Raw genomic sequence first — 144,179 nt, forward strand, 5'->3', positions numbered from 1 at the left:
ACCGGAACACCCGGAGAAAACCCACAGCAATGCGGGGAGGACATGCAAACTCCACACAGAAAAGGCAATGGCCCGGCCAGGCCATAAACCAGCAACTTTCTTGCTGTGAGGTGACAGTGCTGACCACTTATAATATTTATTTAATAGTATTGTATAGGGTGACACAGTGGCTCAGTGGATAGCACTGTCACATCACAGCAAGAAGGTGTCTGGGTCGAGTCCCAGCTGGGACAGGAGGTGGACCAGTTGGCATTTCTGTGTGAGTGTTTATGGTTGCTTACCAGTTCTGGGTTTTGGAACAACCTTAAAAGAAGCTGGAATAGTTGGCGGTATTGGATTGCAGCTGGAGGGGCATCTACTACATAAAACATATGCTGGAATAGTTGGCGGTTCATTCTGCTGTGGTGACCCCTGATAAATAAGGGACTAAGCTGAAGAAAAATGAATGAATGAATACATTTATGACCCAGGACAACAAAATCTTTGCATGGCTTTATTTTAGACAACATATATAAGTCAAAACTATTTATTAGAATATCATCAAACCATTAGAATATTAGTCATAATGTTTCATTGAAGTATTTTGTCAGTTTCCTACTCTAAATTGATCAAAACTCAACTTTTGATTAGCATTGGGCTAATAGAGAACATATTTTGTACAAATTTAAATGTGATTATCAGAACTTTTTTTTGAACCCTCAGATTTCTGATTAGATATCTGTGACATCTCAGTCTCTTATTTGTTCAGCTTTCAGATAATGTATAAATCTTAATTTAAAAAAAATATTGGTCCACAATAACATGTTATATCACACTTTTTACCTTTAAAAATCATTGTTTAGGAATTTTGCTATTTCTAACCTTTATACTTCTTAAAATACGTAAAACTTCAGAGCTTAAAATATCATGTTTAATATACTTATACATACAGAACATGAACAATTCTTGTATATTTTTCAAATATAATTTTTTGTGCATTTTTATGCCTTACAAGAAAATACTATTTCAGTGTTGTATATTTCATTTAATGTGTTGAATCCCAATCATCACAAACACTGCAGAAGGCCTATTGAAACCTGCATGGACCCAAGATTCTCATAGAAATCAGGCAAGATTGGTGAAGGGAAAATCGTGATTTGGGGTTACATTTATTAATGGGGCGTGCGAGAGATCTGCATATATAGTGAATGGCAACATCAACAGCCTGAGGTGTCAAGACATTTGTGCCGCCCATTACATTACAATCTAGGAGAGGGCAAGTTCTTCAGCTGAATAGCGCTCCTTCTCATACTTCAGCCTCCACATCAAAGTTCCTGAAAGCAAAGAAGGTCAAGGTGCTCCAGGATTGGCCAGCTCACCAGACATCAACATGAAGACATAAGATGAAGGAGGAGGCATTGAAGATGAATCCAAAGAGTCTTGATGAATTCCATTCCAGATGACTTTATCAATAAGTTATTTGAGTCACTGCAGAGATGTATGGATGCAGTCGTCCAAGCTCATTTTAGTCATACACAATATTAATTCTTTTCCCACTGCACCATGACTTTATATTCTATACTCTACATTATTTCTGTTAAGTGACAAAACTTTTGTCTAAGCATAGTCAGACTTTACTGTCCTAATTAAATAAATTAAAAATCAAGGCATGATCGTTTTTTGTTTTGGTAAAGTAAGCATAATCTAGAGGCCTTTGCCTTTCATATAAGCAACTTCTGATACCAAATGATCAACTGGAAGTCAAATTATTATTTGTTGTTCCTAAGACCTGGATAGGCAACAAGACTTTTGTCAGGTAGTGTAAATTAGAAACCCTGTTAATCCACAATGCATCACACTGTAATGCTCAATGTAGAAATAGGCACTCATGAGCCAGGACTTGTGTGTGGCGTTCCATCTCTCTAATGTGTTTATCCTCTGTTAAGTTACTACTTAAAGCCTCCACTTGTTTAGCTCTCGGCTCGCTGCAGCCACAGTTTTCACAGCGTATAAATCAGATGGCAGCATTATCTGCTGGCAGCGGCTTATGGTGGGAAAGCCAGAAAGCGGCTCCCGAAACCAGCAGTGTTTATGAGGACCCTCTGCTACATGTAATTCACCATACAGTTCAAGACAAGCAAAGAATATGGTGAAATTTTTGATCCTCAAAACTGGAATATGGATGGACGAACCCGTTGAACTTTGCTGTTCTGCTTTGCTGGGCCTCTCGCGGGCCTCTTCATACTGTGTGTCTGCTTTAAGAAGATCAGCCAGAAGCTCCTCCACTGGTTTCATAGCGAGAGACAGGAAAACATCTATCTGTAATCCTGAGAGCCAGGAGCAAGAGAGCCATCTGAGAAACCGAGGAAACGCATATTATACAAACCTGGCTTTATAAGTCAAGCCAAGTAAGTATAGGTTTACCAGGATTTATAGCTTAGCTTGGCATTGTTTGTCCTGTGGAGTTACTTTTCTGTAATGTATTTACAATTTTAGCTGCTTGTTCCATTTACACAATTCTTGACAAAGTCATCACAATTTCATTACACTGGATACTTGTAAAATTTAGCAAATTAAAAGATAATAGAATCGTTTCTGAATCTTAATTTGGATCATCATGGGCTATAAAGTCAATGGATTTTATTTGAATTAGTTTCTATAAGATTCATTTTATCATTAACTTCGTTACAGTTTTAGTTCATCAAAAAGCACTAAGTGGGGTCGTACCGTAAATAAAACATACAAAATGTTGATTTTTTTTTTTACATTCACTTATGAATCAGATACAGTAGTGGCTTTATGGTGGTATATAGAAGCAGCTCATAACACATAACATTCCATTATTATTAAATGTAAAAGTTATTTTAGGGGAATTCTTTTCAGATTTTATTTTGTAACCACTAAAGACATTCCAAGAATGCTGCAAGGTGGTCATTTAAAATAACAAACACAAAAAAAGAGCACATATTAAAGGGCCATGAAACCCCCTCGTTTCAGCAGGGTGTTTTCACACCTCTACTTCGGAAAAAGTCAGAAAAGTGGGCGTGTCCAGCTCTGTTTAGGGGGGAGTGTCGGAGGAACTAAAGTGGGATGGTGTGGGAGTGTCTATTTGGGCACGCGCGAGTTTGAGTCAAAATACTCACACGAGAAAGTGATGGTGTATTTTTTACAGTCATTGTGTTTAACCTACATGGACATCTGTAGTTGAATTATTTGCCAGATTATTAAATGTTGGACTGTAACTGCAGTTTGGCTCTTTCATTCAGGGAATTCATTCATGCCCCTCGGGACAAACGCGATATTTGATTCGAGGATCTGCCCTAAGCGTGTATTTTTCATGCACTGTTTGATACCGCACGGCGAATGAGAGAAAAAAAGCTCCGCAATTCCCGGAAACTTAAATGCACTCGGCAGGTAGCGTCAGAAAGCCGCGTGTGTTATTCCGGTCACAAAATGCGGTGCTATGTTTGCACTCAGTGCAATAGTTAACTTAATTCGATACGAACAAACTGAATAAACAAAGAGCACTGGTCGCTCACTTACCAAATCTGTAGAGACAGGACAATCACCAGCAACTAGAGCCGCGTCTTTATGAAGAGGAGACTACAAGCAAATCCGGATTTCAGCGTTTGCAGATGAGAACAGCTCTCAGGTAAACAATAATCCTCCTTGGACACGTAAGTTATTGTTGTCGAGCGTCGCGTACACTGTTAATCCACACATGACTCCAGCTGAGCTCTCACAGAGAGAAAATGAAAACGAAACTTAATGGCAGCAAGCTATAAAAGCAACACTTCACGCTTGTTTTGCCAACACAACGTGGCGTCTCTGGTGTAAACAGTGACACTAATGAATATTAATGAAGTTGCAGAATAGAGTGCGCTGATTGGTTTGAACCAAGTCTTACTCATGCATTAATGCATCACACTGTAAGACGTAATAAGACACACTCTGGCACAGACGCCCAGTCTGCACGCTGGAATACAACGCTATTATGTCATGACCGTGACGCAGCTTCAAAAATTCGTTTGAAAATACTTGAAAATACTTGAAATAACGCAAAAACAACCAATTTACACTTTTTAGTGAAATATAGGTGTCCTAATAGTGTTTTTAGCAGTGTGGGACACATATACGACTGTCAACAGCTCAAAAAATGTGTTTTGGTGTTTCGTGACCCTTTAATAATAATTCCTTCAATTTATATAGCACTTTTCTAGACGTTATCCTCCTCCATCAGCAGTTGGCAGCATCTTCCTTTCTTTTTTTTTCTCTTTTATATTTTTACTTATTATATTATTTAATAACATTCCTTCATGATTTTTTTTTAGAAAAATATTATTCTATAATTTTAGTATTATATAATAAATAACATTCCCATACCACGGCAAGGTGGTTATTTTAAAAAACAACCTAAATAAAACTTACGTAGATAATACATGCATGATTATATTTGCAACCAAATTAACATTCCCAGAATGTTACAGGTGTAACCAGGGGAGTTGACAGCAGAGGTTGGGATCCACATTCAAGTTTATTAGCGAGGTCAGGCCAGCAAAGCAGATGGTCAGAGGCTGGCAGCAAATAATATTAAACAAATAAACAAGGCAAGACAAAGACTCAGCAATGAGTGTCTCAAAGTGAGCTGTATATATGTGTGTGTAATCAGTACTTGAGCAGCATCAGCTGTGTGTATGCAATCAGTCAGAATCTGGAACCGGTTGTGTGTGTGAGGCATGACTGATTCTTGTAGTCCATTTACCCGCATATTTGTAGTCCTCTGTGAGTGTGAATGTTTTCTAGTGCCTCTGGTGGTTAGATTGCTGGTGACAGTGACGACAGGGTGTTTTTATTCATTCATTCATTCATTCATTCATTCACTCATTCACTAACCACTGAGCCACCGTGTCACAGAGTGTTTTTTTTCATTAATTAAAATAATAATAGCCTTATTAATTATATTTTTAATACATAACTATCCCTACAACTATCTTATTTTTAGCTATTTTTTTCAACCCTAAATAACATTGCCACAATGTTCACTATATAGTTGTTACTTTATATCCGATGTTTTCAGCAAACACAATCATCTACATTAGTTTTAGGTTTCCTTTTGGTTGTTTTTTAAAGTCTCAAAACATTAGGATAGTTGTGTTTTAAAGTTTTATTAATCACAAACTAATGTTTCCAATATTTGCTGGGCAGCTGGAAACCAAAAATTGTTAACAGAGAATACAGACGTTTTTCATTTAGTGGCTAGTTTGTGTGTGTTTTGAATCATATTTGAATGTTTGCGTAAAATCTGTTGATTACGCGGTTTTAGACTCGATCAGAATCGGACGTTACTCTTGATCAGGACTCAATTTAATATTTATATATATATATATATATATATATATATATATATATATATATATATATATATATATATATATATATATATATATATATATATATATATATATAATGTTGTTGTTGTTGTTGTTGTTTACATGCCTGCTTGGAATTTTAAGTCAAAGTACTATTTGTTTTTAAAATAGATTTTTTTGTTTAGGTTTACTATTGCACTAAAATCCAAAAAATTAAGAATTTGTGTTATTTATTACGTGATTAAAGTGCTTTGTTTGTTAACATAGTTGTTGAATGTTAAAAAATAAGGTCAATTATCTGGCTTGAGGTCAAAAAAACCTGTTTGGGACATCACTAGTTAAAACTATTAATGGGATAGTTCACCCAAAAATTTCTGTCATTATTGACTCACATTTCCCTTGAGGCAAACCTGTTTGAGTTTCTTTCTATTGCTGAACACACAAATAAGCTACAATCTTGGAAAATAGTCATTGAGGACTTTCATAATATTTGTTTTTCCTACTATGGTTTCTAACATTCTTCAAATTATCTTGCTTTGTTTTCAACATTTAAAAAAAGCATAACGTAAACATAAAGGATTGAAACTCCTTGTGGGTACAAAAAATCGTGAGTACTTTTTCTTTTTGGGCTGAATTATAACCAAAATTATATAACTTATCCCATCACACACACACAGTTTAATTTTTTTTTTTTTTTTGTAAAAATGACTTCATGCTGATTTTGTACAAATTAAACATGGATTTGCCAAGAAGTAAAAGTTTTACTTTCCTGTGAGATGGGGTTGGATGATGCACTGTTCAAAAATCTGTAATCTGTATTTTGTGATTCACAAGTGTTTTCCATTTATTTACAGTTGTAAATTGCATTATGGGATATTGGTCTCTGCTCTGTTGACTTTGATGTTAAAAATTAAACTCTATTTAACAGTGTTTTTATTGACATTTCATAACAAATAATATAGAGAGAAATTAGTTTGGATATAATACCAGAAAATGTAATGGTAGTTTATTACGAGACTTTTGTTCTGTACACTCTCAGAAATAAAGGTACAGGAGCTGTCACTGTGGCAGTACCTTTTCAAAAGATACATTTTTGTAGACAAAGAGTCCACAGTAGTACCTCAAAGGTGCATATTAGTGCCCAAATGTACCTAAATCCTTTGAGGTACCATTGTGGACCCTTCAGGTACAAATATGTACCTTTTGAAAAGGTACTGCCCCAGCGACAGCTTTATTTCTGAGAGTGTAATATAAAACACCAACCCAGACAGTATATCACTCTATACTTTTGGTAAAAATGGTAAAAAAAAAAAATAAAAAAAAAACTTCACTTTTTCCAATTTTTCAAGGTTAAAAATTGTTGGAAGAAAGACCAAGGTCCCATAATCAATTTTACTGCTAATTTACGATTTTTTGACAGCGTGGTCTTACTGCATTTGCACATGTATACCAGTACCATTTGACAGTCTGATACAAATATTAAAAAAATAAATAAATAAAAAACACCCTCTAGCGCTTTCCATCAAAAGCCATTTCAATCAAACCACCAAATGCCACTGGATGTCAGAGGAAATCAACAATTTTATAAACAAAAGTTTCAGCTTCTGTAAAGACTTACAATATTCAGTCGTGAGAATGCAAATAAGTGACGTATTTTATTTCATTAAACAACAAAGTATGCAAACAGTCATTTCCATTCCCACGACAGGCTCATGAAATAAAACATAAATAGTAAACGCAAGGTCAGACCAGAGGTGGGACCAAGTCATTGTTTGGCAAGTCACAAGTAAGTCTCAATTCATTGCCCTCAAGTCCCGAGTCAAGTCCCGAGTCAAGACAGGCAAGTCCCGAGTCAAGTCCCAAGTCAAAGGCAACAAGTCTCAAGTCAAGTCCAAAGTCCTATAGTTTGATTTTCGAGTCTTTTCGAGTCTTTTTACAGAAAAAATGAACTGTAAACAGATTATGTATGGTTGTAAGATCTGTATTTATTAAACAAACCTTTTTTTATGAAAGAACATTGCTCAGATATATAAAAACACAAATGTAATTTTCTGAAAAAGTGCTAAACAGTGCTGCGTCTCGTCTCCACAGCAAATTGCACAAGAACGAGTTCCACCACAATAGAGTCCATTTTGCCTCACATCACACAGAAATTGCAGGTCTACTGCTGTCTAGTTCATTAGTTTAGTTGTGCTATGTTATGTCTTCTGTGATCAACTTGTGATTAACTAAAACTACATAAACAACCTCAATGTGGTAGCAGTAGACCAACTCCTGTATGCTGCAAAGTAAAATTGAGTGAACTTGGTATTTTGTCAATTGAATCTCGTGTGTGCTGAAGAGATGAAGATGCAAATCTGTCTAGCAGCAATGTAAAATTGTGGCACATATTCTCAATGAAGTAGGCTACTTTATACAAAACTTAACGTTGTTTTCTTCACATAACAATGAAGAACTTTGCTCTCTACCTTGTGTGACGCTCGTGCACCGATTTCCTCTGTGGACAAAACTGCTTGCGAGCTCTGAAATATACGCTGCTCACGCGCAAATTTTCTCGCTCTCAAATATGCACTGCTCACGCACACATTTTCCTGCGTGCTCTCAGAGATTATATATAGAATTTGTGTCTTGTGTTTCCTCTTCCTTTCGTGCTTTTTGATATGATTTATATTGAGGCACTATTTATTAACAATAACCAAAATACTAAAATAGCCTTACATATTAAATTTTTAATCTAATAAACCATAACATTTTGGCTGTATGTTTTATGATGAGATATTTCCAGTTACAAACACTTAAAGACACAGAGAATAGATGTTGGATGTAAAGAATGCATTTTGTTTTACAAACATTTATTAATCACCCGAAAGGTGTACCATACTAATCAAATAAAAAAACATTTAAACAAAAATATAACTAACGCAAGCAGAAATGTAACTGTGATAAAATTAAGGAAACCATTATCAACATTGATAAACCATATCAACATTTTGGAATAATCAATTTACCCGGAGGATCTCTGGAGAGCAAAAGCAGGAAAAGTTTGAGGCACCAGTGTGGACAAAAGTCAAGCAAACGCAGTGAGACTGAATACGTGCACGAGAAACCAGCCAATCAGATTGAAGTACCTGCCCACTGGTGAAAGTAATGTCAGAGCCAATCAGATTTTTCCAGCCTGACCAGCTAAGACCAGGCTGGAAATGGCTGGAAACCAGCCTAGAACTGACCAAAACCCTTCTAAAACCAGCCTGGTCGACCAGCTAAAGCCAGCTTACCAGCCTAGGCTGGTTTAAGCTGGATTTTTCTGCAGGGATATTGTAATGTTTAACAATTTATTAGAGCCACAAATTATCTAAAACTTGTTTTCATGTTTGAATAGGCAATAAATGTGCTAAATAAATTAAAATAGATATACCCACAGTGAAACAGTTATATAAATTTAAATATTAGTTTAAATACATTCATAGTGGTTTTAAATATCTTTTAATATGTAAAGTAGAGTTCAAATTCAACAAACTGAACAAAACAAGTCTTCGTTTTTAGTTTATTTAAAAACAATTACAAATGGAGTAATTCAACTCACAATTAAATGATCTCATTGAGTGATGGAATAATAAAGGTAAAACTTTAATTGAATGATCAGTCAAGTGTTTTCCAATGAAATCTGTTAAAATAAGAGTCCTACAAAACAGGAACAACTCATGAAACGAAATGTGATTGTCAATTGTATTTTTTATTAGATGGTTGGTTTTAAGTACCTTAAAAATAGTAGATAAGCCTTAAATATAGAGGGGGAAATACAGAAAAACAAACAAACAGAAATACAACAATATAGATGCAGTACATTACAATCTCACAATAAAAATTTAATTAAAAACCATATAGAGGACTAAAATATTGCTAAGAGGCATAACATCAACAATAATACAAATACTTTTAAGGTTTTAAATATTAAATAAAATTAATAGTATCAATCCAAAATATGAAAAAGGTAACACTTTACAATAAGGTTGTATTAATTAATTAAGTTTATGTATGTACTAATGTGAACAAACAATGCAGTGAAGTACAGTTACAAATCATTACAGTATTCATTAATTAATGGAAATAAAATTATTGGTTAACCTTTGTTAAATCACAGTGCATTAACATTAATGTTAAGAAGCATACCTTTAAATTGTAATAATGCAATAGTAAATGTTAAACTATAATTAATAAAGGTTTAAAAGTATAGTTCATTATTAGTTCATGTTAGTACATAGATTAACTAAAAAAACCTTATTGCAAAATGTTACCAAAAAATAACAAAACACTTTTTTCACAGTTTTAAGAGCTTTAAAAATAAACTATATATATATATATATATATATATATATATATATATATATATATATATATATATATATATATATATATATATATATAGTTATTATGGCATGTAATTATTATTACTACTAATTAAATAGTTAGAAAATATTGTCAGAGGATGGGCAAAACACAAAAATAAAACTTAATATGCGCATTGACACAAACGACCAAGTGCAAAAACATAAATTACAGCCATGTTCATTCATAATTATGTGAAATAAATGACGAGAGGGTAAGTTTGGTTAAAAAAACTGAAGTTCATTGACTTATGCACAACAGTAAAACAATGCTTTTGCATAACAGTAACACATTGCGAGTAGTAAAGTCTCTTACCTTTGACAGATGTTGTAAATCCGCTGAATAAAACAAAAGAAGCAGATCGCGGATGTGTTTATTTTACTCTCCGAGTCAGAATGAAAATGGCATCTTCAAATTTCCCGCTGGTGCAAAAACACGGAAGTGCGCCACAAAGCGCTAGTGGTCGAAAGTATGCGCGCATGCTTTCTGTCACACACACACACACACACACACACACACAGAGATAGAGCGCTCCTTGTCAACATACTTTTTATCTTTGGGCTTTTTATAGAAAGTAGCAAGTCTTTACAAGTCAATAGGCGCAAGTCCAAGTGAAAGTCCGAGTCATTTATGTTCAAGTCCAAGTCGAGTTGCAAGTCTTTTCATATTTTGTCAAGTCAAGTCTAAAGTCATCAAATTCATGACTCGAGTCTGACTCGAGTCCAAGTCACATGACTCGAGTCCACACCTCTGGGTCAGACTGTTCATTTGTCTACATGCTTTCGCGGAAAAGAGCAAGTGTTTGTGTCTTTAGTCTGTTAGTGTTTTGCAAGTAGTCAAATGTTGCCAGTAGAGTATTTAACTGGATGCCGAAATGAGCTGTTTAGCCTAAATCCTGCTTTAAGCATAGCTTTATCTGCACTTCCCTTTGCTGATGAGAATAATTGATAGCATTTGTTCTTTTAAAAGGACAAACTGCAAACAATTCCTTTTTTTCCAGCTTTAATCTTGTATCATTTAGCAGTGACTCAGCTATAATTTGATGAAGCTGTAGGCCGAGAACAGCTGACTGACTGCTGAAGCAGGCTTTTATATCACACGCTTGTGCTTCACAGATGTTTACAAGTCTTTGATTGTAGACATTTTCTTGCTGCGTTGTATGTTCCAAGCACATGTTGACAAAAATGAACAACTTTTATTTAGTGCTACTGATTTTTACTTGTTTCATTCATTCAGCTAGTCCCATTTTTATCAGGGCGGTGATTTTTTAACTCAGTGGTTAGCACTGTCGCCTCACAGTAAGAAAGTCACTGGTTCAAGTCCCAGCTGGGTCCGTTGGCATTTCTGTGTGGAGTTTGTATGTTCTACCCATGTTAGTGTGGGTTTTCTTTGGACGCAAGTTTTCCAGACAGTCCAAAGACATGTGAATTGAATAAACTAAATTGTCTATCGTGTATGATAAATAAAGAGACTATCCGGAGAAAAATGAATGTTGAAATTAAATATATTTCCAATTTTAAAAGTAATTTTTACTGACCTTCACAGTTACAAGATATATTTTGCATATATGTAAAATAGATATATAGTTTCTTTGCTATTACAGTAAAGATAAAAAGAACATTTAAATTGACATAATTAGATAAAAAATGTAACTTTTAAATCATTTTTACTTTTTTACTTATTAATTTGATATTACAGTAAATGTTAGGAAGTAAAAAAAGAATAGACTCTTGTAAAAATAATGAAAACATATACAGTTGAAGTCAAAATTATTACTAATAGATGAGATTAAATGAGTAGATGAGATTCACTCTGTGTGTCTATGTTGTGGGGCTGTCTTGTCTGACACATCTCTACAGTGTCGCATGGAGGTCGGAGACAGTACCTCTGGACGGGGGAACCGGGATGGTGATTCCCATTTGTAAGAAGGGGGACCGGAGGGTGTGCTTCATCTATAGAGGCATCACACTTCTCAGCCTCCCTGGGAAAGTCTATGCCAGGGTACTGGAGAGGAGGATCTGGCCAATGGTCGACCCTAGGATCCAGGAGGAACATTGCAATTTTTCGTCCAGGCCATAGCACACTGGATCAGCTCTATACTGTCACCAGGGAGCTCGAGGTGTTCACGGGAATATGCCCAACCAGTCATGCATTCAACTGTGTCCCTCATGGCATTCTGTGGAGGGTGCTCTGGGAGTAAGGGGTCAGAGGCGCTCTGTTAAGGGCCATCTTGTCCCTGTATGAACAGAGTAGTAGTCTGTTTCACATGCCGGCAATAAGTCAGACTCGTTTCCAGTGCATGTTGTACTCCGGCAGGGCTGCCCTTTGTCACCAATTCTGTTCATAATTTTTATGGACAGAATTTCACATGCGCAGAAAAAAGTGAAAAAAGTGTGACGCGACTGGGATGAGAGTCAGAACCTCCCAGTCTTAGGCCATGGTGCTCCAAAAAGGTGGTTTGCTATTTCCAGGTTGGAGGAAAGTCCTTGTCCCAGTTGGAGAGTTCAAGTATCTTGGGGTTTTGTTCATGAGTGAGGGAAGGATTGAAAGGCGGACAGGTGCAGTGGCAGCAGTAATGTGGTCGATGTATTGGTCTATTGTGGTAAAGAAGGAGCTGAGCCGAAAGGCAAAGCTCTCAATTTACTGGTCAATCTCCTACTCTCACCTATGGTCATGAGCTTTGGGTCCTGACTGAAAGGACAAGACCTTGGATACAAGCAGCCAAAAAATGTCCTTTGCAGTATTGCAAAGAGCCGCTGCTCCTCCACATCGAGAGAAGTCAGCTGAGGTGGCTCGAGCATCTGTTTCGGATGCCTCCTGGACACCTACCTAGGGAAATGGTTCAAGCATGTCCCACTGGGAGGAGGCCTTGAGGAGCACCCAGAACACGCTGCAGGGACTATGTTTCAAGGCTGGCCTGCATGGTAACACCTTGGAATCCCCTTAGAGGAGCTGGAGGAAGTGTCTGGGGAGAGGGAAGTCTGGGGTTCTCCTCTGAAGGGGGTCACACACCAGAAGCATTTGAAAATGAAATGATGAATATAAATATTTGATATATACAATAGAAGACAAAATTATTATCCCGCACTTGAAATTTTAAAATCTTAAAAAATAAAACTAAAGAAAATTTACTTTAGTTTTTTTTTTAAGTTTAAAAAACTCATTTATAATTCTTTAGTCTTTGCTATAACAAAATACATATTAGTTATCGTCAAGATACTAGTATTCAGCTTAACATATAAAGGCCTGACTAATAAGGGGAACTAGTTCTGTAGCCAATCAAAATAAATGAATTTATTAAGGAGTCTAATAATATTTTTTTATTTTACACATTTTCTTTTTCCCAGCCAAACTAATTACGGATAACATATAAAATACTGTGAAAATATCTTTGCTTTGTTAAACTTGAAAAATAAATTTTTATTTTGTCTTCAACTGTAGATCTTAAATATCTTAATTCAATTCAATCATATCTTAAAACATATATTCATATTGATTTGATTGTACCTACAAATATAGCCCTGAACCCCCTTTCAGCATTAAAAAAGAGGAAAAGCAAAGAGCTGCTATTGCTGTAAGAACCAAATGAGTTATTGATCTCAGTCTGTGTCCACCTGAATGATAAAGCTAATGCAGGCCCTGAACAAATAGGCTGTATCGAGCACTTCCAGATCCAGCACAGGCTACACTCTCTCAATCCATCACTGCACTTTTACTGGCAGCGCCGAGAGCAGATTAACTGAATACCGAGAGGAATATCATGACCCGGCAACTTTACCTAATCTTGACGGAAAAATCAAACAAGCGATTTCTCTCCACCCGACTAAAGCGAAGTGGAGCGTTCAGAGCACCATCTTTACAAATACCTCTGGCTCTGGCATCAGCTGGTAAAGCACACCTGTTTACAACTGCTTTTCTATTGCTCAATAAAACATATAATGCACGAAGAGTCCTTTATTTCAGTGCAGTGTTGCGCAATGTCTGCTATGATTTGAGGAGAGTTAATTCAACCTGGACTGGGTTTTTTTCAGTGTTTATGAAACTCTTGTGTCCTCGTTTGACTTTTAGTGTAAGAAAAAAGATTCACCATTCTAGTAGATACATTCTGTTTGTTATATAATAACTGGTAAAAGTTATAAAGTCCCTATAAATCTAAATTTTAACACTAAAGGCGTATTTATTCCTATGTTATTTCAATCATAGTTTTTCTTTATCATCTTTTATTCCAGAGAGTCATTAAATATGTTGTTTTTAATTTCCATGAATCATATATTTATATCATTTACCTTACTTTATGAATAAAATCCTTTTTTTTTGTATTTAAACAAAAAAACGTTTGTATTAAAACATTGTTTTGCTCAGTTTAGTTGACTTTAATTTAAAAAAGTGAGTAAACCCTTATTAAGTAAATGAAATATGTGCATAATTTAAAATAATAAGTTAAGTGAACTTAACAGTTCTAAGTTACAACAGAATCATGTACTTTTTTAAGCTAAATCAACTTTTCACTTTTAGAGTAATGGATTTACTCACTTTTTTAATTTAATCTGGTGGCTTGAGAAAGATAACATACTGTTATTCTACACAAACTTATCATTCTTCTGTCTTCCTCTTCTTCTTAGGCTACTTTAAGATTGCATCTCCTTTAGACTGTTCATACCACAACCACCAAACTAACTCCAAACCTCCAAACTATACTGAATTAAGTTGCTATATCTTTTCCAATTGATCCAACTAACTGTCCCAGAAAATTCAGAAAAGTTCCATAGACATAACATTGGACCAAACTTTGTGACCTCAAAACTTTGCGCCAGACTGTCTTACAGACTTCAGATTGAGCTCGTTTAGCTCAGACTACCAATCTGCCAATCACTGATGAACTTTTAACTAACTAGCCACACCCTAGCAACCACTTACAGCACCCTAACAACTGCCCCATAGACTTCCATTGTAAAAAAAAAAAACTGCCATTGACTATACATTGGACATATTAATGACATGCTAATCCATAACAATACACTGAACCATACTATAAAACAAACCATCGTTATACAATAGTTTGCCTAATTACGCTAACTACCCTAATTAACCTAATTAAGCCTTTAAATGTCACTTTAAGCTGTATGGAAGTGTCTTGGAAAATATCTTCTGTCATTATTCATACATTCATTTTCTTTTTGGCTTAGTCCCATTATTAATCTGGAGTCGACACAGCGGAATGAACCACCAACTTATCCAGCCCGTTTTTACGCAGCGTATGCCCTTCCAGCCCCAACCCATCTCTGGGAAACATTCACACACACTCATTCACACTCATACACTTCGGACAATTTAGCCTACGCTATTCACCTGTATCACATGTCTTAGAACTGTGGGGAAAACCAGAGAACCCGGAGGAAACCCATGCAAACTCAGGGAGAAGATGCAAACCTCTACTGTCATCATGGTAAAAATAAAATAAATCAGTTATTGGAGATGAGTTATTAAAACTATTATGTTTGGAAATACATAATATTTTGTTTTGGGGGGGTAATAATTTAGGGGGTTCAATAATTTTGACTTCAAATATATATTATTTTTTTGTTACCATATGCTAAAGAGAAGCCATCTGCAATAAATGATGATGCATTTCAGTTTGAATTTGATCCAGTTTTGAAAAGTACTGTTTAATGCAGGCTTATACTAAGCAATCATAGAAATGAGTGAGCAAAAAACACACACAGTCTGGAGCTTTTATAAAAGCATTGGAAAGAATATATAGAAATTCATGCAACTGCAACTCGAGATTTAATACTCTTTTGGAGAACATCTTCTGAAAAAAAATGTCTTAGGAAAGCTTGATGATTAGCTCCTATTTTATATGATGTCAGCCATGTTGTTTAAGTTGAGCTGGATGTCAGAGAAATGCAGCTCAGGGGGATATTAAATCTGAAAATAAGTTCATACAAGTTATTATTTCTCTCAAAAGACAATAAGTATTAAAATTAAGTTATGGAAAAATTATTCAAAAAATAATAAAACCTAAGAATTTTAGAAGACATTATAATTTTGCTTTATGTGTGATGGAATAAAATAACGCAAACAGTACAGAAATGTGTATATGAATACTATCTTTACAAATCTGTGAGCTCACAAAACATTTATATTTAAACACCTGTTAGTTCTTGAATAATTGAATAAATCATAATTTCACATGGTTAAAATATACAAAAAGGTCATATATAAATTTAATTAAAACATATATTATTAATTTAAAAACATAAACCTTAATACATTTTCAACCAAAAACTATTTTGTCCATTTCTTGTGTACATTTTTAATATTTATGTTACTCTAATCGACATTATATTTCTCCAAAATCATTTTACATACTTGAACTAAAGAAAATATTTATCTATTTATTAAACAAATCTTTGATCTTATAGAAAAATTATAAGTTTAAAACTCATTTTGAGTGTGTTTTGAAGAAAATGTCTATGAAAGTTGCAGTATTCTGCAAGGTAAGCCTGGTTCTCATTGACTGTGTGGGCCGAAGCCATTATCTACGCATTCCTCACAGGCTCTGTGCAGGTCTTAGGTTTACACGATACACCGGCTGACAATACAAACTCACTGCTGGTCTGAGCGGAAAACTCTACACAACATTTTCTTTAAATTAATTTAATTTCATTGCACCATTTTCCAATTAGTTTTTAATCACCTTGATCAGAATGTAATCTTGTAGAGTAAATCTGGTCCATAAAAACAGGCATACATGTCTTATTTTAACTTAAAAATCAGTTCAAGCAGTTTTCTTTAGTTCATCTGACAACAGTAGGAAAAGTCCTGATGATTAATTGTAACGAACAGACACTATCTGAAGCTCAAAGATGTGGCTGAAGTAATGACTATCTCTGCATGCCCTCTTCTGGGTGAACAGAGACCTGCATGACTCAAATGTTATCATATAATCAAATGCAAAGAAGAGTTTTCTAAATGAAATGTGCTTCTCTGCTCAATAAAAAGTGTGAGTCAAAACTGTATAGATACTTTGTTGGTGTAAAAAGAAACATGGCTAGTTTTTCATATGTATAATTTAGCATACATTTATAGCAACTGAACAAAGGTTTTCTGCAGGTTTAAGGTCAATTAATAAGAAAAAAGGAACACAATACAATAAAGAGCGTTCTATCAGACTTCAGTACAGGGACAGCTCAAAATGCCTCCATTGTTTGTTTTTTATGATTTGACTGAAGCAAAAAAAGAAAAAAAAATATTTCTTAATGCAGTAAAAAAAGTGTGCTCTAAGTAGTGTACAGTGTGCCAAAAGAGTGTACTTAAGTTCTCTTTTAGAATTCATCAAAAGTGACAGTACATACACTAACAGTGTCAAACTATATTAAACTCATGTGCACTGTTCAAATTGACCACCCTTTTGTTATGTTCAGGATGAAAACATCCACTAAATTAAAAATGCATACAATGCTGCAAAAATGCATACAATTTTTTTTTTCAAATTATTTTTTTTTTGCTCTTTTTATTATTATTATTTTTTCATTAATCTGTTAATCAACTTCAATCCTGATTAAAACTACCAGGATTTTAACTCTTTAATTGCCAAGTTCACAAATGATGTCACTGATTTGGTGGGAAAAAAACACACAAAATGGCGTATTTTCAATATAAAAAATAATTGGATGGATATTTTTTCACCTTTTATCACAGTCTTGGACATGTAAAGGATTAGTAACAACATTGGCTTTGCTGCATTGTTAGATTTTCTGAGATGCAAATTTTGATTTCCTCAAACACATCTAGGTAAGTGCACAAAGGTTACTCTCACACACTCAGACACACATACACACTTTAATTCGCTGTTATACTCCATATAAAATCCAGAAACTACACTTTTTTTTGCACAGGACAAAGGGGTTAATGGATCTTAAGGTTTAATGGTGCCAACTCATGATCAAAATTAAAAAATGCTAATTTTACCTCTTCCCAACAGGACAAATCACCAACAATCAAAAATGCATGATTATATGGTGTCATGGTTTTGTAATAATGTGGTTATAATGGTCAATGGGGCAAACAAAGCCACCAACAGTAAATTAGGGAGAAAAAATGAAAATTAATCAAAAACAATACATCAAAGGCAATGTTGTTTCACATGTCCAAGACTTTGATAAAAGGTTTTTAAAAATCCACTCCACAATTACTCCACAATCATTTTGTGTGTTTTTTTCCCCCACCAAATCAGCGACACCATTTATAATTTTTTAATACGAATTGGCATGAAAAGATATTTATTATCTTTGTGATTAATTTGATCCACAAGGGAACTTCTATTCATATGGTAATTTTATGGTAAAATATAAATTTATTATTCATAAAGAATTTTATACTGTGATTAAGGCCATATCTAATGGCCCTGCTCATTCAATTAAATGTCACTTGTCATTTGAAGTAATTGCTAAAAAAGAACCAAAGGTTTTAGTTGAAGACAAATGCATTTACGACCTAAAATGTAGTAATAAAAATATAGGAAACGTGTTTCAGTCAAAGAAAAGAATAATTTCGAGGGGAAAATTTCTGTGGAATTCTGTAATGAATAAAATTAACTGGAAAAAAGTTTGGCTCTTAACCTACAAATTTTGTGTTCCCAACAAAGTTAAAGAACTACATTTAAAAGTGTTACACAATATCTACCCTACAAATGAGATTGTATCTTAATTCAGTAATCCCAACTCAAAATGTAACTTAAGCATTGAATCAATTGATCATCTTTTTGTCAAATGCCCACGTTAATATAATTTGGTCTAATTTTTCCATCTATTTTTCATCAAAATGTAAGTTTAAAATTGATTTGTCCATGTGTGATATCATTTGTTACTTTTCTTATGATAAACATAACATAGAATTTATAGGCAATGCATTTATTTTATTGGGTAAATATTATATTCACAAATGTACATTTTCTTCATCATTACCTAAGTTGCAACATTTCTTTGTGACTAAATTGTTTAATTACTACTTTACAAAATGTTTACAGCAAAAAAGTGTTAAAACTATGAAATGTTTTAAAGACTTTGTAAATATTATTTAATTTGTTAATTTGCCTCTGTACTCTGTTTTTTTTTTACTATTATCTTATTTCATTATTATTATTATTAATTTTATTTGTTTACAATTGTACTTGATGTCATCCATTTTTATGATAAATATGTTTGTATTGTTAAAACAGTTTTCCAGAGATGGGTTGCGGCTGAAAGGGCATCTGCTGCGTAAAAACATGCTGGATAAGTTGGCGGTTCATTCAGCGGTAGCAACCCCGAATAATTAAAGGAACTAAGTCGAAAAGAAAATGAATAAATGAATGTTAAAACACAAAAAAAATCTTTGACATCATTTATGAATTTGGCAATTAAAGGGTTAAAATCCTGTAGTTTTCTAAACAACGTAGTAGCTTTGATCAGGTCTGAGGTTGATTAACAGATTTGTGCAAAAATAATTGAAAGAAGTAGTTATCTGATGCATTTTTATAGCAGTTTAATTCAGTGGATGTTTTCATCCCGAACATAACAAAGGGTAGTAAATTTGCCCAGAGTGTATCGTTGAGTGTTTTTTAAATTTCAAAGCATTTTCTTGAAATATGATTTAGCACCAAAAATCATGACAGCTGAAACCATTGGCTGAAACACAGAAAAATGTATGACAAAATTAAGACTCAAAATCAGCCCAGAGTGGATGAAAACATCCCCAACAGTACATTGGCTAACTGTTAACAACAGTATACACTAGTTTAATAAACGAAAACAATGAACGCTATCGCATCTTATTGTGAAACAATACATTTCATCAAGATAAGCTTTCTTCTCAGTGGTGAGGGGGCAAACTCGTCGCGTGGTTGATGACGTATTTCCGGGTTCGTGTAGTTCATTGTAACACGTGGAAATCAACAACGGACTGCAACACTGCATTATTTCTTTTATTTACAGTAATACGAGGGCCCCGGATTAATCGTTCAAGATGGTTAAGGCAAAATTCAAGGGGAAAAGCTCCATAAACACCTCAAACTCCAGTAGTAATCCCGGTAAGTTAACATAAACCACTGATCTGTCTGTCAACTGCTAGTCGGCTAATGCATTAACTGTTAGCCAACTCTAGTTCAGAAAACAATCAAGAATCATTGAGTAACGTTAATTATATCGGTATTTTATAGAGTAATTTTTTTCCACTTGAGGGAAATGTTTCATTTAAATTAATTACGTTACTCGCACTAGATTGCCACAGCAATGTGTACATGTTTACCTCAACTTATTTTGTAAGAAACGTTAATGTTATTGGTTGTAAAGAGAATTGTTTTCCACAGTTTTGTAAGTTGTTTTAAACTATGCAAGATTTAATGTTAGTTTTATTTGTCAAGTCTTTATTTGAGCAGTTATGGCTGTTATACTGTCAACATTCCTGTCATGTAATTGCTGTCGTGTATAAAATGTGATACTTCAGATGTAATTTTGCTCTTAACCCTGATTGATTTCTTGCTCATAGTTAACTTGTATTAAAAGGCAGTCGATTACAATTTTTGTGTTAATGGTACATGACAAGCTTGAAGTGAAATTATATACGCTAAACGTGTTTTTAAGAAATAATTCCTATTTTTATTTTGTAATGATGCGTTAAACTGACCTAAAGGTGCAACAGGGCTGTACCATATTGCAACAAAATCTGACATTGTGATATTTTACTTTTCTACAATATTAGGTATAAATTCACCATATTTGAAAACAATAGCTCAATTTGGAAAGAATTCATAATTTTAGATACATTGGGATGATTTTATATTGGAGAGTATCTGCATAAAATACAATAAATCAATCACAAAGATTTGATGAATACACAAGCAATGATACAAATAAAATGCCCCGTGCCTTATGATTTTCTAGATTTAGATGCTTAAATGTTATAATCAAATATAAGACAACACTTTTTAGTTTTCATTGTGTGTAAATATACAAAAATATCATCAATCTTTAAAAAATGTAGAAACGTAAATTCTTATAACTAACACTCAGTTTAAAAATGCTCAAAGCAAAGGGTCACTGGTCCTAAAAATACACATAAATAAAAAATGTTTTGGTAATTTCATGGTTAAACATTGCAGTGACAAATCATAAATGTTTTCAAATGGTCTATTATAATACCGGTTCAACAATGCAGATCCTGTGATGTGACTATTGCAGGCACACACATTTCGATATCGATGCTGATATGATATATTGTGCAGCCCTAATTTACAGTGTCAAAACATGTATAATCTGCCCTAATAAATAAATGTTGTTATAATGTATAGTGCAGTTTCAAAATGTATTCAGCATCAACTTTGTGCAACGTTTATAATAATAATAATAATTGTTATTATTATTTTTTTTTTATATAACCTAATGATTATAATCAAATTATTTACTGAAGGTTGATGTTGACAATGTAATGCAATTTGACATGCTTCAACTTTACAGGAATGATTAACGTATTTAAATAAAAAATGTTCTATTAAAATGTATCATTACTTCAATATAGAACTGCACGTTATTGAAAAAATCTGACATTGCAATATTTAGTTTCTCTGTGATATATAGCCATAGGAATACTTATTCACCAGAATGCTTTATTTGGAAAGAAATCATTGATTTAGATTGATTGGGATGATTTTGTAAGGGTGTAAATCCTATATAAAAATAAACAAATTACAAGCAATTATTATTATAATAGAGCAGATAATAAATTTCAAATTAAATAAACATGCTTTATGGTTTTCCATAGAGTCAAACAGTATTCAGGTACAGAAATCGAATAATGAAATGTTAAAAATAACACTGTATATTCTTCATTATTATAATTCAGTAAAATTATTCTTCACTAAAGTTACAAATGTACTTTTTTTGTGCCTGAATGCTTTAAACTCTTTTGAAATGCCTTGCAAATGATAAAATTACTGTCATCATGGCTGTGACTCCACAAATCTCATGTATTCTCAACTGTTGTGCTGATCCGCTGTAATCCCAAGTTCCCAACTCACTATTGCATATCTTGCGATGTGACTATTGCGGACATGCACATTGCGATATTGATGCTGAAACGATATTTTGTGCAGCCTTACCTCATAACGTTGCCTTATGTTACTGTATAACATATTTTAATATTGCACTATTAAAATTGTCCTTTTAAAAAAGCATTTGCTTTGTGTGTAGACAAGAACAAAAACTTAAAAACATTCCTACTCTAAACCTTTGAACAGTTCATTGTTGATAACAAAACAAAACATTTAAAAAAATAAAATTGTTCTTTGGCAAGTAGGTTTATATTTTCAAACTGACCCAAGGTGCCTGTCTGTTAATCAAGACTCTTTAATTAACCAATCAGTTATCCATTTCACCTAAAATGACTGTACTTTACACATTTGCCACAGACCGAGTCAAGGGAGCTGGAGGAAACAACATGAGGGACCGAGCAACTATAAAGCGCCTGAATATGTACAGACAAAAGCAGAGATGGTAAATATTTGACCTGTCATTTACAAAAATACTAAATGTTGGAGATTGAGAATAGTAGTGAACAATTATACATTGTATCAGATTATAATGAAGTGTTTTTTTTATTCACTTACAGTAACAGTCGAGGTAAAGTCATCAAACCTTTGCAGTACCAGAACACAGTCGCTCCTGGAACTGTGGCCAGAGTTGAGCCCAACATCAAGTGGTTTGGTAAGAGGAGTACATTTTAGAGTTTGCCATCTTTTCCAGGTATGTTTAAGATCCGAATATATCAGTATTGCTTTGCTTTTCTCATTTGCAGCCAACACAAAAGTCATCAAGCAGTCATCCTTGCAGAAGTTTCAGGAAGAAATGAACGCGGTGAAGAAAGATCCATACCGAGTGGTGATGAGACAGAGCAAACTACCAATGTCCTTGCTGCATGACCGGATAAAAGCACACGTGAGTATGAAAACACCTTTGTTTATTTTTATACACAGAAATCATTGTTAAATGCGTGTATAGCGCCAATGTATAGTAAATTTAGTGTTTATTTTATTAGCTCACATTGGTTTTCATCAGGTAATCATTAAACCATTAATCCACAGGGGGAAAAAAGTTTGGTTTGGTAATCTTCATCAAAGTCTGAAAATTTGTTTCTGCGTTTGGTCCTTCTCTGTTGACGTCAGTTTGACTGCTTCAGCCACATTATTCTTAACCATGCTCCTCTAATGGTTTTCTTTAAGAGAATGATGCACAAAAAGAAAGCCCTTCCTTCTATTAAAAATCCCATTTTAGTTGGAAGTACATCAGAATACTGAAATAATTCTGAAAGTCTCAGCAACTTCCAGTTTACACAGACTAGGGTTGTCAAAAGTTTCAATGTCAGTAGGGCTGCATCATATTGAAAGATTGAACATTGCAATATTTTCTTTTTTTTACAATATATATTGCAATATAATAATTCAATATAATTTAAATAGCTCTATTGGGAAAGTTTTCATGAATTTCAATTGACTGGGTTGATGGGGTTCTATGCAATGCACTTGCAGAAAATGTAATAAATTACAAGCATATTTAAATATGCTTTTAATAAAAGTTAAATAAACAGCACTTTATGGTTTTCTGGGGAGTCTAATGGCCCGTTTTCACAGAGTAGTACAGTATGGTACGGTACGGGTCACCTTTATCAGGCTTTCGTTTCCACTGCTAAAAGGGGACCAGTGGTACTCTTTTGGTGAGCGTAGTGTACGACAGAAAATTTCAGTCAACGTCATTTTCGCTCAATAAAATGTCTACAGTAAAGCTGTACAGGTCATCTTATGAGAAGCACTTCTAACAAAACAGATGCTTTATACACATAAATACTTGTGTATAAATGTTTATTACTAACTTTTTTATGAACATAATTTGATTATAACTGCAGATCAATGACTAATGTTTGTGATTATATAAAAATAAAAAACTGCAACATATATAAACACATACAGCCCATAACAGTCTCCGATATGTTACCAATTACAGAAAAACTACACAAAGCATACATTTAGTCATTATTTAGGTTTAAAAACAACACAGAATATAGCCCACAGTCAGAGCAGACCTCTCATATGTGTCTTTAATCTTCAGAAGCACGTGTAACCTCTTGTTAGAAAGTAATTCCGTCATTCCATGTTCATTATAGTCCAAAAGGTGATGATAATAGTTAAACATGGCATTTTGTTCACGTTTGCTGAAAAAATAAATAGCTCCTTTTTTCCAGCTTTCTCCTTTGTTTTTTTTGCGCCTCACTGTCGCGTCTGTCAGTTTCCGAAAGGATCGGGTTTTCAAAAGCACGTCAATAATCAAGTGCACGTTATCATCATTAGCTCAAGAAAATCCTTGTGCTTTAAACTGGCTCGTAAAAAACTACGGGGCACAGGGTAGAATCTGCTTTTCTTTTTGGCTTTGTGGCTGTTCATCAAGAAGACGACAGGGTTTGTTTGAGCTCGGGTCGACTATAGGTCATTATTATATGTATATATTATTACGGTGTAATGTCTCGGCTGTGTATTTAAAACATGACGGTTCCTTTGTTTTCATTCTGGCTTATTGCACGAACGAATGATGTATCTCTGTAAACCAATTGCATTGAGCTGTGCGTCTAGGTCCGCCTTTTGATACCCTTGGTACCGTTTGCAAAGGGTGACCAAAAAGTGGTACAGTACGGTTCGCTTTTAGGAACCCTTTGACAGTGGAAACAGCCATAAAAGCGTACCGTATCGCACCACTCAATGGAAACAGGCCATAACAGTATTCAAATACAAAAATTGAACAATCAAATGTAAAATAACATCGCCATCATTGTAAAAGTAAGTTTATACTATACTATAATATAAACATAGTCTTTATCTTTTAATCTTCAATAATTTGTCGAATATTGCGATGTGACTTGCGGATACACACATTGCAATATCGATGCTCAAAGAATATATTCAAGGTGTAAATTTGAAGAATTAAGCTACTTTTCATTCATTTATTTTCTTGTCATCTTAGTCACTTTATTAATTCGGGGTCGCCACTGCGGAATCAACCGCCAACTTATCCAGCACGTTTTTACGCAGCGAATGCCCTTCCAGCCGCAACCCATCTCTGGGTAAAGCTACTTTTGTAATATGTAATTTTTCATTTGCTTCTATTGCATTATTTCAGTTGTCAATTTTCATTATAAAATTATCTATTTCCATTAGTCCCCAAGGCAGAGTTTCTGTATTTTCATATGCAGTCTTTTATTGCATTTTTGTTACGTGGTTTAATACTACATTTAATTCACAATAATACATGACCTTACAATTTATGATAAACAGACTCTCTGCCTGTGTAAATTGTTCCAAATTAGCCTCATAAACTCAAAAATATCTCTCACAATGAGCTCAAAGGGGATAAAAATGCTTCTTCATGAAGCTTATTTTTGACTTGAACAACCAGCTGTTCACTTCTGGCAGACCCTCATCAACACTTCCCTTCACTTATGTCTATTATCGTGAGAGAGCAGTTTTTCGGCACATTTCTTGGCATCTTGTGGACGTCATGTAACACATGGATTACTATGATAAGAACAAAACAAGAAAGATTGTTATGTAATGTATACGCCATGGTCTAGCAAGGGCACAGCTTGACCTGCTGTAGTAAAAAACATGTAAAACATGTGTGCTTCGTAGAAAATGCAGTGTTTTACTCGGTCCTCCATGTTCCTTCTACAAATCTTGTTGATTCTCTTCAGCATCTAAACTGTTCCATGTGTGAGCGAAAACCTTTCAGGAGTTTAGGAGTTCAGTGTAATGAACATCCTGCTCTACGTTTGGTCTGTGTCTCAGAACTGTGACACATTTTATTTTTTTGATGTATTTATTTATCCTTTGGCAGCGCTGTCTCATTTCCATCCTCTTTGATTTGTGATGTTTGAGCAGCTCCTGTTGCTGTAATGTCCATTGTTTGCACACATTTTTTGCTCCTTCTCAGAAATATTTTGAACATGTCGTGATGTGGTGGTTAGCCTCAAATCAGGTTGTTGGTTTTGTTTTGGTTTTTTTTCATCCTCGTCAGTTGTTCTGAAGAAACGCAGTCTTACCAGAAGTACAATTTCTTACGAGAAATGTTACTGGCTTTGACAAGATCTGTAAATTGCTTGTCGTTTTATTCCATCCTCTGCTGCTACAGTGGTATGGCATTCCTTTTGTTTTGTTGTTGGGTCATTACAGATTTGGCCTGGTGCATGCAACTGTTAGGAATTTTGGTCGTTATTCTTGTTTTTTATGTCATTTTTGTTTTAATGTTGACATTTTAATTAAGCCTAATTTTAGTAATAGTAATACTGTTCTAAAGTTTGGGGGTTATTACGATTTTTTTTTTCTTAAGTCTGTTGTTCTTATCCTGAATTGATTTATTTGGTAAAAGTTTGATGTTTTAAAATGTTTTTTTTTAGCCGAAGAGCGTACAACAATAAATCTGATGTTTACAAACTTAATTTACAGCTCATTTGACTTTTTGGAATGCTTTGTGTTGCACGATTTTATAATGGACCAAAAATGTTTAAATGAGTACAACCTGCTCTCCTATAAATCAGAATGGAGCACCGATAGCTGTCAAAATGCCTGCAAGAGATGATATATCAAACGCTTCATCAAACAAATTCTAGAAGTTCACAGTCAATGCAATGTGACCCAAATTCTCATGAAGTCTGATAATATTCTGCTGGTTCTTGTAGAACTCCAAGGTGCATATTCTAGACACTGAGACGTTTGAGACAACATTTGGACCTAAGGCGCAGAGAAAGAGGCCAAACTTGTCTGTAGGAGAGCTGAAAGAGTTTGCTGAACAGGCTGAGGTCTCTGCACAGAGCTACAGTGCAGAGAAAGACCGCGATTTGGTGTCTGAGGACAGCGGAGTCAAGTGAGTGTATGACTTGTTTTTACGGCTGAATTAATCTGTATTACCTGGGAAATTGTGGCTTTGTTGTTGTTGTAAGGCAAAACAAATATGCATACTGGTCATTTTCCAGGTTTTAGTACATTTTGCTTCTAAGCTTTTATGACTGGAAAGCACATTCATGAAAGTACTTGATTTATTTATAGAACTGTTTATAAATAAAAATTGTTTAAAGGAGTGATTTAGTGCTTTGCACAAGTCTTCGTTCGTTTCAGTACTGAATAAATCAACGTTTTTGACCCAACTGCTGCATGTTTACTTGTCGCCATTAACTGTTGTGATGTTCATATTTAGTTTCTTTCAGAAAGTAATTGTACTCTTCAAAGGTTTTTAGACATAAAAAAGTTGTTTCAGATCATGTGGCTTTTTAAATAACAAGCTTAGTATGCAGCTCACTACATCCCTATTGGAACTCTTATTGTCTAGAAAATATGTGTCATTAAATACTTCTCACCACAGGGAAGAGGCTCGTGAGGAGATCTTCAAGAAGGGGCAGTCAAAACGGATCTGGGGTGAGCTTTATAAGGTAAATCAATATTTTACATCTTCTTGCTTTTTGACAGTTTTAATAGAATCCATAGTCTTGCCAAATGATACAGCATTCTAAAATGAACCATGTTTTGCACAGGTGATCGACTCTTCGGACGTAATTATCCAGGTGCTGGATGCTCGGGACCCAATGGGCACACGCTCACAAAGCATTGAGACTTACTTGAAGAAAGAGAAGCCTTGGAAACACCTCATATTTGTGCTCAATAAGTGTGACCTCATTCCCACATGGGTTACGGTAAGAAATGAAAGCAGGGAACTGCACTCTGTGTTCTTATCCTGTTGAGCTGTCCATCTAGGCGGTATTTTAACACATGCTCCTGAAGAGAATGCTGTTCCAAAAGCTTTACAATATACCTTTGCTAGGCCACATTTAATATTTAGTGCAGAATTTCCTCATTCTTGTCTAACTAAACCAAAAAATGTTTTTACCCATTATTTGTGTGTGCTGCTGTGCACACTCACTGGCCACTTTATTAGGTACACCTCATTAGCAGGCTAGACCCTCTTTTGCCTTCCGAACTGCCTTAATCCTTCAGATTCAGCAAGGTACTGGAAATATTCCTTAGAGATTTTGGTCCATATTGACATGGCATCAAGCAGTTGCTGCAGATTTTTCGGCTGCACATCCATGATGTGAATCTCCCGTTTCACCACATCCCAAAGATGCTCTATTGGATTAAGATCTGGTGACTGTGGAGGCCATTTGATTACAGTGAACACCTTGTCATATTCACAAAACCAGTCTGAGATGATTCGCGCTTTATAACATGGGGTGATGTCTTGCTGAAAGTAGCCATCAGAAGATGGGTACACTGTGGTCATAAAGAAATGGATATGGTCAGCAACAATACACTCAGGTAGGCTGTGACACGATACTCAATTGGTACTAATTGGTACAAAGTGTGTCAGGAAAATATCCCCCACACCATTACACCACCACCACCAGCCTGATCAGTTGACACAAGGCAGGTAGATCCATGCTTTCACATTGTCGTTGTCTTTCTATCAGCTTAAAGCAGTCTGGCCATTTTTTTTCTGACCTCTAGCATTAAAGAGGCATTTGTGCCCACAGAACTGCCGCTCACTGGATATTTGAACTTTTTTGGATTATTCTCTTTAAACCCTAGAGATGGTTGTGCATGAAAATCCCAATAGATCAGCATTTTCTGAAATATTCAGACCAGCCCGTCTGACACCAACAACCATACCACATTCAAAGTCACTTTAATCATGTTTCTTCCCCATTCTGATGCTCTGTTTGAACTGCAGCAGATCATGTTGACCATGTCTACATGCCTAAATGCATTGAGTTGCTGCCATATGATTCACTGATTAGAAAATGGCGTTAAAGAGCAGCTGGACAGGTGTACCTAATAAAGTGGCCGGCAAGTGTATATATGTGTAGACTGTGGGTACACTATTGTACTGTTGTACCTATTAGAGTATCTAGTTACTAGCTTACCAACATGACACCCTATGCAAAATTAAGGTATTAGTATTATTTTATTCTAACCTCAATCAGTTTTACAGTATTTTACCATCTGCTTTCAATGTGTTTGTATACCTTTTGGAGTAACATCAACTTTAAATTTTACATATTTTCTTGAATTTGATTTACATTGTCAGAAATTAAAATCAAACTATTTATAAAATATTTCCATGCAACCCAAAAATTATACCAAGTAATTGTGTTCTGTTTATTTGTATACATTTTAAAACATCCCGTTATTAGCTAAGCCACATGCCACAAAAAAATCTGAGTAACTTTAATAGCAGTTTCTTAGAAAGTTCCTACAAATGCAGAGCAATTTAAAACAGCCACTTTTGTTTCAGAATAACTAGGATGTATGTAACTATGTAGGCAGTTGACCGCAAAGAAGCTCACTAAGTTTTTGGAACATGGCCGCTGTCTCCAATGTGTCCTGTTGTACATTCATTTCTTCCGTTTCTGGAGTTTGTTTCCTTACAGACAGGCATGTTTTTCTTCGCTTGCCTGACTTTTGAAATAGTAAACCAGTTAAAGGCCCCTTCTCTTTCACATCTGTAATTCTTGTTGTTTGTAATTTGTGTTATTGGCAGTTCTGAAATGCAGCAACAAGGAACGAGGGAGCTCCACTAGCTGTTTATAAGATGCAGGTCTTTACATTCAAGCCAAAAAAGCATTTGCCTGCATCATGCAGATTTATGACAGAGGGCTTTTGTAAACTCAACAGGAGAATGATTGGGACACCCATTAGTTTTGATGTTGAAAGGGAATCACTTATCACTCCGTGGCGGTTCTTGTTGGCTAGCTTATTCATTCTTATCAAAAACCGTTTCATAGATCACTTTTTGTGTTCTAGACACTACATAAATATCAATAAATATAGTTAATTCGACTGACAGGATTTCAAACCAAATATTTATCAACCCTGGGCATGTATCTGGAATTTGATCTGGAGTTCCATGAATTTCCTTCCACATGAAATGGGAGGATTTTAAAATGCAGAAACTGAAGAGGGTGTGCATTGTATGGGTCAAATTGACGATGAAGATATTTTGTAAATTTCCTACTGTTAATATATTAAAACTCAATGTTTATTATTTTAGTAATATGCACTGCAAAGTACTTCGTGATTTTCTCTGTTTTCATTTTTTTGAACCAACAAATTCCAAATTGGGGGTGACGCAGTGGCTTAGTGGTTAGCACTGTCGTCTCAAAGCAAGAAGGTCGCTGGTTCAAGTCCTAGCTGGATCAGTTGGCATTTCTGTGTGGAGTTTGCATGATCTTCCTGTGTTCGCATGGGTGTCCCCCACAGTCCAAAGACACGCGTTATGAGTGAATTGACTAAACTTAATTAGCCGTAGTGTATGTGTGATATTGAGTGTGTATGAATGTTTCCCAGTGATGGGTCGTAGCTGAAAGGACATCCGCTGTGTAAAACCTATGCTGGATAAGTTGGTGGTCCGCTGTGGCGACCCCTGATTATTAAAGAGACTAAGCCGAAAAGAAAATGAATGAATGAATAACCGTGACAAGCTCTGGACTTTTTTACTGTAAATTGATTTAAGAGGCAATCACACAGAAGAAATGTGCAACAATAGGAATGTAGGAATTTAGGCCCCCAAAAATGTATCAGTTGAAAATGTTATGCTATATATTGGATGCTCTAATTTTTGTGTTTTCAGTCATTGTTGGGGTTCTCTTTTAAATCTAGAAGCATTAACAACTTATATTGTAATATATATCGTTATTGTTCAATATGGAAAATAATTATAGAGATTGAACTTTTCTATATAGCCCAGCTCTAGTTGCTGCTGGATGGGCATCCGCTGTGGAAAACATATGCTGGATAAGTCGGCGATTCATTCCGCTGTGACAACCCCGGATGAAATTTATAAATGAAAATGCCAAATAGCCAAATATTGTTCAGTCCTAACAAAATATACATCAATGAAATGCTTAGATATCCAGCTTTTAGGTTATGTATAATTCTAAATTTCAACAAAATTATTCTTAAGACTGGTTTTGTTTTTTAGGGTCACGCATACATTATGTAAAATCATACATACAAAGGAGATTAAAATTAGCTAATAATTTTCACTTTATATGATTTTTAAAAAAAATCTGTATTATTGTAAAATTGAAGGAAGTTTAGCTGTGCTTTTAACATGCTGTAGAATCATCTCTTTAATTTTCCTCTGGATAATCTGCTGTCATTGAAAACTGTTAAATATGGTATTTACCACAATGTGCCAAGATTAACACCAATAGCTGAAAGTATCAGAAAGTGTTCTCTAAATAGTGTTTCTTTTCAACTACAATTTCAAGGGAAAGTTTAGCTTTTAAAGCTCTGTTATGCATACAAATTGATCATTAACTCCTGCTAGGATAACTTTGAATAGGTCTAAGTAGTGACCTAGAAGTTTAGCAAATGTTGTTTAATTATTCTGAGCGCTACTTTATAGGGGTCTATTGAGAAGCTTTTTGTGCATATAAATGAATTAGAAATTCTTCATAAGAACATTTTGGAAAAATTCTAATTGATGTTCTCATCGTTTGTGTTAGACTCCTGTTTGTGTGTTTTATTCTTTGCTTCTGTGTGTTGTAGAAACACTGGGTTGCAGTTCTTTCCCAGGAATACCCTACTTTGGCCTTTCACGCAAGCCTTACCAACTCCTTCGGCAAGGGCTCACTTATCCAGCTCCTGCGGCAGTTTGGCAAGGTGAGACCTTAAACATTTACAACATCATTTTATTCCCGTACACATCATCGTGCCTTGGAAACCAGAGCAGAAGTTTTTATATGCACAGCAGTTACTCCACCTCATTTATCTACTCAAGCCTCTGTTTTTAGGACAAGCTTGATTTCTGCTCCATGATGGCAGCAGATGTAGAAAAAGTAGTGGTTTGCTTGGGGAACCAGATGTACTCTACCTTCCCATGGTATTGGGCTCCTGTCCTGTCTTCACATCTGCCTCGGAGCTATTTTTGGGAGCACAGCCGTAAACAAAAACTTGGAGATGCTAAAAAGGAGAGTGGGCTTACGTGACATAAATTTTGCTGAGAGTTATATGACAAGACAGTCTTTTAGGATTATGAAAACAACAGCACAAAAATATCACTGTTACCATGCGCGATATAAATCTGCAGGTGTAATGACATTTAAGAGGTCTTTGTGGATTGCGTATCAGCTCTTCATTTCTTGGGCCCGCTTTTGAAGCGAGTAGTGAAATTTGAGAGAGGAGGTGCGTGTGTAAATTACAGAGAAAAAGAGTTGACTTAAGGTCTTCTTGTTTTCCTGACCTCCATACCATGAAACCAAAGTTATATCATAGGATTCGATAACATGTGTGTGCATTTCTTCTATTTAATTGCTGCTTTTCATAATGACATTTGCTTAGTATTAACATGTCCGTATTGCTTTTTGCTCAGCTCCATTCCGACAAAAAACAGATCAGTGTTGGTTTCATTGGTTACCCCAACGTTGGAAAGAGCTCTATTATCAATACCCTGCGCTCCAAAAAAGTCTGTAATGTGGCACCCCTTGCTGGTGAAACTAAGGTAAGACCTCACAAGTTGTTTTGATTCCTTCTCGGGTATGTGATGTTTTGATGAATATCTGCATTTTCTATATGAAAATATACCAATCTTCTATTCATTTTAACAAGAAATGCGGATTTTTTTCTCCAGTGGTTTGAGTGATTCTACTCTACGCATATTTATTTATTTATTTATTTATTCATTCATTTATTCAGGGACAATGTACAACATGACATGTGCCAGAGTTAGCTATAAAGCTATTTTACATTTGTAGTTCCTGGGCAGGAAGTTGTAACAAGTTGTAACAAAAAACAGTACAATATACACTTACAGTACAGTACATCATAGTCAATAAAATGAAATCAAATCAGTGATTCTTGTGTATTTGATTTTCTCTAAGCCAAACTTTAAAACGCTTTTTAAAATATTAAAGGGCATCTCTGATGAAAATCATCTTTTTTAAGCTATTTGGACAGAACTGTGTGCAGGTATAGTGTTTCCACAAGCATATTGTCGTGATAGAAAGACAATAAGTCTCTTTTTTTATTTATTTTTTGTTTTCTGATGTTAAAATAAGATCCAAATCCTTGCCATTTTGAGGCTGACCGCAACTTGACATAGGAGTGCAGTACAGTAATTTCTGTTGAGCACATGAACACAATGACAGTGCTCAGATGTTAGCGGAAAATGGACGCTTTTGAATTTTCAGTATCGTTTGGTACTAGGGTTGTGCCGATAGACGATGCCATTGCAGATGGCCGACAAACTTTACGATGCTGAGCCGGCGTCGCAATCCCCACATTTATATTTATATATAACCTTTTATTTACAAGTCATCTTAATAGCAATAATGGTCTTTTCATGAACTGTGTTCAATGTTACAATAGCTGCCGCTTGCACGGCTGACAGCATCGTGAGGATTAAATAAAGGATTAAACAGTACCTCTCACGCTTAAAATGTGTAGATTTAGTGGCAAACGCTTTTATCTGCAAACCCCGTCCCACAGACTTTACAGTGAATGGCTTCAGTCATTTTCATAGCGGACTCGAAACACTGGAAGTCTTTTATCCACTCTTGGAAAAGTGTAAATGGTGGATTAACATTCAGCACATGATCGCTAATAAGATGTGCCATTATTAGTAACTGTGGGTAAATCTGTCAGTGTTATTTTCATTTTCTCATCTTCAGCGCTTCACATTTTCGCAGTTGTAGCTCCTGTCATCTGAAGGCAGAAGTCATTGAGTGATTGACAGCTGATATTAACCAATAATTCGCGGTCAGTTCTAGAGCAATGAGCCAATAAGAAGAGCACAAAGGTGGGCAAGCATTGCTGGCTTTTTTACTTCAGCAAGTTTACATAACAATCTGTTAATCCATTCCTGAGCGCTGCGTTTGGCAGTTTTAGGTGCAAAAATGCATTCTGCATAAATGTCTCCTAAATCTGCGTACGCGGTGAGGATTTTGGGGTGAAAACAATGAAAATGTATGGACTACAGTGAACTATAACCAAAATCTTGTCTTCTCCACCAGCTGTGGGAAGAGCCATTAGAACAACACAGATCACTGTGCATATTCTTGCCAGAGTCCCGCGGAAAAAAAGTGATTGACAAGTGGTCATTTGTTTGTAACTTTATTTATTTATGGTTTACTTATGGGTAGAGCAAAGACCATGTGTGTCAGGTAGTGAAAACGGTCGGCTACAATTAATTAATTCGTTATGAATGAATTGATATTCAACAACCACTCCACCCTCCATCTACAACAACGATGGCATCGTCCATCGCAATGTTTTACATTAGACATCGTACGATGCCAAATTGGTCAACATCGCCCAACCTTAATTGGTACCAAATTCCAGTAGAGACAACCCTACTTGTAGCACAATAAGATAACTGCATAATAAGATATTCTGTACATAATGTTTTAGGTAAAAATAACTTTCATTTTAAAATGTAGTACAACAGCTATTAGAGGTGTGAAACTATACTGGTCTCACGGTTCGGTTCGGTTACAATTATCATGCCTTCGGTTCAATTCGATATCTCTGTGCATCACGGTGCATTGACGATGCTTTCTATATACAGTGTTATATTTTAGAGGGGGAGGCTATAACAAGCTGTCTGTATAAAAACAGACACACAACACCACACTGTCTCTCATTAAAACACATACACAAACATAGACAGCACCAAACAAACACACACACACACACACACTCACACACTGAAGCCCTCGCAACAGGGAGAGCTCGCGCTGAGCGGAGCAGAAAAACGAAAAAAAAAAAGAAGCACTTTTACGACGTTCCCTTTCTGAGAGCTCCTCTCAGCGTGAGCTCTCCCAGCTAAACACATATTGCAAGGGCTTAAACGGAGCAGTGCTCGTAATGTCGAGCGGGAAAAAAAAAAAGAAAGACAGCTGTAAAACATAACCAGCTTTGTCTTTTTGTAGGAAACACACTAGATCTTTTTAGGGTAAGAGGTTTTTGAGTTAATGCCGTCTATAACTGAATGTGTGTCAGGAAAATCGAAAACAAAACCAACTGAACCGCGCTCATTTCTGGCTCCCCCCTGGATGTACAGCGCCCTTAGCATATGCCTATGGTGCCTATGCCACGGGCCGGCCCTGAGTTGCCAGAGTGTTGTAAATACTCGTGCTCACCTCCCTCGCGACAGAGCGCATAGGAGATAAATGACGTCAGTATATAAAAACTGGTTATGATTATTATTGAACCGATACAGAATTGTCCGTGTGTGCATCGCGGTGCACCGAAGAAACAATTAATTTTGACACCCCTGACAGCTATCTTCAAATTTGTGGTAATCATTTAAAAATCATCCCCCCATCCCCTTCTGACTGAAAAAAAAAACTGCTTATTTATTTGTAGGATGTTGGATATTTCACCCAGACATTCTGTCATTATTTAAGGTGAAAAATAAAAGTGATCATTTACTGTGCCTTTGTTTTTGTTCTGTACAAAAAAGGAAATGTTTAGCACAATGTTCACTCTAGGGCTAGGTGATAAATCGATTTTATCGATTAACTCGAGCGTAAAGTTCACATTGGTGTGTTTCAATGAAAATAGATTTTCACCCGAACACATGACGCTCCCCTCTGGGCACCCGTAGTGACCCAGCCCACAGTTTTAAATTTAAAACTTTAACAGATTACTATTTTTCCCTACTGATATATCATAAAGTAGCCTAAAAATAAGTATTCTCTTCATATTTCTTTATTGCAAATCTTGAGAAAATGTTTTTGGTTCCTCAAAAAGTGTGACCATCCGACTAGCTAATTTAGCTAAATAAAATGTGCTTAAATTGTCGCTAAAATGCAGCATTTAAACCTCAAAATTAAATAGAAAATGAGGCCAATAACTGCAAAAAGTCCACTCTTTGAGGAAAAAAAAACCCCTGCCCCTTTCACTAGACTGGCTACGGGCCTGCTGAAGTGTTTTCATGTTTGGTGATCTGTTCCTCAAACATTCATTTTGGTTTATGCCCTGATTGTGAACATCATACCATTGAAGCCTTTGTAGTTGTTTGTGTGATCTTAAATGATTGTGAATTTATTTTCTGAGTGCATTAGTGAGTGTACGATTACCTACCAGTTGCTGACATGTTGTGTATTCGTGTGTTTTTTGCGTGAAATTGACTTTTTATGTTTTCAAATTTTTCCTCTTGTTTTGCAAACATGGAACTGAGGAAAAAGATTTTCCGAGAGTGAATGAAAAATATGTTACCATTGGGGGCCAGATTGAAATCCAATTCTAAACGAAATCTGGACTTCCACGCTCTTCTGTTTACGTTTTTAATGATGAATTATAACATTTCGGTTTTCCCTTGTGCGCCCTGATTTAGTTGGACGTTTTCTATCCCCAGTTTTCCTTTCTTTCAAAAACAATCTTTCTGTTTTGATTATGAAATCGATTGCTTTGATTGATTATAATAGCTTTAAAGTTTTTGTTTTGCCTCATTAACTAGTTTTTTCCAAATGCTGAAATGTGAAGTTGAGTCACTGAATCACTGGTTAGGCCCTTTGCCATACAGCAACACCGAGGAACTATAAACGCAACAAATAATTAAGTTGTTGCAGCTTATTATAAAAGACATTAATTTGAATGCAATTCATTATATTGTAATGTTTTCAGCCTTGCTGCTTTTTAAATAGATCAATCTAAGCACAGTGGGTCTCAAACTTAATTCCTGGATGGCCAGAGCTCTGCAACCGCCTCCAACTCACACCTGCTTAATAGTTTCTAGTAGTCTTGATTAGTTGGATCAGTTATGTTTGATTAGGGTTGCAGATCTGCAGTCCTCCAGGAATCCAGTTTGAGACTTATTATCTAAAGACTTTCACATAAATGCGTGACCTTCTGCTCAGCCATTATACTTTAACTAACAGTTTTGTCTCGGCATGACAGGTTTGGCAGTACATCACACTAATGAGACGGATTTTCCTCATCGACTGTCCTGGCGTTGTTTACCCGTCTGACGACAGCGAGACTGACATTGTGCTGAAGGGAGTGGTACGATTGACTCAACTCCTAAAATCAATCAATCACTTTTGTCAATTCACGCGCTTCATCCACTCCGTTTATGTGTGTTTCTTCAGGTCCAAGTAGAGAAGATCCGAAATCCAGAGGATCACATTGGAGCAGTGCTGGAAAGAGCCAAAGCAGAGTACATCCAGAAGACATACCGCATTCCCTCCTGGAGCTCTGCCGAGGATTTCCTGGAAAAACTCGCCTTTCGCACCGGAAAACTGCTTAAGGTCTGGCCGGGTTCTAGAGTAGCTGATAAAATGAGCTGTCAGCTTGGTCCTAGAGGCACATTTGTTTATTCTTTACTCTAGAGTGTCCAATTGAGAAGTGACAGTTTGCTTATTTTAAGCTGGTGGAAAACATTGTTGAATTGCCCATTTACCATTCTGTCATGCCAAAACCACTAAGATTTAGTTAAAAGATTTGTATTGAAGTGTTTTTGGCTTGATTGTTGGTTTTGTTCAGTTTTTTAATCTTTGTCCAAATACTGTACATGTCGTTAGGCCTGTATATCTGGCAATTTGATGCATGTTATGCATATTGTGATTCTGTAACAGGGTGTCTGCGGGCTCTCAAAAAGTCTTAATGTCTTAAATCTCAAAATCAAAATTTTAGGCCTTGAAAAGTTTTAAAGGGCACTTATGATGAAAATCTTTTGTAAGCTGTTTGGACAGAACTGTGTGCAGGTATAGTGTGTTCTTAGTCATATATATATAAAGACAATAAGTCTTTTTTTTTTTTAATTTCCAGACGTTAAAATAGGATCCAAATCTCTCTTATTTTGAGGCCCACTGCAACGTGACATAGGAGTGCAGTTTCCCTGCCCACTGAATTGATTGACAATCACGTATTAACATTTCTCCCAAGTAATGAGTATAATCGTATAGAGCTGCACAATTAATCGTTAAAAGATCGCGATCTCGATTCGACCCCCTAGACGATATTAATCCAGCATTTCTACGATTCTGCCAATCATATTTTCAAGTTCAGTAGAGAAGAAAAGGCGGCTGCACGAGTCTTTTCATTGTTTCACACACGTTGCTCAGTGACATTGACACCTCCAAATGATGTTGAATGAGTCACATAATGTATTTATAAGGTATAATTCACCTAAAAATGTCATTTTTGTCTTGTTATCACAGAGAGGGTGCATGCGCGCTCTACTTAATGATAGACGCGCGTGCGTCTACTTTAGTGAACAGAACCTGCATATGTTGCGAGTAACAGGTAATGCAGTTGTAAATAATATTCTATTTGTGGCACAGAGTGATCGTTTGGGAGCCGCGCGAAGTATGAACAAGCACTTAGCAGTCAAAATGAAACCGAAAGTGTGCACTTCATTTAAATGATCATATCGCATTTTAGAGTTATGATTACGGCAAGCATTTGATATGTTTTTTCTTTCATAGCGAACCCACAGTTGTGCATGAAAATAAATGTTTACAATGTCAGTATAACTACTTTAGCTTATATATTGTGGAATATAATCTGATAATGGCAAATGTCTGATTTAACCAGTGAATAAATTTGTCTAATATGACAGATTGCAAGCATATATCTCAAACATAATAATTCAACATCAGAATTATTATAAGTAGAATAGAATTATTTATAAAAACCAGTAGACCTACACATATTATTATCGATGTTGTGCCATATGTTTGTTTTTACCATACCTTTATTTTTTTATATCTACAGAATCGTGAGAAAATATTGATCTTTATTTTAAGCAAAAAAATCACGATTCTCATTTTAGCCAGAATCGTGCAGCTCTATAATCATATCAACAAGACAGGACGTGCACAAAGCAACTGCAATTTAAAAGATCTGTTCACCTCTCTGTGATCATCAATCATCATCAAATGTGATCAAGAATACGTTTTACAAGTTTAAATCGTTTTTAAAACAGAGCAAGTTAATGAATTACAGTGATTTTACAGCCGCATGTCAGTACAATTATAAAAGAAGATATCCATACAGTAGTGGATATTGATGGGCATCCTGTCACATTTGCCATGCAAAGTTAAATGCGTGCGCTTTGTGTCTGTGTGTGCCAACATTGTCTGTGTGACTCATTTTTGCAAAAAGGCTTGAACTAACTCCACAACAGATACATCAAGTAATAATCGTAGGGAAAGTTCTTACTGTAGTATTTCTCACATGAGATCTGCTTCCTTCATGTCTGTCACTGTGCTGTTTATCTGACGGAGAGTTGGAGACACTGACAGGCACGTGGGAACGGTGGGCGGGAAGAATTAGCATTAAAGGCATAGACAAAAAAAAAAGATCTCCGTTGTGTTTTGAGTAGAAAATTTCAATATTCTGAAAGGTATAATAAATAATTGTTTTTTTTGTGTTTTAGTTGAAACTTTACAGACACATTCTGGAGACACAAAAGTCTTATCTTACATCTTGAAAAGGGGGTAAAATAGATGCCCTTTAAATAAACAGAAACTTTTCTATCTGGGCCATTCGAAAAAAAATCGTTAGTGTTTAGCTCTTTATGAGTCTAAAATTGCATCTATAATGGCCTTAAAAATGTCTTGAGTGTTAAATTTAATTTGGTGAAACCTGTAACTTTTTTACTTTTTAGAAAGATTATAGTTTCTTTTTTCAGATTTTTTTTATTTTAAAAATATAAAAACAATAATAGTATTCTCTGGCAAATCCCCAGACTTTCTCGTAAATAAATAAATGTAAAAAGTTGATACGGCATTTTCAATCATGAAGAAAAATATTCCAGGTTTTGATTTACAACATTATTCTCTTACACCCTACATGTCAGCGATGTAATGTGTTTTATGTTGTTTCTAAAACAGGGTGGAGAACCAGATCTGCCTACTGTGTCCAAAATGGTACTGAATGATTGGCAGAGGGGACGCATCCCGTTTTTTGTCAAGCCCCCTGGCGTTGAGACAGACGAAGAGGTAAATAAGCATTTGTTCTTTATTTCACTCAAAGTCTAGATTCATTTTACCAAAGCTTTGGAAATTTTGGGTTAATATTGAAACATGAGTTCCAAGATCATCAGTGGTGCATGTTTTGCTGAAATTAAAAGCTTTGTGTTGACGTGCCGACCTCAGAAGGCACTGTTTATATCTAACTAGTTTAATACGTATCAAATTATTTGAGACAAATCCTTTTTAAGTCACTGTGGCCAACAAAATGACTTGTATTCTGCCAGTCTTTCTACTGGCAGGCTTTAACGCATTTTTAAACATTTACAGTCTTAAACCGACACTTGATCTTTCCTCTCAGAACAAAGCCCAGGCGATGCTGGAAATGCCGGAGATGGAAAGCGAGATGGATGAGTTGGAAAACAGACTTGAAGCGCAGGATGTGGAAGAGGCCTCATCAAGCCAGCATGAAGAACAAAAGCTGCTGAAAAAGAAGAAGGAAGAGGTGCAGAAACTCTTCAATGATGTCAAGCAGAACTTTGGCAAAATTAACGTCGCCCCGGAGTTCAGCGAGGAAGACCTTGTGCCTGTGGAGATGCCGGACATGATGGATGCTTCCGGCTCAGAAGATGAGGAAAATGAGGAGGAGGAGGAGGAGGAGGATGATGAGGAGAAAGCGGAAGAGGAGACTGGAGAACAGCAGGAAGAAGAATCCTCTGTTTCAGACTCAACACCCAAAGCAGGGAAAAAGAGCACACAGGAAGTAAACAAAGAGATGGATGAGAAGATTGCTAAATTGAAACATTTTCTTGATCGAGCCAAGTCAAAGCACTTCTCCGCCATACGGTTTGTTTACTCTTCTATTGGTTTACAAGAGTCTGTTTTGCTGATGAGTTAAGTGTTTAGCTCTTGTCCATATTAACAGTGCATTGTGTTGTCTTTGGTTTTACAGCATTCCTAAAGGCCTTTCTGAAAGGGTGTTTACTGAAACAGTAGCAAAGCAGAACGCTGCAAAGAATCAACAACAGAAAGGTACACTCAATATGCTGAAAAATATTCTCAAATATTAATATTACATTATAATTTAAACTTCAAGTCTGCTTGATCAAAATTTACAATGTTTATTTATATAGCTCACATTGTTATTCTGAAGGTGATATTCATTTGTGCAATTTAATCCACTGAATGTCTGACTATTGAGCATTTGGAGTGGCGGTCCTTCTGTTCACATCAACCTGAGGGCTTCACTAGCAACTGCATATAAATATTCTCTCTTACAGTTAGTTTGCTATGAGGGAATGACATGCAAAAGAAAACGCTGTGCCCCACTAAATATTCCATTTCCGTTAGAAGTACATCAACATACTCGCATAAACTTCCATTTTACAGAGTTTAACATTTGTAAAAAAACAGATTTTAATGTATAATTTATTGGTATGAATTCAATTCCTAGCAATAAATAATGTCTACTTTAGTGAACAGAACCTGTATAGACTGTGAATAACGGGTAATAAAGTTGTAAATAACGTTTAGCTTGTTGCACAGATGAATCGTTTGAGAGCCGCAAGGGAAGTATGATTTGCATGTGTGCGTTTTTTCTCTCGTAGTGACGGCGGTCATGACATTAGCGCACTCGGCATTAAAAGTGAAACTGAAAGTGCACACATCATTTAAATTATCATATCCCATTTTAGAGTTATGATTATGACAACCATTTGATATGTTTTTTCTTTCATTGTGAACACAAAGGGTTGAACACAGAGTGAAAATAAATGTTTACTTGGTCAGTATAGCTACTCTAGCCTATATAATGCAAGAGGGAATCTGATAATGACAAATGTCTCATTTACCAGTGAAAACAAATGATCTAATTATGTTGTCAATGAAAAATGACAAGCATATGTCTCAAACACAATAATTCAACTTGAGAGTTATGAATAGTTGTATTCTGATGTCATCACTTTAATGTGAATTAAGAACCAGGACATATTTAAAGTCTGTTCAAGTCCACCATTCAACTTCTATACAAAATGTAGCATTTTAACCAACAGTAGACCAACACACAAGCTAATATTGTTATTATTGGTTTACCATAGTGTTAATTTTAGAAGTAACACTAATAATAGTCTACTTATCTTAACCTTTATTTTTACCTTTATGTACAGAATCGTGAGAAAAATAGTGATCTTTATTTTAGGCAAAATAAATTGTGATTCTCATTTTAGCCAGAATCATGCAGCCCTATGTACAAGTATATCTACAGTATTGAAATATTGAAAACAATACTGTCAACTACAATAATTAATGTCAATAATGTATGTCACATACGAGTATTGATTGTCCTCTTTCTATTTTCTAGCTGTAAAACAAGGCAAACGGAGGAGAGCTGTAGAAGATGAGCCTGCACAGCCTGCAAAACTCACATCTAAAGAGGTATTTACTGTTCCACAAGTTCATCCAAATATCTTAATAAGTAAAAAAACTGTAAAAAAAAAAAAAAAAAAAAGCAGACCAAACGTGACTCTCTCTCTGTTAAACTTCACCCCAACAGAAAAGGAGAATTGAGCGTGCCCAGAAAGTGAAGAAAGTGGGAGTCCGCTATTATGAGACGCACAACGTCAAGAACAAGAATAAGAACAGAAAAATTCCCTCAGATGGCAAGAAAGCCAATCGAGCCAAGCGATAAGAGCACATCATTAGATACCCAGTCCCATCCATCCCGTTTTCCAGAGTCCCGTTGGCGGCTGATTCAGAAGATCTGGAGTCAAATCACAGTGATTTGTGTAAAGGTGCAGGTTTGGCAGATCTGTGATGCACTTTAATCATACTGTGATGCTAACCATCATCCTAAACATTACGACTGCACTCTGACAGCTAATTCTCTTCAGCATTGTGCATTTTCAAAAGCTTTTAACTTAAGTCAACGTCCAGATTCAGCAATGTTGAAATGTGGATCATGTACTTGAGTGCCATTATTGTCTGGTGAAAAAGCAACACATTCTCAGAGCGTATAAATCTTTTATTTGTTGAATTTGTTTGAGTTGGAGTATTATTGTTCTAATAATATTTAGGATTTATTCTTCAGGGTGATTATGCTCTCCAGTTGTGCCTAAATAAACAAATGAAAGCGTAAGAGTATGGAAAAGTAATGTTGATCTTTGAAGAAGTGTATTTTTTTTTTTTACCTTGAGTTGTTGATTGGTTCGTTTGAGGAACTGAACTTCTTCCGCATGCTTTTTTTCCTCAATGTCCCTCCGCTCTGCTTCCCGTCTCTCGATTGCATCACATTTAGCTTTTTGCTCGTTCACCAGCCTCTCCAGGTCTCGCTTCTCGCTCTCCAACTCTGAAATCTACCAGACGTTTGTGTCTCACCAAGGGCGAAATTGTGTGTGCTTCTCAGAAGATTTTTTTAGATGATGACTTTTTAAGCACACAATTTGTAAAATATATCAATTTAAATTAAAGGGGAGCTACTGTTGTTTTAGGCTCCAATTACTTTTTGTTTTGTCCAAAGACGATGTTAAAACGAAAATTATAACCCACTTACAAATTATATAGGGTTTAAAGAAAAATATCAAACTGGTTTCCATGGAACATGTTTATCATAATTTAAATCTAAAAATATGGTCAATTTTGACTTTTCAAATTAGTAGTTAAGAAGGAAAATTCTAGATTTTTGGTTTCTAGTCATATTTATTTTTGAGTGAGTGTATTTTTTGATTAAGGGGCCATGAACCCCTCTCTGACTGGGAGTGGCGAGTGGTGAAAGAGAAAGGTTTGCATAAAAAGGGGAGATTCAATATGCACACTTTACGTTCAACTGATTTTCAAATCAGCAACACAGACACAGGGAAGATAGACAGTGATTCAGAAAGCAGCATTTACAGCGGATCTTAGAGCTGTGAGAAAGTGGAGGATTTTCAATCCATAATATTGTAGTGATATTACTGTAAACTAAAAAGCCAAATCAGTTTGACTAAGGTATGTCTTTAAAATCTGAAAGAGTACTGTCTGCTGACGATACTAACTAACTTGGAAATATGGAGAAACATAGACAAAGAACTTTGATCACACACTTACCAAATCCGTAGAGACAGGACAATCAACACAAACTGGAACAGTGTCTTTTTTTTTTTTTAAGAAGACTAGTGGAAATCCAGATTTCACCAATTCCAGATGCGACAAGCTCTTGGATAAAAAATGTTCCTTACAAACTTATTTTTGTTGTATGTGAGCAGACCATTGTAAGGTCCATACGTGAGCTGTGCACTCATCGTGGGGAAATGGAAACAAAACCTTTGTTGCGGCACATTTATAAATGCAACACTTATGACCCGTGTCTGCGAACAATTATTCTACTTCTTGTTTTAATTATGGTTGACAACACAATATGGTGTTTCTCTGAACACTACAACTGGTAAATACAGTCTCCGAAGCAATATATGCAATAATAATGAAGTTGCATCTCGTTCACAATAGAGCACGCTGATTGGTTCAAACCAAGTTTTTGTAGCAAAAGACCAAAAGAAAATCGGCACACTGCCACTTTAGCTCTCAAAAGTCTTTAATAGCACTCACACAACGTTTCGACCGACTTGATCGAACCAAGTCTTTCTCATGAATTAAAGAAAAATTATAAAAATTCAAAATATTATATGGTCAATTAGGCGGTTCATTCCACTGTTGTGACCCCAGATTAATAAAGGAACTAAGCCGAAAATAAAATAAATGAATTAATATGGTCAATTATCATTTTTCAAATTAATAGTTAAGAAGAAAAACTTGAAAACTTCTGATTTTTGGTCGTATCTGTTTGTAAGTGAATATAATTTTTGATTAAATCTGGTTGCTATTGATGATATTTCTTCCAAATTAAATAGAAAACTTTTTATTGTCAATTAGATTTTTAGTTTTTTTAACAAAAAAAAAGGTTTCATGTTTACAAGCAACATGCTGCTTCAGGAGTATTACATTTTTTTCTCTGTAATTTTCTTTGAAAAGGAAAAACAAATAAAAGTCTTTTTTTGGAAGAAATGTTGTCAGACCTTTTATAGAATAAAACAAATATCATAATTTTACTCAAACCCAAACTAGTAAATCCAGAGAAACACCACATTCTCTCATTATTTCACTCATATTTTGACAATTGTTTTTTACAAACATTATTTGAAACCATAAAGTGAACCCTTAGCAAGCCCTATTGCGTTTTTATAGTGCAGTTACCAAACACTAATGAATATTTCAAAATATCGCACATTACCTTGTTCTCGAAGTCCGACTTCCCCTGCTCTCCCTGCAGTGCTTTCCTCATGCCAAAAGCCACACTGCTTTCATACAGCGTCTGATAAGCAGCGATGGTCATGCGAATCTCATCTCTCACTTGCAGCAGCAGAAGGCCCCGTTCAGCACAGTTGATTGTCACCTGTCTGATGAGCTCATCTAAGAAACACAGCCATTGGAAATCATGGACATCTCAAGAATCACTTTATTTGTATCATCTGTCATTTTTGGTTTTACCGAAACACTGATTGTAGAGCTCTCTGCGCACGGGACAGATGCCCGTCTCTCTGGCCTGCCTCTCTTGCAGTTTTTTGTCTAGTTGTTCTTGCAGGTGAATAACATCCACTCGTGTGCATGGAACGCTGGACACCGGCTGCACCCATAACTGGTTGTCCTCCATCCATTCCCTGTGACAGGACCATTTGTAAGATTTGTGTACTATTTGGGGCTTGGAAAAATGTATGCTTACTCAGATGAAATTTTATTGTGACATGAAATAATGTAAATATTTTTTCTATTTTAACATTTAATTTATTCATGTGAAGTAAAAGCTGGATTTCCTGCAGTCATTTCTCTTGTCACTTGATTCGTCAGAGGTCATTCTATTTAAATGGTGCCAAAGAAACATTTGGTCATATTTTTAATTGTACTGCTTAATATATATTCTTTACTTATGCTGCTTAAATCAGTCAATAAATAACTGGTGTATAAAAATCATGTATTCTGAAATACCACTAGTTGAAACTGAATAGTTGATATCTGGCTGACAGTTTCTTATGGAAGTCAACAGTAAAAATGTGAAGTAGTAAAGTAGTTACTATTAAAGTACAAGTACTTCTATCTATTTAATAGCTTATAGCATGTAAAAAGTATTAGTAACCCTTGAATAAAAATTGCATTTAACTCTTAATGGTGTCTAATAAAAAGGGGTTTGTTTCTGATGGGAAAATATTATTGTACTAGTATTTACCAAATAAATACTGGTAGCAAGAAAAAGATGCTAGTGTGTTTTAAAGGTTTAAATAAAATGGCTTGCCATACATAATTCTACAAATTCTTTTGCTGTCACTGTAAATGATTTTTGCATTTTTAATAATGTTCATTTAAAACTAAACACCAATTTAACATGATTAATAGGACATTTCACCCCAGAATTTTTATCATGAACATTTTGAACACTCAAAGGATTGTAAGCTTTTTATTTCTTCTGTTGAATACAAAACAAGACATCCTAAAGAATGTTGGGGGAAAAACAGCTATTTCTATTGACATCCACAGTAGGCACAAACATACAATGGAAGTCAATGGCCGTTTTTTTCCAACATTCTTCAATATTTAGTTCAATTCATCTTTATTTCTATAGGTAGTTTACAATGTAGAATATGTCAAAGCAGCTTAACATAGACGTTATAGTAAGTTGAAACTGTGTCAGTCCAGTTTTCCAGTTTTGTATTCATCAGAACAAACCATACAGGTTTATTTAGAACACATGAGGGATTATTAAACGATGACAGAATTTTCATTTTTGGGTGAACTAACCACTTTAATTTACAAATAGCTAAAGTTTGATATTAATAACTGAAAAAAGTCTATATATTTTGTTAATACTTAGGTGGGAGAATGGCATTCAGGATCTCTTCGGTTTGCTGTCTGTTGGCCTCTGCAGAGGGACTCTTGGGTTTGGGTGGCGGTGGAACAGGACCGCTTTCTACCATCTGTTGTGAGCTCACTTTCAAAGGGCGACTCTGAAGTCAAAAGAGAAAGAAAAGGTAGAACAACTAGTACTCTTCACAGTGGTTTACTAGCACGTGAATTATTATTTTTATTTACATAACGTTAAGTTACATGTCAGAGCTGTTCTTACCCTTGGAGACTTTCTCTCTGTATTCTTGCTCACTAACACCGGAGATTCATACCTCAACAAGGAGTCAGACGAAGGAATCATGTTTTTAAAGTTAATTTGTCAAGAAACGACACAAAAGTTTCGAGTTTACGTTTTGTTATAAGACTTCAGCCCACTCGCCAGCGCCGAGACGTTTCGTTTTATTGTGTATTGTTACTATAGAAACCGCGCTTGCCTCTGGATACCTTCAGTGAAGCAGGTTCAAAACTAAAAACGTTAGCAGAAACAAACACAACAATGAAGAACTAACGTTAGATTGCTAAATTACGATCATTTGCACCTTTTTTAAAAATAAATTCAATACAAATTTACGTGTTATTCTATTTTTCTAAACGATAAAACAAAGATTAGACGCAATTAGAATAAAATAAAAAATAAAACATTTTTTTTATTAAAAAGCATCCTTTCTGCGATATTTTTTACTAATTCATTTTAAAACTTATTCATTTAAATTATGAATATTACTGTTATGAATAAAACTGTAATGTTTGGTGGATAATCGCCTGTGAAGTGTACAAGAACAAATATCAAAATATCCTTTAGTATATTGTTAATTATTATTTTGAAACACAAAGAAACAGTTATAGAAATTATATATTTTTGACTTTAGTATTATAAATAATAATTATAAATCTTGTTATCACTTCAATAACACCCAAAAATAAAAAAGCCCAAAATCTCAAAACTGACATGCATTTATTTGCTTTATTTGCTTGCGTCTCTTCCTGAATAAAAAACGAATATTAATAAATACAACAACACATATATTGCTCATTTCTAGTTAAAGTTTGCAAATACATTAATAAACCTGTAATTAAACATACCCATAAACTAAACCGAACATTTGAAGGAAGCGGAACTAAATCGCCTTCCATAGGGATGGATTTCTTCAGCGTACTGTCCTCGAACCGGAAGTGTACATGGAAGTTTCGTAAATGCGGTTTGAATGTGTTTTCGTGCTCTCTTTTGGTATGAACGACTCTTACTATTTACGGAGCTAATAGACGAATTTATTTCACGATGGACAACAGGAGACGACACAGAGACTCTCCTGTCCGGGATGTAAAGACGAAAATTAAGCAAGAAAGACTGAGCCCCGCGCGGCCTCCGCGAGCGCGCAGACACAGTTCAGGATCCAGCCGAGACAGCAGCAGCCCTGCACAGCGCCGACGAGACAGCAGGTCAGCCTGCCAGCGACCGCCAACAGGAGAACAATCACTTTTTATTGAACTATTCATTTAAAGTGTTGTGATGTTCGTTGGTGCTTATTGAGTATTACACGCGGAGAGGTTCAACAAGTCATTTCACGTGAAACGTCAGTCGAGAGTTTTATAAATCATGCTGCTTTCTGAACTTTATTTGCAGATCACCGGTGAGGAGAAAGGACAGATCACCGGCGAGAAGAGACCGTTCGTCGGGGAGACAGCAGGAGAGGTCGCCTCGGCCCCGGAGGAGCAGAAGCCCGCACCGCAACACTGAGGCAAGGATAAAACGGGTTAGTAAAGTCGCCTTCATTAACCTGAAACTGTGAACTGAGATAGCTCAGGTGGATTTACAAGTTTTAAAGACCAAAGAGGCTTATTAAATACAATCCTGTGGCGACAGCAGCACACAACAATCAATAAAACATTTGTTACTGCTAAAACCTGTATACTTTATATTTTCTAATATTTATTTAGCAACTTTCATTGTTGTTTAGAGTTACATAAGAGACTCAACCCTTTAAATAAGTGGCTGCTGCCTGTTTTAGTTATATCAAATTATTAAATCAGATAATCTTTTCAGCTTTTAGGTCATTTGAGTTTACATTGCATTAACTAAAAACCTTGATTTGAGTCTTGTAATATCAATATGAAACGTTGAAACCAGGTTATCTTATGTTTAGTTAAATTTAAGTAAATTCTGTCTGTCTTAACTTATTAATCATATTTTAATTGAATACGTTCTTAATATAAATATATATTAGTAACGGTATCGGTTGTTTTTTCCTCAGAAGTGTATTAAAATAATTTTAAGTGAAATTTGTATTTTACATTATTTTAGCATTTTACAAATGTGATCAACTATATTTTATCTTTCATCATTGCGTAAAATGATGGATATATTATGGTGTTCTATTACAACATTGTTGACCCAGTATTTTGTTTATAAAACATATTTATTATATAAACATAATGGAGAAATGCTGTGAATGTACATTTTGACACATCACTTGCCTTTACTATGCTTTCTGTGTGTAGTGGTTGTTTGCAATCATGTGGTTCTGGTGACGCGTGAAATTCAGATGGATGGCAGGGAGTAAAAAAATGAATGGGAAACAGAGGAAAGTCTGTGTTTTTGTGATTTATACCATATTTCAAAGGAGATAAAATATAGAAAATAACCACATTAGTTGGGTATGATCCTTATATCATGAAGAGGACAGAGTTTTCTACTGAACTAAAATATATTTGCCTGCTTTTGATGCAGTAGACAGCCACTGTTAGCTATTACATGATAAAAATATTATCATCATCATCATTATATATATTTTTAGTGGATGGTAAAAAGAGCTCCACAATAATACCCGTTTAGTTTTACTCGCAATGGTAGCATTTCTTTTTTGTTCAGTCGATGAACTTACCATCAAACATTCAATGCTGCTGCACAACTCGATGTTCACGTCACAGTTGTTTTTTTCACCGAGAAGCCAGTAAAAACATCAATTATTGCAAAACAAAATGGAGATTTCATTGCAGTAATTGCAGGGCAGGGTACGTTATTTATGTTCTTCTGGATTTTGTATACGTGTGATGTTTGTATGTGATTTTTATATAACACATTAACATATTTATACACATAGCTAGGCCTTTATATGATAATTATTAGTGTTGTCAAACAAATTATCGCATTTAAATAAGTTTGTTCACATAAATATATTGAATGAATGTTTATTATATGCCGCCTTTATGAGCAAAACTTTTGAAAACCTGTAAAAACTGTTTGGCGTTTCTCATTTAAGCAATTATAAATAACAAAAAACAAACCTTCTGATATCATCTTCTGATAGCGATTCCTATATACAAGAATTACTTCCTGCCCTCCATCTCAGTCTCGGGCATCATCAATGAGGTGAAAATGATCTTTAAAATCCCTTTTGTGAATGTAGTTTGATTTCTCAACCCACTAATAATTTTTTTAAAAATGTATGGTGATTGTATTCAAACATTGACATTATTATTTATATAAAATGTTAATAAATATACATAGTACGTGCAAGTTTTAACAACAACATGAGATGTTTGTTTTCATTACAGGAACAAGATGATCCCAGAGGATCCGAAAGTCATCGGCATCGCGAAAGAAGGGACGATTCAAACGACCGCAGGCTGAAGAGGGAGGCTGAGCGACCACGGCAAAGAGATCGAGGCCGAGAACAAGACCGACAACGTGGAAGAATACGAGATGCCCATATTCAAGAGCAACAGCAGGCTGAGAGGGAACGACACAATGAGCGGCGGAGAGAGAATCGCCTCAGACAGGAAGCTCAGAGCGGCGGCGCTGAGGAAATGCTCGAGTTTGGCGGTGAAAACAATGACGAATCGGCCCCTGCAGCCGAGAAGGAAAAGCCCAATTTTGAACTGTCTGGCGCTTTGGTGGAAGATACCAATACATTCAGGGGGGAGGTGATCAAGTATAATGAGCCTCCCGAAGCGCGGATCCCTAAAAGAAGATGGCGTTTGTATCCCTTTAAGAATGACGAACCGCTCCCGGTCATGTACATCCACAGGCAGAGTGCGTATCTACTTGGAAGACTGAGGAAGATTGCAGACATTCCTATCGACCACCCATCTTGTTCCAAACAACATGCTGTTTTTCAATACAGGTCAGAGCAAAACAAAGAGAATTTACTGTTATTTAATTGAGGTGATTGTTTGTAATTTAAAATATCTGATTAAGAATTAAAAAATCAAAACAAATAATAACAAAAACAACAACATTTGAATGAATGAATGAATAAATTGCTCTCAAACTGAATCATCTGATGATATGTCGGACATTTAGTTCACTTAAACAAAAGCTTTTAAATTGGGTTAAAAAGTGCAAACTGAGTTTGACACCCCTGGTCTTTAGGCATGAGCGAACACTTAAGGGATAGTTCACCCAAAATTGAAAATTATCTCATCATTAACTTTCCCTCCTGTGGTTTTCAAACCTTTTTTCTTTTGAAAACGAAGATATTTTTGGAAAAGGCTGGTTGCTGAGGTCAAGCTACTGGCATTTTTTCAAAATATTTTTTGTTTAACAGAAGAAATAAACTCAGATATTTTTTGAACAAGTAAAGGGTGAGTAAATGATGCCAGAATTTAGGCTTTTGTGTGAACCATAAGTTTAACCAAAACAACGTTGACCTACATTGGTTGTGTTTTTGTACAATGTGACATCACCATCTACTGGTCTGACATACAAATTACAGTAATACTTAATTTGTTACTTTTTTTGTTTGTTTTACTTCCATTTTTTTGCAGATTTCTGTGAACTGTAGTCATTTCAACAGAGCTCTCGGGTATATATGAACCATTTGTTTTTTTTTTATAAATAAGAGAAAGATTTGCTTTTCTTCTTACCAGCATCATCAATCTCAATATTTTTTGTTTAAATTTTTTTATACCCACTAATATATATATATATGTTTTTTTTTTTTTTTAAACCAATATAAACATTTACCAAACTATAGCTATGTTTTCATCCAGAGTTTCCATCCATAACTTTCAACCCATGTTCAAAATCGTAAATTTAGTCATAATTGTTAAAGAGAAAAAATTAATCATTTACTAGTAATAAATAGAAAGCCATTGGGAAAACACTTTATTTGTGCGTAATACATGATTTGCGCCTCAGAGCATGCAGACAACACACAATAACAAACCGTTATGTTATCTCAATCTTGGAGGCAAGTGCTAAAGTTTGTGATTAATAGTGTTTTTGATGATAAAATATTGTGAGCTATTTATGGTTAGCATTTGAACTACATTTTTGCCACTGTTTCAGCTGGGTGTTAGCATGCATTTTCAGTGTTTTGATCACAAATGGTCAGCCGACACACTTTACATTTTGATTTATAAGCTTGTGTATTTTGGCATAACACCGCAAAGTATGAATAATTTCTAATTTCTGGTGCATAAGTTCAGCACACTTTAGGTCAGAAGGTGGAGGTCTTTTGTCATAGTTAGTACACATTAAAGGGATAGTTCACTCAAAAATGAGAATTTAATATTTACTCGCCCTCAAGTGGTTATAAGCCATAATGAGTTTCTTCTGTTGAACACAAAAGAAGATATTATTTTAGGAACCTGTAACCATTGACACCCAAAGTAGAAAAAAACAAACGCTATGAAAGTCAATGGTTACAGGTTTAAAGCCTTTTCAAAAAACTTTTTTGTTTAACAGATTGAAAAGAAAATGAATGTTTTGAACAAGTGAAGGGAGAGTAAGTGATGACAGAATTGACATTTTTGTTGAATCATCCCTTTATACTATACTAGGGCTACTAGGGCTGTACTAGTTACTACGGCTGCATGATATTAGATAAATGTGATATTGCGATATGTTATTTGTTTGCTTTAAATATTGTGATACGAATACAGTTTCACAAGATAGTTCGAATAGCACTAGTTGTTTTCTGACGAGTCTAATAGTATTCGGCTAGAGAAATTTAATAATCAAAATGCAAAAAATGCTTTTCTTACTTTGTCTCATTTCTAATCCAAATATATAAAACAAAAATCTTAGAGCAAGTAAAAATACTGTTTTGTTTCACCTTTAGAAGACACAAGTCAAAATTGAGTAATTCCTGAAAACAAGCAATATTATCTGTGGTGTAAGTGAAATGATCTTGTTTTCGCTTCGAAATGTAGATACAGTTGAAACCAGAAGTTTACATACACTCTAAAAAAGGAACATAACCTTTTTCTGTTTTTATGTCTGATGGTAAATCATACTAAACATTTACTATTTTTTGGTCCGTTAGGAATACCTAAATGATTTACATTTGCTAATTGCCAGAATAATGAGAGAATTTTTTTATAGATTTCTAGACAGTTAAAAGTTTACATACATTTCCTTGGTATTTTTTTTTTTAGCTTTGCTTTTTAACTGTATAACTTTGGTCGAATGTTTTGGGTATCCTTCCACAAGCTTCTCACAATATTTTGCAGGAATTTTGGCCCATTCCTCCTGACAGAACTGGTGGAACGGAGTCAGATTTGACTTGCTCGCACAAGCTTTTTCAACTCTGCCCACAAATTTTCTATAGGATTGAGATCAGGGGTTTGTGATGGCCACTCCAAAACATTCACTCTGTTGTCCTTAAAGAACATTTCAACTAATTTGGCAGTATGCTTAGGGTCATGGTCTGTTTGAAAGACCCATTTGTGGCCATTTCCTGACTGATGTCTGGAGATGTTGCTTCAGTATTTCTACATAATGTTCTTTCTTCATGATGCCATCTATGCTGTGAAGTGGACCAGTTCCTCCTGCAGTAAAACAGCCCCACAACACGATGCTGGTGTTTCTAGGCCTGTAAGCTTTCCCCTTTGTCCTCCAAATGTAACACTGGTAATTATGGCCAATCAGTTCAGTCTTAGTTCCATCAGACCACAGGACATGTCTTTGTCTTTTTCCCAGTGTAATTTAGCAAATTGTAATCTGGCTTTTTTGTTGATTCTGGCTTGTTGATTTTACCATGTTGTCACAATAGGAATCAGTGTGTTTCAGGTTTTCCTTAAATACTATTCTACAGTTGTGCCTCCAATTACCTAAAATGTTGTCAATTAGCCAATTAGAACTTTCCAAAACCTTGACACAATCATCTGAGCTTTTTCAGAGGCATACCTGTATAATGTAAACTTGACTTTCGAGAAAAGTTATAACAATTTCTCAAAAAATATCTCTCATTTTTCTGCTATTTAGAATAATAGAAATTCGATAATCCTAAATTACCTAAAAGAGAAAAAGTTTAATCAAATTAACATCTGAGTTTTTTTAACGGTTATGTGCCTTTTTATACAGTGTATGTAAACTTCTGGTTTCAACTGTATTTGGACTAGAAACAAGACAAAAAGTATTTTTTTTTTTTTGCATAAATCATAATTAAATGGAATTCTGTAGCCCCCTGTCAACTATAAGTAAGACTCAACATTGCATATCTATGCGATGTGAGTATTGTGCAAATTGGGATATCCATGCTGAAACGATAATGTGCAATCCTAATGTTTACATTGTCAAGCAAAGTGGACAAGTTCAAAATGATTGATCTTTTTCACACCTTTAGTTTCATCGATAGATGTTTGATAGTATTTCACCTCAGTTTACATCACAGTCTGGAAGAAAAGATCTGTCGCTACTTTTACTACATCAACATTAAAAGAAGTGTTTTTTAGGTGGAAATTTCCCAAACTTCATTTCTCATTGTCTTTTCTCTTCTCCAGGTTAGTGGAGTTCACACGGGTGGATGGCACTGCAGGCAGGAGAGTGAAGCCGTACATCATCGATCTGGGTTCTGGTAACGGCACCTACCTGAACAATCAGCGCATCGAACCTCAGCGTTACTACGAGCTCAAAGAGAAGGACGTGCTGAAGTTCGGCTTCAGCAGCAGAGAGTATGTGCTCCTTCACGAGTTCTCTGACACAACCGAGGTCGATGCGAAGAAGAAGGAGGAAGAAGAAGAGGAGGATGAAGGGCTGGATGAGTAGCTCTCTCCTCAAAGTTTACCAAAGTAACCTGTTTGTGCTGGACTGAAAGTTTTTTTTCAAACAGGACGAGCATAAACTGCTCATTTATTCATAATTTCCTTCTGAACAATGAAACGATGATGCTTCAGCCTGCCCAAGTTGTCTGTATGACTTATTCTCAGGTGGATAGCTTTTGTATCCCGTCAAACTGTGTACATTGTTGTCCCTAAAAGCAAGTGCTCAAAGCCAGAACTAATGAATCTGTCTTTAAAAACATATATTTTGGATACGCTTGAAAAAGAGTGAATATAATGTTCGTTTTGGTTACTGTAAATATACTGGATTTATCTGAAGTGACTGCTCGTTTAATGTGTTTTAGTTTGTAGTATTTGTGATTTAGATGCCTACTATGTTCTGGTCAGTTGAACCAGTCTCCTAGCGCCAGCATCTTCACGATCATTCAGAAAATACTGAGAATAATTTGAATAGTGCTACAGAAAAGATGCCATCTTTCTTTACATATTTTCTATTCTCTCACAGTGCATTCATATTTGATGATTAGATGTTTTGTATTGTAAAATAAAGATGGATAATAATGAATGTTTGTATTTTGATGGACTGCACACATTGAATTTGATGGAGTGAACGCTATCAAATGTGTTGAAAGTTAAGAAATTCCTTTTTCGTTTTTATAGGGAATTTAATAGGTATTTAATTTTTCAGTTTACATAAATATAATAAATTCGGTATTTAAAATGCATTTATAACGTAGAAATTAAAGTTTGACCTTCAAATACCGTCTTTTTAAAAAAATTTGATTGTTAAAAAAAATTTATACTCCTGAAGAAAATGCCTCGGTTACATTTTGAGGTACCTTTATTTTGAAGTCGCCACATCCGGTTTGCATCACAATTCAAGCGTCATGTTGTCGTGAGTAAGGTAGTTCGCTGACTTTAAAGGTTTGTGTACATGCGTTTTTGTTAATTGTATGTCTGTGTCGTGATCTAATACCTGTTTATTTCTTCCGTTTACGTCAATTGTCGCTTATGGGGTTTTGTTTTCGTCTCTAAAGTTGTTTGTTTACCGGTAGTTCACAGACCGCGCGAATCTGCATCATATAATGTCACAGCATCAGCGCTGTGGTTTTTGTGTTTAGAAAATAAATAGTGATTGAGAATTAAATATAATTACTTAATGGTGATGTCCATTATTTATTTCAAGTACTTTTCGTTTTCCTTAAAGGGATAGTTCTGCGTTTTGTCATCAAGTACTCGCTCTCGTTTGGTTCCAGTGAGATTCTTCTGTGCAGATTGAAAGCCATGTCCATATCCATCTCATGATAGAGAGAAAAAAACATTTAAGTCGCTGTTGAGTTTCCAAGTGTTTTCTGTAAGTTGATGACAGGTTGATCACCAGGATGAAATCAGCAAGACAATGATCTGAAACACCGCTAATAAAACTCTCAAACTGTTTCAGAAAAAGAAAATCAAGCTGTAGAATGGCCCAGCCTATCACCTGACTTGAAACCAATATAAAATACAAATTAAAGATGAGTTTGGACCGACAAAACCCACAGAACCATCTACAGCTTCATTTTCTTTTTCTGAAACCGTTTGAGAGTTTCCTTGTCTGTGTTTTGGATCATTGTCCTGCTGAAATGTCCACTTTGGCTTCATTTCCATCATGCTAATGTAGATGTTGGACTGTAGCAGCTGATATTACTTTACAAAGATAAATGGTAGAGGGTTGCTGAATAACCACTGAGAGATTTTAGCTGCTGTCTGGGCTTTCACTGCCTATTTACACCTTTCTTTCTTCATGTGTTCAATACTTTTTCTTGTGTCATTTCATTACACAACTTAAATTGAAAACTAATTAATATTGTTTTCTTTGCATAAATATGTATTTCTGTGGTTATCAACATCTGTATCAAGTCAACAGCATCTTTAGCAATATGTTTTGTGAGAAAAAAGGTGACGTATTGAATATTTATTTTCCTCACTGTATATATATATATATATATATATATATATATATATATATATATATATATATATATATATATATATATATATACATACATACATACATATATATATATATATATATATATATATATATATATATATATATATACATACATATATATATATATATATATATATATATATATATATATATATATATATATATATATATATATATATACTTTGCAAGAAAGCTGCTTATACAAAGGCATATATTATCATAGGAGATAGGTTTTTGAGTGAACTGACTCTTTAAAGTAAATATTGTATTTAAATAAGAAAAAAAATCGGTAAATTTTCTGTGAATTTATTTACATTCAGGAAATCCATCAGACCTTTGTATGACAAGTGTATTATAAGGAGCAACAAGTGTTATTTTTTGCCTGTTGTGTATGTTTGGTTTTTCTTTTTTTTTAGAAAGCGACCATAACTGTCGACTTGGATTTTACAAATCACCAAAGACCATGAACTTAACTAAAACTCTTTCTTAACATTCTACTAAAGAGTCAAGTCTATATAAACTATAACATGATCAAATATGCTTTGTATAATCCTGCCTCTTTCTCTTCTAGATGTAGCCTAGTTTGCTTCTTCACATAGAGGTGAACTTGCCTTCATCATGATGTCATCGGATCCTCCATCTCTGCGCTTCGGCCAGGTTGTGATTGGTCCGCCTGGTTCAGGTAAAACCACTTATTGTCGGGGCATGCAGGAGTTTCTGAGTCGCCTCGGGCGAAAGGTGGTCATTGTAAACCTCGATCCTGCCAACGAAGGCTTGCCTTATCCGTGTGCCGTGGACATAGCAGAGCTTGTAACTCTGGATGATGTGATGGACGGTCTAAAACTCGGCCCCAATGGTGGTCTCATCTACTCTATGGAATATTTAGAGGCAAATTTGGACTGGTTGGAGAACAAGCTGAAGCTGCACCATGACTGCTACTTTCTGTTTGACTGCCCAGGCCAAGTGGAACTGTACACTCATCACAATTCAGTGAAGAATATCTTTGCACAGCTGTCCAAGTGGAATTTCAGGGTACGTGTTTTCTCTTTTGTATTTTTGATTTAATTAGGTGTATTCATTTGTGTGTTTTGATTTGCTTTCGGCAGCTGACTGCAGTGCATCTGGTGGATTCACATTACTGTGCTGATCCGGCTAAGTTCATCTCTGTGCTGTGCACATCTCTGTCCACCATGCTGCATGTTGAATTGCCACATGTAAATGTGCTGTCAAAAATGGACCTCATTGAGCAGTATGGAAAACTTGGTGAGTTGATATACTCGGGATTGATACAGAAATATAGCCAAGCATCTTGAGGATATTCTGCTGTTTGCAAAGAAAGTTTACTGTTACATTATATTATAATGAATTCTAAAATATCAATATATGCTATTGTATAAGTACAATTTTCTTGCAAAATACGTAACCATTTTCAAGTTTTATATATAACATGATGATATATATACAGTGGGGAAAATAAATATTTAACACGTTACCTTTTTTCCCACAAAACATATTTCTAAAAATGCTGTTGACTTTAAATTTTTACCAGATGTTGATAACCAAACAAAAGCATATATGATATAAAAACAAATTTAATTAGCGTACAAATTAAGTTATGTGTAATTAATTGAAATGACACAGGAATAAGTATTGAACACATGAAGAAAGGGAGGTGCAGACAGGCAGTTAAAGCCCAGACAGCAGCTGAAATCTCTCAGTAGTTATTTAGCAACCCTCTGCCATTCGTCATTGTAAATAAATATCAGCTGCTTCAGTCCTACATTAGCAAGATGGAGTTGAAACTAGAGTGGACATTTCAGCAAGACGATGATTGAAAACACAGTCAAGGAAACTCAAATGCTTTCGGAGAACAAAAAAATCAAGCTGTAGATGTTTCTGTATGTTTCATCTGTCCAAAATGATCTTTAAGGTATTATCCAATCGTATTTTCTATCTGATTCAAGTCAGGTGATTGGCTTTTCCATTCAACAGCTTGATTTTCTTTTTGTGAAAGCATTTGAGAGTTTCCTTGGCTGTGTTTTGGATCATTGTCTTGCTGAGTTGTTCACCCTGGTTTCATCTTTATCCTCCTGATAATGTAGATGCTGGACTGAAGCAGCTGATATTAATTTACAATGACGAAGAGCAGAGGGTTGATGAATAACTACTGAGAGATTTCAGCTGCTGTCTGGGCTTTCACTGCCTTTTTTTGCACCTCCCTTTCTTCATGTGTTCAATACTTTTTTTTCCTGCGTCATTTCATTTTAATACACATAACGTAATTTGTAAACTAGTTAATATTGTTTTCTTTGCATATTTGGATTTCTTTGCTTATTATCAACATCTGGTGAAATTTGAAGTCAGCGGCACCTTTAGAAATATGTTTTCTGAGAAAAATGGTGATGTGTTAAACTTATTTCCCCCGCAGTATATGTATACGCGTCAGTGATGTAATTAGGTGTCTGCACCAAATTAATTTCACAAAAGTAATTTAATATATAGAAAGCCTATTAGGCGCAAGTGTTTACGGCTTCATACAAGTTGAAATGTGGGTAAAATGATATTCCCATGTAACATATTTCTGTAAAGATTAAACCACATATATATTGTGTAATTATAGATCATTTTGAGGACTGTAAACAATAACAATGGTCCTAATCTATTTCCTGTTTTACATTTTTTAATTTCAATAGCTTCTGGAAATCCAAAAATGTCCACATAATAATAAATAATATTATGATAGCGGTTTTAACATGAAGATATGGTTGAATTGCCTCTTTTTACAGTTATAAAATGGTCTGATGAGAAGCAGAAAATGTTCATGGGCCAATGACATTACCACAAATTAAAATGGTCTTTATGTAATCTAATAATTTGGGTAAGTTAAAATATATAAAAGAATAAGTGATCATTTAAAATATGTTAGATTTTAAATGATTTAAATCTTCTTGCTATAAAATGGGTCAAATCTCATTTTTAAAAATAAAATGATAACACTTTAAAATAATGGTCCATCAGTTAATGTTAGCTAATGTATTTTCTAAAATGAACAAACAATTAGTAATACATTTATTATCAAATTTATTCATCTTAGTTAATATTATTTAATGTTATTTAAGTCAAATACCATTAGTTCATGTTAAGTCACAGTGCATTCGCTAATGTTAACAAGCACATCTTTTGGATTTTAATAATGCACTAGTTAATGTTGAACTACGATTAATAAATGCTTTACAAAATAATCATACTTACTTGATTTTAGTAAATATTATTCTAAAGTGTTACAAGATAATAAAATTGATAAATGACAGTTGTTAGAATTTTGGAGTGCCACTGTGATCCTTAAAATAGTCTTATAATTTTTCATCAAATTACTTTTATAAATGTGCCTGACCGGATGTTTTGCTTTATATAATATTGTTACAGAATGACATTTTTGTGGGTGTTTTTCTATCAATTTATTGATTCATTTGCGTTATCGTGGTAACCATGTTAAGATGGTCTTAAAATATAAATCTGTAGCAAAACATCCACAGATGCTGCAGAAAATATCTGGGTCGTGTTTACATTTTCTTCTGCCACTGGGCATAATTTTAACCTTGAAATCAGGATCAGACATAAAATAACATCAGAAATGTGAAATGTATGTCTTAATGGCAGATTTGCTGGTCAATTAAAGATAATACAACACTCATTCACTTTATAACTGATTGTTGAAACCCTAAATGTACAAAATTCATATTTATTCTCACATTTTATTCTCGAGGTTTAATTTTATAATTAAAACTCCAATGTTGAAATGCGTATTTGATTTAACTCCACAATATACATGTGGGCGAACTTCTCCATTTAATATCAACTCTCTCTTACAAGCCTTCAACCTGGACTTCTACACTGAGGTTCTGGATCTGTCATATCTGGTGGAGCATTTGTCTGCAGACCCTTTCTTCAAGAAATTTCACCACCTCAATGTGAAGTTGGCTGAAGTGATCCAGGACTACAGCTTGGTGTCTTTTGTACCTCTGAATGTGCAAGTCAGTGCTCACATTTGTAATTGTTATGAGACACCCATGGATGTGTTCGTTTATAGGTGTTATTTCTTTTTAGGACAAGGAAAGCATGATGCAAGTTCTGAGAACTGTGGACAAAGCCAATGGTTATTGCTTTGGAGATCTGGAGGAGAGGAACCTGCAAGCCATGATGTCTGCTGCTGTTGGAGCCGACTTCCAGTTCAGCACGTATCCTTATCACTTTGTGTTGTTTTCTTTTCTTTTTTCATTGTGATTACATAGATAATCATCCTTAACCATTGATCTCAGAACTCTTGGTGTACAGGAGAAATATCTGGATGCTACTAAGAACCATGTGGAGGATGAAGTTATGGACTTGTAGAACTTTTGGTATGAATTAAAAAAGGAAAAATTAGAAAAACACATTTTTTAAATGTCTTATTGTTTTACACATTGAAAATATTACTGATAAAAATATAAGCAACAGAGTGAATTGATGTTTCCATTTCTGAAAATTAAAATGTTTACATTCACAGATCTGTCTTAGCAATTTTTTTAGCTAGTAACAAAAGTCTTAACCTGAAATGGTGCTTTTAGATATTTGTGTCAATGAAACTACATAAGCAATAATAGGCAAATAATAAAACAAAAACTTTTATTGTAAAGCTTTATTAAAAATATCTACAAAACCATTTTAAATGCAAAAGTCTACTTTAATGTTAAAAAAAATCTAAATAAAATGTCAGAATGGGCTTTATACACAGCTAGTGTTTTTTAGTCAATGATAAGCATCTGGTAAACGGTTTATGTGACTCTTTTCAAATTCGTAACGTTGCTTTTACAGCATCGATGTTGTACTGTAAATACATTGTTACATTCTGATTAAAGCATACATTTAGTTGTTAAAGCATATACTGAAGTGATAGACATTGTAACTGCAAGCGGCGTCAGGTTCAGCAGGCGAGAGCAGAAGCTCCATTGAATATACTGGGGTAAATAAACTGACATATTTTAAACACATGGCAGGGGGAAATGGAATTTAATGCAGTGCTTTTTGTCTGGTGTGAGACCCACTTTATATCATATATGTCAGGCAGTGAGGATCACTGATTTTTAAAGAAATCAGACTTTAAACTTGACAATTTTATATTGGAAGGACAGTTCACCGGAAGAGCTGAGGCTGAAAATTAAAAGTCTGTGCATATACCCCATTGAGGACAAATATTGTTTCATCATTATTAAATGCAACAAATAATTTTATCAAAAATAAAAATGATAGATTCTGACAATTCAATTCAATAATTGCTTCATTGGCATGACACATATCACAAATGTATTGCAAAAGCATTTATTAGGTTTACATAAAAAAGTGACATGCATATATAATAAAAAAAAAACATTAAAAAGTAGTAATAGCCAAAAAAGAGAAGATAATTAAAATATAAATAATAAATTATATTATTTAATAGATCACATTATTATTCAATATATCATATTATTCATACATATCAATAAACTAATATTAGATCAGAATACACTGTACATTTAACAATCAACATTTTAGGATAAAACAGTAATAAAAACAACAATAATCAGTATATTTACAATGATTCATTTATAATAATCTAGTTGCCTGTGTGTTTGCAAGCGCATAACTGGTGTTTTTATTGGTCTCCTCTCTCTTTCACTCCTTATCAGAGTACATAGACTAAAATCTGTTATATTTTTAATGATTAAAAAACAAGTTGCTGACAAATGGAATAAACCTAGTAGTGTGATTGGATAGTGGAAAAGTATGAATATTGAAAAATGAGAATAACATCTGGTTCTTAAATATAGTCTTTTAACGTCATTAAATTAATCTAAATAGGCCAGGATTTGTTGTTATACAGACTGAATAACATTCTAATGGGTGTTTTCTGTAAATCTAAAAATGTACAATAGTCATGAATTGCTTTAAAAAAGGAGCTATATTACTGTTATTAATTTGATGTTTGATGCCTATTCACTTGCACTTTTTTGAACTTTGAAACATGTATCCAAGCAAAGTACTGTTTATCCACAGCAGGGGTGCCCAAACCTTTTTTATGAAGGGCCAAAAAACAACTTTGACTGAGGCAAGAGGGCCAAAGGTAAATAAAGTAGCCATAGGTAATTTCCTAATTTATTTAATAATGTTTAAAATAAGCAGAAAACGTTGCTTTACATAAACGAATATACCATCATTTTTTATATTTTATAGTGGAATTATTACCATACAAACATCTCATTTAAACTAAATTAAACTCTGTTGAATGAAGCACTAGTTTTGCCTTGATTTGCTCACTATATTCCTCTATCCATCAAGTGACATTATTTACTGGACATTTTTAAAGATCAGATTCATTTATGATATTTAATTGAAACATTTCATTCATTGCTTTTTTGTAGCTCAGCAATAAAACAAACAAAAATGTTGCATCAAATTAGAAATGATGATCTCTTTTAAAGGCATTTGCCCCAACCTTCTCCATCCTTCTCATTCTCTTCTCAGATGGGGTGGTGGGCCAAAACAAAGGTTACAGTGTGCCAACTTTGGGCATCACTGATCTACAGCAAAATAATTCTTAATTTCGGATTGTTTTCTCCAGTTTTTTAAATCTTGATGGGCTCAAGTACATGTTAGTTTAAGAAGTACTTTAGCACCACTAGAGGTCACTGTCATGACGGCTACTTGTTCAGACAATATAGTAGTCTGCTTTTTCCTGGTTTATCATTTAAATTCTGGTAAGTTCAGTCGATTGCGTGTCAATTCTGAGAGCAAAAACAACTGTGTTAGTCGGAGAACACACTAAACTAGAAAGTAAATGATTATCGTGTTTTAATGTTTAAACTTGTCGATACTTTGTTTATAAATCAATGGGCGGTGTTGTGTTTTATTATTCGTTACAGTATGAAGTGTTGTGGTCGTGTTTATTCGTTTACTCTGGCTTCCTCGTGATACAGGGCGCGTTTTTAGCGAACTTGTGGCGGAGAGAAGCTTTACGAGCCGGAACTCGTTTTCCATCATGTGCAGTCTGGACCTTGAAAAGGCCTTCTCACTCGCGGATGAACACAGGAATGCATTGTACACGAGAGGGAGACATGACAACTATGTTAGCTAGTGCTCGGTGTTTATAGAACTTGTCTTTTTGGTCTGTTTTCTCTTAGCTAATATCAGTTTAATATGATATAGTCGTGTAAGCTTAAGTTTGAAAGTGCTACAGTATTCAGTAGGAATAAAAATGCACTACAGTCACCTTAACACATACTTGTGCGAGCCACGGAAGTATTCCGGGAACCAGAAAGAAGTGCTTTGCCTCTTAGCGCACTCGGTTTGAGAAGCTTAGAATACGTGGAGTGGAGTTTAAAATAACGCAGTCTGAAAACGCTGGTGTTTTTTTAAAACTCTGTGTCATTTAAATGTAACTGTATTTGTTGCTGTGAGCATTTACAAATAAGTAAAAAGAAAATAAAATTTGTAATATTGCAACTAGAGTACAAACAGGCGATACAAGGCTATTGAAAGCTGAATTTATCAGTAGGAATCCATGTGGAGACAGGTCCACTTCGATTTGAACTCCTCTTCGCGTTTTGTGGAATACGCAGGGTAAAAACAGGAGGCAGACAGGGAATGGAGTTGGCAATGTGAAATCTGTTTCTGCTTTACAGGGTCTGAATATGTGTAAGCTTGACTAATACAACTGCTCTAGACATCATGTAGTTTTAAAACAAGTTTAGAAATTTTCATTTTTACAAGAACTAGTCAGTGTGGGTGGATTAAATGCTAACAAAAATGTTCCTGTATAACAAATACATTTAATCTGTTTTGTTTATTTAGTCTTTTTTTTCATATTGGTTACATGAGTTAATGTTCTACTGAATAATTGTATTTTTATGTTAAAAGATATATTGAATTTATGAAATATTGTATTTATATGAAATACATTAACTGCTTTTTGTGTCTTGGTTCTATAATTAGGTTTTTTTTATATTTAACATAAGCTTGAAATTATTTAGCATAATATGAAATTCGTGGAAACAATAAGGAAGGAAAATTGGGCAAAATTTAACCAGATCAGAAAAAAACTGAAAATCTGAACACTTATTTTATCACTAAATGATGCTAGAACTAATATATATATATATATATATATATATATATATATATATATATATATATATATATATATATATATATATATATATATATATATATATATACATATATATATATATATATATATATATATATATATATATATATACATATATATATATATATTTTTTTTTTATCATGTTATTCAATTTATAATTTAATATAACTATACAGTCATTCAGTCGGTGGATTATAATGTCATCTATGGAATAGTTTCATGTTTATGTTAACTAAATTGATTAATTTTAACTCAATATACAGATTTAACAAACAATTTTAGAATATGAAAAAAAGATAGCTAAAAAATTGTAAAATGTATGTAGAAGTCATATCGCATTTGCCTTAGTTACAATTACAGTTTATTAACCTCCCTGCAATGTTCTGGGAAGATTTGATTATGGTTACCAAATATATATAAAGAGAGAGCAGGGTGTCCAGGGGATCTTAAAGAGCATTAAAAGTTGATAAATAAATGTAGAGAAATTGAAGGCCTTAAAGTATCAAAAAGTCTTAAATGCTATTTTGCAAGGTATCAAATATTATTTCATTTTGATTATGCAATGTATGGTTGTATGCTAAAGTTTGCCTGAATTAAATCTTTGACTATCTGGATGCTGTGTAGTTTATGAAATCAGTCTTGCTAGATTTGACATCATGCTGCTTTGTTTATTGCAGTAATCAAGGCAACATCATTATTTCTGCAGTTCTATAGGTGCCAATCTGCTGAATTTGCTAGATTTAATAGATTTTTATTCAGCATATGCATAATCTTTTAGTGTTGGATTAGTTTCTTACTTTAATATTTAGTAAATATACTGTAAGTTAAAACCTCGCCAGTGTTTCCGGTTGAAACCTAAAGTCGTTATAAGGTCTTAATGTATGGAAAGAGTCTTAAAAAAGGTATTAAAAGGAATTGAATTTCACTGTCTGATTCCTGTATATACTCTGTAGAGGTAGCCTACACTGTAAAACCCAAAAAGATAAGGTAACTCAAACCATTTTAGGAAACTAATCCTAATGAGTATTGTGAACTTACTCTATTTAAGTAAACGAAGCAATTTGAGCAAAAACCCCAAAACGAGAAGAACTCAAACCAATTGAGTACTGTAAAACCCAATAAATAAAGGCAACCGTTTGATAAAACCGATTGCTACAAACCATTTAAGCAAAAAAATAAAAATAAAAATCTATATGAAAATCGTGAACTTACCCGATTTAAGTTGTAGTAATGAGGTATTTAATTTACACTGTAAAAAGTTATTAGTTATTTAAAGTAAAACCAATTTCCTTTAAAGAAACAAGTGGACTTTACAAAAATAATGTAAGTAAACCCCTTGTAATTTGGAACTGTTAGGTTGACTTAATTTATTTTATGATGCAAGATGTATTCAATTTTTTTTTAGCTAAAAGTAAATTAATCCTTTTTCCAATACACATTTATTATATTTGTTTTGTTTTTTCAGTTATTCTGCATCTAGCAAAATGACTAACTAAAATAAATCTTTAGACTTAATGAAGCACCAGATATGTAATATTGTAATAATTACAGTAATTATTTAAAAACAGATGTGCTAAAAAATAGCCTGACGCTGTAAAAAAAATTGTTGACTTGAGTGAGTAATAAGCATAATTAAAAAAAAATTAGTCTGCTTAACAGTTCCAAGTTACAATGAGTTTACTTACATTATTTTTGTAAAGTCCACTTGTTGCTTTTAAGAGAATTGGTTTACTAAGTTTAATTTACTAATCATTTTTAACAGTAGAATCATTACCTTCAACGCTGAGTTCAAAACTCTTTTTAAATGAGTAGAATCAACCTTCAATCAATTTTGAGTTAACTACACTACATTTCATTTGATAAAGTTGACCGTTGGGTTTTACAGTTTAATAATTTGATTAGCAAAAGACCAATATTAGGGAAACATTCTGGGAGTATTTTAATAGATACGGTACATTACTGTGTGTCTCATATAAGACTATATGTAAATCCAGCAGTGTATGGAAAATATATGGAAACTTAGTTTAGTTTTGCCTTTTTCTACAGTTTTAACTCAAGTCATGGTGAACACATTTATTTTGGGCTGTAATGAATGTCACCAGTGCGTGCTGAACACACGATTATGCCCCATATGGTTTCCTATGGCTCTCTGGAGTGGCACTTCCTTCCCCAGCACACTTCAGAGAGCCGTTGTGTGTGTGCGTGTGTGTGTGAGACGCTGCCCAGCAACCTGCTGGCTGAGGACCAACTTCCTTGTGTCTGCTCTTGCTACTTTATGGATTCCCATGTGGGGGTGTGTCTGAGAACAAGGGATTGAATGAAAGTCTGATTGAATGAAGGGCTCTGCTGAGCACTTTCCTCCCTTTACCAGCAGTGTATGCATGTGGCTTATTGGCGCTCCGAGGGTCATGAAAGGGTTTGAATGCGCATGGTTTTGTTTACACAGAAAATGTGGCATACTTTGTACTCTGCCTCATTAAAACTGTTGACAAACAAGGACAGATGAAAGCTGCGCTTGTTTGGCTTTCTCTTCTTTTTTTTTTTGCTTGCAAATCTCAGCGAAATCATTACATCTTCCAGATTTCATCTTCTCTCAGCCATTTTAGGGAAAGAGCAAGGTATTCAAAACGACAGCATTTCACGACGTTTACTTAGAGAAGAAAGGCTGAACATTTGAGATCATTCTTGTTAAGGACAATTTATTAGATTTAATTACTTATCTTTACAAAATTAAATGTTTGGATTTTCTTCAAAATATCAACGATGATGATCATTTTCATTTTACCTATAGTATTACAGAGGGCGGCACAGTGGCTCAGTGGTTTGCACTGTTGCCTCACAGCAAGAAGGTCGCTGGTTCGACCCCCAGCTGGGCCAGTTGGCATTTCTGTATAGATTTTGCATGTTCTCCTTGTGTTCGTGTGGGTTTCCTCCGGGTGCTCCAGTTTCCGGCACAGTCCAAAGACATGTGCTGTAGGTAAATTGGATGAACTAAATTGGCTGTATTGTATGAGTGCGTTGTCAACATGAAAGTGTATGGGTGTTTCCTGGTACTGGGTTGCGACTGGAAGGGCATCTGCTTTTTAAAACATATGCTGGTTAAGTTGGCGGTTCATTCCGCTGTGGTCATTTGATAAAGAAGGGAATAAGCCGAAGGAAAATGAAATGAGTATTACAATTGAAGTCTTATGAGAGTGTTAAAGACTGATTTGTGTGTTTTGTAATGATTTGCTTTCCTATTACTCATTTGGTATATGATGATGTTAGCAACACAAAGGTCCTGGATTTAATTCTTGTAAGTAAACACAAATCTTATGATTACATTTAAGCTGAAATTAAAATAATAATGTATACATAATATATATGGCGTGTGAGTGAGTGAACACACACACACAGTTGAAGTCAGAATTATTAGCCTCCCTGTTTATTTTTTCCCCCCAATTTCTGTTTAAGGGAGAGAAGATTTTTTTCAACACATTTCTAATCCTAATAGTTTTAGTAACTAATCTCTAATAACTGATTTATTTTATCTTTTCCAAAATGACAGTAAATAGATATTTTTCAAGACACTTCAATACAGCTTAAATTGACATTTAAAGGCTTAACTAGGTTAATGAGGTTAACTATAGGCAGGCTAGGGTAATTAGGTAAGTTATTGTACAATGATGGTTTGTTCTGTAGATGGAAAAATATTTTGCTTAAAGGGGATAATCATTTTTATCTTAAAATGGTTCATACATTTTTTAAAACTGCTTTTGTTATAGCCAAAATAAAACAAATAAGACTTTTTCCAGAAGAAAATATACTACCAGACTTACTGTGAAAATGCCCCTGCGCTGTTAAACATAATTTGGGAAATATTTAAAAAGGAAAGAAAAAAAACTTTAACAAAAATGTAGTTTATATAAGCTGGCAGCTAGCTCTCTGCAACGTTTACATGTTTGCACTCTAAAGCTAAGCAGGGCTGCACCCAGTCAGCACCTGGATGGGAGACCACATGGGAAAGTTAGGTTGCTGCCAGAAGTTGTGTTGGTGAGACCAGCAGGGGGCGCCCAACCTGCAGTCTGTGTGGGTCCTAACACCCCAGTACAGTGAAGGGAATACAATTTTTAAGGGAATAAAATAAAACCTACTTTAAAAATTACCAAAACTTTAAGTGTATCAGTGATACTAAAACAGAAATAAACTGATGTTTGCATTCATTTGAATATGTGTATGTTGCTTTATTTCCATTATACTATCAAACATTAACAAAAACATAACCTCATTATTATTTTGAATGGCAAATATATATTCATATATTTATTTTACAGAACATTTTAGAGCCCCAAATCAAACATAAAACATTACATCACAGTCCCCATAAATGATTAATCTCATTTCCATGTCCTCTGCATTAGGATTAAATATGTATACATTCGGGAGAAACGCATTTCCCAGAAATAAAAAAATGTATTTATACACTGTTTAAAAAATGCCAAAGAGGATCTTCCCCCTGTACTTCACAGGACACAACAGGAGTTGGGCAGCAGTACTAGCGGCTCTGCATTGCATTAAGACTGTGCTGTGCTGTGCTCTTCCCATCCCCCATACTGAGATACCAGAGCAGAGCTGCTGTGCTGCTTTTGCAGAGCGAGAGGGGGTGGGGAGAGCACACAACCACAGACGCTCTCTTATTCTCCTAAAAACATATTTTTCCCCAGAGATCCTTTCTCTATCTCTTTTTAGATTCCAAACTGAAGCACAGTATAAATAGACGGGCTTATTTTGTGATGATAATGTATTCTGCCTTTCAACCACTTTGTGTGGTTTATCTGATTTTCTCCTTTACTTGTGCTCTCTCTCTCTATCTCTCTCTCGTTTTTCATTTTCACTTCCTGCTAGCAGACTAGCTCAACCCACCACCAACCCTCCCTTCTCTTACTTTCCCAACGCATTTCAATCAGCACAACCCCCTGAAACAGTGTTTCTCAACCGGTTTGACTTCAGAACACAGTTTATAACATTGAGTGAAGACACAACAACACCGCATCAGAATTGTCTTATTTGTATGAAATCATTATGAAATGTATTGGTAAAATGTAGCATCACGTATGTGCACTAAAATATGAAAATGATTATCCTAGCTTTTAACGAAAGCACAAAAACTGGCTATTTTAAACACCAAAGATAACATGTAACCTGAATTTAAAGGTAACTGAAAAATTGCTGTTAATTTTATCTACCTCAGGCCATCCCAGAAACGGCTGTAGAACATTCAAGAATATTTTAGCTGAAAATGTGGAGCTCTATGTATTTTAAATTGTCTCATCCGAGACATAAAAACATACAGGCAAAACAAAATAAATACATGTGGCTCCTGATAATACATTGAGGTCTTGTGAAGAGAAACAGTCAGTCTGTGACAGAAACTGGGCTTTATTTACTATATTACCTTTTTGGCAAACAGTCCGTCCCTTGAATTATTCCTTTAGTGTCACTCAGAGCCTTTTCCTTTCATAGATCTTAATTTGATCGTTTTGATCACGTTGGCCTAGGCATTTTGGTTAGCTTTTAACAAAAGACAAAACATGTGGAAAAATTCCAACTTTTGACAACCACAAAAGAAACAGGAAGCATTTCTCCTTTAATTTATTATATAAAGTGACCTGGGTTTTACTATTCTAATCTTACCTGTATGAATGTTTAAATTCACGTCATAATAAGAATTTAAAATTGGTTTTAATTGTGCTATTCTGTTCTTTAAGCTATATAAAAATTAAAAGCTTCTGGGATTTTATTGATTTGCCTTCATTTAACCTTTAATCAAATACTGGAACATAATCCTACAAACAACAACCAGAAAACACCTATGAAATAAATAATGTATCAGTTATGGTTGTCTATAGGTTCATTTTAGGGTTAAAAAGTAGTTTAGGAGTGTGTGAGGCTTTGGTATTTTATAGGTTAGACCAGTAAGACAAGCTTAGTTTGTAGGGCGAACGCACACAACCAGTGCAATGGTAATGCCTGCTATACTGTTTTCGTTCAGTTCTCTTGTACAGTCCCAGTTTTCCCACCAAAATGTGTTCTTGGAGCCGTTTTCAACCTTGCCGTTATGCAACGTCAATTGAACACCCCCTACCCAGCCCCCTTCCTCGAATCCATTCCGCACTCCTAGCAGAGTCCGAGCCATGTTTTACTGGTGTCAGCGCACCTCGGTAAAATGGCTGTATCTGAGTGAGCCTCGTGCTGGTGTGATCCGTTCCTCGGCTGTAGTCTACTTCTGCACAGAACCCCCACAAATTCCGTGTCGGTTAAATTTCATTTCCCGGGAACTCGTTGCGAGAGAGCCTAAAAACGGAGCCGACGCTGGAGTCCGGATTCGGTCCGGCGTAAGGGGTGGGGATGAGTCGGGACACGGGTAAATTGTTGTAAAACTATTGTATTTACATTCAATGTTTCTCGTTTGATTGTGACCGACTCGCCGAGAGGGAGAGGGGGGGGATCATGGCCGCTCAGGTCGCCAGCGCTACCTCTCTCAACACCAGCCCGCCTTCCGAGCTGAAAAAACCGGATCGAGACCCAAAGGAGGAGTCGGTACCGGGGGAGAAGCAGCAGGAAAATAAGGAGCCGGGACTAGAGAGCGGATCTCCGGCTCGCGGGGAACTGCAGGACCGGGCCGATGTGGGAAATGCTGGGGGAGGAGGGGAGTCGGAGATGAAGAACGGCAACGGGAATCCGTCGAGGGTGAACAATAATCAAAATGATAGCACCGGAGCGGAGGGGAACAACCATCCTGGAATGGTACACCATCACGCGCCCGGGTATCAGCCAGCTTCCTATAGCTACGCGCAGCACTACGGCCGGGCCCCTTTTCATCAACATGGCGGACAACAAAGCCCTGGCATGGCAGCTGCAGCGGGGCCAGGCGCGCTGTCGGGCAGTATGATGGACCCCTATCAGCCCAACTCCCATGACCACAGCTTTCCGAACCACCAGTACAACAGCTACAGTCCGTTCGGGAACCGAAGCCCTTACCCGGGCCAGGGCTACGGCATGAGCTCTCCGCGCAGCGCTCCTCAGGCTCAGGCGGTAGGGGGGCAGTCAGCCAAGCAACAGCAGCCAGCAGCGGCTGCATCTTACAGCAATCAGCGATATAACATGGGAAACCCGCAGCCGACATCCACCCCGACCCTCAACCAGCTTCTCACCTCCCCGAGCGGTGCCAGGAGTTACCCCAATTACCCGCCGAGTGACTACAACAGCCAGGACGGTGCTAAGGGACCAGCAGATATGGCCAGCAGCGGCGGGCAGTATGGTGGGGGCCATCCGGGTTGGCAACAAAGGAGCCATCACCCGCCACCCATGAGTCCGGGAAGTACTGGGCAGCCCCTGGGTAGAAACCAGGTAAAATTACAACCCTAATGCCATGTAAAAACCATGTCTTATAAGTCATACGAGTGGCTGAAACGCACTGTGCTTGCTATTGTCTGAGCAAGAGACTCTATAAAATGGCTGCCTCCTTGCTTTTCCACAGCAGCTGAACATTTTACTGTTTTTATTAAGTTCTAACCAGAAAACTTTCGTAAAGCTTCGAGGTTTGTGCCTGGACTTGAGCTGTGGGATGAAAACTGTTGCCTATTATTGCTCCGTAGATCTGCGATTGAAAATGCGTATTTAGCTCAGGCTGCTTCTCCTTCGAGGAGGCTTAAACGCATTTAGCTTTTCCCTCATAGGCCTGTCTGTGTTTTTTTTTGCTTTATTATTGTGTATATGTATCTGACCTGCGATATTTAGACGGTTTGGGTGTTGTGGGTCCGTTCGGAGGTCAATTAGGAGGGCGATTAGCATAAAATTAGCGGATATTTTGTGTGGGGAAAACCCGTGTTGTGTAAACCGATACGTGCGTGTCACAGTTCTACAGTCGATAAACCTATGGCAATTATTCCAGTTTAAGTGTAAAATGTATTCAAACACTCTCGGAAATGAAGTTAGGAGTGTATTTGATGAGGAAATGCGTGAGTTTTAAACTGTGGACTCGACTGAATGTCGGTCTCTATGCGCGCAGCTTGTAAACACAAGCCCAGTGATTTGAGTAAGTGCAGATTGGTTTGCAGTGGGATTTGAATTGTGGAGGTAAAAATCCTCCTGTCAAAGGCAGGAGACAGTTGGTCTTGGGTTGACATGCTCGCTGAGATCTGATTGGCTCTGCATCCTGTGCTCTTGGCCATTTATAATTGCATATGATGTAACACTGAAACACTTGCTGATTAGTTCATGTTGTTCACCTCCCTCACTCTTGCAGTAGTGCAATGTGTATATATAAAAACAATGTGATGCATGCATTTAGCATTAATTCTGCATGCAGGGAAATAGGCGCTTCTTAATTAAATAACTAAACATATTCAGACATTAGTGCATTTAAAAGAATGCTATCACTTTGTTATACAAACTTTAACAGTTCGTTTAGGAAGTAGAGATCGAGTAATACTGTATTGGGATTATGAGCAAACCTGATATTATATAGGTAGTTCAATGTATAGTAAATAATAGGGCTGGGCTATTTGTCCTAAAATCCAAATCCTGATTAATTGAACATTTTAACTTGATTACGATTAATGACAGATTGCTTTATTTATTTTTATTTTTTTTCTTATAGTTCACTGACAAGTTATATACGTAAATATGCTCACATATCACAAGTGAGAGATTTTTGAATGAAGAGTGAACATCAACGCTGAACAACTGAAATTAAAACACATTGTCTAAAACAAAGTCACTTTTTTCCTATAAAAAGTCAAAATAAATAACTATGTGTAATTACATATTTTTGAAAGGTGCGCAGGTATGTGACTGCAAGAAGTCTGCGTCGGACCATATGCAATGCATGCACTCGCCACAGAAGTATAAATCAGACTTAACCGTAGTAGGGAAAATAATTGAAATAATTGACCTGGAAAAATTAGACTTATTAGGTGCTGAGTGTCGATTTCGATAACTTCGATTAATTGCCCAGCCATTGTAAATAGTTATTTATTATTTAAAGTTTTAGAATGCTTGTTTAGGCATGTTTTGTACAGACTGTTGTGTTTGCAGTGTTCATCACAACTAGGCATGGGACGATAACCATTTTTAATGTATAAAGTCAAGGTTTTAAACCCGCCAAAATTTTCAGCTATACCGTTCTTAAGGTATGTGTACGATTTTTTTATTTATGTCTTTTTTTGGTTTGTTTGTTTTTGTAGGACAACAGTATCTCCAGCAGAAAACATCCAAAGCTGGCATTTTAAATTGTAAATGTGTGTTTTTAAAACAAAAGCAGAAGTCAATGATTTATTTGAATTAATTAGCCTGACGTGTTTACTACTCCAAAATATTCTAAATGTTTCTCAAAACAAAATGTATTGTGTTCAATGCGGAAAAAAAGTTTTTGTTTTTTGCCCAGACATTTAAAAAGAACAAATTTTGGAGCAGTGATCACAATACCGTCTTACCGTGAAATCGTGATATTTTTATCCAAGGTTTTCATACCATTAGAATTTTATACCAGCCCATGTCTGAGATATTGCTTAACTTGTTTTCAGATTATTTATTTTCCTATTGATCATTAATACTTGAAAATAAGGCTTCATTTGTTAAAACCGTTGTAAAACTAATCTAATACAGAAAACTATGGTAAAGCTGTCAATCTTATGTGATGTTAAAGTCATTATGTACAGTAAAGTTGTAAATGTTTTGTTTAAAAGGTCTAATTTTAATATAGAATAGAGCTGGGCGATATGGTAAAAGTTTAATCTCGATAGTTATTTTCCATATTGAATGATAGCGATATACTTTTCAATACAAGTTGTTAATGCTTGCAGATTTAAAAGAGTACCCCAACAATGACTGAAGCCTCAAAAAATAGAGACTGTATTAAATGGTACAACATTTTAGGCCAGTAAACTTTCAGTGGCTGAAAATTCGATACCTAACTTCTGTTACAAATTCATCTGTTTTGATATTAGTTGATGCATTACCTAACTTTTACAAATAAGGCGTTATTGTAAAGGGTTTTAATTTAAACCAATTTAATTAGTTCATTTTGTTATTATACATGTTGAAGTAGCTTTTTTTTGCAGCTTATGTTAATGATGTGATAATACTGTACATTAATAAAAACTTTATGGAAATTTCAATTCCATCATGTCTTATAGTAATAATAGCATATGTAAAAATGCAGGAAAATATAAATGAGCAAAAATACTTGTATTTCGTTTCTTTCAGATCTTGTTGCTCCTGTCCGTTGATATATTGTCTAAAACCGAGATGTTATACAAAGTCTGCGATCGTAAACTTTCTGCATTTGTGTCATTAGTAAACTGGGATACTTTCTTGAATTTATAATTGTTGAAGATTGATTAGTCTGCACCTTATTTCTCTAGATTGTTGGATATTGACCACGAAAAGCCCTTTTGAATTCCCTTTAATTCGTGCCAGTTGTTTACAGTACTGTGTTGTGCACTATTTCCTGTCTGGTCATCCTCTGAATGCTAAATTCTCGTTCATGTGGTCCCTATCACGATTGTTTGTCTTGGATCTGTCCAAATACTTTTAAGTGCAATTTCAAGGATGAACAACATCTGTTTACCAAAGTTAACTTCGTTTCTCATGCCAAGTTGAGGCTACATGTGCTTTAGTTTTGTCGCTGTGCAAATTGTGCGTATAATCAGAGGATTGAAAACTCGATTTGCAAGTTTTATTTGTGCAGAGAATAAAATCTGGAATGAAATGTGTATGCAAACAGAATAATAGATGTATACAACTGTATGGACACACATTTTGTATAAGGAACCATTGTTTTAGAATCAGAATAAGTTTTTATTTCTGTAACCATTGAATGCGGCACATGACAAAACCCACAACACACACTTATAAACCAAACAATATTGTGTGTTGAAGTGGACATTAATAGTTATTGTGTTAGTTCTCTTAAAATAGAGTTCTTCTGGTCAACAAGCCACAAGAACTAAAATGTTTTAATCTTCATAAGCATTGTTTTTCAATGTTAAACTATTTTCACAAATTCTTTTTTTTTTGTGAAGCATTATTTATAGCTTTCCTCAAGATTCTGGTCTGACCATGGAGATTTTTCACTTTTTATTTGAAACATTTTTATTTTTTAGGCTAGTTCTTGTCAAAGTGTTACCTGATCTGTGAATTTACATTTCGATAGTGAGGGATGGTGTGCAAAATAGTTGGTTTGGTCTTCAAGATATACATTTTAAATAAAGTACCGAACTTTTTGGTTTACAATTGCTTGCTTAAGTTAATTGTCATAGCTCTGATCTATATTTTGCTATATTTATATGAATTCATTAATTCATAGTTCTTCTTTCTGCCGCTTCTGAATGGCTACAGTGGATCTGTTAGTCTTGTGGCGTCCTCTCCATCCCCCATGACCAATCACTGCTCCCGTCCAACATCCTCTCCTGCCAAGGGAGTCCTCACTTTATCTTATGCAGATTAGCCATGTGCTGCATTTATTTATTTGATTTTTTTTTTCCATTCGGACTCTGGAAAATGTCAAGAGCAGCTTGCCCTCAGTCATTTCACACCGGAGAGCGTTAACAACCACAGACCTTCTTTCAAGGTTTGAACTCCAGCCAAATTCAAAATGAACCTCCTAAACATTTCTCTGGATGGAGTTTCACTGGTCTGATTTGAAAAGTGCAGTGTGGAGTTGTATTGTGGCATGCAGTAATGCATTTTAATTTTTGCTTCTATATGTTTGATTCAGCGCCCATCTGTGAAGAGCACATAAGCTGATTGTACCATCTGTTTAATTTTACATTTTTAAAATTTTTAATGTTATCTACATTTTAACAATATATTTTAAGGGCACAGTCTGTTTTTCCGCCACTAGAGAGTGCATATTCACAACAATCGAAAGCATAGTTTGTTGACGTCATGACTAAAGGCTGATTTATGCTTCTGCATCAAGCACACATGTATCGTCTTTGCACAGTTGCATACCCCTTGCCGTTGCTGATGTTGACGCTGATGCGCACCTCTCAAAAAAATGTACTACGTCAAGACACGACATGTAGCACAAGTGTTTACAAGTGTCGAGTCATGAAGGAACTCCATATTGAAACTTTTGTTTTGTGTTTACCTTATGATCAAGCCGGTTCCCGCCTCTGAATGATCGAGTTTTATCAATTTGTACATTTAAGGTAGGATTCAAAACAAAAACAAAAAATCATCTGCAAAGAAACACAATGCAGAGGACAATAAGAACCTTACTGCCAAGTGTTTCAGAAGTGTTATTACAGAGTAACACAAACAGCGCGCAGAAGTATAAATGTATGGCAAAGCGCAAGGCATACGCCGTGGATCACAGCAATCACTCCGCAGAAGTATAAACCAGCCTTTAGTGTGGATTTATTGAAGTAGTTTTTATCTTTACTTGCAGGACTCCTACAGAGCATAAATCATCTTCTTGGATGAGCTAAAGTATTTAAACCTTATTATCATGGTAGTATGAACCAAAGTAAAGCCACGATCACACTGCACTTTTCAAGTCAAAGCTTGTTGAACTCTGACCTGTGAAATCGCATCACGTAGTTTCATGAGACCAATAGAAGATCAAAACATGACCTCTACAGAAATGTACTATATGGAGCAATCGCTCGCTTTATTAACGTCTAATCATCTGCTTTTATGCCGTCTCTTTTCATAGCGCTGTATAACAAACTCTGGTGTGACTGCGGATAAAGGCTGAAAGCTGTCGAAACGAAACCACTGAAGAAATTGCTGATGAGAGCCAAACGAAATGCAGCACCAAATAAGCAGAGGCTTTTTTTATGCCATAGTCGACCACGTCTGCCGTGATAACATAACGTGGGGAATAAGCAGTGCTGTTTTATTGTACTAAATACTCTTTAATATTTTGTTGTAATGCTATACTATAGAGCAGGGGTGGCCAACCCTGCTCCTGGAGAGCCACCTTCCTGCAGATTTCAGTTGTAACCCATATCAAACACACCTGCCTGTAATTATCAAGAGGTGTTCAGGTCCTAATTAATTGGTTCAGGTGTGTTTGATATGGGTAGCAACTGAAATCTGCAGGAAGGTGGCTCTCCAGGAACAGGGTTGGCCACCCCTGCTATAGGGTGTATGACATTGTTAGACTGGCAACACAGGACACAATCCGTCATGTCACTAGTTAAAATTACTTACGTTTGAATGTTGGTAGTTTGGTTCCAGTTATTGTAAAACTTGATTGCCAGGGGTATTCGTAAATCTATCACTTGTGTATTGCCTTGTAATATACTTGTGCATTTGACATCGTAAAACAAAAATCAGAGTTGGTTTTAATATTGTCAGTGTTGTTAGATATGACGATGTATTTACTTCATTCTTTGCGCACAAGCAGATGCAGCCATTTGAATCTTTTTGGTTTGAGACTTCCGATCTCATTCACTTCCACTCATTTTTAGGTGTTAAAAGCAGCTTGTTATGGTGCTTGATGTTGCAAGCTAATATTTTCTCATTATATTATTCTACTTTGTCTGTATAATTATGCATACACTTGTTTGTAGAGCAAGTAGTTTGACCATTTTGTGCCGTTTATTATTCTTGGTCATTTCTCCAATAGGCAACCGAATCGGAAGTTCTAAAACAAACGCAAAATCGAGTGTGTCTCTACATTGAAGAATAAGGTCAATAGAAGAGCTTTGATATCAACGAGAATTGATAAATGCACTCGGTCTCATTGACAATGAGCATGATGTTTATCATGTCATGTAATGGATTTAGTCTTATGAGCTCAAATTACAATACAGTTACGTTACAGTTTGTTAATGTGATGACAGTTATCATCTGAAGTTAATGTAGTGTTATGGTTGAGCATAAACACCCAAGAAGTGCATTGTGGGCTTGAAAGTGGCATGGAGAATGTATTGAGAGCATATCAGAATCAGAAAGGTTGAAAAACTTTTGACTTTATGCAAATTTCAAGTCATAACGCCGGGCAGCAACCAATCGCTGTGAAAAGTAGTCAAGGCAACATGTGGACGTATGGTTCTGAGTGTTTGCTGACACTGCACTGAGCACAGATTTCACACTGTAGTGGAAACTAGGGCTGCACAATATATCGTTTTAGCATCGATATCACAATGTGAGAATATGCAACAGTCATGTCGCAGGATGTCAAGCTATTTCAAATGAAACACAAGAAATGATCAAGTTTGGCACTTTAACAATGATTAATTGTTTAGTTATTTATAAAATGAAGACAATACAGTGTTATTTTAGATTTGATTATTGAATTTCTGTACCTCAATACTGTTAGACTCCACCAAAAACCATAAAGCGCTGTTGATTTCATTTCCACCCATTCTTTTCTTTTCATCTGTGCTTTTATTTTATTTTGCATGTATATGTAAATGTTTTAAATATTATTTCTTTTGTACAATTAATGCAGATGCCAATAAATGTAAGAAATTTCTTTCTGAATAGTCATCTTGTGAAATTATATTCATGTTGCAGTATAAATCACAGAAAAACTCAACGTTAAATGTCAGTTTTTTCTAATATTGAGCAAGGTTATTCAAAGTAAATATTGTAATTTTATAAATACATAACGTGGGTCTGGGTGATATGGCTAAACGTCTTGATATTTCAACCTTTTAGCTGTATTTCAAACTTAATTATTTGTTTTATTTTATGAGGTTCTTTTAAACTCATACTTGGAGCTGCAAGTTGGATTGTGAACTGTTTTAATTAGGAAATAAAATTGCCAATTAGAAACCTCATTCAAATCATCAGCATATTCACAGAGATGCTTAATTTAGTGTGGATGGTTAATTGTCTTTGACTTTTGACTTTCTTTATTATGCACAATTAGAAAAGCATCTTAATATGCAATATATCATCATTTTATATTCATTGTATGAGACGAAATAGTTTACACACACTACTGTTTAAAAGTTTGAAGTTGGTAAGATTTTCAGAAAATTTTAAGATGTTAAATGCTCACCAAGAATGGCATTATTTGATTAAAACATGGTATGTGTCAATGTAAATTATTTAAAAAATGTAAAATGTTTATTTATTCTTCATGTTCTAAAAATTGATGTGGTTTTTATCAGGTTAGTTACTCTAATATGCTGAATTGGTGCTCGGGAAGCATTTATTATTATTTTAATATATTAGCATATATTGTTTTATTATCTTGAAATAGTTGCATTGCTTTATTTCAAATAACTTGCTACATGTAGTTTAAGATTCATTAATGAATAGAAGTTAAAAAGAACAACATGTAGTGTCTATAACAGGATTGTTTTGCAACATACAAACATACAGTGCTCAGCATAACTAAGTACACCCCTCACAAATCTATCTTTTAAATTCATATTTTTAATAGGAAGCCATACAATATTGTATTTGTGCATATACATTAGATTAGTCGGTATTGTCTGAAACCAAATCTGGAGCTAATCTAACAAAACAACTTACAATAAATGTCCAAAAACTAGCACTAGCAAATTTCTATATTATAGAAAAATATTAAATACAAATAAAAAAAATTGAAATTTTGTAGGTTGTAATTTTTTTTTTTGCAATATTTTGCTTGAACTTATTGTATTACCTTTAAATTTCTAAATATGTTTGGTGACTAAAATATTATTTTGATAAATATCTGTTCAATAAATCTGTTTTGTTTAAATGCACCAAATACATTGCCTATAATCACTGAGAAATGGATATAGTCATGCTGAGCACTGTAAATGTTTTCAATTTTAAATCAATCCATGCTTGATAATAAATGTACTCCATTTAAATGAAATATATCTTACTGATCCCAAACCTTTGAACTGAATCATGTAATGTATTTAGAAAGCATGTTTTGTGTTTATTGAAAACATGTTAAGTTCACTATCTGAATCGAAACAGAGGATGATTAAGATGAAAATGTGCTTATTTTTTATGCTTCTGCTTAGAGTTTAGTCAACATGAGAAACAAATTATGATCGTAAAAGCAATTTTATTTATTTATTTTTTGTTGTTGTTAGTCAATGTTGAAGTGTTAGTGTAGGGCTGCACGATACTGAGAAAATATGCAGTGTTGACAAGTATTGCAATAACAATATTTTAATCCAAATAACTAACTTGCGTAATGCTATTATCAGTTTTTTTTAAAATGTTGTGGTCATACACTACAAACAGGTAGAATATAATTTTCTGAGCTAATTAAATAAACTATGTCAAGGTGCACAGCGCAAACTGACATCATGACTGAAAACCTCAGCGGAAATACTGATTCTTATTGGCTGTTGTCATTTTTCTCTCCTGTCGCTAAGCATTAGTGTTTATTTTCAACTCTAGGTTCACCTAACTGCAAGGGTGGGGATGAAGATGATAAAGGCTCCATCTGATTGGTCAGAATTTAATAAACAACCTATGCATGCAGCACACAAATGCTATAAAATAACTGAATCTATTGTACATCTCTGCGAAATTGGATACACTATTATTGCGAAAACAATAATGTTTTGATATGTTGTAGCTCTAGTAGCCCTAGTATATTAGGATGCTTTTGAAGTAATATACGTTGTAGAAGTCATGACGTGAACATATTTGCTTGTGAAATAAAGTGTTTAGAAGTCAAATTAGCACCCTTGTATTTTTGTATTTTGATGCGTTCGTCAGTAATGTTTGAATCGGACTGATAACGTCCTGACGATAAGACTGTAAATGAGAGATTTTAAGATTATGAGTGAACAGCCATTGTTCTGCGTTTTTCAGGAAACTTTTGTTGTGTTGTTCATCCCAGAACGAGCAGTTGTTTTGTTCCCAAATATTTGCCAGTTTACAAAAACAAGCTGGATATTCCAACTCCAATATTTACGTGACCCCTCATCCTGGACTTTTATGCTCCAGCATCCGTCTCGGTGCGAGTCATGCTGGACCTCTCTTCATGTCATTAAGCCCCGTGTCATTCATTCGGTGCCAAGTTTGCCGACTTTTTCCAAAAAAAGGAAAAGCTGGCTTGGCCAAGGCTCAAGCAGAGCTACAGCTGGGATGTGTTAAATATTCGGCAGACTGCCCTCCATTTGAAATGAGTTATATATAGCACTGTTGACTTCCTTAACTAAGGCTGAGCAAGGTAACGGTCAGGTTAATAACCGTGGGAATCAGCAGCGCAGGGTTATTTGCTGTCTCTCTCTTTTTCCTTCTCCTTTTTCCACTATCGTTTCCCCTCTGGCTCTTCTCTCTCTTCTTCTCTTGTGGTTTCTTGCATTTTTATTCCGTCCTTGCTTTTCTTTTATTTCCACCCTGGCTTTTTAAAATCAAATTCTCCAGTGTGGGAGTGCAGTAGTACTGAATAATGGTTTGATTTCATGGTTTCGGATAACGTGTCCTTGAGTTTTTGAATGCTTTGTGGATGTCTTTGTGTAACACTCCGTTTATACTTTTCTGTCATTATCTGCCAGTTACCTTGTCTCAAATCTTTCTCTCGCTTTCGCTCTGCAGACTCCAGGCTCCATGGATCAGATGGGGAAAATGCGCAGTCAGCCGTACGGGTCAGGTGGTCCTTACTCCCAGCAGCCTCATCAAGGGACTCCTTCAGGGCCCCAACAGGGACCTGCTTACCCAGGCCAGGGTTATGGGCCCCCTGGCCCTCAGAGATACCCTATGGGCATGCAAGGACGGATGCAGTACGGCCAGCAGGTCAGTGCTCTTTTTATTTAAGGGTGCACACTTTGCTTTTGCATTATTTATTTTTCTCTTAATGGTTTTAAGCAATATTTAGCTAAGTGTGTTTTAGTGCTGGCTTTTAGGCTGGTCATGGATAAATAAATTTGACACTGGCACCACCAGTAGGTGATTAGTCCTTGTTTTATTCTTTTAACATATTAAACTTTAACACGCAAGAGCCAGAAAACGCCAAGATGACGATCAGCCACTGGCCTTCATCGGTCCTGGTAGTTGGTTTGGTGTGTCCCACACATTGCCTCTCGTCGGGTTGACATTTGGTTGACATCGTTGGCCCAAATAAGCATGTCAAATTGGCGTCGGCCATCAGCTGAAGAGAGCTCTCCGACTGGTTTTTTAGCAACGAATCAGAGCAGGAAGTGAAATGATGTAGCAAGTAAACAATTCAAGTCAAAAATGAACACAAAGAGGCCATAACATTGCTACATATCTTGAATACAATTTGGATTATTACATTATCAGAGATATTTGTCGGAGTATATCTCTCTATGGTGGGTGACAATTGCGGTGAAAATGATACTGAACGCTGCTATGTTTACTCTTTGCACATGCCTTTTGGAAGTTCCAGTTGGCCATTGTGAACAAGAAAACAGAAACTGCTGTCTATGGATGTGGAAAGACACATCCTTCCACGTTGGCGCAAAACACACACTTTTTTTTTTTTTTTTAGTCAGCTGCCAGCCGTTTGGTGTGACTACGAAAAGCTTTTTGGTTCAGAATTGAGCCAACACAAGGTGACAACACAGTTGGGTCTAGTTGTTTGGCGTTGGCCTTAAGGTTTAAATACTTTTGCTGACCCTCTTTTGCTGAAAGTTTTATGCATGGCTATAAAGTTTCCATAGTGATGTCATTTTTCATGGGACACTCTATAGTAGGGCTGCTTGATTATAGGAAAAATCATAATCACCATTATTTTGGTCTAGGTTTAATTATTTTGATACCTATTGTAATAGCTCAATATTATTAGCCCCTTTAAGAAATATTTATTGTCTGTGGAGAAACTACTGTTGTACAATGACTTGCCTAATTATACTAATTAAGCCTTTAAGGGCCTACTCACACTATGCCATCCGTACCGTGCCCAGGCCCGTTTCCCGGATCGTTTGAGAAGTGTGAGTGTGCTGAATCGGGCTCAAGCACGGTTCACTTGGCTGGCCCTGGCCCGGTTGGAAGAGGTGGGCCTGAGCGCGGTTCAAGCCCGAAACTGAAAGCGAGAAGTGTTTTTTAAGGGACTGTTTCATATGGATTTTATTAATCATTCTTATTGTTCAGTGAACGCAAACTGCCCTAGATTATTAAAGACGCAAACCCCTCACTGCACGACAGCTGCGGACCTTCAGCAGACCTCCTTATTCCTGCAGCACGAGGGCTTTATGATTGTTTATGAGCGGCAAAAGTGGCGGATCTGTTCTGCGAAATATCTCACTGCGTGTCACCGCATCCCTAAGGACTGTTTGGCGAAATATTTGACTGCATGTCACTGCATATCAAACCGACTGAAACGATATAGCTGGAGAAATCTCCACTGTGCTGCTGAGTGAGAGCACTTCTCACTGAACAGCGCAGCAGCGATGACGTAAGCGTGTCCAGGCCCGATTGTGGTATGAGTGCAGGCCATCGGGGGAGACTGGAGAGGGGACAAGCGTGCTTTGGCCCGGTTCGTGACAACTGTACCTAGTGTGAGTACGGCCTAAATGTCACTTTAAGCTGAATAGTATCTTGAAAAAATATCTAGTAAAATGTAATGTACTGTCATCATAGCGAAGATAAAAGAAATCAGTTATAAAAATTTTGCATGTGCGGTTCTGATATGGTTTTTCTTTCACATGTCTTTTGATTCTCAACTTGTTAGTTCATTACACAAACAAGGGTTAATATGAATAATCACTAAACACAGCGCTCTGACACAAATGTGCATGTATTTGATCATTAAAGAGCTCACATTAAGATGGCCTTGGATGTGTGTGCTCTGCTCGTCTCCGAGCCTGTCCGAGGCCAAGCGCAGCGCACACACACAGAGCATGTGCTCTTTCATGCTTTTAAAAATATGAATGATGCACATCCCGTGCTGCAAAAGTTACATTACAGTTCATGCTTTTAGTCATTTTCACGTGGAACTGAGCTTTACAGTGCAACAAATGTGTACAACTGCAAAGGGGGCGGTATATGATGGAGTAATCGTTTATCTCGATAAATGGTTTTTCATAAACGTTTGTAGCAAAAATCAAAATCGAAACCGGATTTTCGATTAATTGCACAGCCCTACCCTAGAACTAGGTCGATAAAAGATATCTATTCGCAATAAAATTTATGTCAATAACAATGATAAGCTCTGGACTTTTTTACTCTATATTGATCTAAGAGGCAATCACACAGCAGAAATGTACAACAATGACAATCTAAAAGTGTGTCAATATTAGAGATGTAATGAATTTTCAACAACCAAAAATGTATTGGCCGAAAATGATGTGCCATTTAATGAACCCTCTAATTTTTGTGGCTTCAGTCATTGTTGGGTTCTCTTCTAAATCTGGAAGCATTAACAACTTGTATCGAATTATGTTCAATATCAATAATATCAATTTTCCATATTGATATTATCATTCAATATGGAAAATAATTATCGAGGTTTTTGCCATATCGTCCAGCCTATGACACTCTAGCTTGACTGGCTTATGCATATATTGCTTTGTTTTTTGTTTTTCCTTTTTCTGCCAACATTGTTAAAAGTCCTAATTATATTGTGAAGTATCTGATATTCCTATTCTGAAATATGTGTAAGAATAAGCATTGCAACATTTAAACAGAATAATAATGATCATACTATTTTATCAATTACGGGTGATGGGTGCCTTTATGTTAGCCTGCACTTCAGTGGAGAGATTAGAGCTGATGGATTTACAACATGTTAACATATCGCAACATGAATGAAAGTAAGTGGCTGTTTACTAGAGTGTAACTTTTTTTGGAGAAGTGGGAGGGACACAAAATGGGGGAAACTGAGTCAGTCATGCTTCTCTGTTGTGATGACTCACTAAATGTTCTAATCACACTGGTGTGATCGTACAGATCAAAGGGTTAATGAGTGCTTCACTGAATAATGATTCAAAATAGCAGATTAGTTTCAAAATTTTGACCGTTTAAGCTGAAAAAAGGCTATTTAAATACAAAGTTCTGCTTGTTCTGTGTGAGTAACTGGCACAGTTTGTTAATACAAGCATACGGACGTGTGGTTATCGCTGGTGTTTTTGTCAGCCACTGTTATGAGCCATTGATGAAATGAACCATTTGTCTCATAACTTCTAATACTATTCTTTGGTAACACTTAAATAATAGTCCATAATGTATTAATTAATGTATTTACTTAAATGAACAAACATTAATAATATCTTTATAACAGTGCTTATTCATCTTCATTAACATTAGGTAATGTTAAGTTAAATAATGTTAGTGCATGTTAACTCCTGGTGCACTAACCAATGTTAACAAGCACAAATAAAGATTTAAATAATGCATTAGTTAATTTTGAACTATGATTAATAAATGCTTTAATATATTATTCATACTTACTGTTAGTAAATACAATAACTAATGCTTCATTATCCTAAAGTGTTACCTATTTTTTTATCACTTCACACTTGTTATTGTTTTGTTGTTGTTGTTGTCGATGACAACATACATTAAACATTGCTGTAAACTTGTATACAGGAATACGACCCAGTGTTTCCTGGGCTGCAGGCCTTTTTTACACAAATCTACCAACTACCTGTGGCGTTATTTCAATGACAAATGTCATAAACGCAGTATTAGAAGTTGAGATCGCTCTCAAATAAACGCTGCTGAGTGCGATTTAAGCCAACCTTTATTAGATTTGCTAGGAATATTTCTGAATGTCTCTAATAGACCTAGAGAGTGATATTAATGCGTCGTAAAGTAAAGTGAAATGGCTATATGTCGTGTTTGCTGGCCTCACGCATCACACACCTGTCAGTCAGTCAGGACGTAACCTTAAAGGGTTAAACAAATGACGCACAGCACTACTATGGTTACAGAAAAGTTTGCGCTGTTATAATTCACTTATGTTTAATAAGTTTTGGTGCGATTATTTCCCGCTATTAAAAAAAATAAAGTGTTTTGAATGAGAAGTTGTAATGTAGCCGTTGCGGGATGAATTTTGGCATGCCGCCCCGCCATAGAAAAAATGAATGTAGCGGAAACCACGCGACCTGTATATAATGTTCATAATACATCCATTTGTAAATATTAGACAGTTTTTCTATAATTGCACTTTATAACTTGTATCTATATCCTGCACTTGCTGCTGTAGCACTGTTGGTTAGACCTAAACTGCATTTTGTTGCCTGGTATTTGTGTTATGACAATAAAGTTGAATCTAATCTAAACTTACAACAAATGCCTCACTGAAATAATAATTTATGTATGGTTTAATTCTCGGGGGGGAAAAATCTCAGCTTATTCCATGGTATTAGCAATTTGTAGGATATTGTGACCTAGCTCTGATGAGATCTCTAGCCATTCCCAGCATAAAGTGTTGTTGGGCCCATTATACACAGGTTTTAAGTAATGTTCAATTATGTTTTGTGTCTTTTGCAATCAATTCTCCTGTTCTTGTATTTATGCTCGTAAAATTGAATTTGAATTTTTTTTACGATTTCCAACCCTGAAAAAGATGTGGAATTGTGCAGTTTTGTACTTGTACTGTATGTTAAAACACTTGGAGCAGTTCGCAGATAGATGTTTTTATTTGGTCTTAAAGCCCTTATTTAACCAGGCTAAAATCAAAAGAAGTTTGAACAGCTACAGTTATACTCCAATTAAACACCAATACAGCTGTTAGCTGAGTTTAGATGAATAAATAGGGTTTTTCCTCTCAATAATAAATTAAATGCACAACTGAAATTACAGTGGATTGAAAATGGCCATAAGCAAAGTATGCTAAAATAATGGCATTAATACATTTGCATCAGCACCCCAGTCAAGTCACGTATAATACAGCACTTTATACTATAGATTCCTTTAAAGCAAGTACTTTTATAGTGTTAAATTAAAGGTTAAAAAAAGCATCTGCTTTTATTTTAATTAGAATTACTCTGCACTTTAGTTTTTACTATTAAGCTTCACATGCTTTTAGTCTTGGAATTTCAAGACATGTTTACTTTTAGAGTTCTTAATACAACAGATTGCTTTAAAATGGTTTTACAGTAACGAACCGGAAAGCCACATCAGTGTCACTAATTGATTTCAAAGGAAGTGTTCACTTTGTCTGTAGAATGTCAGTGACTACGTCCACATGGACATCAGTAATCAAATTATTTGCCTTAGTCTAAATATGACAAAAATGCCATAAAGGCGTTTACATGAGTTGCTTTTTGATTGTTCTTATCATGATCCTGTTTTACATGTTGTAACACATAATTCGATTAACTTAAGTCATTGTGTCACCACACTATCCACATTTCCTCTGGAGTTTCGTTGAATTTTGCATCTCTTATTTTTAATTTGTTGGCTTTAAATGCAGTTTGGCAGTTCACGCCCATTATGCATGTTTCCTGTGACAAACGAGATGTTGGATGTTAGTATGAACTGCTGGAGGAGTGTTGTTTTAATGGAATTTGATAATGCACGTTAGGGCTGTAACGATACACCAAACCCACGATTCGGTTCGTATCACGATTTTTGACCCACGATTCGATTCGTATCACGATTTTTTATTTTATTTTTTTCGTGTGGGGTGGGAAAAAAAAAAGATTTTTAAAACTATTTTTAATTAAATAACATTTGAAAAATCTTTATAAACTAAACATAAAAGAACAATATTAACTATGCAAATTATTAACAATATAAATAGCCATATATAAAATAAATAAATAGCCAAAGCTATATCACTTCTGTTTTCTTTGTAACAAAATACTGTTGAAAAACCAAACTAAACTCCATTGTTTAGATGGTTCAAGCATGTTGAAAATTATTTTTCAATCAAGTTCTCTTGCATAGAAAAAGTAAATTAAATAGGGATGCTCATTTCGTTAATTTTGCTAACCGACAACCGCCGCTCATTAATCGGTTATTAACGGTTAACTGGTCAGATTACTATTAATTTTATATTAAACAAATTGACGTGTCTATTTTGTGTATGACACATTAAATATTGCATTTTAAAATACTGATTTATTTTTATATATTAATAGCGGAACAGAACAACATCTTCATGCACCTGCAGTGTTTAGCACAGAAGAGCAGAATAATCTAAATAAAATGAATAAAATAAATAGGAATGCCCTAAATTATTTTCACTTAAATAATTAATTTATTTTACAAAACGAAAATACTGACTGATTCTTTTTAATAACCGGTATAGGCTTTTTTTCCAATCATATGTTTATTTCTTCCGTCAAATAAAAATCGCAGACTTCCTCAAATTGCTTGCTCCACGGAAAATATGCATTTATTTAATGCCCCGCTGTTATTATTATAATCACAAAACCTTTTACATTTTAATAGAAATCCTTATTTTAAAGATTATGTCCTGATATAGCCTATGCTTTCCTCTCTCTCCCTCGCGGTTCAAGTGCGCGCGCTGCCTGATGAAAAGACAACAACACGCGCGCATATGTAGACTTTTTGTAAACAGTTTGTTTAAATATGATATTGCATTAATCTGCGTACATGTTTTAAGCTGTAAAATAAAAAGTAAAGCCTATTTGTTGCGTTTATTACGCAGATCCAGGTCAACATAAGCGCTGGTTTAGTATCAACAGGTCTGTATCAAACAGCAATATTCTTCTTCCATTTTGCTTCTTTAGCAAATGTGTCTGTAGGCACGGGTTATACGTTATCATCCCGCAAATGAAGTATGCCTTGCAGTTAAACAAGTGGCCGAAAACAAGGCGCACCTTACTGCCTTTATGTTGACAAGGAAAAAAGAAGAGGCTCGGTCCTCTTATAAACGACTGAATCAGCTGGGTATCGATTGTGCAAAAGTGTTGCCGTCTGTGTTGTTACAATTGTAATATTTAATACTATTGTGATATTCAAGATTTGTATATTCATACAGCTCTGGATAACTTAAAACAACGATTAGACCTTCAGAGCGGTGTTAATGCGTCCTGAAGTAAAGCGAAACGGCTATAAACTCCAGCAAGATAGACTGATTATATGCAGAGCCATATACCTTTATCTCTAAATAAAATAGGCTATAACTATAGAAACTGTGTTTATTTTAACTGAAAGCTTCGTCGTGTTTTCTGACCTCACGCACCTGTCAGTTAGCACTCCCAAAGGTTCAAACAGAAAGCGCACTGCACGGTTACAGAAAAGTTTGGCTGTTACCTGACATCTGGTGAACGCCCATCCCTCTCTGCGCAGCCACATTAACAGTGTGAGCAAATCAACGTATATGCGCTGAAAATCCGGCCGCTTTGACAGCATTGGCAATGTTTCTGGCGTTGTCGGTTGTCAAGCGGGGTTAAGTTGGTTTTGTTTTTGATATTCCTGACACATTCAGACGGTCCCTTACTAAGAGCTCCGTGCGAGCTCTCCCGGCTAAATATTGCGAGGGCTTAAACGGAGCAGTGCTTGTAATGTCGAACGAAAAAAGTGTTAATTAGCTCAACTTTTGCAGGCACGCGTGACGTTATTGGAAAGGTATCACGGGGTGGGTGTGTCGCGATTCTTCCTTATTACACCGCGACACAGGATCGTAGATCTGAGTGTCGCGATTTCGATTTTATATCGTGTATCGTTACAGCCCTAATGCACGTCGTACGGGGGAAAAAAACCTTCACATTTTATATTTGTGTCTATGGCATAGGGCTGCACGATTCTGGCTAAAATGTGAACCACGATTTGTTTTGCTTAATCAAAATCACGATTCGTTCTCACGATGATTTAGATGTAAAATAAAGGTTAATATGAGTAGGCTATTATTATTGTTTATTGTCAAACATATCGTCACCTTGGAATTATAAGGTTCTCTCTGCGTTCTGAATGATTTTGAGATATTGAGCTTCAAAGTTTTTGCAATCCATACTGCAAACAGTATGTGTGCAACATTTTTTAAATGTCTTAATGTAAACAATAAGTTGTCATTTAATAAAAATGTCAATAACTCAGTTTTGACAAAAATATCAGATTGAACCAGAGGTGCAGTGAATAGTGTCAAACAGCTATCTGTGTATAGACTATCCTGTCACAAAACTTGTCAAAGTCATACATGACGTTAACCGTGCATTCACACAGGGATTCAGCGTCAAGGCTTGAACGAGGGCATGTCTGAAGTTGGGGCTGACGCGATCGTCATAGCAGCTTCAACTAAGGAAATTAGTCCACAATCGGCTTGGGTATTTGCATAAAGCAAACTGATTGGCTGATGCTTCCATTGGTGTTGAGTAGGGATGTAATGGTATCAGAATTTCACGTTACGGTAATACCTCGGTATGAATGTCACGGTACGGTATTTATTGAATCATTTACAGGAAAAAACAAAACTTATGAAAATACTCCAAAAAAGTGCCAAAAGGGTCAATGACATACAAATTAGCCATCTATCTGTAAGCTTTGAAACAGGAACCTCAATTTTAATAACAAAAAAATATTAAACCATGTAAAAAAATTAAGTTTCAATTTAGTATTGTTGAAAACTCATCACATTCAACATTTAATCACTCACTCACTTAGACAGAGATGGGTTTAAAGGAAAATTATCATATAAATATAATCTGGTAAAAGCTGGTATCTCTGGGTATTTACAATGTCCCCTACAACAGAAAAAAAACCCTCTCATTTGGGACTGAGGTTTCTGGGACAAGAGAGATATGACTTGGCCCAGGTTGACAGCAGTGGGTAACGTTGTGCATTGTCTTTCCCCCACTTGACAAGACAAACCATGAGTGAGATAGAGATCTCATGTCTGCATCAATCTGAACAGTGTGCTGTGTTTCTGCAGTCCCCATGACTGATTATTAGTCCTATTCCCCAACTTGCAGGCACGTGCACACACAGTGCTCAACCTGTGCAGTGCACATGCCCTTTTTAGTCTTGGATAGAAAGTTCCCTTCCAAAATGATCAAAAGTGCCCCCGCGACGCGATATACCCTCCGTCCCCGCTTTACAGTAAGTTAAGCGCACGACAACACAGCTGATAAGAACTCGCGCGACAACACCACTATTCACTACGCGCGCGACAACACAGCTGATAAGAACTCGCGCGACAAAACCACTATTCAGTACGCGCGCGGCGACAACACCCACTTTAGGGTTTTCCAGCTCTTTTTGATCCCCGCTTCTAGCAGCACACTCCATTTCCGCATTACTGGATCTGTAGCGACAACAGACCGCAAGGGATTATGGCCAAGCCTGGGCTGATGGGAATTGTAGTTTCTGGTACCTCCCGTTCGCTTCATTCGCCTGAGCAAATTTTCTCAGAAGACCTATGGTTTTACCGAGTCATGCGACTACGGTAATATTGAAAAAAAATAATATTGCGGTATGACGGTATTTACAATACCGTTACATCCCTAGTGTTGAGAAATCCCCAACTTCTCCTGTAAGCAACGCAGCTGAACATAATTCAGTTCGGCAAAGCTTTACATTACCCATTCGAAGTGAATGAGAAGAATTGACACTGACGGCCAGTCTGAATTGAGCGTTATAGTTTGATTTGCGGCATTTTACATGTTTTTTCTGCTCTTCAATAATGCCACTAAAATCAACATGCTTCTCATGTCTTAGTTCCATTTCTGTTTAGTTTGATTAGGACCTTAATCTGATTAAATTAATCAAAAATGGCTGTGTACATGAAAGACTTTTAATCAGAGTATTGTCTTAATCTTATTAAAATCAGATTATTGGTGTCAATGTAAACATACTCAATGACTGGATGGTTGTTTTGTCTTCCCTTACATGAGATAAATCAGTGAAGGAAATGCCTTGAGTGTAATGATCTTTAGTGCCATCCTTCTGGTTTGTGCAGATGCCATCATATGGACAGCAGGGACCAGGGGGTTACATGCAGCAGGGGCAGCAGTCCTATTACGGCCAGCATGGTCCGGGTCCTCACCCGGGCCAGCAGCAGTCGCCATACCCTCAGCCTTCCCCTGGGCAAGCAGGAGGACAGGGACCTTACTCGCAGCAACCTCATGCAACCCAGTCATCAGGGCCGCACGGACAGACAGGCACTCCTTACCAACAACCCCACATGTCCCAGCAGCCTCAGGGGCAGATGACTGGTCCCTCGCCGGGCCCTTCCCAGTCCCCATACTCGCAGTCGTCGGCAGCAGCAGCAGCACCCCAGTCTAGCCAGTCTCCTTATTCACAACAACAGGTGCCTCAGTCCCAGCCCTCACAGCAGGCGAGCTCTCAGGCTCCTCCTGCTTCCCAAACGCAGCCCAGTTACCCGCCCGGCCAGGGGCCACAACAGCAGCAACAGCCATCGGCCTCCCAGCAGCCACCGCAGACGCCCACACCTGCTTCTCAAACGCCTGCGGGACATGCACAGATGCCACAGGGACAGCCCACGTCCTACTCCCAGAATCCCCCACAACAACAACAACAACAACCACAGCAGCAGCAGCAGCAGCAATCGCCGTATCAGCGCTTTCCTCCTCCTCCTCAGGTAACTTGAGCTTTCTGCTATTACATGTAAGTGCTGAATGAAAATGAAAGTGAGAGTTACTGTCTACTGTCAGTGTTTTGCTATCAAGTGAGGTTAAGTGTATGTTAACATGAATTAAAGGGTTAATTCAACCAGAAGTGAAAGTTTACTCAGGTTTTTTTTTTGGGTGGTTCTAGACCGTTTCAAAGTTTCTGCACAGAAAAGATATTTTAAAGAATGCTAGAAGCTTGTGGTAATTGACATTCATAGTAGGACAATACTATGAAAGTCGATCGTTAGCCTGTCTCAAGCATTCTTCAAAATATATTATTTTGTGCAACAGAAACTTAAAGGTTTGGAACAGGTCAGTAAATAGTGACAATTTTCATTTTTGGGTGAAGTATCTGTTTACAGGGTGTCCGTAGGGTCTTTAAGCCTTGATGTCTTACATTTCAAATCTCAAATCAAAATTTTAGGCCTTAAAGTCTTAAATCCACTAAAAGAATGTCCTGTCAATCTTAAATGATTTTAAATGGGTCTTAATTATGTCCATTTAAATGTATTTATATTTAGTTTATTACTATTATTATTATTATTATTATTATTATTATTATTATTATTATTATTATTATTATTAAAGCTAATAACTTTAGACTGCATATTTTTATTGTGGTAAAATTGATCTCAACTTAATCCTTTGGTCATGCCAAGAACATTAATGCCTGTCCCCCATATTGATTTTGTTCAGAAATACTTTTGCAAATTCCTTGAAATATCACCAAAGTTGTTAAATTCGTGTCAAAAGACAAAACGGTTTTTGTTTACGGCACCGACAAATGTTTTCATTCTGCCTCTGGACTACTTTACTCATTCTGGCTTTGAACTGCTTGGCCCCTTAATTGTTGCTTGCAGCTATATTATTGTATATTAATAGTTATTTTAAGTTTTTTTTTTGTTAAAAGAAAGTCTTTATTGTAAAAATTCTAATTTTTATTTAAAAAGAAATAACTTTTTTTTTTTTTTAAAGGGGCAAGTAAAAAACTTTGTTTGGCTGCTAGAAAAAATCCTTAGTGTTTATTCCTGTTTAAGTCTGAAATTACATTCTTGATGGACTATAAATTGCCCTAAATTGACTTGAAACCCTGCTTAAAGGGTTTCTTGAATTAATGTTGATCTCTAACGCTTTCAGCATTGGTTACGGTTGGTTAATATCAGTTTTTTCATTTACTACCTTTTTGATTTGTGAAAGATATTGATACAACTTTCGGCAAGGATTGCATTAAATGTATTTCAGTATTTCACATTATCACAAAATTCTTAACCGCTGTTCTGCATATATGACACAAATGACCATATATTCATCAAAGAATCTTAAGAATATGTTGCTGCGCTGGCGCTGATGCGCTCTCAAATCCTGGCTTGTAGAGCTTTCCTGATCCCATCCCTTTTTTTTGATAAAATATTATGAATGAACATGAGTAAATGATGAACAACATCAAATATGCTGTAACAACAGGTAATCATTGCTTAATGTGTTATGTTATTTAACTGTAAGGCTGAACAATAATTGAAAAAAATTGTCATATAGAAACTATTTTTTCAGATGGCAGATGAAAACAATTCAATATTTTCAAATGCTTGGGGTGATTTTGTAGTGGAAGTGGGCCTACATCTTTATAAAATACAATGAACAAATTACGTACATGGATAAATACCATCAAACTAATTGAAAATAAACAGGGCTTTTAGTTTTTTGGGGGGTCAGTCTAACAGTATTCATATAAATTTAAATACAAGTAATGTTTGTTAAATCTACAAATCTTATAGTTTGTTGTGCCTTTAATATCACTTGGAATATTTTTACAATATCAGTAAAATTTTACAATGAATCCACAAGTGTCATGCATTCCAACTGTGAGGGTGGGTATTGCAGATTTACATGCCATGTACAGTTCTACATTTTTATATAATGTTAAGTTTCTTCCACATAACATGTCAAATATAAAGTATGAATTTTCTCCACTGGATGGTGTTTTTTCATCCTATTTACCTTGTCTTTTTTGTGACATATGCATATGTAAAGGTGGGATGTTAACAGCATGTTTAATATTCACTTGTGTGTTTGAACTAAATTGGCTGTCTGTTTTTGCATTTATTTGAAATCTGGATTGCATTTCATTTCACGCTGCCACCACACTCGCAGACTTTGGATGGTAATAAAAGCAGTATTGTAACTGACTATTTTAAAATACAAAAACAGACTTTGTATCGCTAACAGCTTCACAGACTTTATGTCTGTAAGTAAGCAAAAGCAGCCATGCGTGCATTCACATCCCTAAATCCCTGTATCGTCTGACCTGGGCCGACTTTTTCCCCCACAGGAGATTTCCCAGGAGTCTTTTAGCTCCCAGTCCAGTGCTCCCCCCTCCGGTCCGCCTCTGGCATCCAAAAGCAGCACAGAGGACATGCAGGGCAGACCCTCCAGTCTACCAGTGAGTCTGACACTTTCATTTCGCACAAGCTGTTGACTGCGTCCAAGCGCATTTAAAGATGCATTGTGAATCTGACAGATTCACAAATGCGCAATCAAGTTGTTTCAAAGCGTCCTATTTTGTGTTGACTTTTAGCTCCAGGCAATTAGTTTGAAGATGTGAGCGTAATTCAGCCTCAGCTGCTCGTCTTTCTCAGGAGTGATTATGTAGCACCTTTGGGGTTTTTGCTAAATGAAGAACTTCATGTGGTCTGTCACCGAAATATACGCCGTTTGTTCTTTTGCTACCTTTTTTTGTGCTCTTCCTGTAAGTTGTGCGTCTCCGTCTCTGAGATTTAATTGCAATTGAGTGTGTTGTGACCTGTGAGACTGTCTGAAAAGGACACATGGAGAGACGCCCAGCTGCGCTGACTCAGCACACGTGCAGCCCACTGCTGTAGCCATGGCAACCTCAGGGACGCTGTGATCTCACTTTTTTTTCCCCTCCCAGATGAGATAAATAAGGCCAGCAGCCTCTGGCTGTGTGATTCTGTGTGTACAAGAGCTCTTGAGCGAGTGTGTGTTTGTGTGTGTGCTAGACAGAAAAAAAAAGTGTGCCAGAGTTCATTGTTGCAGAGTGGAAGAAGCTGTCATTGGGAGATTTATTCTAAAGAAGAGAAGTTTGGTGGTGCAATTATTATATGGACTGTGGTGCTGCTGAGTTTTTTTTTTATTAGTATTTTTTGTTGTAATTAATATTTTGCTGTTGTTTAGTTTTTGTTATGCTGCCATTTTAAAAATTCTTTACGAGAGAATAGGTTCATGGGCTAACATTTAGTTGGAAATTTTGACCAAAAAAGCTGTTTTTGGTTTTAGTATGAAATGGTTTTGAAAGGCTTAAAACGTTGACTGTAACGGTGATCTTAAATGAACAATTCTCTGATGGCGTTGACTGTTAGGCTAGGCTGAAAATACTGATTTCTTGCTTTTAATCTGACATTGTTTACATGGACACCAATAATTCAATTCTAATACGATTAAGACAATACTCTGATTAAGAGTCTACCATGTAAACAGCGATTATTGATTAATTTAATCCGATTAAGGTCATAATTGAACTAAAAAGAAATGGAATTAAGACGTGGAGTATGCTGATTTTAGTCGCATTATTGAAGTGCAGTACAGACATGCAAACACCACAATCAAACTGTTACTGTCATGTAGGACTTTTCGCCGCATTTTGCCACAGGATAGTCTATACCAGTGTTTCTCAACCATGTTTCTGGAGGACCACCAACACTGTATGTTTTGATGTTTCCTTTCTCTGTTACACCCATTACAGGTCTTTCAGTCTCTGCTAATGAGCTGATGATCTGAATCAGGTGTGTTTGGTTAAGGAGACATGGAGAATGTGCAGGAACGTGGTTGAGGAACACTGGTTTATACACGCACGGCTGTTTAACACTATTTTTTGCACCTACCAAGTCATTGAAGGACCACAGACACATATGTTGCAAAATGCAAAGGTTTTTTTTTCCCCATATGGCTTGCGATATCAAATTAATTTAAAACTACACTCTTCCAGCAGTTTATACTCTTATCTAATATCTCGTTTGTCACAGGGGACATGAGTGAAATGTTTTTGAATGAAAGTGAAAGTGCCAAACTGCAAGTCGACAAATTAAAAATGAAACGCCCAAAAGTGGATATCGAGGTGACGCAATGACGTCATTGTTAATTGACGTTTATGTTAATCAAACTAACGTAAAATGGGATCATGAAAGGAACATTCAAAAAGCAACTCATGTAAAACACCTTAATTATATTATTGCCTTGTGACCATGTAAACGTAGATGTCCATGTGAATGTAGTCATTGATTGTTAATTCTAAATAACTATTTAGTCTTAGCTTCATTTAACATTTGTAATCAAAAATGGCCAGACATGTTACTTCTAATATCGCTAATTTGTGTGTGTTACTTTCATGCTCTTTTATACAGCATGACATCACTAGCTATGTCAGTCAAAGCAGATACAGATCTTTCTTTACTACTAGATGCAGCATTGAATAAACAAGACATGATGCTGATCAATATAGAATGCTTGCTGAAATGTCTTAACTTAAAAAGTCTAATTTCTACACTTTCTTATTCTTGTTTTTTTGCTTTCCTTAAAACAAATTGGAGCTTTAGTCGGAAAGCTTTGTGGTCATAAATTTGGTTTTAGTTTTAATATTAGATTTGATTAAAATATATTAAATGTTAATAGACTATTAATGACTTTAAATGTAATTATTTACAATACAACCACACATTAATATGTTTGATAGGCCTATACTATACATTTTTATGCTTTCATGCTATTATTTGCACACACAGGGGATGTATGGCCATGGTTAATGTATTACCACATTATATGGCTTTTTCATCCCACATTGCCTGCATAAACCTACCATTCTATTCATCGCCCGTCATTTACCACAATGCATTTTGCATTCTTAAACTTTGAAAGTAATATGCAAGTAAAAAAAATCCATTGCTTGTTTTTTATTTACTAAATGAAAGCATTAGCTGAGGTTTTCCTTTTTTTTTTATTCTTTTCCTTTTGCGACTTTGTTTTCTTCAGGGATCAAACATTTTTTATTTAAAGTACATTCTCATTTGCGGTGAATTTTTATAAACACATTTCATTGTTGCTCTGTAATTCACACAGATTTTGAATGCATGGTATTGAGTGTGAATGATTCACTTTTGTCTGTTTATTTTATTTTTTAAATAATACTATTTTGAAATGGCAGAGCTTAAACATTCTGTGAAACAGCAGATTTGCAAACTCAGTCAGATTTGCTTCCGTCCAATCAATCTTATTTTATCCCTCTCAGTTTTCTCTTTTAGATCTCGCTATGGAAGAGCTGTTGCTGCTTCCGTTACGTTGTGATTTTATTTCTTTTAAATAATATATTTAGTTTAATATGTATTTACTTGGTCTTGAATGTACTTTTTGCTTAGGATCTATCCGGTTCTATCGATGATCTACCTACTGGTACGGAGGGCGCTTTGAGCCCTGGAGTCAGCACATCTGGAGTATCCAGCAGTCAGGGGGAACAGAGCAATCCAGCACAGTCGCCCTTCTCCCCCCATACCTCTCCCCCTGTGGGCTCACCTGCCAGCGCCTCTGCTTCTCGTTCCGGGCCATTGTCCCCTACCACAATGCCAGGTAGAGCTTGTGCAAATTAAACATTAAATCTCCTAATATTTAAACTAATTTAAGTCATCTTCATTATGACTACACTGTTAAGTGGTATTAATTATTTATGAAGCACCAGTGAAGCTTGTGGTTTGACTTTTATATTTATTAATGGGAGATGGGGGTTTTAAACATATATTATAAAAACATTATGTGCTTCTTTTTCAAATCAATTTATTTGAGTCATAATGTTGTCCATTTTCTTATTTGTAGGAAACCAGATGCCTCCCCGTCCTTCAAGTGGACAGTCTGATGGGATCATCCACCCTTCGATGAATCAACCTGGCATGGGCCCAGACAGAGGTAACGCATTCTATATAACCACCATTCTAGTTTGCAGTATTGCATATTAATGTAAGTGCATAAAAACCTACTTGAATTCTTAAGTGGTCAGCAAAACGATAGTGGGATGTTGCCTTAAATGATTTAATTGGATAACTGAAATAAGCAGTGTACTAGTCTTAATCACAACATGACAGCGATTGTTATTGCATGTGGCGGCTGCTGCTCCGAGGCACAGCACATTTATTATGGAGCAACAGTGATTTCCTCACTTACAGGACCTTTAATTTTTAATATCAATATACTACACTAGTTTCCCATTCTATTGAACACTTGGGATGAAAACAGCACCTAATTTTTAAAGCAACCTTTTAAAAGGTTTTTTTTTGTAATGTAGAGCATCAATGCATAATCATGTTGTCTTGCACAGGATACATGCAGAGAAACCCTCAGATGGCACCCTATGGGTCTCCACAATCTAGCTCTGCTCTTTCTCCTCGTCAGTCATCTGGAGGTCAAGTGCATCCTGGAATGGTCCCTTATCAGCAGAACAACTCTATGGCAAACTACGGGCCTCAAGGCGGTCAATATGGTCCACAAGGTAATTCTTAATTATGACTATGTATTGGTGCAAAACATTTGAAAATTGAAGAGTCCCATTTTTTTGGAGATTTGAAGAGTGGTCATGCAGAAATTGGACTTTTATTGTAGTATCCTGCTGTCTTTCTCTTCTCGCTGTCCCTCCAAATCCTTTTCACTCTCCCTCTTTTTCTCACTGTGCGACCAGTAGATCACAGTGTGGTTATTTTTAGCGTCTATGAAAAAAGGGAGTTGACGTAGCATGGCTCACGTCAGTTGAGCAGCTACAGTGACTGTGGGTTACAGCAGCTCTGCATGCTGCTAAAACACTCAAGGACCTGGAAGTCTCTTTAATGAGCCATTCACATTCCATACACTTCATCAGTGCTAACTGTTCAGTTTACACCAAAACTATTAATAATGCGGATTTTTGCCAAAAAAATGCAGTCCTATATTAACTATGATTACTTTAGCATTATGTAGGCTCGATTTGCACTTTTTGACTCATGCATACTTTTTAAATATCGTTTTGGTGGCCTTGACACCCTTTATACAATATTTCTCTTCAGGTTATCCCAGGCAGCCAGGTTACAGTGGCATGCCTAATGCTAATTACCAAGGCCCTGGCATTGGCGGATCCATGAACCCCATGTCTGGACAAGGAGGAGGACCGATGTTTGCAGGCATGCCTTCTGCACGGATGCCTCATGGCCAGATGGGTGCACGACCCTATGGTCCCAACATGGGTCCTAACATGAGTCCCAATATGGGTCCTAATATGGGAAACATGCCCCCTCAAGTGGCAAGTGGGATGTGTCCACCCCCAGGTCTGAACAGAAAGCCACAGGATGCTGGAGCAATGCAGCACGGTCCAACCAACTCGATACACAACAGGTACAGAAGAGCTTAAATTCAACATATGATTGAGTATTGATCTAAAATGGATGATTTGTTAGATGTGTCTTGTTTTTCTGAGTACAAGCTAAATTTAATTGATGTGTTTTGCCTCACAGGCTACCAGGTTACCCCAATATGTCTCCTGGTCCTGGTATGATGGGTTCAGGATATGGCCCCTCTATGAACAACATGCCTGGGATGATGAACACGCAGGGTTCTCCCTACCCTATGGGTGCTAACATGACTAACAACACTAGCGGTAAGGCTGTCAAAATAATGTATTTCTTAATGCTACAGAGCCTAGCTGAAATTAAAGTATTTAATCTGTAAAGTCAAAATTATTTAAACTCCAAATCATGGTTATCTATTTTTTTTTTCTTCATAGGCATGTCTCCTGGTCCAGATTTTGGTATGGATGGGAAACTTAACCAAGCCCAGAAAATGAATAACAAAGTTGAGGGGACACCGAAGACAGAATCAAAATCCAAGGTTTGCTCAACATTTACATGGAAGTGAATTGTCTTTACTAAAGTCGCACTTCGCATTTACTTCCTTCAATTTAACCTTGTTCTATCTAGAAGTCAAGTTCCTCCACAACAACCAGTGAGAAGATCACTCGCTTGTACGAGCTTGGCCCAGAGCCGGAAAGAAAGATGTGGGTAGATCGTTACTTGGCTTTCATAGAGGAAAAAGCCATGGGCATGACTAACCTGCCAGCTGTGGGACGTAAACCCCTTGATCTCTTCCGCCTCTACATGTCTGTCAAGGAGATTGGAGGTCTTACACAGGTATATTCAAGCTGGAAACAAGTGTTGAAAGTTTCAGCTCATTTTCCTTGAAGGGCATTTGCTTATGTCCTTTGGCATGCTTGTAATTGCAGGTTAATAAGAACAAAAAATGGAGAGAGCTAGCCACCAATCTGAATGTGGGGACCTCCAGCAGTGCTGCCAGCTCCCTGAAAAAGCAGTACATCCAATGTCTGTATGCTTTTGAATGTAAGATTGAGCGTGGAGAAGACCCACCACCAGACATTATGTCTGGAGATAACAAAAAGAACCAGCCGAAAATTCAGCCTCCCTCCCCAGGTGAGTACTGGTGTTTTAAATTTGGATACTATATACTAAAGCAAGTATAGGTGATTCTTAAAGTCAGAGCATTAAACATTAACCAATTAAAATGCTAAAAATTGCATAAAAACATTAAATGCTTTATTTATTTATTTGCATTGCACAGCTGGATCTGGCTCTCTTCAGGGCCCCCAGACGCCACAATCCACCAGCAGTTCTATGGCGGAAAGTGGAGACTTGAAGCCCCCTACTCCGGCCTCTACGCCACACAGCCAGATGCCCCCAATTCCAAGTGGCAGGTGAGATTTGCTCGTTTATCTTGTGCATTTGCTTGTTATTTCTCTGTGAACTGCTCCTTACCTGCCCTGTTTCTTAGGAGCAGTGTGAACTTACAAGATCCATTTGCTGATAGCGACTTCTCTCGGAGAAACACTATGACACCCAACTCTGGCTACCAGTCAGGCATGAGTACTCCGGAGATGCCTGGTCGCATGGGACCCTATGAACCTAATAAAGACCACTTTAGTGGCATGCGTAAAGGTTTGTATGGTCATTCACTACTATAACAACAATTGTGTAATACACTCTGTATTTCAGTTTATATTAGGGCTGGGTAATAAGACAAAACTATTATATATATCAGCAATTTAAACAAAGTATGGTGGTGTTGATTTCAAGACTGTTACCAGATGATAATCAAATTTAATTTTCATTAGCAATTGTAGTTTATAGTAAGCTGTTTGGTGAAATGAACTGTGCTTTTTGTTTGGTCCTAGTTGGAGAACAGTTCATGCCTAGTGGACAGAGTCAAAACAGCAGTCTTGGTGATCAGTATAACAGAGGACCGCCAGGCCCAATGGGAAACATGCCTATGGGGCAGCGGCACCAGTATCCATATGGCACCAACTATGAGAGAAGGTATACTGAATGTTTGCTTAAGACATAAACTCACTTTTTTTGTTTTGTGGTATTATGGAAATTATGCAATGAACTGTGCTGTTTTGAGTAGACCAGAATCAGGGATGGGCCCAGATGGCAGCATAGGGCCTGGAGTGCCACAGCCAAATATGATGCCTTCCAATGCTGAATCTGGGATGTACTCACCAAACCGTTACCCTCCACAGCAACAGCGGTCAGTCCACTAATTGTTTGATTTTAATGAAGATTTTATGTCTGCCTCTACATCTGACTTCATTTGCATTTGGTGCTCTGTGCAGGCATGATTCCTATAGTAGTCAGTATCCAGGACAGAGTGCACCACCTGCTGGCTCCTATCCGAATCAGCAGCCTGGAATGTTCCCGCAACAACAATCGGTAGGGAAACAGTTATAAGGATGATTTGATGGTTTATTATTTGCATTGGTTAATCTTTTTTTTTTTTTTTTTTTTTTAATTCAGAACTACAAAAGGCCAGGTGATGGCAGCTATCCTCCAGCTAAACGGCATCATGATGGGGAGATGTTTGGTGGGCCATACAATGCTCAACAGCCACAGCCACCAACGCAGGCTCCCCCTAGTGGACCCACAAGTGCTCAGCAGGAAATGTATAATCAGTATAACAGTTCTTACCCTGGTTCAGAGCGCCGCCCTCCAGGTGCTCAGAATCAGTTTCCTTTCCCTTTTGGAAGAGATCGGATGCAACCAGGGACTGGCCCAAACTCCCAGGGTTCTATGCCTCCTCAAATGATGGGCAGTCAAATGCAGTCTGCTCCTGATGGTCCTCAAGGTGGTATGTGGCAGGGCCGAGGTGATATGGGCTACTCCAATTACCCCAATCGTCAGGGGCCTCCTGCTGGTCCTGGCCAGGGCCCTGGTTACCATACAATGAACAGATCTGAAGACATGATGTCATCTGAACCACGTATGAATCATGATGGGCAGTGGCCTGGGCCACGTCAACCCCCCTTTGGGCCTGGTGGGGCAGGCCCACCAATTAGCAGACCCTTGCAATCTAACTACCAGTCTCCCCAAACCATGCAAAACCACATTCCACAGGTGTCAAGCCCCACACCCATGCCTCGCCCCATGGAAAGCAGGACTTCTCCCAGCAAATCACCTTACATGCCCAGCAATATCAAAATGCAGAAGGCGGGGCCTCCAGTCCCTGCATCTCACATAGTACCTCCCTCAGTGCAGCCTCCAATGATGAGAAGAGACCTATCCTTCCCCCCAGGTTCTATAGAGGCAACACCACCAGTTCTCAAATCTCGCAGGCGTCTTACCATGAAAGAAATTGGTAAGAGTTAATTATACACACTACTAAAATGTAATTCACTTCAACAAATAACTTAGAACTGTGAGTTATACATGGGTAACTGTATACTCCTTTTATAGGCACTCCAGAAGCATGGAGAGTTATGATGTCTCTTAAATCTGGACTGTTGGCGGAGAGTACATGGGCTTTAGACACCATCAATATCTTATTATATGATGACAACAGTATTTCAAATTTCAACCTCATGCAGGTAAGTCGTTTTGGGAAAATGACACACATCTATTTTTTGCCAATACTCTAGTTTTCATCCTAAATGATATACTGGTGTTTTCTTTTGAAGCTCCCTGGTTTCCTGGAACTGATTGTTGAGTATTTCCGCCGTTGCCTCATTGAAATCTTTGGCATTCTGAGGGAATATGAAGTTGGAGATCCAGGACAAAGAGCTCTGTTGGATCCCAATGTCCTTAAAGAAGAAAACACTGTGGAGGATGAGGCATTTATGGAGGGCATGGAGGAAGATGGAGAAACTGAAGAGGAAGATGAAGGGGAAGAAGTGCAGAGGTCAAAACATCAAGAACAACATGCAGCACAAGTACCTCTCCAAATAAAACAGGAAGAAAAGCCAATGACTCTTGAAGAATCTGTGAAGAAAGAAGACAGCCAAGGCATTGAAGGAGAGTCATCTGCAGAAACCAAGGCTTCAGAGCCACCGTGTCTTGAGTTGGCTGTGACTCAAGAGAAGCCCAAACAGGCTAGCAAGTTTGATAAGCTTCCCTTGAAGATAGTGCGAAAGAAGGACCCGTTTGTAGTAGACTGCTCAAATAAGCTTGGCCGGTTGCAGGAATTTGACAGTGGACTCCTGCACTGGAGTATTGGTGGAGGTGATACAACAGAACACATCCAGACCCACTTTGAAAGCAAGATAGAGCTGTTACGCCAACGAACTCGTTTACCTGCTCAGGGCTCAGACAGGAAGAAAGGAGCTCAGAAGGAAAGCCAGGCCCCTTCATTGCCTTTATCTAGTGAAGAGCATCGGAAAGAAGTGGACCGGCAGCCTTCTCCTGAGTCATCCACTGAGAAAGTGCCCGACGAAATTTCCGATCCGAGGGACAACAGACCTGCTGACTGCTTAGATGCTGCTTCTGAGGGCACTTCACACATAGAGAAAGATCAAGAGAAACAAGAATTGGAGTTGACAACTCCAGAAAGCATCAGGCCAGCAGCTCCAAGCCCATTATTACAGGGTCGACGCTCCGTTTTAGAAGATGAGCCACACAGCAAGGATGAAGCTCCTCTTGTTACACTCTCAGAGTGGCAGGATTCTCTCGCCCGTCGCTGCATCTGTGTCTCCAACATCGTCCGCAGCCTCTCGTTTGTCCCGGGCAATGACACAGAGATGTCTAAGCATCCAGGGCTGTTGCTACTGCTGGGCCGCCTGTTACTTCTCCATCATCGGCATCCAGAGCGAAAGCAGGCGCCCCTAACCTATGAGAAAGAAGAGGAGGTGGATGAGAGTCTTGGTAGCAAGAAAGATGAGTGGTGGTGGGACTGTCTGGAGCTTTTGCGGGAAAATTGCTTGGTCACACTTTCCAACATCTCAGGCCAGCTTGACTTCTCTGTCTACACTGAGAGCATCTGCCTGCCCTTGCTGGATGGATTGCTCCATTGGGCCGTTTGTCCTTCAGCAGAAGCTCAAGACCCCTTCCCCAGTCTCGGGCTTAACGGAGCCTTGTCCCCCCAGAGACTTGTCCTGGAGACCCTCTGTAAGCTCAGTGTTCAGGACAACAATGTGGACCTCATTCTTGCGACGGCACCTTTTAGTAGATTAGAGAAGCTTTTTGGGAACCTTGTTCGTCTAGTTGGAGAGCGAAAGGTGCCTGTTTGCCGGGAGATGGCGGTGGTGCTGCTGGCTAATCTTGCACAGGGTGATAGCATGGCAGCCCGTGCCATTGCGGTACAGAAGGCCAGTGTAGGGAATCTGTTGGGCTTCTTGGAGGACAGCTTAGCGGCTACACAGTTCCAGCAGAGCCAAGGTTCCTTACTTCACATGCAGGGGTCACACTTTGAGCCAACTAGTGTGGACATGATGCGGCGAGCTGCTCGGGCACTGCTCGCCCTCGCTAAGGTGGAGGAGAACCACTCTGAGTTTACGCTCTATGAATCACGGCTACTGGACCTTTCTGTCTCCCCCCTCATGAACTCAATGGTGTCCCATGTCATCTGTGATGTACTCTTTTTGATAGGCCAGTCATGACAGCTGTGCGGAGCTGTGGCTCCAGCTTCTCTGGTTTTCATACTTCCTCTTTGCCTGTCCTCCCCATTGGCGAGTGGGGATTGAAAGCAGAGAAAATTGACTGTTTCTTGTTTTGTTTTTTTGTTTGTTTTTTTTTTATTTATGCAAGCCGTTTCATATTACACCCACTGGTCCCCCTTTTCCTCCGTGTCTCACTTTGGGAAGGTTGTCTCGAATTTGCTGTGGATCATGAACCAGAGCCTCAACACACTGACACAAACTGTAACACTGATGCCAACAAGATGACATGGACGGACCCCAACTTTTGTGTCCTTGTCTGAGGGGAAAGTACTTTTTTATAATAAAATAAATAAATGAATAAAATAAATAGCTTGAAAAAACAAACTATTTACCAAAGTTGCTGTCTTGTTTACAGTGAGTTTTGGGGTTAATCGTTCCTTCGTCCTCCCTAAGAGGGTGCAAATAATACACAGCTCTTGTTCACATTGACAGGTGGACTCTACATTGTTTGGTGGTTGTATTTTGATGCTACACGGTCAACCTTTCTGGATGCGTGTACAGCAGAAATGAGTTGTCATTTTCTGTACAGTACTCCACAACTGTAAACGTACTGCAAACGCACTGCGCTGTTCCACATGGGGAAAATGTTGGCTCAGCCGGTTCTGTTTTTAAATCGTTTTTAAAACATTAGTTTGCTGGTTAAGGAGAATCCACGCCCCACCCCCACCCCAAGTATCAAGGACGTACAACACCCTGACCTCTTCTCTTTAACCCTTGATTGTATGAATTGACCCCTATAAGGAAATCGCCTCCTAGGACTGGTTTTCAACTTAAGATGCAGCCGAGGCTGTACTGTATATAAGATGTTGTACATTTACACTTCTTTTTCCTCTCTTTCTCTCCCTCTGTCTTTCACACACTCTCTTCCTCCTTACCCCTTTTTATCTACAAAGAATGAGAGCGGACACTTAAGTTGGGATAATTAATTGCATCAAAGCCCCTAGGTATATAAAACCGAATCATCTTTTGGCCATCACGGTTCCTCCATAGTGCAGCAGACAACTGAAAAATTTTAATTTCATCTCCTGGTACAACAAAATAACTCTAGATGAAGAAACGCAGTCGAGATATTTTTTTCTCCAGTGATATGAATTCTGCATATTTGTATTTCAGACTATGTAGCTTAATGTAAATTCCTTGTTTTTTCCCCTTTTTGGCTCAATGAATATCATTTATTCACTATGAAATCTTTATACTATATGTTCCACGTGGTAAGAATAAATGTACATTAAATCTTGGTAAGATGTTTGTGATTATTTTCATCTAGATACATGTTTTAAAATAGCAGCAGGACTCTGCCAAAAATTCTGAGCTTGGAAGTGGAAGGTTAAATATGTACAGCTTTGGAAAAAATATGAAGAGACTATTTAATTCTCAATCTCTGGATTTACTAGGCATGGCTTTGTTTTTTTGTTTAATTATTTTTATTGAAGATTTTTTACAAATTTACATTAATAAGAAAATATCCATCATTCATGTCATTTAAATCCTGGAAAAAGTATAATAAAAATAATAGGCATGGGTTTGTATGTAAATAATTAAATGTCTGGAAACATTTTCAAGTAAAAACATTTTTTCATACAGATCTATAATAGCTTATTGTTTTAAGTTATGATTTGAAATTTATATTAATAACTCAATTTGACTTTTAAAAAAAATCTTCAAATGCCATCCTAAGTGTTAAAATTTTTATTAATCAAAAAATATTTTATATGATTTATTTATTTTAAACAGAAAAATCATACACAAAACAATTCTTTAAACAAAAAACATTTCAACATGGTCGAAATGAAGCGGGATGAAATACAAGCTTTTTATTTTCTACTCCCCATAATCACACACATCATTTGTTTATTAATTCAACTTATTTTTTTTTTTACTTATCTCTTTTTACATGAGACATATGAGCTTTACAAAAAACATATTTGATCATTTTGCCACCCATGACATATGTTTGATTCCATATGTGCATTTACGTTTTATAACAGACACAAAAAATACATGGTATTGCAAACAGTTCTCATTTTGTTGTTTTTGATCACTTCTACTAATCATTATATTCGTTTAATTGTTTATATTTATACATTTTAAATTGATTATTATCCTGACATTATTTAAAAATAAACACGTCGAAACTGATTTTTTTTAAGTTGTCTCGTTTTTTTCCAAAAGCTGTATATACATTAGCATTACTTTAATAAAATAAAACAAAATGAAAAAGAATTGTTTACCTAGGTGTTCAGATATGTCTGAATGGAGGTCAATAAGCCGTTTAAAGCTTGGGGACTTTTATTTTGGTACTACTAAAATTGCATACCGGAAGTACATGTAGCCTGTCGTTAGTTCTATCGTTCGTGTCTGTGTTAATGCAATGAATTGTAAAAACGTGAATATAATAATTCCTTGAATTGTTATTCATCTGCGGACCCGATGTTTTTATGGTGGATAGAAACTCCAAGGAAGAACGCAAATTTCAGCTTTGGTTAATGTCAATGATGCCTCTACCATCCTACACGCTAATCAATTTAGAATAATACAGCGTCCAGCAAATGTGCTGTTGTCATTGTCCTCAATTAAAGTTGTCAAGTATGACTCTATTTAACAAAAATGAAGACATACAGACTGTTGTACGCTGTGCAACGTTTACACGACTCCTTTCGCTATTCCTACAGGTAAGCAACTGACAGAAACTCAATTATGAATTTCTTGTTTGTATTTTTGGAGGAAATGCCGAAAATACAACCCGTTAACTTCTACGATTTAAAAAAATACATAAAGATGGTTAAATTGTATTACCTAAACCCCTCTGAACAAAGGTAGCATTTTCTGCTTATAACCCTAACAGGAATAAATAGATGAAGCCACCCTCTGAAGACTTTGAGAACAGTCTTTAGCAGGGGTGCCCAAACTCCAACCTCAATTAAACACACATGAACCAGCTAATCAAGCTCTTTCTAGGTATACTAGAAACTTCCAGGCAGGTGTGTTGGAGGAAGTTGGAGTTAAACTATGCAGGATACCGGTCCTCCTGGACCGAGTTTGGACACCCCTGGTCTTAAGCAGTACACAAACTGTTCTTATTTACTGTAATGATCAGATTACTTCATTGTGTGTGTGTGTGTATGTGTGTGTGTGTGTGTGTGTGTGTGTATATATATATATATATATATATATATATATATATATACACACACACCATTTGTTGTACAATTACAGGTTAACTATATATAGCCCATAGTCCACACCTTAACCTTTTTTTAAAGCTGTTTTGGAATAAAAATGATTGGGAAAAGACTAAACAAAAAAACTTGAATTTAATTTAATTGAATTAAATTTACATTAGGACAAAAGGTCAACCAAGTGGTTACAAATGTTGAGCTCTACAAAATCAATTTTCCTAAAGTAAGTAATAGAGTGACACCTAGAAGAATGACCTATGACAAAATAACTACTGTTTGTTTTGTTTGTGTCTTGAAGGCTGTCCTGAATGTAGTGATTCCTGACCATGTGGCCGATGCCTTCAGTCCTCCTCGTTCGGAAGCCCCTCTCCTGCTCGACCCTCTCATTGAAGCATTATTTGGTGGCCTTAGTCACTGGGATGCAGAGCATTTCCTCTTCATCGCAGAGCGTGGTTACATATATGAACACAACTTTGCTTTCTTTCCTCTGTTTCCTTTCATCCTACGATTACTGGCATCCACATTGCTATGGCCATTGTGTGGATTTCTCACAATGCGTGGCCGGTTAATCATAACTGTGGTTATAGGGAATAGTTTCCTCTTTGTCTTAAGTGCAGTGGCTCTATATAGTCTGAGTCGAATAGTGCTTCAAGAAAGAAAGCTTGCGTTTGTTGCAGTCATGATGTACTGTTTGACACCAGCTAATGTGTTTATGCTAGCAGGCTACTCGGAGACACTCTTTGCAACTCTTACTTTTGCAGGCCTCTGGATGCTTGAGAGAAGACACACAGTTGGAGCTTGCCTCCTGTTTGGCTTTGCTACTGGTGCTCGAGCCAATGGGCTTGTGAATGTTGGGTTTTTGCTGTATCTCACGCTTCAGCGGTGTTCAGCTCGTGCTCGTGCTTTTTATAAAGTAGCTGAGGGCGTTCAAAATCACAATTATGTTCGGGAACTTATTCGATTTGCCTTCACAGGAGCAGTTTACGCAGCCCTTGTTGCTCTTCCGTTTGGTCTCTTTCAGTTTTATGGCTTTCAAACATTTTGCCATCCAACTTCAGACCAAATTCCTCCTGCGCTGGTTAATTTAGCTCAGCACAAAGGATATCGTGTGGCTGACGCAGCATCTCCAAAACCAAAATGGTGCCATTGGCAGATTCCACTTTTATATTCGTATATACAGGATGTTTATTGGGATGTGGGTTTCCTTCGATACTTCCAGTGGAAGCAGATACCCAACTTTATTTTGGCATTGCCTGTTGCAACTCTGGGATTTAAAGCCTTGTTTATATACATTACAGATAACCCAGTGTTTTGTATGTATTTGGGGTTGGGAGAGAAAGGAAATAGCAAGAAGATTTATGGGTTTTGTAACCCAAGAGTCTTTGTTTATATTGTGCACAATACCGTCTTGCTTCTGTTTGGGATATTCTGCATGCACGTGCAGGTAAGACTCATACAGTTGGATGTTGTTATTATTATGGGATTTGTAATGTATGCTTAATAAGCATGCCTGTAATGTGTCTCCTTTTAGGTTTTGACTCGGTTTCTTGCTTCCTCTTCACCTGTGTTATACTGGGTCTCTGGCCACCTGCTTTTTAAATATGAACCTCTGCTGAAAGATGAAAAGCTCTTCCGATCAGACCAAACTCAACAGAAGAAGAATCACAAACCTGGCTTGAGATGTTTTGCAGGGATGTGGAGAAATAATCCGGTCTTTTACCTATTGATGCACTGGAAGACTTGCTCTATTTATACGCGCTGCATCTTGGGCTATTTCATATCCTATTGGTTTTTAGGTCTGGCTCTGCATTGTAACTTTCTTCCCTGGACATAATAATGTGAAAATGATTTCAGTCTTCATATTATTCCTGAGGCCTTTTAAATAATATGCTGCTCGAGCAGTTTGTTTGCAATTAATGTATTTTTTTGTACTTCTTAGGAAGCTTAAATATATTTTTATATTTATTTAATATTGAATAAATGTCCTTATTGGATGATTTACAAATTGCATTTCTTCTATTCTGTTTAATCTAACAAACCATTGATTAAGCTAAATTATATGTGTTTTGTGCGATGTGAAGTTCCCTTTGACAGTGTGGTCTTTGGTTTTTATAGTTTGGTCTGTCCTAAGATCACTTAAGTTTTTGAAAAGGCTCACTATTAGATAGTTTACACATGGTCACATCGCCATACTATGGAGCCAGATCAGTCTCAAAAATAATATATTTACTAGATGAAATTCCTACATGCACCGCAAAATTCACATTTACAAAATCCAATTTGTACATCGGTAAACACAATTCCTGAATTCACAAGTAAAAGTCGTACATATTTTCACCATTTGAATTGGATTTGTGTATTTCTGAATTGTTTTGAATTTACAAGTTGGATTTGTGTGTTTTTGAATTGTGTTTTGACTTTATGAATTTAACTGTATCTTTGAATCATGTTTGAAATCTATGAAATGGATTTGCATATTTATGAATCGTGTTTTGAACTTATGAATTAGATTTGTGCATTTTTGAATCATGTTTTTAATCCACAAATTGGATTTGCATACTTATGAATCGTGTTTTGAACTTGCAAATTGGATTTGTGCAATTTTGAATCGTGTTTTGAACTTACGAATTGGATTTGTGCAATTTTGAATCGTGTTTTAAACTTATGAATTGGATTTGTGCATTTTTGAATCATGTTTTTAATCCACAAATTGGATTTGCATATTTATGAATCGTGCTTTAAACTTACCAATTGGATTTGTGTGTTTTTAAATCGTGTTTTAACTTTATGAATTTAACTTTGTGTATTTTTGAACCGTGTTTTGAACTTGCGAATTGGATGTTATGAATTATGTTTTTAATTTACAATTTAAATTTGCATATTTTTATAGTTTTTTATATTTAAAAATTTGATTAGTATATTTTTGAATCTTTTTTTAATTGATGAATTGGATTTGTGTATTTATAAACTGTGTTTTGAACCTACAAATTGGATTTTGTAAATGTGAATTGTGTTGTAGATGTATGATTTTTATTTTGTGAATGTATTATTTTTGAGACTGATCTGGCTTCATACATACCTCTGAGACATTGTGTTGTATCTCCATCTAGTGGGTACAAAATGTCATTAGCAATGCTGGCTAATAACGCAAAAATAACATTACTTTCCTTAACGTAACTAAGTAACATTTAGTTCATCAAAATAGTGACACTTTTAAAAGCCTATTTCCCAAACACTCATTGTTTGTTACAGTTCCAGTGTCATTTAATGAAATGTATATACTATAATGGGATTTATTTTTTAACATTTTTAATAAAAGTAATACCTAAGTTACTTAGCCTTTGTCTTTTGGGCTTATTTTCAATTTGTAGTTTTAGCAAATAAACACTTAGGTTAGTTTTTAAAGTAACGTTTTAATACCAGCTTTATAAAAGTGTATTTTAAACTGGAAATATTTAAGTGAAAACTAGTTGAAGTTAGTTCAATTGAACTAGTTTTATTGAATTTAGTTTGAGCCTAGCAAGTTAATTAAACAGACTAATTAAAACATCGGAATGGATATGCATGTATCAGTTGCAGCAGGATCGGTTAAAAAGGCGGAGCTCAGCGTGTCGGAAGTGAACGCGCATCATCACTCTTCGAGTCATTGGTCGCTTTCTTCAGGTAATAATCATCGGCTAGGGAAGTGAACACTGAGGTAAATGTTGCTCTTCATTGGTAGATGTACGCTCGCTTTCTTTAGCATTTGCAGCTTTGAAAACAACACTAACCTAACAATCCTTAACCCACAGATTAAACTCGGACGGGGAGCAGCGCGAGGAGCCGAGTGTCGTTCAGATGACGGTTGAGCAGCGCGTGAGGAGTAATGTCCTCCGCTGAGATAGTTGACAGCTAACGTTAGTCAACAAGCTAACACGATTAGCTTAGCCTAGAAGCTCCTAATTTATCGAAATCAACAACATGGCATGACAGTATAACAATTACACGTTAATATGTTACCAATAAGGGTTATTTAGCTGCATACTTTTCCACAGAGCAACATATTATTTGTTTACGTCCGTTCTAATTAGCTTAACGTAGTTCTAGCTTTGTTTACATATTCATTTTTACCACCCAAGTGATTTATTGGTGTTACAGAAGCTTCACGGCTGATAACTAACGTTAATGAGTGTCGTGGTAGCTTCCCCTTTTGACTGGGCTTGGCTTGTAACAAGTTAACTAAACTCATTCTTGAGGTTTCGACTGTACTCCGCTGTAACCTTAGTTAAAAAATGAAAAACTGTGAGTATCAACAAATAGACCCTCGAGCTTTAAGAACACCCAGCAGCCGGACCTCCAGCACCCTGCCCTGCGGGAGAAAGGGCTCCCAGCGCCTGAGGAGGAAATGGGAGGTTTTCCCTGGGAAAAATCGCTTCTACTGTGACGGACGTATTATGTTGGCCAGGCAATGCGGAGTCCTCCCGCTGACCATCGGCCTTATTTTCATCACCAGTGTCTTATTCTTCACATTTGAGTGAGTTGTGTATGCTCTTACACACAGACGAACTACTAGACAATACTAATACTAACGTTACTTTGGACAAAAGAGACATCTCCACCAGCTGGTGTTGCTCTTCTTGACATCATGCTTCAGCAGTCTGAAACTCTACCACATGACTGTTATCAGTAACATTATCACAAAAAAGCTTAATATTTTACTCATGTGATTATTTGTAAAGACTTAAATCATTCTGAATCGCCCTTCCACAATTTCAATCCTAAATTTAAGCAGAAAGTATTAAAGTTATAATATGATCACATTAAATGTTGCATTCACTGCTGAAAATGTATATCTACTGTAATATTTTTGTCTTGACTTCTTATATAAATGCCTACACGTAATTAAATCAAGTTTACTTTACTTAAGATGCACATTTCACACATGTCTTGTTTTCTGGGAAGTTTCAAAAGGGGAATTGAGAGTGCGCTCTTAGAGAACTTCTTAAAGCATTTAAGTACATCAAACATTCACATTTTCCATCAAAATCAATTAAAACATTTGCTATTTTGACCAATTGTCATTTACTGCAACATAAAAATGCTCTAAATGACAAAACGTTTTATCTGAAAGTTTGAAGAAATTAAATATTTTCAAACATAACTAGTCAAACCAGTACACCCAGAGAAATAGAGAACTGAACTAATGAATCGTTATGGGATTAGATCTATTTATTCACTTTTAATTTTCAAGCTTTAAATCATGGCTAATATCAGACACTTACACCACTGGTCAAATGTTTGGGGTGAGGTTTTTTTCTATGTTATTTTTAAGAAAATTGTTCTGTTCTTTAAGCGGTATTTATTAAATGTAAAAGAAACGGTGAAATATTTATTAATTTTAAATAACTGCTTTCTTATTGTATGTAGTTTCAAATGAAATAATTACTCCAGTCATTATTGATTTTATTACTATTACCGTTAATAACAATAATAATAAATATTATTGCTGAAGGATCATTTGACTGAAGAATGGAACACTGAAGCTGAAAGTTCATCATTAAAGTCACTGGAATAAATTATTAAATTAAATAATAAACTACTTTTGAGCATTTATTTTATAGTGCAATAACATTTCACTATTTGTACTTTATTTCTGATTAAATGAATGCAGAGCTTTGGTGAGCAGGAGAAGCCCATTTTTTAAAACATTTAAAAATCCTACTGACCCCTTGACCGGTAGTGTATGTTAAGAATAGATTAACGTACTGTTTCGTTTTTTTAAAAATGATTTCTGAGATTTTCCTTTAATCTTACTTCTAAAAAACCCAAGGAACTGTTCTGATTTGTCTTTGCGTTTCCTTCCTGACAGCTGCCCTTTTCTGGTGGATCACCTCACTGTCTTCATTCCAGTTATTGGCGGAGTGTTATTTATATTCGTCGTCATTAGTCTTCTTCAAACCAGTTTTACAGACCCAGGGATTTTACCCAGGGCTTTGCCAGATGAGGCTGCAGACATTGAGAAACAGATTGGTAAGACTTTAATTGTACTTTTATTTTCTTATATATGTTTTACTTCTTATTCGATATCAAATTTGTGGGTTTCATTCAAGATAATTCTGGATCTTCGACATACCGTCCACCTCCCCGCACTAAAGAGATCCTCATAAATGATCAGGTGGTTAAGCTTAAATACTGTTTCACATGCAAGATGTTCCGTCCACCCCGGACGTCCCACTGCAGCCTCTGTGACAACTGTGTCGGTAAGGAACAATCTCAGTGTCATACTTATGTCATTCTGAACTATAAATGAAAATATAGTTGTTGTTGTTTTCCGTGCATTTATAATTAAGCTTCGACCAGAGCATTAAAGACAATTATTTATTTCACATGCTTTAGTGAAATTTTTTATTAATATGTTTATTTATTTTTTGCAAAGACAATTAAATATTAAAGTAAAATGAAAAATTAAAGATGGGATGTTTTATGATGATAAACAATTCAGTTAATTCACAAATAAGTTATTGAATTTTTAAAATAATGAAATTAATAAAAAAAATTATTAATCTCCTTTTTTTGTAACTTCTAATTTTATAAATAATTTTAAATTTCTAACTAATTTTATAAATCATTTTTGATATCTGGAATTATATAATACAATAATATGCACAAGTCATATGGAAATTTGTTTGATCATATTTTTTACTGTGCTTCTGCTTTTTTGGAGCTTTAAAATCTCAACTAATTATTTATTGTAATGCCAAAGAAAGAACTTATACATATTTGAAAGCATAAACAATGTTTGTTTTGGGTGAAATATTTCTATAAAGCTTTCGAAGTATTACAGTGTTTTGATAAGTAATGTGCAATAGTTGATTACAGTAACACAGATCACTTCCTCAAAGTAATTTCTTGAGAATTTATTAAAGTGTCCCCCTCTCTCTCTCTCTCTTTCTCTCTCTCTCTCTCTCTCTCTCTCTCTCTCTCTCTCTCTCCTCCTTCTAGAGCGCTTCGATCATCACTGTCCTTGGGTGGGAAACTGTGTGGGGAAGCGCAACTATCGCTTTTTTTATGCCTTCATAGTGTCGCTGTCGTTTCTGACTTCCTTTATCTTTGGCTGTGTGATCACTCACCTCACTTTGCGTAAGTTTCAACAGTCACTTTTATACAAATATAATGTGCCTGCATATGTATTATATGTTTTTATAGACACTACACAACATTTTATGGTTTTTACCATTGATGATGATGATGATGATGATGATGATGATGATAATGATAATAACAAAAAATGTCTTAGACGCCAAATTTTCATGATAGAAAGGATCAACACCAAAGACAGCTTATTTTAAAATTACACTTAAAATTAAAATATTGGCATATTTAATCATTTAATATGTATATATTTATTATATTTGATTATTTTAAATTATAAAAAAAAACATTTATTCTTAACATATTAAAATATATAATTTTTATTTATGTACAATAAAAATATATATTCATTTGTATAAAAGCAAAAGATCATTGTCTTTGTTGTATTTTGATATTTGATAACTTTTTGTAAGCTGTTTCATTTTTTTTCTTTCTCATCAACAGGATCACAAGGTGGGAATGGTTTCATCCAGGCAATACAGGACAGCCCCGCCAGATATCCTTTAAAAGAAAAAAAAACTGTCTGTACTTTTCCCAGTCACTGACATGAATTTACTGCACCAATCCAGTCCTCAGATGCACACAGTTACAAGACTGACAGAGTTCACTATCTGTTTACAGGCCCACTGCTGTGGTTTTCGCCTTTGCTTAATCCCATTCATCCCTAATCAGCTCAAGAATTTCACCACTCCCTGCTCTCCTGTCAGGATGGCAACAATTGCCCATAGATAAAGATTCATCCATTTACATTTGTGCCCTGTGGTCACAGTTTTCCACCACAACCTGGTGGAGTTCTGGTTCAACTTAGCATAATGGGATTACCTTTTGTGTGCGTGTTGTATCACTGTACTGTTATTGTCCTGTACTTTGGATATTGATACACATTTACAGAAGATTTGCATCCTTAACTGCCTGTGCACTGTTGTCGAGCTGGTCATTTGCTTCTTCTCCATCTGGTCCATTCTGGGTCTGTCGGGTTTCCATACTTATCTTGTGGCATCCAACCTTACAACCAACGAAGATGTAAATATGCCCTTAAATACTCATTTAATCAGTAGTATCATATCCAGTTATTTATGCATGTGGTAAATCTGAGATGTTTCAAAATGCAAAGTTCATGACATGTCTAATGGAAAGGAAACAACATTTATTTTTAAATTTGTGTTGGTAGAATTTTTTTTTTCTTAAAATTATAATTTTTTTCTCAATGATTTCCACCTCAGTAGCACTTGCATAAACTAATCCTCACATTTTTTTTCTATTCACAGTTAAATTCTAAAAGTATTTTAGAGTTTCTATATATAATACGTTTGGTGAATTTATAATTTGCTGCCTGTTCAAGGTTTTCTAAATTACGGATTGATTAATCTTAATATTTAAAACCCATTACTCTAATTAGAAAAATAGTAACCTTATAACTTGAACATGACTATTCCTGAAAATTCATGTTTTTGTAGTAGAAGTACAAGTGCAAGAAGTGCAAATTAGCATTATTTACCTTATTAGTAGGCTCAAATGTAATCTGCACATGCAGAGTTCCACGTTTTACCCCATCATGAAGTCTATTTATTTAATTATGTAAAATGTCTGTTTATATATGTAACAGGCCAGCTAGCCAAGTGCTATTCAGGTAAACCTCACTCCTCTGACCTCAAAAGGTGCTCTAGCGACAGACACTAGAGGCCATGGCCTTTTTTTTAGAGCACCCGACTCCCATACGAAGAATCGCTGGTTTGATAGTAGCTCAGACTGGGTTGGTCTAGTAGGACTGGTAGGTTACATGTGGGGGCTCGTCCGGGATGGGAGTGAGGTTTATGGGGTGAGTGTAATTGAGGCCAGCTAGCCAAGTGCAATGCAGGTAAACCTCACTGCTCTGACCTTAAAAGGTGCTCAAGGGACAGATGCTAGACCGGTGGGTTACATATATTTTGATTTAGTTCTTATATACATTTCGGCATTTATATTGAATAGTCTGCAAATGTCTATATGACTTATGTACAAAACTATTTGTAAAGTAGTATTTTTTTGTATTTTAGTAGATATACAATATGAGACACTTGCTTTGTTTACCAATTGTTTACCATAATTGGATTTACATTGTAAAGCTTAAGTTAAAAGTTGTTTTTTTTTCTTTCATGTGTCTGGTTTTTAGTTACTGTATTTTCAAAATCATTCCATATAAATTTGCTAATTTAAATTTTTTTTTTTTTTCCCGCAAAATTCTGTGCAGAGACAGCGAAAAATGTCCATACATTCTGTCTGGCCCTTATGTTACCTTATCTAGATTAGCATGTACCCTTTTTGCGTATTTAAAGATTTAAAGAAAATGAGTATATATATATTATATATTAGATATATATATCTTTATTTTTTTTATATATATATTATTCTGATTGATATTAATAAATGTGACTTAAACAAGAAAATAAAGTGTAAAATAAAATACCAAATAATGTAAAAGAGGTTACCACCAGCAGGCTAGTTATAAAAAAGAAAAATTTTTATTATGCACATCTTTTGCTTTCCCTCTCTCCACACAAATCTTTTAAATTTGATTTCTCTTTTTCCTTTTAATGATTGTAGATCAAAGGATCTTGGTCCAGTAAAAGAGGAGAAGAATCAGGAAATCCATATACCTATAACAATATCTTCACAAACTGCTGTGTGGTGCTTTGCGGGCCGATGCCACCCAGGTCAGTACTGCATGCACAAGACGACGTCATGGCAGATATTAAATTCAGAATTCTGACATTTAAAGATTAGTAAGCAAATGAAGAACTTCTTTAGCTTCAGGCTAATGTGTGTCCTGGGTTAAGCACATACTGTTACAAACAACAACAAATATGCTAAGTACAGTCTGTGCCGTGTTTTTAAAGTCACAATAGGTCACATCCTTGTCATCTTTTGCAGCTTGATTGACAGAAGAGGCTTTGTACCTCCAGAGGACGCACCTCAAACTGTGACCTCTGACGCTGAGCTCCCTGCTTTCATGGCCAAAAATGACACAAACATGGTGAGGGAATGCCGTTTAAAAAATAGTTTCAAGTATTGTGGCTGTGGTTTTTAAAATCCTCAAAGCATAAAAAGCATTCCATTGCCTTTCAAGCCCTAAACTACAGTTCAAAGAAAAAAAGAAATCTTCATTTTAATTGGCAAGGATGCATTAAGGTCAAAAATGCATCCGACTTGACAGTAATGAACTAGATTTCAGTTCTTCTGCTTAATATTTTTGTGGAAACAGTAAAATGCTACTAATAAAAAACTGTATAAAAATAGTTTGATAATTAGTATGATAAAACAATATAATTAGTATGATAAAATAGTATGATTTCTTTACATTTTAAACTCTTGTATTCTTTAAGGGTACACTAATCTTAAGTGAGCTTTAATTGATTTATTCAAAGGTGAAAATTTATCACAGTTTGTACAAAAAGCAATCTTTTTTCTAGGATCGATAATGTTGTTAATCGATAACCGTTGTTAATGATTGATCACCACCGAAAAAAATGATCATAATAGAGCAACACACAATCACATCTTACATCTTTTAGAAATGACTGATGACAGTTTGTCTCAACTTAAAATATACTACAAAAGGAAACATTAAAAAATACAAAAAAAATGGCTCTTTATACTGTATTTTAATTTAAATACACCTTTTATGAGCTTAAGATACTTTCAATGGTAATATAAATGTAAACAGAAACTACAAATTACACACACATTTAACCGATCTGATTTAATCACATGTAATATAAACCACAGCTAATGATGTCTTACTGGGAAACGGCTCATATTTATAGTTAATTAGTCGTGCTTCTGTTCTGTTTGATGTATGAACATATGCGCATGGAAAATTTCCGGTTTCCGAGCGGAACTGCGCAGCAATCTATGATAATTAAACCGTTCAAATTAAACAGTTTGATATTATTGTGTGGAGCACTGGCTGTTGTCAGATTCCTTGTGCAGACAATAATCTCAGTGTATAATTACAATTAATAACAGAAATAATGTTTAAAAATGTAAATTGATACTTCAGACTGACATGCTACAGAAATATTTAGAAATAACTGACTTTAAACCTTTTTTTCTTTTGGTGAAAGTACTACTAACTTTTGCACAGTACTATATATAAGCAATATCACATGAGCAGCAGTGCGATATAGCTGTATATTAACACTGGTGAGAGGAGTGCGGTGTGTCCCTCCAGTGACTACAGCCATATAGCACTGCTATGAGTATGATATTGTTTTTATATATCAGTTCAGCGGCATAATCGTGTATATAAAAAGAAAATCAAACACAGAGAATCTCAAAAATCCTTGTACATGGGACTACTTTCTTTCGCCATTCATTCATAACTGCAGCGGACAGTCAAAACAGCAGAAACTGTTAAAAACGTGTCACTTTAGAGCTAGTGTTTAAAGGATTTTCTAACCTAATATCCAAGGTGATAACAAAACATGTGATTTTGCCCACATTTTAAGATTATAAGGCTGAACAGCATGAAATGCCATCAGTCTAGAGACATTTCCCAGTATTTTTTTATTTGCATTCGGGAGATCACAATAAGTAACCCCAAAAAAGCCAAACACCAGCAGATTACTATGGTATAAATACAGCACTACATTATACAAAAGAGAAAGATCGACTTAGAATGTCACTTACATGTTTTTATAATGATTTGATCAGCTATAGTTTGAAATACGAAAAGAAAATGCTGAGTTTTTCCTCCTCTAAAGATTCTTATGCAGTCTCTGTCACATCAACCATCTTTGCTCTGCTCAGTATGACAGGCTGATGGTTTCCGATCTCTGAAGTTATAAATATTTAAACTAAGCACTGTCTTCATTAATAAACTGCAGTGTTAAAATCTAAACAACCACATTCTCGCCTGAAAAAGCCTCAAAAATATATTGTTGCCCAACAGCTGCAATTTTTGTCAAACTGTAGTGATCTGCTGTCACTCTATGTGGATGGAGTAATACATGAGTGAAGAGGCTGTAAAAGTGCTGTTATTGCAGCATATCGCACGGCTATCAGCTTGGCGAACGAGACTGTTGTATAAAGATATTTAAAAACACTTTCTTTTTGGAGTTTTTAAATGATCCCATACAACTTTTTCATGCAGAAAATGTATTAATGGACACTTTTGAATAGATTTCTGATGGAGTGATATTTCAGGTTCATTAATTGTATTTATCATAATTAATTTACTCTTTATATGTACATTTATATTTTATATGCCGATATATTTAAAACCCAATTGTTAAATTACTGTAAATATTTTATTAAAACAATATTGAAATGGAGTATAAATATTAATCTCAATAAATGGAGTGCTCTATGGGTTAATGGTAAATGACTGGTAAATATTAAGAGTCTTTCAAAGTCCATTCAAAATGGTGTGACTTTATTATGTTGTTTTAAAGTTGCCCTGATGTTTGAAGTTGTAAACCCCTCACAGGAGGAGAACTGTCAGGAGTTTGCTCTCTCCTGCACTGCCTGAAGGCTCCTGCAAGCTCTTTGACGTTTGATGGTAAGGGTGTGTTATGAGGCCGCTTGCATGCCATTCCCCGACCGCCCTCTCATGACTCTTTGGCCTTTACTCTGCCTTTTATTTGAACTGTCTGCTTGGCTTTCATTTCTTTGCTTTTAAAACCACCATCATAAGACCCGTCCGCCGTGCTCGCGAGAGAGGAAACCGTCAGGTTCCTTGTCTGTTTTCTGTTCCTTCTGGATGAATTTTAGCAGACATCTGTTTTTACTCCATTTTATGATGGTCATGTGTTCGTACATTAGTGTTCGCCAGAGGTCTGTACTTTTGATTTGCCTCCATTACATCATCGTTTCCTAATTAATGTATCATCATCATCACGATTCAATCTTGTAATCATCCACTCTTGGGATTGTTGACTGAGGTCACATTAGTTATCATGCGCACATGTTCATTCCGCCTCCTCGTGATGGATGTTCATCCTGATGTTAAGGAGGTGTTTTCATCTGCGTGACCCCTGGAGATCCCCCTTCTAACATCATCTGCGCTGCTTCAGCCTGAGCTCATTGGAAAACTTGAAACGAGATGCTCTGCTTTCATTGGTCACTGCATTTTCATCTTCTCGTTTTCTCTGGCAGTACTAACCTACTCGCATCTTTACTGTGTTCTGGCAAGTTGATTGTACTCGTGTTTTTGGTCTGCTATCTAACGTCAGTTGACACTTTGTGTATTTTCAGTGATTGTGATGTTCTTTTGTCAGTCCCTCCAGTTTTTTGCGACTCGTTCAGGTTTTTTCTCATTATTAGGATACTACATTTAACATGTACTCTAATGTATTATGCAGGTTGCAAATGTAGACATGCATGACACAAAGAACAAATAAAATAGATCAAGGTTTTTTTTTTTTAATAAGAAACAAATGGCAAAACAAAAGATACAGATGCAAACAATGCTTTAATTTAGGAACTTGGCTAATTAAAGATCAAAATTGATTTAACGAGTTAATGCTGCCTTTAATGCGTAATTAAATATTGTACATTTTGTGTTTGGAGAAATGGTAATATTCTGATTAAACACAGAAGAAGAAAAAGTAGTTTCATGATACTAGTCTAGCATAAGGTTTTATTTTCATTTACAAAAAAGTTAAACTCGTGGGGAAAAAAATAGACAAACTCGTACTTGGATCATTTTTAGCACTTTATTTCTTATGAGATATCACAAATATGTAGAACTTAATCATTAAATGAGAGCACTCAGCAAAACTGTGGCATTTTGACACACTAATATCTATTTAATCCTGACCCATTTAAATCTGTCTAACCCACTAATTTACAACCCACTAAACAGTAACAGCTTTTGCTTAGTTCATTTAGCTTATACCCAGTGGCTGCCGTCTACATAGCTGTATACTTTCATTTGTGGTCCAAAATTGTATTACATGGACAAAAAAAAATAAAAATAAAAATTAATTACTTCCATTCTCAAAACATAAGGGCATTTTTTAATCTAGATTAGGCATGGGATGATAACCGTTTTAAAGGTATACCACGGCTTGGAAAAGTCAAGGTTTTAAAACCGGCAGAATTTTCTTCTATTCCGTTCCTGTGTATTTATTTATTTTTTACATTTTAAGTTTTTTAGGATAACAATATCTCCAGCTGAAAAGATCTCCAAACATGCCTTTTCAAGTTGAAAGAAATCTGATTAGATTAGAAACTAATAAATACAGCAGAAGTCAGTGATTTATTTTAATTGTTTAGCCGCACATGTTTACTGCTTCAAAATATTTAAAAGTTTTTCAAAATAAAATATACTGTGTTCAAAGAGGATTTTCACCTAGACATTTAAAAGGAACATATTTTAGAAATGTAATCGCAATACTGATAAATCGTGATATTTTTATCCAAGGTTATCATACCGTCAGAATCTTTTACCGGCCCATACCAAATTTAGATACATTTACCATATTTTTCATAAATGCGTGCACAACATCTGTATGAATGCATAACAGCTAGTTGTTAAAGGGATAGTTCACCATTTACTTAACATTCACCTGTTTGAGTTTCTTCTGTTAAACACAAAATAAGATATTTAGAAAAATGCTGTAGCTGGCTTCCACTGACTGTCATTTTCATATTTTTACTTCTAAGGATGTCGATAGGGGCCAGCTATAGCATTTTTCCAAAATATATATATTTTTATCTTTATCTTCTTCTGCCTTTTAGTAGTTTGAGACAAGATATTGTTTAAGAAATAAAATATAGAGAATTAAGTCTGTAAAAATAGCTAGCAAAAGTACTGGCAGTTTATTACTGACCCCAACCCAGATGATACATCACTTTAAACTATTAAAAAAGTTTGTTTCTTTTTCTTTTTTTTTTTTTATAAATGTCAAAACCTTTTGGAGGAAAGATCAAGTTCCCATAATGCAATTCAAAAGAATAATAAACTCATACAGATTTAAAACAAAATGTGGTATTTTTTTTTATTTTTAAGCACCAGCTTAATAATTTAGTTATAAACTTGTATATAAACTTTTTTTGTGTGCACTTTTTAATTTTTTGTGTGTGTGTGTGTGTGTGTGTGTGTGTGTGTGTGTGTGTGTGTGTGTGTGTGTGTGTGTGTGTGTGTGTGTGTGTGTGTGTGTGTGTGTGTGTGTGTGTGTGTGTGTGTGTGTGTGTGTGTGTGTGTGTGTGTGTGTGTGTGTGTGTGTGTGTGTGTGTGTGTGTGTAGGGCATCCACGGGGTCTTAATGTCTTAAATTTAAAAACCCAAATTTTAGGCCTTAAAAGGTGTTAAAATTCACTGAAATGTTGTCTTGTAGGTCTTAAATCATTTTAAACTGGACTTTATTTTTCTTTGTTTATGTAAAGTAACCTAATTGGTCCAACACACATCCTATCACCAACAACACATCTCAATAAATCTTTTAGCAAAACTGTAACTAATATTATAACAGTCTGTTGTGTTAACATTTTAGTTTTTTTTTTTTTTTTTTAATAACTAAGGTCGGCTTGTTTTGACAGATTATTTAAAATATAGACTTTTTAGATTTTTCTTTTTCTTTCTACTGGGCAGCTGGTCTTTCTACTTCTAATCCTTAGCATGTAGCCTGATAGAATTCTGCCATGTCATTCATAATGGTCTTAAAAAGGTCTTAAAGTCTTAAATTTGATTTGGGGAAACCTACAGAAAATCTCTGGGTGGTAAAATTCAAATAAAAATTATGCAATTAGTTGATTTTCACACCGTATTCATTAATCTCGCAATCGGAAAACACTGGAGGGACTGTTTGATTGTTTTTAAGTCTTTTTAACCCTTTTGTCGCCATTCTTTTTACAGTGTGCACAGGGCACAAAGGAGCTTTTAGAATCAATGGCAAACTCCACAGTGATCCAGAGCACCTGCGCTCCCGGCAAACCCAAAACCGCCCCGGTTACCCAAGAGAGTCTACTAAATACTGTCTCCATAACTGTCTCTCCTCCCAGCAAACCTCCTTCCAACGGCTGCTCGGGCCGCCAGGCTCGACGGCCCATAGATGTGCCCTGCTCCCAGAGAGGGCTCAAACGTGCAGCTCTTCACACCCATAAACCCATGCTGCGTCTGCCCAGTCCTCTCTACTCCCTCAGTGACAGTCCACTCATTCTTAGTGACGCTCCTGACATGGGCTTCATCCCACTGAACTGAGCGCAGTATCTCTGCCACCAGCAATCTTGTGCAAATACTCTTCACTCTGTTACCAGAACAGCATCACACTTTTTTTTTTATTTTTACTTTTTTTTTTGACGTTCTAAGCTCAGGATCCTCTCAGGAAACATGCCATCTTTCAACAAAAGAGAATAAACCTGCATTGTTTTTTTTCAGTTCCGTTATCATACATTTGATGGAGAGAATTGCAAAGCTTCTTGAGAAGATGCTTTTGGTTTTCAATCCAATCTTGCACAAAAATTCAGCAGATGATCAGTGTTTTTTCATGGAACTTTGAGCCATTTCTCCAGCCTTTTGTCACCCCCTTAGACCTAATGCAATAATTCTACGCTTTCAAAGGTCATTTGGGTCTAAACAAGCCTTACTTTGGAGATGCTTCTATTCATTTTGAGTGGTGTTAAAGACCTGCTACAATAAAGTCATTGGCTAAAAAGTATTCGCACCAACAGCCAAGTAGATGCACGGCAGTTACGGATTGGAGAGCTCGGGATTAGTGTTATTGAGTTTTCCATGTTTGTGATGCGCTGTTACTGTTGGTCCAGGAGTTGTTTTCTCCTGTATAACGTTGTGGTTTCCAGTGAATTCACAGATTTCTTATTTTTGTTTGTTTTGTGTCCTTTTACTACCGGGTTTTTCCTTCTTTAAATGTTTTTTTGGACACCCAAGTGAAATTTTACAGTGATGATATTTTCCCCTTTAAGATAATTAATCTAGTTTCTTGTTATTAGATGGAAAGTGATAAATCACACAGCACAAAAACATTTCGAAGAACTGTTAGCCGTAAGTCATAATCAGTAATCTTGTGCAAATGTGGAAGTGCGCTTTTTAGAAAATTTATACATTTCAGTAGCACCTTAAAGTTTTTTTATTTTTTTTTATTTTTACATTTAAAATGTTTTAACATTTAAGTCATGCGTTAGATAGATCAGTGTTTCTCAACCACGCTCCTGTAGGACCACCAGTTCTGCTCATTTTCCATGTCTCCTTCCCCAAACGCACCTAAAGTCAGATCATCAGCTCATTAGCAGAGACTGAAAGACCTGTAATGGGTGGGACAGAGAAAGGAGGCATCTAAAACATGCAGTGTTGGTGGTCCTCCAGAAACATGGTTGAGAAACACTGCGAAAGGTAATGATGATGTTCAGCTTTTTTAATAAGCCCTTTAACCTAGTTTTAAAGTGTTACCCAGTGTTAAATTGATGAAATGTAATATCTGAGTATGACTACAAATATAATACATATGGATAATAATGACATTTTTAGATCATAAAATTTGTATACATCTTTGTAAGATAAATCTCTGAAAATCATTTTTAATCTTGGAAAAACCCTGGTGCATTTCTGACTTTTCATTGGTGGGTCAACAATTGCTTTTGAATTGTTATTAGTGTTTTAACTAAGCTTCAGTAAAGAACTGTTGTAACTTAAACCTTTTGCCTTGAGATGATGGGTTACTGATGAGTTATTTACATCGTCGTCTTTTAATAAATAGAAGTCTGGCACAGTAATAAATTCGACAGTATACATTGCAGAAATGTCTTGCACATTTAAGAGCTAGACCTTAAACTGATGTCTTTCACTGCCAGAAGTGTCAGAGGGAAAGTAAAAGAATGTATAACTTGTGTTTTGTCTTATTATCCTTTTTCACCTGAAGACTTAAAGTAATAAAAAGAAAAGTTTTTTTTCATTTGTGATTTAGTTGGCTGAATGCTTTCTTTGGTCGGGCATAATCAATGAAGCCAGATCAGTTTCAAAAATAATACATTTACAAAATACAAATCATACATCCACAACACATTTACAAAATCCAATTTGTAAGTTCAAAACACTATTCAAAAATACACAAATCCAATTCATTAATAAAAAAAGACGATTAAAAAATACCATATCCAATTTGTAAATATAAAAACTATTTAAAAATATGCAAAGTCAAATTGTAAATTCAAAATGCAACTAAAAAAATACACAAATCCAATTCAAAACAATTTAAAAATATGTAAATGCAATTCGTAAATTCAAAACACGATTGAAAAATAGACCAATCCAATTCGTAAATTCAAAACGCATTTCTAAAATACACAAATCCAATTCATAAATTAAAAACATGATTCATAAATACACATCCAATTCATTTGGCGAAAATATTTATGATTTTACTTGTGAATTTAGGAAGTGTTTTTACAGATGTAAAAATTATATTTTGTAAATGTGAATTGTGCTGTGCATGTAGGAATTTTATCTAGTAAATGTATTATTTTTGAGACGGATCTGGCTCTATATAATCTCACACTGCATCTTCTTGTTGTGTTCAATGATGCCAAACAGCAGATTCATCTCAACAGTAGATGGCACAGTTTTCCACTTCTTGTTTGCAAATATCTAAAGAGGACATAGCTTCTTTTCATGGTTTACTGCCTGTTGCGTGATTGATTTGAGCATTTGCATTCTCAGTACTTGAAGTATTTTGGATGTGATATTTGGCTTTACCACAGTGCCATCAAGCTGACATTTATGTAACAAAATTGGATATGGGAAATGCTGAAATGCATAATTATGGGGTTGTTATATCCTCTTTCTTAGAGTAACCTAGTCTAGCTTTATAAAATGATGTGGGAACTGTAGAGAAGAACAACATCAGAGTTTGAACTCTGAGCCTTTTTCCTTTTTCCAGTACCTTTCTCTCAGCATTCAGATCTCTTTAAAGTGTTAATTTAAATATTTAAAAATATATATATTTTTATTACATGGATCCAATAATTTTGAGGGAAAAACACTTTCATTTTTCTCATGATATGGATTTGAAGTTAGTCTACTATGGTTTGTTTTAAATATTTTTCATATGAAGTCCACCCCTACTCTGATTGATCAGAGGTTGTTCCCTGAGGTTTTAATTTTGTTTAAATAACTTTTCCAAAACCACACTGTAAAAAAATATTGGTTAATTAACAGGTTTTGTATTTTGTGATTCACGTGTATTTTCTGTATAATTACGGTTGTGAATTGCATTATGGAATTGCATTTATCTCTGCACTGTCGAATTTTGAGGTTGAAAATTGTGCAGTTTCACAAAGTGACTTTTATTGGCATTTTAATAGTTTGAGACCAGATATCGTGTAAGAAATAATATATAGAGAATAAAGTCTGAAACATACCAACAACATCAACCCTGACGATATATCACCTCAAACTGTTAAAAATGACACTTTTTTTTTTTTTTTTTTAAACGTTTTTTTCAAGGTCACAAAATGCAAGTAAATAAAAAAAAAGTGTAAGTAAATAAAACAAACCTGAATCACAAAATACGGAAAATTATCAATTTACAGATTTTTTTTTTTTTACAATGAATCTACATTTATACATCTGCAAAGATGCCGAATTCCATATGCCAGGCCAATACTTGGAGCCTTCACCTTTTTACTAAACAATACCTGTGTAAAGTGATGACATTTTGATGCGTCTTAGCATTGGTGTACATCATGGGTCTCAAACTCGATTCCTGGAGGGCCACAGCTCCGCATAGTTTTGCTCCAACCCTGATCAAACACAGCTGACCAAAGTAATCAAGCTGTTCAAGACTAATAGAGACTTTAAAGCAAGTGTGAGTTGGAGCTAAACTATGCAGAAGTGCGGCCCTCCAGGAATTGAGCTTGAGAACTGTGGTGTACATACACCAATGCCTAGACAAATAATTTGTTATGTGTGCAGAATGCATCTCCACGGTTGGTTAACATGAAGTAAATCTAACACTTCTTCAGGAAAGACATCACAATGTCATCTTTTTAAAGACTCATTTTCTAGTGTTTATATTAAAGGTGCCCACAGTAGGGCCCGCAGGCCAAAGTTGGCCCATGGTAGCCTTTGGTTTGGCCCGCCATCCCATCTAAAATGAGAGGAAAAATGATGGGTAGTTGGTTGGATTGAATGCTTTTGACATTTCAAATTTGGCGTATACCCTTTTGTTTCTTTGTTAAATCGAGGAGCTACAAAAAAAGCCAACTAAAATTAAATGTTGTGAGACTTAAAATGTAAATACTGTCACTTGACAGAGGACAATGAACAAGACATCATTGAGCAAATCAAGGCAAAGGCAGAAGCAGCTCGATTAGTGTATTCAGTATTAAGCTCCATTGTGTTATAAGTTGGTTGTTTATGTTTTTACTATAATAATTTAATTATAAAAAGTAAAATTATACTGCATTTTCATTTAATATGCTTTAAAGCAACTTTTTACAGTTTTTTTTAATTAGCATATATTTAACTTTGGCCCACAGCTCTTAATCAAGTTTAGTTTTTGGCCCTTTACAAGAAAAATTTTGGGCACCCCTGGTTTATATTAACACGATAACGACTGCGTTTTCAAAAACTTTTATTTTGTAACCTTTTTTTATTCTATTCAATTCAATACACCTTTATTTGTATAGAGCTTTTACAATGTAGATTGTGTCAAAGCAACTTTACATAGAAGATGATAGTAAATTGGAACATAGTAGTTTTCAGAGTTTAAATTCAATTCAGTTTAGCTCAGTTTAGTGTGGTTTAAAATCAATACTGAGAGCCTAAACACTGAAGAGCAAATCCATCGATGCGCAGCTCTACAGATCCTGAACCATGCAAGCCAGTGGCGACAGCGGCGAGGGAAGAACTTCACTAATTGGCAAAATTGAATAATTAAAAAACCTTGAGAGAAACCAGGCTCAGTTGGGCACGACCATTTCTTCTCTGGCCAAACGTCTTGTGTAGAGCTGCAGTCAAGGTGCCGGAAGCTGGACCTCGGCAAAGACTCGTCTGTCTCTGGAGCGTCACAAGAATCAGTCTCATGCTCTCCACTCCTCCATGACCACCACAGCAGCTGCTCAGGATACGGCCTGGTCCAGGATATGGAAACCTTGGGATCATCTCGTCGCTGGTCTTGGATGGAATCAGTGGTGCTGCATAGTCTGAGGACCTCGGGATGAGTATCCCCAGGTGGAAATAGAGAATAAAGAGAATAATTAGCATATTTGCTGTTCATAGTGTAAATAAACGAGATGCAAAAAAGTTTTTAATCTAGTTTTGAATTGGGAGAGTGTGTCTGAGCCTCGAACATTATCAGGAAGGCTATTCCAGAGTTGAGGAGCCATATATGAGAAGGCTCGACCTCCTTTACTTGACTTTGCTATGATACTACCAGAACCTCTGAGTTTTGAGATCTTAAAGAGCAAGTTGGATTGTAAAGAAAAAGAAGGTTGGTTAGATAAACAGGAGCTAGATTATTTCAAGCTTTATAGGTTAGAAGCAATATTTTAAATACAATATACGAATTGTGTTTTCAGTAACAAAAACACTATTGTAATCAGACCAAATGTTGTGTAAATGGTCCTAAAGTTGACAAGACCAAATAGATGCTTGAGGGCAGCCAATGAAGACCAGAGGGGTTGGCATTATGGAGCTTTGTCCAAGAAGTGAAACTTTAATTGCTGACAAATGGTTTTGGCAGTTTAGAATTGATGTCAGCACCAACATGTAGCCTAACTGTGCTTCGGTTGTGCCGAGTTCGAAATAATATTCTAATAAAGCATGCATAATAATAAATATAATTTCAATAAACTTTTTAGGTTCTGTCATATTAAAATGGCCATAATTTAGTCAAACTCTATATGAAAATGTGTCTGAATAAAACAGATTTGATTTGCTGACAGAGTGCCGTAATTCACAGGAACTACCATTAAATTTGAAGAGGTGTGCTTAAAGCACAAGTTGAATTGAGGCTTTGTTAGAATTTCTGTGGGTGGCATGTATAAGCATCTCTTCATGTGAGCTCGGTGAACTTGTTTTTTTCTAATTGACTGTAAGACAAGGTTTTTCAGATTTTTATCTCAATAATTAGCTTTAAATGGAGACAACATCCGCTCTAAGTGCTGTGTGTCACTTTTGACTGACGATTTCCAAAACAACATCAAATGTGGTTAAGGAAAAGTGTCTGTCACTGCAGAACCATAAAATAAGGGTGTTCGGCTTAGACCACATCCTCTTAACATTCAGTCAAATGCATATAATGGTTAAAGAACACGTTGTAGACTGCGGCAAAAACTTTAGTCTGGACCGCTTCACTTTGGCAAGAGAAAAATCACAAGCTGCTTTTTTTTCCCCACCTACGCTGATCTCAATCAAGAAGAATTCAACCGTGTCAGCATGTACTCATTTGTCATTTTGCACATCAGATACAAAAATTCCTCTTCTGCCACAGGTGATTACCTCTTTTTTTTTTTTGTAGATACCAGACAAACAGGTAGTAATCATGACTATTCATAACACATTTGCTGTGCTTGCCAAAGCTGCTGAAATCGCTTTCGCTTACTGTGCAAATTTTTAACTCTTTGTATTATGCTTAAAATTCTGTTAAACCAAAGTCCCTTTAATGCAAGTCATTTTTCTCGAGAGCCATCTTTGAAACACCTCTTGGGCATTTTGTCTGAATGGGGAAACATCAAATTTGCCAAGCTTACCATTACATTACATTACATATTTGGAATCACCAATACAATTAAACAACTGTCTCTTAAGTTTTGTTTCTAAACATCACTTAACAATCAAACTACATCGGCATATTTTCAGGTTGCCCAAGCTGAAGCACATGCGCACTTGAAGGTAACGAGATCACGACACCAACCTCATTTATGGCCATTCTTACATATTATCATACATTGAGTAATGTCTCGTCCGATCACACAGCTCTTTGAAATAATTCACAACTTGATCTTGACGGTGAATCTCCTCCAGAAATGACAGCGACTCTTTGTTTACAATTTTGTGGGACGTTTGAGTAGTTGCTGTTAAGTGACGTGTGTTTGACCGTATGGCCTGCACCTCACATTCGTTTCATACAGATTACAAAACCAAAAAAGTTTATTATTAAGTGTAGTTCTGATGAGTTTGCTGACCACCAATCTGTCCAATGATGACAATATTGGACCCATTAGAAATAGGAAAACATTATGTTATGATAAGCATTTGAAGATGCATCATATGACTCAAGACGATAAGCATCTTCTTTGCCATAATATAACGGTAAATAAAACAGTTGTCATGCCAGCTTGCTAATAAACAGAAGCTTGCAATGCGTACCCTACCTCTGACCTCTTCAGATTAGTCCGCTGCTTTTGTAACTAACAGTGATGAGCTTTGAGTGAAGATCTTTCAACTTGTGCACGATGTCTCCTGTGCACAGCACTTCAAAAGATGTGAGTGTAACGGTCCATCCAGCACAATTATACATTGAAAAACAATAGAAAAGTAGTGCATATAAAAGGAAACTGACCCCTAGACTAGGTTCACACTGCAGGCAAAAATGGCTCAAATCTGATTTTTTCCCCGATATGAGACTCAGGTCTGTTTTTGTCATGACCATGTGAAAAGCACAAATGCATGAAATCTCATCTTTTAAATTCTCATCAGTGCCACTTTCATATGTGGTATTAAATCCAATTCAGATCTGATGTTTTGCTATGCATCCACAGTGTGAATTATGTCAGAATTCATGCAACTTTTACAAAATGTTCAGTCAGTGCGTCATGTAATCAGTTGCTGAATTCAAATCTGCTTTCCCATGAGAACTAGTCAACATAGGCTCATTCTGAAAACGTAGCCTTATACACATTTTTGGAGATCAGGAATTATGACGTATGGCTGCATTTTGGCTTTAAAACAAACATATATGATGCCGTTTTGTTTTATTCGTGCCTACCAGTGGACTGCTTACACTCATATGGATGGCTTTTCTGCAGTTACCAGTTTGTCCAGTGGCTCGCTGTCTACATCGTAGGATGACGCTGAAAGAAGTTAACGATGACGGGGGGTTTGAGTCCGGTGAAGAACGTTTCCAGAAAGCAGGTAAGACAAAAACAAAACCCCAAAAATAACAATAACAAGTAAATAACAGGGTGAGAATGTGGTAAAATCTGAAAATGTGGTAAAAATGAGGCAAGAGCTTTTCTTTTTCTGTATTGCTTATGAAGTAGGGTGTTGGGGTCAATCGGTGCTTTTGAAAACACTGTTGGTTGGGTTTTTAGGGTGAGTCAGTTGGCCGACAACAACCTTTGGTGGATTTTCATGAGAAGAACAGGCACAACTGACACTTGCGAGAGAAATTTGACATTTTAAAAAGCATAAAAAAAAAGCGGCCTTTAGCGGATTTGCCAAAACAAAAACGTAGCTCCTACGATGTATTTGGTGCTCTGCTGAAATGTACATATGGCTACGTAATCAGAAAGAGCCTGGGTTGGAACTAGTCTAGTGCCATGCCAGAGAAAGACAAGGTCCGTATCTGTCATAAAACTTCAATCACATCACATTCACATATTCAAGCATTCAAGTATTTTAGGTTTCAGACATGGAAATACACTTATTAGTATTATCAAAACAACTATTTAGAGTTAAAAAAAAAATTCATTTAATTATTATTGCCATTTTTGTTTGCAAAAAAAAAACGGCAATAATAATCATATTAAACGATTTAACAATGTGCTTTATTCACATTAGTAAACTCTTGTACTAATGGCTGGTTGTACTTATGTTATCAGGTTAGGACTATGGGTAGTTCACACTGGAAATTTAATGTTGGCCACATTTGAACAGCTGTGCAAAAAAATCTGATCTGATCTTTGTATTGCATTATTCATATCACAATTTGCATTCCCGTTAGTTTAAATACAGTATATTTATTAACAAACGATCAATGAACATTAATTTTACTATGTTTATCACAGTTTTAGCATTTACTGCATTTATTAAAATCCAAAGTTGCACTGTGCGTTGACAAGAGCTAACATCGAACAACTTATTTAACAAAGATAAATAAATGGTGTAATTAATGTGATGTTCGTCATTGTTTGTTCATTTTGGTCGATACATGAACTGATCCCACCTTCTTTTAAAGTGTTAACTTCTGATTTAAATTTTTTTTTTTTCACATTATTGGTATATTGATTCCACTCCTAACTTCAAAAGCACACCCCATGATGCATTTTCATTTCTTTTTTTCTTTCTTTTCTTTTTTTTTTTACTTTAGCTGTAAAAGCAGGTTTACAGTCTTGGATTTATTAGTCTAGAAAAAGAAGAAGCCAAGGGTTCTCAGCATCTGTGTCCAATATTAAAAGTACCACATGTTAGAGTCAACTGACAAAAAGATTTACATTAAACTTTGCTTGTTATTTCACATTTAGTTTCGAGCTGTGCCTGTTTGGTAATGACTTATTATTTAATTAACCACTATTAAGGATGCTTAATTTCTTATGCACCATTCATTCAGCTTGTTCTTGCGTGAAATGAAATCATTGCCAATTCTACTCCCATTTTATACACTGGATTTCATACAATGATGGCTCATGGTTGATCAGTCAGGAAATCATACACAGTCAGGAAATCAAACAGCCATGCTTTTATGCTTGTCTCATGATGATATCTATAGTTTTTTTTTATACTACAAAGGGTTTGCTGGCACAGGTCAGAGGGAGAGGGCAGTATTTTATTGCAGATGTCAAGGCTAATGATTGATAATGCAAAAGCGTAATGCTCTTCAGATGGACGTGTTATATGCGGAGGCTTGGAGACCTGGGTTCATGCCCTTCTCTGTCTCTCATTCTTTCTGAGTCAGGAAAACAGGCCTGCGTTGGTTTAGGCATGATTCAAGATTCGAGTTGGTGCACTTGCTTTTTATAGGCATGTAAACTTAAAACATAACACTTAAATTTTTAGTTTCAAAAGAACAATAAGGTCCCATTATTTGAGCAATACATGTACAACATTTATTGTTCAGCTCAATATTTATTGCATTATTAAAATTCATTCAAAATGACTCTTGTTAACATGATTCACTTCAAATTATTTAACACTAACAATGAATGACATTATTTTCATAAACTAATGTTGACTAATATAAATAAATACTGTAATAAATGTATTATTTAATGTTTATGTCAGAAAATAAGGTTGTCAAAAGTATAAAGTATTGAATTTGGTATCGTTACCGAAATGTCAAAAACGTCCATTTCCTACTAACACTTGAGTTAGCTTCCTTAAACAGTGCTGATTGGCTGTTGTGTTTACGTGTTCGACAGGAATTACTGTGATTTGTGAATGGTTAATCAGCGATGTTTAAATCAATGGATCATTTTAAAATTTCAGTACTGATTAATACTGAAAATTATAAACTTGATACTTTATACTTTTGACAACCCGTTTTACTAAGATAAAAATGTAACAATATATTTATTACAGTATTTATTCATATTAGTCAACAATAGCTTTTCAGTGATTTTACCAATTACTAAACTAGACAATTGGTACTTGATTTGTATGGATTGGTCAACCCTGGTAAATATGAATGAAACCTTATTGTAAACTGAGTTTTTAGAAATTCTAATAAAATTGTTTTTAAATTATATTATATTTTATACACTTACTGGCCACTTTATTAGGTACACCTGTGTAACTGTTGGTTAACGCAAAGTTCTAATCAGCCAATCACATGGCAGCAACTCAATACATTAAGGCATGTTGACATTGTCAAGAAGATCTGCTGCAGTTTAAACTGAGCATCAGAGTGGGGAAGAAAGGTGATGAAAGTTAATTGACTGAACGTGGTATGGATGTTGGTGCCAGATGAGCTGGTTTGAGTATTTCAGAAACGGCTGATCTACTGGGATTTTCACCATCTCTAGGGTTTACAGAGAATGGTCCATCAAACAATCCTGATAAAAATCTTGCACCACAGTATCCATAAAATTTTAGGTAAGCAACACAAATATATATATATATATATATATATATATATATATATATATATATATATATATATATATATATATATATATATATATATATATATATATATATTTAACTCTTTATTTATTTAAATATTTGTGTTGCTTACCTAATATTTGTGGATACTGTGGTGCAGGTATCCGGATTGTTTGATGAATGGAAAGTTTAAAAGTAGCATTTATTTAAAAGAGAATTTTTAAAAAATGCTGTGTTTGTAAATGTTATTTGTTGTGTTTCTAGTGAAATATAAGCCCAGAATAATACAAACAGATCTCTTTGGCTGAACTCAGACTGCAGTTCAATTTGATTGCCAGTTTACCTTTTAGATCTTTTTCCTGCTCTGTACACACACACACACAGCTCAGTAATTTATGGGAGTGACAACCAAATTAACTCCCTAAAAAGCCATTAAACTCCCTGTTAATGGCATAATGGATGCATCGGTAATTAAAGCACTTCACTCCGGGGTTTTAATGCTGCTGTCACTCCTAAACTTTACAATTATATGTGGCCAAATAAAAATTAGCACAAAACAACACTGATTGTTTGAAAGCACGATGTTCGCCAGAACCTAAAAACTTTTATAAAAACGAGGCATGTTTTTTTTTTCCTCAATGACTTTTCAATTAGTTTTAGTGAGTGCCTAGAGGACAACATGATAAATGACGGAAGGGTAAAGTATCACATAATTGTTTGTTCACATGTCAGAGCACCTACTTCAAACACGAAAACGCTGATGTATTTCCCCTCAGTCACAGCCACTGTGTTGCATATCCATAAACCGATCATATAGTGTTATAATCTCTTCAGCTAACTTGAATGAAAGCAAAAAACAAACAAACATTTAGCTGTTAACATTTTCTGTGTCCATTAGTAAGAACAGTCATTGACCCTCTACTCAATTAGCTGCCTATGCTAATGAATGTGACCAGAAATGGGACAAAGGTAAGCCATGGTTCATAGGCCAGAGCTTGTACTAGATTTGTTAATGACTTCAGCTCAGAGCCTCCCTTCACTTGTAATTAGATGAGTAGCCTGACAGGTTAAGGATTAGACAAAGCTCGCTAATAGACTGTGAGTTGCATTTACTCAAAGTTGGTTCTCATTCGCATTTTCACTATACATTGGCCATTGAAAATCAACAGTACCTTACATGGTAGGTACTGTGTTGTAAAGTGAAATTGGTTTTAACAAATAAATTCATTTCTTGATTCAGCAAAGGTTAAAAAAAAATAAAAAAATCATGGGTCAGCCTTTTCCCGCTCTAAATGACAGAGTAACCACACTCCCACACTGTCCAAGGGTGAAGGTTTCAGCCTTGTTTTAAGTCAAATAATTGCATTGACAGCTGTTGTAATTCATTCACATTTTTTCCTATTGTACAATGTGTTAAAATACTATCTTAAAGTTTTAAGATTACAACCTTTATATATAAAAGTTGTAAAATTAAGTATTTTTAGCTCATATTAAGCCTGTGATTTTTTTCTTCTTCAGTGGAGCATAAATCAACATATTTTGAATAATGTTCTTGCTGCTCTGTTGTAAGCCAGTCAAAAATGTAAACTGAAATGACTACAATGTTTGTGTGTATTTCTGTGTGTGTTTCTGTGTGTATTTCTGTGTGTGTGTGTGTGTGTGTGTGTGTGTGTGTGTGTGTGAGTGAGTGAGTGAGTGAGTGAGTGAGTGAGTGTGTGTGTGTGTGTGTGTGTGTGTGTGTGTGTGTGTGTGTGTGTGTGTGTGTGTGTGTGTGTGTGTGTGCGTGTGTGTGTTCGTGTGTGCGTGCGTGTGGTGTGTGTGTGTTGCAGGGAATCTTTTAAAATGACCTTGCAAAGAGTCATTGATTGTGTGATAGTTGTGTAGAGGAATTGTAGATGGTGTGGGGAATGTTACTTAAATTAGAACAGCAAATAATTTGGAAAAAACTTGTAAAGGGCTGATAATCCATATAGGACCAGAAAGTTCCTGCAGCTGAATCATGAGTACCTTTGGTTTGTTAGCAGGTCACATCTTATCAGGGTGCTGTAATCTCTAGCTGATATGCTTTCCCTCCATCTCTAATGGAGTCGTTGCTTAATATTGATGGGTATAGTGAAATAATAATGTTTGTCTAAACTCATTAGCACTTATTTCTCTGTATCTTAGCAGTTAGTTTTTGTGGATATCCATTCAGACCAATGCTAATATATACCTATATAACGATAACAAAAACGATAAATACTTACCAGGCTGGATGTAGAAGTGGATCTGCTAAAGTTCAGTCAGAATGCAAAGAATAGTGTTATAAGACTTTAATCATGGCATTTTTGTTGCTAAACTGGCTGATCTACGTAGGCAGGTAATAATCCTAAAGTGAAGCAAATCTTTTTAAAATTCACAAAAACAAACAAACCCTGATTCGAAAATTAGGTGCGTTTCCATCAAGTTGTTTGAGAGGCTGACTAGTGTCTAGAACTAAATAGTACATAAGGCTGGGCTGTCCAAGCTTGGTGCTGGAGGGTTTAGCTCCAACCCTAATCAAATACACCTGAATCAACTAATTAAGCTTTTACAACAAGTTGGAGCTAAACTCAGCAGGACACCATTCAGGTCTGAGTTTGGACACCCTTGACATAAGGCAAGCATAATAGAGACAACCTAGTTGTTTGGGTGTAAAGTTTTTTAAAAATGATTTCCAAACCTTAAGGGAAAATTGTTTTTGTGAAATAGAGGGATTTTTATTCAAAATTTGTTGTTTTTTTTATGTGATGGTTAAAAATGCACATTAAAGGTGCCATATACTGCATTGATTTCAAAAGTTCAATTGTTTTCTGATGACTACATATGTGGCTTATGTAAGTTCAAAAATTCTGCAGAGAACAGTTTTACATGACCAGAGGTGTCTAAAGTAGGGACTGCAGGGCCAAAGTTGGCCCATGTTAACCTTTGGTTTTGTCCACCATCCCATCTGAAAAGAAAGCGAGAATGATGGGGAGTTGGTTGGGGTGAATGCTTTTGACAGAGTTCGTCATTTAAAATTTAACGTAACCTTTAGATTCTTTGTTTAATTAACGAGCTACAAAAAAGTAAATGTTTCAGTTAAATGTTGTAAATAAATCAGACTTTTAAAATGTAAATACTGTCAGTTGACAGATTGAGAACAATGCACAAGACATGGGTGAGTTAAATATGTTGTTATAAATTTGATTGTTTATGTCTTTACTTTAATAAGTTCACTATTGACCCTTTTCACATTTCTGGGTTTCTCAGTAGCAGAAGGCGTCAGAGCTTGGTAAACAGAGGGCAGTGAACAAATAATTGTTTTACAATCTTATTTGCTGAAATCATAAATGAAAACTCATCAATGGTGTTATCAAGACTTTCTGAATAAGAAAAAAAATTGTGAGACTGATGACGTCAGTTACAGGAGAAAATAACATCAAATTTCCCCTCAGTCCCATAGATGCTACGTTAAAAACACCTTGCATCAGTGGTAATTCGTTTTTTGTCATTTGAAGCAAAGATGATGTAATACATAAATTTTCTTACATTTAAAAAAAATCTAAATATTAAAAACTTTCAAGGATTTAAGATTATGATGACTGTTAAACGTGTCATAACAGTCTTGTGAAAAGGGTCCATAAAACAAAAAAATTGACTGCATTATTAATTCATACATTTTAAAGTAAAGTTTTTTGTTATTTTAAAATATTAGCAAATAAATTAGGAAAATACCCATGGCAAATTTAATGTAACACAGTTTGGTATTTTTAACTTTGGCCCACAGCCCTGAATCAAGTTTGGTTTTTGGCCCTTTATTAAAAAAAAGGTCTGGGCATCCTGCAAATGACGTTTAATAAAGTGTATTGTTGTTTCACTTCAGAGAAATTGCAGTAAGAGCTAAGTGATAAAAGATGATGCTTAAACGTGCATTACTCAGCAGTCTACATGTGTTTGTAACCTCAAATTACAACATTTCACAAATTTTACAAATAATGTGATAAATTACAAAAAGATACAATAAAACATACCTTCTGCCTATTCAGAGTGATGCTGAATACATTTTAACCTGTATATCCTGCATTTTGCATTCTGAAAAGCTCTAAAGCAATGGCTGATGGAGTCGTTGCATAGAGACTAGTGGGCCATTATTGGTGATTGTGTGTGTTTGATTGTGTGTGTGTGCGGTCCTTTACTGACAACTGCGTGTGTGGATCTTGTCGGAAAATATGGCGAAAAGTCCTAAATGATAGTAATAGTTTGATTGCGGTGTTTACTTCAATAATGCCACTAATATATGCATACTCCACATCTTAATTCCATTTCTGTTTAGTTCAGTTATGACTTTAGTCGGATTAAGGTAAAAAAAATCGCTGTTTTGAGCTTATGTAGGCTCAAAACAGTTAAAAATTCACGTTTAACTGAATAAACAGTTAGTAAACACAAGTACATCATATTGAACATCATTTATTGTATAATTTAACAGTTTCTCAAGCAGTCTGTGATACATTTTGTAAACAGGAGATGAGCCCCCTTTCTAATGCGCCACCTGGCTTGAGAAACCCTTTCTCAAAGACTTATTATTTGGGTGACATATTCTGAATGCCTTTGGCAGAATTCAAATGAGCCATTTTAATCTAGATTAATCTAGAATAATTCCGAGATTAATCTAAATGAAAAAAAATTAATCTATGCCCACCTATAAAAAAAACACATGGTAAAAAGAATTTAGTTAGTTTAGAGAACAAATAAAGGGTCCAACCATTAACTAGCAAGTTGTTTTAAACTGACTATGAATGTAAAAATGAGAATTCTTATTTTACTTTGCTTCATTTGGTTTCCAACCAGTTTGACTTGATTTCTACTGTGCAGTCTGTTCCTCATAGGTAGATATCTTATAACTTTAGGAGATGGTTTTAATGATTTTAAGGTACTTTTAGGAGCAATTTGTATTTTTAGAGCTTGACATTGACCTGATTTCATAATTTGAAAAGCAGCACATTATTATAATTATAATTATTAAAGTTAAATGTCTCTTTTTGTGATTCACAATAGAATTAAAGTTATTGTTCCATCTTGAAACAATATGAGTGTGAGTAAATATCATTTTTAGTTTATTTGTTTTGTTGTTTCGGGCAGTAAAATGATGCTATTTGAGCATGACGATAAACTCCTAAAATTGGAGAACACGCAAAGCTCCGTGATGAGAACCCATAAATATAAGTGCTTTAGTGAAACATTAAACAAGCTCCCTTTGACGTCCAAAACAATTTGCTTATCATCATAAAACACCTGCTAAATCCCTATAAAATCAAAGTGAAAAGGTCAGCTTCCACAAAGTTTTACCTGAAAGCGAATTCCCCAACGTGTAATAAGGCGTTGTTGGTTATCGGGTTATTCCACATGGTTAGGACATGTAGGATAAAATCTTTTTAATAGCACATCTGTTTACAGTGACTAATAGCAATGTATGATTTCATGAGAATAGATATTATAGATTATGTAACAGAGCCAGAGCACGTTAAATAGGTCATAGCAGGTGCAATAACACTAAAGATAAGCGTTTCCATAAAACCTAATTGTGTTTAGCTAGCTAACAGAAGAGTAAGGTTTAATAGATTAGTTCACTCAAAAAAAAAATAAAAATAAATAAATGAATAATTTACTTACCTTCAAGCCATTTTCGGTGTTAATGACTGTTTATGTCAGATGAACACAGTTAGAACAGTTATTGAACAAATTTTATTCAAGTTCTTCCAAATTGTAATGGTGTTAAATATTAAGTTTAATTATGAATCTTAAAGCTTAGGGTCATGGAGTTACAACATGTACTATGAAGTAGATCAATGTGTTTTGTAGCAGAAATATTTCAAATCTTTATTTTGTAAACTCTAATCATTAACTTCTGGCGACAAATGGCATGACTGACGTATACGATGTATGATACATGACGTAAGATACATGTACACTAGGGCTACTTAATATACCGTTTTAACATTGATATATGGATTTGCAATGTGGAGTTGGGCTTACAGTTGATCAGCAATGAAGAATATGGAGTGTTATTTTACATTAGATTTGATTGAGATACACAATGTAGTCAAGTATTAAAGGTACAAAATATTTGAATTCATTCATCAGCCTTACACTGCTACTGTTCACCGCTTAGGTAGCAGTACATGGGGTGGCGCTAGTAATGCCAGATTGCAAAACACATCGATGTTGCAATTCTACAATATATATGTGCCGTTAGTTACAAAAACACATCTTATAAGTATTGAATGCATTTTTTCCCCTTAATTAACAAATATATTATATTGTGGGTGATTTTCTCATGATAAATTACTGATGATCTATGATTTATGATGATTGTGATAATATCGTATTGTATTACTGTACCTGAATATCTAATTATAATTACTTACTAATTATTTCTTTGATTCACTCCGTTACAAGATTGTTCCAATGAATTATTCCATCTAAATGAATGATTTCATTCTGAGTAGAGCTATTCAAGTCATCTGCCGAAATTGTATTCATCTAAAAATCGTAATGTTGTTTTTAATATTGTTATATAATATACGCTACTGTAAGAGTAATATACTGCATAGCATTATACAATAATTCCAAGCCAGCTAATTTTCTTGATCATCAATGTCGTTATATTCTATAGTAAGTGGTTCTTACGATATGTGTCTATTTCCAGAGCTTGTTCGACTAATAACTAACTGTTTTGTCAGTTTAGTGGCTCATTTTTACAAATTTATACAAGTTCAATCGTACGAAAATGTACAATTTTAAAAAGGAGACGTGGCACCAAACTAGAGGTCTGCATTCCTGCGGCTGTACTGCGGAAGCCATGGGCCCCGACCAAATTTCTTGCAGCACGGGAAAAAATTTCTGAATAAAACGTGGTGGGGGTCGATAACTCTTGTGTAATTTGAACCGGGGCTAGCAGTCTAACAATATAGTACTCCCCAGTCCCAAAGTTATTTTAAAAAAGCATATACAGTTGAAGTCAGAATTATAAGCCCCTCTTTGAATTTTTTTTCTTTTTTAAACATTTTCCAAATGATGTTTAACAGGGCAAGGAAACTTTCACAGTATGTCTGATAATATTTTGTCTTCTGGAGAAAGTCTTATATTTGTTTTATTTCGGCTAGAATAAAAGCAGTTATTCATTTATAAACATCATTTAAGGACAAAATTAATAGCCTCTTTAAGCAAATTTTTTTTCAACAGTCAATAATACAATAACTTGCCTAATTACTCCAACCTGCCTAGTTAACCTAATTAACCTAGTTAAGCCTTTAAATGTTACTTTAAGCTGTATAGTAGTGTCTTGAAAAATACCTAGTCAAATATTATTTACTGTCATCATGGCAAAGATAAAATACATCAGTTATTAGAAATGAGTTATTATAACTATTATGTTTAGAAATGTGTTAAAAAAAATCTTCTCTCCGTTAAACATAAATAGGGGAAAAAATAACCAGGTGGCTAATAATACAGGGGGCTAATAATTCTGACTTCAACTGTAGGTGATTTCCTCATTCTTACTAAGCACCAGTACAGCCAGTGCTCGCGACTGTTAGACACCTTGAACGCATGACCAGTGCTTTCTGCAT

General features: G+C 35.7%; 7 protein-coding genes across 22 annotated transcripts in view; 6 read left to right on the forward strand and 1 right to left on the reverse strand.

Annotated features, from left to right (window-relative positions):
- Positions 1-19,628: 19,628 nt before the first annotated feature.
- On the forward strand, positions 19,629-42,858 carry gnl2 (G protein nucleolar 2). Its single transcript, NM_213224.2, is given in 16 exon segments — positions 19,629-19,806; positions 22,183-22,267; positions 22,383-22,477; positions 22,569-22,708; positions 26,493-26,677; positions 27,173-27,239; positions 27,342-27,500; positions 31,357-31,470; positions 32,180-32,308; positions 36,709-36,813; positions 36,900-37,058; positions 39,648-39,755; positions 40,087-40,571; positions 40,678-40,757; positions 42,085-42,158; positions 42,277-42,858. Coding segments are annotated over 16 exon segments (2,184 nt in total). The 5' UTR covers positions 19,629-19,742; the 3' UTR covers positions 42,412-42,858.
- dnali1 (dynein, axonemal, light intermediate chain 1) lies at positions 42,727-47,073 on the reverse strand. The gene is given in 6 exon segments (NM_001110114.3): positions 42,727-42,834; positions 42,911-43,075; positions 44,986-45,164; positions 45,243-45,412; positions 46,614-46,750; positions 46,870-47,073. Coding segments are annotated over 6 exon segments (774 nt in total). The 5' UTR covers positions 46,951-47,073; the 3' UTR covers positions 42,727-42,792.
- Positions 47,074-47,856: 783 nt separating this feature from the next.
- Positions 47,857-55,221, forward strand: snip1 (Smad nuclear interacting protein). The gene is given in 4 exon segments (NM_001025470.1): positions 47,857-48,089; positions 48,274-48,403; positions 50,205-50,773; positions 54,378-55,221. Coding segments are annotated over 4 exon segments (1,125 nt in total). The 5' UTR covers positions 47,857-47,928; the 3' UTR covers positions 54,643-55,221.
- A 289-nt stretch (positions 55,222-55,510) lies between these two features.
- On the forward strand, positions 55,511-61,194 carry gpn2 (GPN-loop GTPase 2). Of its 4 annotated transcripts, none has more exons than XM_087285577.1 (6): positions 55,511-56,010; positions 57,221-57,681; positions 57,756-57,912; positions 60,523-60,683; positions 60,757-60,887; positions 60,969-61,194. In XM_087285577.1, the coding sequence occupies exons 2-6, from the start codon at positions 57,268-57,270 to the stop codon at positions 61,039-61,041; spliced, it is 936 nt and encodes a 311-aa protein (XP_087141703.1). In that variant the 5' UTR covers positions 55,511-56,010; positions 57,221-57,267; the 3' UTR covers positions 61,042-61,194.
- A 9,870-nt stretch (positions 61,195-71,064) lies between these two features.
- Positions 71,065-107,503, forward strand: arid1aa (AT-rich interaction domain 1Aa). 2 transcript variants are annotated; one of them, XM_087287384.1, is made up of 20 exons: positions 71,065-72,223; positions 82,337-82,534; positions 92,571-93,212; positions 95,573-95,683; positions 98,670-98,877; positions 99,121-99,210; positions 99,620-99,790; positions 100,338-100,662; positions 100,782-100,924; positions 101,051-101,154; positions 101,244-101,453; positions 101,546-101,750; positions 101,899-102,031; positions 102,109-102,272; positions 102,509-102,650; positions 102,742-102,864; positions 102,950-103,046; positions 103,131-103,968; positions 104,067-104,197; positions 104,288-107,503. In XM_087287384.1, exons 1-20 carry the CDS (start codon positions 71,324-71,326, stop codon positions 106,199-106,201), a joined length of 6,849 nt encoding a protein of 2,282 aa, XP_087143510.1. In that variant the 5' UTR covers positions 71,065-71,323; the 3' UTR covers positions 106,202-107,503. The 2 variants fall into 2 exon arrangements, with proteins under 2 accessions (XP_087143510.1, XP_087143511.1); XM_087287385.1 differs by having other exon boundaries at positions 102,115-102,272.
- Positions 107,504-108,606: 1,103 nt separating this feature from the next.
- On the forward strand, positions 108,607-111,440 carry pigv (phosphatidylinositol glycan anchor biosynthesis, class V). Its single transcript, NM_001200060.1, is given in 3 exon segments — positions 108,607-108,933; positions 109,739-110,884; positions 110,972-111,440. Coding segments are annotated over 3 exon segments (1,572 nt in total). The 5' UTR covers positions 108,607-108,810; the 3' UTR covers positions 111,275-111,440.
- A 1,616-nt stretch (positions 111,441-113,056) lies between these two features.
- zdhhc18a (zDHHC palmitoyltransferase 18a) overlaps positions 113,057-144,179 on the forward strand; it is a 284,455-nt gene continuing 253,332 nt past the window's right edge. Inside the window, exons 1-11 of one of the 12 annotated variants that reach the window (XR_015510569.1) lie at positions 113,057-113,137; positions 113,232-113,953; positions 115,289-115,449; positions 115,530-115,679; positions 116,422-116,559; positions 117,016-117,067; positions 117,492-117,594; positions 119,155-119,264; positions 119,482-119,584; positions 122,004-122,110; positions 125,410-127,462. Coding sequence is in view for 9 of the 12 variants with exons in the window: in XM_087286024.1 (XP_087142150.1) it covers positions 113,712-113,953; positions 115,289-115,449; positions 115,530-115,679; positions 116,422-116,559; positions 117,016-117,067; positions 117,492-117,594; positions 119,155-119,264; positions 119,482-119,584; positions 125,410-125,754 (1,404 nt within the window). In the remaining 3 variants the exon portion in view is untranslated. 12 annotated transcript variants of the gene reach the window in all.

Source organism: Danio rerio, chromosome 16 (assembly GCF_052040795.2).
Source record: "Danio rerio strain M-AB ecotype USA chromosome 16, GRCz13ab, whole genome shotgun sequence".
Lineage (NCBI taxonomy): Eukaryota > Metazoa > Chordata > Actinopteri > Cypriniformes > Danionidae > Danio > Danio rerio.

What these genes read in the sequence shown, in the direction of transcription:
- gpn2 (XM_087285577.1), top strand. Translation starts at nt 57,268, where the DNA reads ATGATGTCATCGGATCCTCCATCTCTGCGCTTCGGCCAGGTTGTGATT. An exon ending in TGAGCAGTATGGAAAACTTG is followed by an intron (nt 57,913 to 60,522) that starts GTGAGTTGATAT and finishes CTCTCTTACAAG; the next exon opens with CCTTCAACCTGGACTTCTAC. An exon ending in TTGTACCTCTGAATGTGCAA is followed by an intron (nt 60,684 to 60,756) that starts GTCAGTGCTCAC and finishes ATTTCTTTTTAG; the next exon opens with GACAAGGAAAGCATGATGCA.
- arid1aa (XM_087287384.1), top strand. Translation starts at nt 71,324, where the DNA reads ATGGCCGCTCAGGTCGCCAGCGCTACCTCTCTCAACACCAGCCCGCCT. An exon ending in AGATTGGAGGTCTTACACAG is followed by an intron (nt 101,454 to 101,545) that starts GTATATTCAAGC and finishes TTGTAATTGCAG; the next exon opens with GTTAATAAGAACAAAAAATG. An exon ending in CTTTAGTGGCATGCGTAAAG is followed by an intron (nt 102,273 to 102,508) that starts GTTTGTATGGTC and finishes GTTTGGTCCTAG; the next exon opens with TTGGAGAACAGTTCATGCCT.